Source organism: Lagenorhynchus albirostris, chromosome 17 (assembly GCF_949774975.1).
Source record: "Lagenorhynchus albirostris chromosome 17, mLagAlb1.1, whole genome shotgun sequence".
In the NCBI taxonomy this organism is placed as follows: domain Eukaryota; kingdom Metazoa; phylum Chordata; class Mammalia; order Artiodactyla; family Delphinidae; genus Lagenorhynchus; species Lagenorhynchus albirostris.
In genome coordinates this window covers 54318936-54463114 of record NC_083111.1, presented here as the reverse complement: position 1 = coordinate 54463114, position 144179 = coordinate 54318936, and the positions used below count along the sequence as shown (strand labels likewise).

The 144179-nt window shown below is 40.8% G+C and overlaps 1 protein-coding gene and 1 non-coding gene across 9 annotated transcripts; both read left to right on the top strand.

Moving 5' to 3' along the window:
- The first annotated feature begins 58680 nt into the window (after positions 1-58680).
- On the top strand, positions 58681-58787 carry LOC132508445 (U6 spliceosomal RNA). The gene has a single exon (XR_009536584.1). It is a non-coding gene; the product is annotated as a U6 spliceosomal RNA (small nuclear RNA).
- Positions 58788-71413: 12626 nt separating this feature from the next.
- On the top strand, positions 71414-143887 carry SYBU (syntabulin). 8 transcript variants are annotated; one of them, XM_060127519.1, is made up of 9 exons: positions 71414-71592; positions 73343-73544; positions 95157-95354; positions 98216-98275; positions 132483-132585; positions 132666-132707; positions 139052-139255; positions 140259-140408; positions 142079-143887. In XM_060127519.1, the coding sequence occupies exons 1-9, from the start codon at positions 71569-71571 to the stop codon at positions 143160-143162; spliced, it is 2067 nt and encodes a 688-aa protein (XP_059983502.1). In that variant the 5' UTR covers positions 71414-71568; the 3' UTR covers positions 143163-143887. The 8 variants fall into 8 exon arrangements, with proteins under 8 accessions (XP_059983502.1, XP_059983504.1, XP_059983497.1 ...); XM_060127514.1 differs by having other exon boundaries at positions 71431-71592; positions 73346-73544; XM_060127516.1 differs by lacking the exon at positions 132666-132707 and having other exon boundaries at positions 71431-71592; positions 73346-73544.
- Positions 143888-144179: the final 292 nt, after the last annotated feature.

Below are 144179 nucleotides of genomic sequence, written 5' to 3'. Positions count from 1 at the left end.
GGAGCCTGTAAAAAATTACTGAACAGAAATCTCAATTAAATAGAGTCGAGAGACCAGAAGGGGGAGCTCTCGTGCCCCGCGATGACTGCGAAGATCAACAGTTAGAAGACGAACTCTTCTTCCTTGGCAAGGATTCAGCCAATGAAAAGCCATGGACTGTTTACTTCAGCCCTCCCAACTTCCTTTTCTCCACTATGAAAGGGTCCTCCTTCCTTGCTGCATGGGGACTTGCATGTGTCTCTTCATGGTTGCAATTCTCTGCTGATCTGGAATAAATCCATCTTTGCTGGAGAAATATCTGGCCACCTCTTTATTTCAGGTCAACACGTCCTAGAACAGGAAAGTGGAAGGAATCTTGAAGTTTCAATAAAACTGAAACTGCCACATCCAGTGGAACATCATGCTTCTTATTTCCTGAAGCTTTTCCAGATAGCACCTAGCTTTTGTTGTTCAAAATATTTCAGCAACTCTTTGCCACTGTAATTGTTTGTGTATCTATTTGATGTTATTTCTTGTATTTTCATTTGCTTTTGCCTTTTTACTCTCATCAAACTGAAGTTTTGGGACTTCCCTGGTGGTCCAGTGGTTAAGAAACTGTCTTCCAATGCAGGGGACGCGGGTTTGATCCCTGGTTGGGGAACTAAGATCCCACATGCCACGGGGCAACTAAGCCTGCACGTTGCAGCTACTGAGCCCACACGCCGCAACTACTGAGCCCACGCACCACAACTAGAGAGAAGTCCTCACACCATAACGAAGAGTCTGCAGCTGAAAATAAATATTTTTTTTAAAACTGAAGTTTTTTAAGGTATTGTACACTATTCAAGAAAAACTATGGTCTAGAATAATTTATATGCTTCTGCTATGTTCTTCCAAAGAAACTCGCAATTTCTCTACTAGAATAATTATCAACATTTTATTGCTATTGCTTAAGTTACCCAAATGTCTGCCTCCCCATCTTTCAAGGGTCCCCTTCCTCTAGTATATGTGACCCATATCCACTCATGAACCAGCTCTCACTGCACCTTACATCTCTGCTTTACCTACTGCCGGAGCCATATTCAGCCTCATGCCAGTCCCCATCTTCATCCCACCTTCCTTTCTTCTCCCAAGCACTAATGATCCCCAGCAATAGAATTGGCCAGACCAGCTCTGAAAGTTTAGGAGTAGAAGATACCACAGAAGATAAACCAGCTTCAAATTTAAAGTGGGCTTTGGAGTCTCCCAAATGCCCATCTCCATAGGGAATTCTTTACTGGCCTTGACCCTCTGCAGTCTCTCCAGTACCGTTCATCTTAGGTGCCTATCTCCCCCCTCACCATCACCCTGCCGTTTATGTGTACATCTCCCAATTCCTCTGGGGTTTTTATTCAGAACAGTAGCATTTTAACTTTACTCCTCCAACCATCCAGGTCTGTCTCTGCAGACCCAGAAAGTTATTAGCAGGCCCTGCTAAACAAAGAAGCATCTACTTTGTTGGGGGTTTTTCCAGCTTTATTGAGATATAACTGACATACATATAACTGTGTTTGGTGAGAACACTTAAGATTTACCCGCTTAGTAACTTTCAAGTATGTAATGCAGTGTTGTTAACTATAGTCACCGTGCTGTATATTAGATTCTCAGAACTTTTTCATCTTATAACTGATAATTTGTACCCTTTGACCAACATCTCCCCATTTCCCCTACCCATTTATCCCTTAGCAATCACCATTCTACTCTCTGTTTCTAGGAGTTTTTTTTTTTTTTTAAGATTCCAAACATAGGTGAGATCATACAGTATTTGTCTTTCTCTGTCTGACTTTTTATTTTACTTAGCATAATGTCCTCAAGATCCATATAAGTTGTCACAAAGAACAGGATTTCCTTCTTTCTCATGGCTGAATATTTCACTGTACAGCCAGTGAGGCCTCTGTATCTATGTGTTCCACATCTGGGAATTCAACTAACTGCAAATTTAAAATATCCAAAAAAATAATCATTCTAAAGTTCCAAAACACAAAACTCGAATTAGCTTTATGCTGGCAACTACTTACATAGCATTTACATTGTAAATGTTCCTTTCCAATCCATTCTTCAGACTGTTGCAAGATTCACACATACATACACACACACACACACGCACCAGCTTGAAGTGCTTCAGTCATACCCCACTGCTGCTTGCTTGACTTGTCCATCACCTACACTCCGTCTTACCTTGTACCCTCCTACTCTCTACTGCTCTAGCCACAGTCATCTTCTTTCACTTCCCTAATGGGGTCATCGTCCCTCCTAGGACAGTTTTGCTATTCCCTCCTCTTGAAATGTTACTTCCTCTGAAAACCTTATCCAACACTCCATATTAAGATGTATCACCGTTGTACTCTCATATATGCTTTTTTTTTTTTTTTTTTGCGGTACGCGGGCCTCTCACTGCTGTGGCCTCTCCCGTTGCGGAGCACAGGCTCCGGACGCGCAGGCTCAGCGGCCATGGCTCACGGGCCCAGCCGCTCCGCGACACGTGGGATCCTCCCGGACCGGGGCACGAACCCGTGTCCCCTGCATCGGCAGGCGGACTCTCAACCACTGCGCCACCAGGGAAACTTTTTTTTTAAACAGCAATTATCACATTGTGGTCAATTAATTACTATTCACTTCTTCCTTAACAATGTAAGCATCTTGAGGTCAAGGACCCCATGGGCCTTGTTTATCAAGGTAACCTCAGCCCCTATGCTAAAAAGGCAGCCAGTATTAGCTGACTTTTGAATGAAAAAGGAATCTCTTTGCACTGTCCTCATCTGCTACTGAGAAAGAAAAGATTACTGGCATATCTCTTTCACCACTACTAGGACTAAGTAGAAAGCAAGTTAAATATTCACTTTTCTGTTGCAACAATTACTTCATTGTTGAAAGTATACGGACTCTCAATGAAATTACATTGTAGCTTGTCTAAAAAGATCTGGGGAGACCGTCTTCTGTTTTCCAGTATAAGATAGTATAAGATAGAGAAGTGCATAACGGAGAGGACACTGTGTTGTGTGGTAGCCAGAAAATGGGCTTCTAGCCTGAGCAATGTTGAGTCCTTAAAAGTGGTTTAAGGAGACGGTAAGCACTCAGGAGACAGCCGGGCTGCCTACAGTCAAATCTGGATATGCCGTTGACCACAGCAAGTTACTTAAGGTCCCTAGGCCTCAGGTTCCTCATCTGTAAAATGAGATTAAAAACAGGATCTACTTCATAGGGTAGCTGTGGAGACTGAAGGAGTTAGTATACGTAAAGCACATAGGCCAGGGTAACAGGCACGTAATGGCAAGGATTACAATTTAATGGCTTGGGGCCATTGCTGTGCTTTGGCACTGTGCCACTCACTTTGTGTACAGTAAGCGAAGCCTGTAAGTTGAGTAGACTGAACGAGACACTTTTTATGAGGCTTTTGAGTTCCACCATTTCAATGATTCTAAGCAAACTAATTTAGGCCACAGGTGATGACAACTTGTGATTTTATTTTCATCTCTAGTTTGAAAATGAGAAAAATTGACACTCTGGGGAGTTGGATGACTTGTCCAAGGCTACACGAGAGGGCCAAGTCCCAGACCCAGAGGTTCTGAATGCAAGACGGCTTTCTTAGTTCCAATTGCACTGCCTCTCTGCTGTATCACCTAATAATTCTGCTCCCTCGTATCTGTACTGATTTTTTCTCAAGGCCCTTCCTGTGTATTATCTCATTTGATGCTCACAACTCTTTTAGAAGAAACCTAATGGGAAGGCCATGCAGTAAATTTCCAAGAGCCTGGGCTGGCCCATAGGCTCTGTGTGATTCACTGAATGTTTTTTTGTTTGTTTGTTTTGTTTTGTTGTTGGGAAAGCCACTTAACTGCTCTGATCCTCAGTCTCCTCGATTGTAAAATAAAATAATTGGGCTAGACATTCCTTATTGTTTCTTCTGAAACATACATATATATATATCTCAGTCCTCAACTACATATTATCACTTCCTTAAATCATCAGTTAAGGACGAAGCCCTTCAGAATATTGCTTCCCAGGCAATATCACCAACTACCTAATCAAACAGAACAAGAATTGACCCACTCCTATATGGATCCGTTGTAAGGTGATTCCTTTGTTAACGATGTGGACTTCAAGTCCAAACCATTCCTATTCTTTAACTCTGTACAACTAATATCGAGGCCCACACATTGTATTTGTAAAGATCAGTGGCTGATGAGAACAGCAATCTGCTGCCACATTCTAAAAATAGCCCTTGGGGGCTTCCCTGGTGGCACAGTGTTTAAGAATCCAATGCAGGGGACACGGGTTCGAGCCCTGGTCCGGGAAGATCCCACATGCCACACAGCGACTAAGCCCGTGTGACACAACTACTGAGCCTGCGCTCTAGAGCCTGCGAGCCACAACTACTGAGGCCCGCAAGCCTAGAGGCCGTGCTCCACAAAAAGGGAGGTCACTGCAATGAGAAAGAAGCCCGTGCACCGCAACAAAGAGTAGCCCCCTCTTGACGCAACTAGAGAAAGCCCACGTACAGCAATGAAGACCCAACACAGCCAAAAATAAATAAGTAAATAAATTTATTTTTTAAAAAAATAAATAAATAAATAAAAATAGCCCTTGGGAAAGAAAAAGCCTGCCCTGAAATTTTAAGATTTACCACAAGAGGGCAGGGCTGATTCAATCCTGGGCACCTCGTCTTTCTTTTTTTTTCTTTTTCTCTCTCTTTTTTAAGGTGTTTAAAAGGGTACACAGATGCAGTGACGAAGATAGCATAAATTGGTAAAAAGTTTTTTTCAAAAATATCATGTTCCTTTTGCAAGAATCATGAAAATGTTCATATGCTTCAACCTGTAATTCATCTTATTGAAATGTTTCCATAAAGTCGGAGTCCTAAAGAAATAAAAAGCAATACACCAGAAAATGGTCTTTGTAACATTTCCTACACTATATTTTCAAAGTGGAAATAATCTAACTTTCTAACATTGTAGACTTAATTAATGAAATAAATGGTGTATCAAGCTAGTGGAATACACTGCAGCTCTTTTATGAATATTTAGAAGATTGGGTAGCAAGGTATTAACATACTTATGCTATATTAAGTGAAAAAGCAAAGAATATAAAATTTAATTTATTCTATATTGAAGGTATGTAAAAATCATGATTGCATATTCAGTGGGACCAGAATGAGGCATAGAAAAATGAGAATCATACTTTTTTTAGGAAGGTAGAATTATAGGTAATTTCTTATTTGCAATGTTATCGTTACAGTGTTATATATAGGATTTATTTTAATCCCTTTGTCTGTAACAGAATCAGTGTTGAATGTTCCACATTTTTACGGTTTTCTTCAAGACCTTTTCAGCTGAATTGCCAAGTATGGCAGACACTGCTACCTTCTACTCAATCTCCATTCTTCCCTCCATCTTCATTAACCAAACCCACAGTCTGGTCACAAAGAACCCTGTTAAATATGCTCACCGTCCCCAGAATCTTTGCAACTAGGAACAACCATGTATCCCAGTTCTGGAAAATAAGATGTAAGCAGAGGTCACTGCTTACATTGAGTTGAGGCTTCTGGGACAAGTCTTTAAAAAGCAACAGCCTCTGCTGGAATCCATCTTTTGTCCTTGTCCTTTGCCCCTAGCTTCCCCCAGTTCCCCCAGTTCTAGTCTAGGATGCAGATGCTACAGCAGTAGGCAGAGCAGCCATTTTGTAGCCATGAGGATGAAAGAGACATGAAAAGGATAATGAAGCAGGAAGACAGAGGGAGCCCAGGTCTCTAGTGGTGTCATGGAGCTGTCCTGCCTGTCCTGGACAATGGCCTCTGGACATGTTGTGCGAGCAAATTGAACACATTTGGGTAAGCCACTACAGTCAAGAACACTACATGCGGCCAAGCAAAACCATAATGATATACCATGAAAGGAAACTACAGAAATATGAAGTTATCCCAGTAACGTGACGAGTACCACGATCAGCTTAAAGGACAGCAATGCACATGCAAGAAGGGTTGGAAGGGTATTTCTGGGAGACACCCTTCAAGGACCCTCTTTATAAAGTACAGCTACCAGAAGACCTTTATTTCACATTATGAACTGAGGCTGCAGAGTTTAAAATTTTTAAGATCTCAGAGAAGCTTCCTCCTTTGATTCAAATCTGGCCTGGTGCCAATTTTTCCATTTCTTGTGTAGTAGAAAAAGTGTGCCCCTTTAAAAAATCCACTCCTAGATTTATAGTTGCACACTCAAGCTACATTTAAAATAATGCTCCTTACAGTATTGTTATAATAACAAAAAAGCAACATTTAAATGTCCAATAAGGGAGTAAATAAATTATGGTATTATATACCCAAGCTTTGGGATAGTATACAACTTTTTGTCAGTTCTGACCTGTAGATACCTCTAAGGTTCATTGTTAACTTTAAAGAGCAAGCTGCCAAAATATGATCCCATTTATTGAAAATAAAAATAAATATATTAGGGCTTCCCTAGTAGCGCAGTTGAGAGTCCGCCTGCCGATGCAGGGGACACGGGTTCGTGCCCCGGTCTGGGAAGATCCCACATGCCGCGGAGCGGCTGGGCTCGTGAGCCATGGCCGCTGAGCCTGCGCGTCCGGAGCCTGTGCTCCGCAACGGGAGAGGCCGCAACACTGAGAGGCCCGCGTAAGGCAAATAAATAAATAAATAAATAAATTAGATATGTCTGTTAAAAAGCATAAAAAGAAGACTGAAATTATTCACCATCCACAGTGGTTACCTCTGAGCTCTGTTTGCATTTCTATAGTTTGATTATGTACAGTTGAGACTTGTGTGGTTCAAGTCTTTTTCCTAGATACCTTCTGCACTCCCCTCAAATGAGCCTGTTTTGATAGTGTTTTCACCCACTTTGTTAAATATAAACACACTGTATATATTTATATAAAACTTGGTTTTGAACATGATGTCTTTGAGAAACATTTTTGAAAAGGGGAAAGCGTGTTTGTATCTGAAAAGCAAGTAATCTAAAAAGTGGTGTGGATTTCAATAAAAACCACTGGAGCAAATACTCTTTGCTGCTGTAGTCCTCATCCCCTAGTAGAAATTCTGGCATAGAAGCTGGGTCGCAACACCACCCCTGAGCCTGAGCAGTCACCTCCCCGCATCTCCAAAGGAAGACACTGGGTTAGGTTTTTTGCAGACCACCTCTTATGTAGAAGGGGAGGATGCTAGCTGAGGTCCTTGACACACTAGCTGAGTCTGCAGCAGCCAAGGTAATGAGATGCTGAGCCATCCCCCTGAGCAGTGTGTCTCCATCAGCCTTCCCTCCCCAGTGCCTCGCTGCCTGCTTCAACAATCAAGGAAATCAACACAAGTGTTGCACTAACCTTGCGTGTTTTGCGTCATTAGTAATTTCTCTCGGTATTGCCTACCCTTTGAATCCCAAACCCAGGAGTTTTATGACTAACCTTGACTCAGAATAATACAGCAGTGCAAATGTCCTATGATATTACTGATTATTTAGGGATAAAGGGAGGGAAGGGACAGACAGACTCCAGTATAATATAGATGCAGGTTCAAATCCAGACTCTGCTGCTTAACGCCTATGGTCATCAGGCAACTTAATCCCTTCATTTCCGTATCTGTTAAGTGTGATATTGTGGGCTGAAAGGTGCTCCCCCCACAAAGAGATCCATGTCTTAATCCCTGAACTTAACGTTTGTTATTTATATGGCAAAATCTTTGCAGATGTGATTAAGTTAAGGATTGTGAGATGGGCTCTAAATGCAATCACATATGTCCTTATAAGAGTGGGCCGAGGGAGATTTGACACAGAAGAGGAAAAGACATTGTGACCGCAAAGGTAGAGCTTGGAGGACGTATCCACAAGTCAATGAATGCCAGCGACCACCAAAAGCTAGAAGAGGAAAGGCATGGATTCTCCCTCAGAGCCTCCTGAGGGAGTATTGCTAGTTCTACTGACACTGTGATTTTGGATCAGTGAAACTGATTTCGGGCATCTGGCCTCTAGAAATTTGAGGGAATAGATTTCTGTTGTTTCAAGCCATCAAGTTTGTGGTAATTTTTGATAGCAGCCATAGGAAACTGATACAGCAGAGGACATGACAGTTATCTTGTAGAGTGGCTATGAGCATTTGTGATTACGCAAAGTTTGCTGAACAGTGATGATCACATAGTAATCAATAAATTGTATTATTTAAAAAAAAATTTTTTTTTTGTGGTACGCGGCCCTCTTACCGTTGTGGCCTCTCCCACTGCGGAGCACAGGCTCCGGACGCGCAGGCTCAGCGGCCATGGCTCACGGGCCCAACCGATCCTCCCGGACCGGGGCACGAACCCATGTCCCCTGCATTGGCAGGCGGACTCTCAACCACTGCGCCACCAGGGAGGCCCTATTTCAATACATTTTTAAACAAATAATTTCAATTGGGTAATCTGCCCACTCCCGGCCCAGCCCTACATATACTCAGACTGTGTCTGGAGAACTATAAACCGACTGTAGCAGAATCTGCGGAAGGAGGCCAGAACTGTAAGGAAGCACAGAACACTCGGCACTCAGCCATCTTCTTCAGTTCGAATACTTTGAGGTCTCATCAGTACTGGGAAGACGATTTTCGTTTGGGTTTGGTTTGGTTTTCTTATTTGTTTGCTTAGACGTCTTGAATTGTTTCTATCTTTTCATTTTCTGTCTTCCCTTTGACAATTGTTATTCAGATGTTGGCTCTCCTGTATTAATACTGTGTTTTTTCTTTAGTTTTTCTCTTAATTTTTCAGTGTCTTTGTATTTTTGTTCTACATCCTGGGAAGTTCCTTGACTGCTTATTCCGGTCCTTCAAGTATTATATTTTTACAAACTCTTTGTTCCCCACATTCTGTTCTTGTTTTGTAGGTGTGATGTCTCTTAAAATCAAAATTACTTAAAATTTTCTCTCTTACTACGAATTATCTCTGTTTCCTTAGAAGCCAGTTTGTCTTTTTCTTTTTTCCTTCTTGATGTTTCTCTTCCATATTACTGGATCTCCTCAAAAGGCTGGCAAATTTTGGTTACCTGTTCATAGTTATGAGTGATTGCTAACTGTTGCAAGAACCTGGCTGTCCTGTGGGTAAAAGAGCATACGGATGTAAACGCTATGGAGAGGAGGTTAGGGTATGCAGGTAGGGAGCGGAAGGCAGGTCTCCCCAACCCTCCTACCCTCCAAATGCCAAGACAAAGAGGGTCCTCATCAGGAGTACCAATCCCCATCTGAGAGGCCTTATTCTTCCTAGGAATAGTACTCTGTTTCTTTGGAAAGTTCCTACCTGGTTTCAATCTGTGGGCAAATGCCAGCACTACACACGCAGTAGTGGAGGAAGAGGTGGGGGATAAACCAACAGGAGCTACTGATCACCAGTGCTTAGTAACCCAGGTCAGTCATATGATTTCTGCCCCTCCTCCCAGCACTCAGTCTGATAGGTTTAATCATGAAAAAATAGACTCAGTTTCCAGTAATTCCATCCTACATACATTGAGCTGAGTTCTTCCACAGCAGCCATGTGAGCCTCCCCATTTTTAGTCTCCCAGAGCTTGATTAAAATGCTTGATGTGCTGATATCCCTACTCCAGTTCTTTGTACTCCTGAGACTGTGTTACCCTTTATACTTTTCTACCATCATTTCAGTGGATTTTTGAGGAAAAGGAGAGGTAAAGCCATGTGTTCAAATGACCACCTCAGTCATAAGCCAAGGTAGGACTTATCCTATGGACAATTGGGTTTACTGAGGTAAATCAATAAGGGTAACTAAATACGTGTCTCTGGTTTAGTGTGGAGAAGAGAAAGTTCAGGGCATGAGGCCTGGGGAGACATGCTTATTATTGTCAAAGGACTGACATACATTTGTTCATCAATTCAGAAAATATTAGTTGAGAACTCCTAAAGGCCAGTAAAGATGTTGAGTAGTTTTATACAGAAAATGAAAGACAATTCTTGTTCTCTGAGAACTGCAGCTTTGTTTCCACTGCAGCCAAGTAAGTTTACAGTGACATTATGGGAAGGTATCAAGGAAGAAGTAACATTTGACTCTGGCCCATGAGGCATACACACTGTATGTTATCCTGCAAAAGAAGGGGAGGGGTTGTGAAATAGAATAGAGGATGTGTGAAACTTCAGATACTTTATTGTACCTGAGGACAAATAAATGGGAGGAGCCGGAGAAATGGCTAAAAGTTGTCAGAAGTCAAACCTCGCTGGAGTGCCACACAAAGGAGTATAAATAAAGTCCTGATGGTGATAAGATGATACCGACATAAGTCGGGAAATAATATGATCAAACTTCCATTTTAGAGTGATTACCACAATCATATTGGCGGGACTGACTTGAAGGTGGGAGAGGGGCGAGATTTGACGATGTTAAGAAACTCTTGAAGTAACCTGCCTGAATGATAACTCCAGGCACAGGTAATAGTCACCTGACACTTTTATGGTTCCAACTAGAGTAACATGTATGAAAAACACTCACTACTGTGTAGAGACAAAGCAGCCATTCAGTGATGACAGGAGTGCACAAACCTTCTATTTTGCTCTCATAACAATCACACAAGGTGTTATTTGAAATGTACTACAGATGAAGAAACTGAGGTTCAGGATGTTTAAGTGACTTATCTAAGGACTCACAGCTAATACGTGGCAGTCTGTAGCCAAGTCCAAATTGGTCTGTCTCCCAAACTGGGCCCTCTGAACCACTGCCCTATACTGCCGTCTCTTGAAAATTCATTTGGGATCCAGACATCCACTTGGCAGAGTTGCAGATGTAATTCAAACGCATGAGTACAAACACCTTCCAAACCCTCAATTCTGTGATTCCATTGTTCTCCCAAATAAGGCAAAACTACAGAAGCAGAGCTAATCCAGAGCGTATCTGACAGCAGGGAGTGAAAGAGGTGATGTGGGCACCGCAGGTCCCTGAGATTACTTGACTTCCATTGCCATTAACAGGTAGCATCTACCCCATTATTTAGGATAATTAACTATGAGTCTCAAAGGACTATGTCCATTCCATCTCTCTTGCCTCCCTGATAGACATGAGGATGAGTTTAGGAGAAATTACAAAATATCTCTATGAAAATGAGTTCCTCAGGCTGAGCTCCCGCTATAAATCCACCTTTAATTTTTTTTTTCTCTCCCATCCTCCAACACCCTGATAATGTCATCATTTTAATAAGATTTCTGAGGATAAAGATCTCTGGAGGAACTTGTATTAAGCAATTACCCCAGGGACCAGCAAACACAAGCTCATGATATTTACTTAAAATTCTCAATTCTGTGGATATGTCAAGGTCTTTATAAACAGAACTGACTTTTTCAGGGTTGGTAAATTAGTGCTGTGTCCAGAATAATGATTTCCACAAGGGAAATGGTATGCTCTTATTTTCCATCCCTGTTCATTGGTGACAGGTGCCATTTCAAGTAATTTGCAAAATAAATTCTGAAAATTGTATGGAAATAATGTCTAGAATATCTTTTCCATGAAGTAAAAAATTCTCTCTGTGTCATGAATGTTGAAAAAAGAATAGGATCTATGGAATCTATGCTCAAGATGAAAAGAAACTATCTTCTTCTTTGATGGATTTTGTTTCCAAGTGTTTAACAAGGCAAGAACATGAGAGAAGTACTTGTAATTTGAAAGTGGGGTGATCACGGAGATACCCAAGTGGATTCATATCACTTATAACAAACTGATTAGGGAATAACAACTGACTTTGACTAATTCTGTGGCAAAAACTTTGCTTAATGGTGAAAAGAAGAAACTAATAATAAACTAATAATAATAAAAAAAGAGGTCTTACCCACAAATTCCATTCCTAGGTATAAATCCAAAATAATGAAAGCAGGAACTCAAACAGATAGCTGTACACCAAATGTTCATAGCAACATTATTCACCACAGCCAAAAGGTGGAAGCAACCCAAATGTTCATCAACAGATGACTGGATTACAAAATGTGGTATATACATATACTAGAATATTATTCAGCCATAAAAAAGGAATACAATTTTGATATATACTACAACATAGAGGGACCTTGAAAATATTATGCTTGGTGAAAATAAGCCAGACACAGAAGGATAACTATTATATGATTCCACTTACATGAGGTACCTAGAATAGACAAATTCATAAAGACAGAAAATAGAATAGAGGTTAACAGGTGCTGAGGGAGGAGGGTGGGGGGAGTTTTTATTTAATGGGTACAGGGCAGTGATGATTGTTACATACTGTAGATGTATTTCGTGCCGCTGAATTATGCACTTACAAATGGTTAAAATGATAAATATTACGTTGTGTATATTTTACCATAATATATATTTTTTATTTTTTTTAACATCTTTATTGGAGTATAATTGCTTTACAATGCTGTGTTAGTTTCTGCTTTATAACAAAGTGAATCAGTTATACATATACATATGTTCCCATATCTCTTCCCTCTTGCGTCTCCCTCCCTCCCATCCTCCCTATCCCACCCCTCTAGGTGGTCACAAAGCACCGAGCTGATCTCCCTGTGCTATGCGGCTGCTTCCCACTAGCTATCTACCTTACGTTTGGTAGTGTATATATGTCCATGCCTCTCTCTCTGTCACAGCTTACCTTTCCCCCTCCCCATATCCTCAAGTCCATTCTCTAGTAGGTCTGTGTCTTTATTCCTGTCTTACCCCTAGGTTCTTCATGACATTTTTTTCCTTAAATTCCATATATATGTGTTAGCATACGGTATTTGTCCTTCTCTTTCTGACTTACTTCACGCTGTATGACAGTCTCTAGGTCCATCCACCTCATTACAAATAGTTCAATTTCGTTTCCTTTTATGGCTGAGTAATATTCCATTGTATATATGTGCCACATCTTCTTTATCCATTCATTCGATGATGGACACTTAGGTTGTTTCCATCTCCGGGCTCACAATATTTTTTTAAAAAGAGATCTTACCTATCTCACCCTAAAAAGATTTAGAGCCTACATAATGTGGAGGCAGTTGCACCAGGACTGTAAATGACAACAAAGTGAGGCACTGAAGGAGTTTTCAACCTTTTTAAAATTAATGGACACTTGAATCTTCTGGAAGTTATGGTACTCCTCCTGGGTGGGGGAAGGGGAAGCACCATTGTGTATAATTTGTGGGACAGGGATTGTGGTGCCCTGAAGTCTCCCCATTGGCCTCTCTGAGACAGCAGTCATGTGAGCCTCAGCAAAAGTCTCGAGCCAGCTGTTGAGTATGTCAGATGGCTTTCACTAAAGGAAGGGGAAGATCACTGGCTCTCCAACTTCTCTAAGGGTCTAGAGAAACTCTGGAATCACAGATGGGACAACAGAACAAAAGAAGAGCCATTAACAGTCCAAAAGCTCATTGGCTCATGAGTGCAATCTCAGCGTGTGTAAACTAAGTGCCTTTCTCGTAACTTAGGATCACAAATAGTGAGTGGTAATAAAATCAGCACGAAGGATAAAGAATTAAACAGTATGACTTCATCTAAGTATAGAATCATGTTAATAATCTATTGCATTCTTCTCTGGGTCATTTTTGAGACCTGTACACAGCTGCTTTTTTTTTTTAAGGAAAACTTAATAACATCCTTTCTGAATAAAGAGGTTTTCTTATCTGGTTGTAATTTGAAAAGGAACAACTAAAATTATACATTTGGAGTAATGTAGGAAATAAACACCCCTTCATTACTGGCCACAAAGTTCTATTTTTATACTACTAGTTAATGCTTACTCTTCTCTCTGGAATTTCTAGGACTGGCAGCACTTTTATGCATTTAGTAGAAATTGGCACTTTATAATCTTGGGATGAGAAGTGTAACCAATCTGAAAGTTTTAAATAAGAATTTTCTGTGTGTCTGGCTCTCAACTTATTAAATGTTCAGCTTCTATGTTGACTCATTCTTAACCAATCAAATCATGAAATCATTTGAATGCAGACTATTTCTACTGCATTTCTTTTAAACATACAATCAGAGATGAAAAGAAAAAGAGAATAATAAAAAGTAAGGTGAACTGTATATTTAAACTTTTAAGATAAATAATGGACCCCTTTGAGATTTTTATGAATATAGAGTGCCACAAAGTCAAATGACACATGTAATTAAGTCTAGTCTAGCAACAGTCCTCAACCATTCCCAAATCTAAATATAAGGCTGTGTTTTATTCTAAGTTCATATTCATCCTACCATATGAATCTAACAAATCTAACAAATTCAGCCTGACAGACAATTTTTTGTAAAGACATCTGTTCCCTGAGGCACAACATCCCATTTTCATTGTCCTGCTGATCTCATTTTTAAAAAAAATCTGTGTGTAGTATTTTCCCTCCTGAATTAAGACAAAGGCCATAGGAAAGATGGGCTAAGAAACATTTTGAAAGCTCTCCATCACACTCTGTTTAGACTTCAGTCAGTGTATAGTCAACCAAGGCTTGCTTCATTTGTACTAGGATAAGAGTAACACTTTTTACTGTGACAATAACTAGAAATGAATGTGATTGTTTAAAGTTTTGTTTAAACCCTTTGTGTCTCTTTTATAAGCTATAATTGTAGTACGATCTGTAAATCTTCTTCAGAAAATCTCTCTCTTTAAAAGCCTATGGTTGGATAATTTGGTTAAGTGGTAGAATTGAGCAGTGCTTTCCAAAAGGTAGCATGTGTACCACTACTGATATGCAAGCTGATTTTACAGAAGCAGTTAGGTTTTTGTAGTAGTTATGTTTTTATTTTTATGGTTTTCTCATATCTATTGCAAGTAACACTGAATCCATGAACACATATCCAAGTAACTCTGAATGACCAGAGAGACCAGCTAGAACAATGTTGTGGAGACATAAAGGAAAAGACACGGGTTCGAGCCCTGGTCCTGGAAGATCCCACATGCCGCGGAGCAACTAAGCCCATGTGCCACAACTACTGAGCCTGTGCTCTGGAGCCAGCGAGCCACAACTACTGGGCCCACGCACTGCAAATGCTGAAGCCCACGCACCTAGAGGCCGTGCTCCATATGAAGAAAGCCACTGCAATGAGAAGCCCGCGCACCACAACGAAGACCCAACACAGCCAAAAATTAATTAATTTTAAAAAAGCTATTAAAAGTGAGTGGCAGAGTAAAAGGAAAAATTTACCACACATGCACCACCTTCCCAGAAAGGGTTCATATCCTTAACACATAAAGAGCTCCTCAAACTCAACAGAAATATTATTTAAATTTTATTATACAATCATGAAAAATTCATGAGAACAGGTAATTCACACAATAAAAAAAAGAAAGGAATAATAATATATGAAAATACCAGAAGTTATTTATGATCATGAAAATATGACTTTAAGAAAATGAAGTACAGCTCTTTGCCCATCAGATAGTTAAAAAAACTGGTAATATTGAGTTGGCAAGCGTGTGCATAAAAGGACACTTTTACATAATGTTAGTGGAAGAATAAATTGATGCAAAGAACATACCCTCAGCAGGTAAATGGCTTGTCTTTAAACTTGAACTAATGTACAGTCTTTTAAAATTATATTCAGGAAAGCTATGTAAGAAGAAAGAAAATGGGATGTTATTAGGTTCAGTGTCTAACCCATCCTGCAAAGAGTGGGTACCACATCCATGAGAAATGCTCATCTCCCTCTGCACTCACCTCCCTCCTCCACAAAGCAATAACAAAATCCACTAACTGATCTAGTATAGTGAAAGGGTCATGGAAAGCAGAGGAAGAATCTGAGATATACTGATACTTAAGGAGATAAAATTTATAGAATTTAGTGACCTGGAATGTGAGAGGTGACAAGAGAGAAGCATACATTATGACTCCAGTTATGGCAGTTGTGGGAGCGGTGTCACTCCCTCAAATCAGAAACACAAAGAATGTTCGAGAATAAAGATAATTAGTTCACCTTGCGACTTGACAGTTTGGGGGAACTAATGATACATTCAAATGAAAATACCCAATAGAGTCTGGATCTCTGGAGAAGGTCTGGGCTAGTGATATATTTTTTAGAGTCATCAGGACATGATGAAAATCATGGCTTTGGTGACATTACCAGGGAGTTTATGTCTCATGAAAAGAGAAGAACCAAAGAAGGAACTTGGGGAATATTAGGGAGTGAAGGAAGGGTAGAGGAAGGAAGCACACTGCTATGGTTTGAATGTTTTTGTCCCCCCAAATTCATACGTTGAAACCTAACTCCCAAAGGTATTAGGTGGTGGGGCCTTTGGGAAGCGATTAGGTCGTGAGAGGGAACGATTAGCCTCTTCTGCTATGGGAGGACAAACCAAGAACCTCCCTGCTATGAACGAGGACGAGGGCTCTCACCATGCTGACACCTTGATCTTGGACTTTCTAGCCTCCAGAACTATGAGAAATTTCTGTTGTTTATAAGCCGCTCCGCCTGAGATATTTTATTATAGCAGCCTATACGGACCAAAACACGCATCATGGAGGTGACCCAGGGCGGCCTCATGGACCCGCACGCAGGCTCATACTGAGGGTGTGTCCTTCTCTCAGCCAACCGGCCTGGATATGCCCAAACGTCGGTTCTGCCACCGTGGTGGCCAGGTGGGAGCCTGAGCTTTTGCCTATAAACCCCTCATCACTGCTAGAAAAATAAGTGTGAATGGAGGTGAGGCAACACATCATCTTCTTTGTCTGACTTGGAGAATGTATCCTCATTTCCAGAGGAAGAGCGAGCCCTGTTCCTAAGGCAAAGTCTTGGAGCCCAGCAGCCACATGTGTTTGGGTTTTGAGTCCACAGATACCTTCTCCCCCAGACCCAGATGCAAAGAAACTGCCTAAGAATAGTCGTCTCTCTTTTCTCATATATTATTGATCAATCTTTGCCCTTTTGCATACACACACAAAAATAATCATATTAGTCCAATTGGATTAGTTCAATGCATATCATTTGTAAACCTCCTGGGAAAAGATGGGGAATACTTTCCTTTGTTTTCAGAAAATCTGATTGAAGCAGATCATACATATGTTTACAAAGGATAAAGAGCCAGATTAATTTAAATAGGTGAAGCTACAGGGAGCATTAGTCACAGACATCATTCATTAACAAAAGCCATCTGAAAAAATTAGAATAAAAAATCATCAATGGGTAGTTGAAATCTATTAAAATACACACACTAATCTACAATTCTTACATAGTAAATCCCAAAGTAAACTTATTTATAAAATCAAATCCTATTGTACTATCCTTTTATACTAAATCCCAGGGTAAATTTAGTTATAAAAATCAAACTCCAGTGTGAGAAAAATTATTAAATATATTAAAAATTAAGTATAAACTTAGAAAATACGGAATGGCATGAGTAACAGAAATGAAATCAAATATTCTGACCATTCCTTTATCTATTTTCTGTTCTTGAAAATAAAAACCAAATTTTTATGAATCCCATGTTCAGTATTTGCTGTTAAATTAAGTAATACCTCAAAACAAAAATGTTAGTGTTAGAACCACTGGGTCTATATATAGTCTCTTTTAATGAATTCCAGCAAAATCATAACTATGGAATCTTGAATTTGCTGGGTCTTTGGATAGGACTCTGAAATCTTTTAGTACCAGGGATGTTTGTTGTAATGCTCTTAATTATAACTGTACTTAATGTGTTTCAATTCTTCCTGAAAATTAAGATTATTCTTTATTTAGGAACATACTGAAATTCCATGCTCAATTATACAGTTTTTTTTCTCAGAATACAGATATAGAACATCTTTAACCCTGTTAAACCAAGAAAATGCAATATTGCTAAATTTCAAGAAGGGAAGACAATGGATTTCCATCCATGATGGATGACATTTAAAATCTCTGTGTCCTTTCGGCCTTCCAAACACATGCAGCTCACAACGTGAAAGAAAGGAATCAGGAAAGAAATAAAGACTAAGGGAAAGAATTGAGGCAGAATGACAGGCTCATTAAAATGTGCAGAAAGCATCTCAGACTCCCTCGAGAAAGCTGTTATCATGAAATAATCATGCTGACGAACATGGAAAGAGTGGACTCCGGCAGAAGCCTTCTGTTGCCCCCAAGAAGTTGGTGATTATATCCTGGAAATGTTGACCCCGGGAAAGCCTGGCTGCTTTGTTGCTTAATAGAGTTCACAGAAAATGCTTGTCTCCAAAATGAGATTGCTCCCATATTCACCGTGCAGCCTGAGCGTCTTGACAGCATGAGCAGGGGGCCATTTCTCCTAATAAAGGGAGGGGTGGGAACCCCCTGGGGGGAGGAAATTGTAAGCAATCAAGCTCAACTTTTGCAGGAAGAGCTCTTGCCTTCTGCTCAGTTGTCAAATGGTCATAAAAGAAGGGACAAGGGAAGCTACTAGAATTTGGTAGAAACAGGATAACAGGTCAGACTGACCCATTTTTCTTAGCAGTTATCCCATTTCTATCTCTGAGGCTATGAGAAATATTCCTTTGCTGCTTAAGCAGCCTATCTATGTAGACAGTTTAGCTTTTTAAATTGAAATCTTTGTTAGTCTTTCCATTTTCTCACTCTGTTGGCTCAAATCTTAAGAATACTTTAATCTGAAAACACAAACAAGGCTTTCTGAGTTTTTGCACTGAATGAAATGTTTTTCCTCTTGATGCAGCTGGACTGAGAGACAATGGAAAGGACAATGTGTGTGTGGGGGGGTGAAATGAAACAGTACAGTCCACGGGTGAGGGGGCCCTTTGGAAAACTCCAATTCTGAGATTGTAAACAGGGACAACGGTCCCGAATCCTAATGGTTTCTGGTTAAACATAATTTAATTTATATTTTTAAATGAAAAAGCAAGTAGCAAAAAAAAAAAAGGCATACTCTATGATTCCTTTAATATTTGCCGAACTATGTATCTGTATGCGTTCATACATGTAAATGCATTTAAAAGATCATAAAATGCTACTCTGCTATTAATAGTGACTACTTTTAGGATGGGGTCAGCTGGAGTGGAATTAGAGGCAGTAGTGAAGACAGACTAACTCTTTAATCCTGATTATAGTTCTTCCTTGCTCGAAATATTCCCACAGTAGTGTATTCATGTATTACCTGTGAAAACTAATCAGTACTTTTTAAAAGATGGAAAAAATGTGGTTCATCCATGACAGAATCTGGGCATGGCTGTGACACAGAATATTCTCATAGACTCAAGGATTCCCCTATAACCAAGGGGATTTCTAAAATGAAATCCCAGGGAGCTTCTGTCCCCAACCAAAGTTTCTCTGATGTTAAGTCAAAGATCCCTACGTGCTTAAAGACCACAGGCCTTGGATATTTGTTTATCAAAATAATCACGTTTTCCCTGGAATCTCCCCCAAATGTTCCCAAGGCAATATTACAAGAGATTTTCAAATGGTTCCTAACTCTGTAAATAACATGCCAACCCCACCGAGATATGACAATTTAGGACCAGCCTTGACGAGCTGATTGAGTTACTAACAGACTTGGTGCGATATCCCTGTTGTAGGTATACACCCTATGTATCAGAGACCCAAGAAAAGACTAACTTGAAGTGTCATGTTTCTTTATACCAAAACTTTTACAATCTTTGCTACAGGCCCAATATGTTGAACAGTTCAGGACACATCCTGGGAACTGAGACACAGCATGCTTCCTAACATAAGACTAAAAAGATGCCTAACGAATCTCATATAACACTTGGAAATGCGAGTTAAGAAGCCAACTGAAAATATTTGTGATTGTGGGTTTTCGGCCTGAGAATTAAGCTCCGGATTTTAATGCAGCCTGGAGTCAGCAACGTCCCACCAATGTTTTTGCTTGTTACAGGCCTGCCTTACGCCAGCGTTGCAGGGATGGGTAACAAGTGAGTCTGGAAAAGTTCATAAATAAAGCCAGGCATCCAGGGTTTTCACATTGTCCTCTCATCAAGGGGGAGGTTCATACCACGCTGCTTCTAGAAAAGTGGGCCAAATTGGCCCAAATGTCTAAAACCCTTTTAGCTGAATCCATTACACTAATATCTGACAATTACAAACTAAGTCTTATTTAACGTGCTTGGGTGCTCTCACTTAAAGGCAATCATTACTGAAAAGAATGAGTTGTATAAACCTGTTTCCCAGCACGTTGGTTGACAAGACTCCCCACTGGCTATAATGCAACCATCAGGCAGAGCTTTTTATATTTAATGTTGAAAAATTATCCTTCGTAAATGGCAGATTGAGGATTTTCACTGTCAATCTTGCTTTTCACTCAGCTGTATTTCCATTTCACAGAGCATCTTGGATCTAGCTGAGGGAGGTCCCTAAAAATACAGAGCAAGAATAAATCCAAAAGGAGGATGGAAGTCTGTTAAGACCCTGTCTGCTAGATCAATGACAGGAAAATATTTTGGTGAAAACTTCAAAGGGTGACTTTCAAAACCCTAAGGTGAAGTATGCTCCTGTATCCAGGTCAAGAATGTCAAGAGCAACAGGGTTTGGGAGGATTTCACCTCCAGGGGAAGAACTGTGTTTGCATTATATCAGGGGTCACATTGCAAAAATATATAGAGTTTAAAGCTGCAAGGTACTGTTATAGGTCATCTACTCTGACCCACTGTGGAAATTTCCATCCAAATGGAAATTCAAACTCCCTGTGATTACTCTTCATAATGGGTCATTCACAGCCTCCTGAAAGGTGTCTGCATTGTTGGGCAGCTGTCACCTCATATTCTTAATCATGAGCCACACAACCTGCAGCCCTTTCATTTCTACCCATTTTCCCCTCCAGACCCACAGAACCCAGCTGATTTTGAGCTATAAACCTCCTTGGCGAAAAATACAAAATCACATAATCCCCCTTAAAAACGTCTTAAATCATGGCATTGTTTTATGAGGAACAAGTTAAAAGTAATTTTAAATGACTCTTTCATTTTTATATGAGCTATTACTAAATATTCTATTAGAAAGTTTATTTTATTACCCTCATGAATACAGAGTAAACATGTAAAAATAAATTTTTATTTTTCCTTATTATCAAGTCCTATAAACTATGTAATTTACTTTAATCATGTGAGAAAATGCATTCAGATTGTATTGTGTGTATATATATATATATATATATATATATATATGGTTTGGTGAAACACTGAATCTTGAACTGAAGATTAAATGTTAAATATCTGTTTCAATATCTGGGGATACAGTGATGAACAAAGTGCAGGGCCAGTCCCCACCCCCAGGGATTCTGATTCATTTGTTCAGGAATAAGGCCCTAGAGCCGGTACCTCATAAAATCCACTCAGGGGATTCAACTGCACACCAGGCCGACACCACCAGTCGCTGGTAATTGTGGGGAGGCTTCACACTGAATGGACTGCAGATTTAAATTATTCACACAGAAGATATTTGCAATACCTGTATCTTACAAGGAACCCATACCCAGAATATACAAAGAACACTTACAGAAATTTTAAAGAGACAGACGTTAGAAAATGTGCAAAATCCTCCACAGGCACTTTGTAAAAGAATATCCAAACGTCCAACAAAAAGGGTCGCCACTTCATTAGTCATCATAGGAATGCAAATTAAAACACATTGTAATAACACTTCATACCCATCAGAATGGCTCAAATGAAGAAGCGAGGCCATGCCAAGTCCTGTTCTAGGATGAAGAGCAAATAGAACTTTCATCTGCTGTTGATGGGAATGTAAGGAGGTGTACTTTCTTTGGAAGACTGTTCGGCAGCAGCGGATAAACCTGACTGTATCTATACCCCACAGCTATTCCTCTTCTATGAGTACATATCTTCGGCGTAAGACATATGGAAGAATATTATTTTATTATTCTTAACAGCCAAAAACTGGAAACAACTCAAAGTCCCTCAGCAGTAGAAAGGATAAATAAACTGAAATGTATTCATACATAGGGATACTATGTAGCAATGAGAATGAACAAACTATTACTACATCCAAAAACATGAGTGAATCTCACAAACTTAATGGTGAACCGACGTAAGACACAAAAGGAGTATATTCTGTTATGATTCAATTTTATGAAATGCAGAAACAGGTAAAACACATCTATATGTCAGAAGTCAGAGAGTGGTTACCCCTGGGGGAGAGAGTGACTGGGAGGGGGCATAAGAGGGGCTTCTGCAATTTGGGAATTTTTTTGGGGGGGGTTGCTGGTTATATGGGTTGGCTCACTTTTTGGAAATTCACACTTATGATCTTATATTTTTCTGCAGGTAGTCATACTTCAAAAACATTTTTTTAATTACTCCAAATAGTAAAAACAATAGTAATCCCTTATTATTAGACAGCATTTTATAATTTACAGGCTGTTTGCACACATGTTGTCTCATTCAATTCTCTCTTTAATTCACAGATTCACTCATTTTTTTCACCAAAACTTAGTAAAACTCCTATGTGTGAGGGACTGTGCTAGGTGATGCAGCAACACAAAGGTGACTAAGGCACGGTCAGTGGCCTCTAGGAGCTTACAGAACTGAAAATTTGAAGACGACTCTGTAGTGAAGCAGCACTAACTAGCAGCGATAATTGATGGGCTCCTACCTGCCAGGCACTGACCATTACCAGCTTCCTCTCACATTTAATACCTTCAGGAAAAGAAAGGTTCTCATATCACGTTTATTTTCTTCCTTAAACATTTAGTATTATATGAAGGAAAATATAATGAAATTTTCTAGGGAAAAAAAAAAAAGGAAATTTGCTTCCAGAGTTGGTGTCTAGAAGGGCGAATGTAAAGTTGTAAAGAACAAGCATGCAGATCCGCTATGGCCAGTGATTTCACCAACTAGGTCAGAGGACCAGAGGATGAATTAAATTCACTTACAGGCACAGGAATATAATATCACTACAAATTCCATTTCCATATTTGTTTGATTTGATTATTTCACACGGCAAGAACTAAGAGGGCCTGTGTACTGGTTTAAATGTATCAACTGAAAAATCGATAGCTAGTGGGAAGCAGCCGCATAGCACAGGGAGATCAGCTCGGTGCTTTGTGATCACCTAGAGGGGTGGGATAGGGAGGGTGGGAGGGAGATGCAAGAGGGAGGGGATATGGGGACATATGTATATGTATGGCTGATTCACTTTGTTATAAAGCAGAAGCTAACACACCACTGGAGAGCAATTATACTCCAATGAAGATGTTAAAAAATAAAATAAATAAATGTATCTACTGAAACCCAAGAATTTCAACTTTTTAAACAAAATATCAGTCTGAAACAAATATGAGGAAAGCTTTAAACCTTGACTGTGAGGATGATAAGATGGCATAAGTATTTCCAAGAAAAGTTTAATGCCTCCATTTAATAGAATGTGAGTTTTACAAAGAATCAATCTCCCATGAGTTAAGGTCCAAGAATATATGTGACCAGGCATATCAGTTATACAGCATAATAAATAGCATTTTCAAAAGCATATGAATGTGTTTTACAAGATTCATCCTGTATAACCCGTGGAATTTTATAGATTCCTAATTCAGTAGCTTTAGCATGACATTAGAATGTTTCTATTTGTTCCATGGTAATATTTGATTGATTTTTAACCATGTTTCGTCTATTCTCAAAATATATATCTTTTACTGTTGGTTTAGTCCAACACCCTGAAACAGAATGGCAGCCAATAAATTTCACATGGAATTGTCTGCTGTAACTAAATCATTCACTCAACCTTTACAGTGTGATGGAGAAGAACAATAACTTACATTTGCAAAGCACTTTATTGATCTAAAGTATCTCCATGGATATTATCTCACTGAATCTCACAACTTCCTTTACTTTATAGATTTCCAAGTGGAGCTCAGCAGTGGTTCAACCATGGCCCATTTTGGCAGATATTAAATGCAGAGGGTTTGACTCCCAGTTTTGATACTTCCAAGGACAAAAGCAGCGTCCTAGGTTATTGGGGGTAGCCCACTGTTCTGAGGTTAAGAGTGATTATGTGTAACCACACATCATTTTACCCATTCATGTAATCAACATTCATCAAGTTCCAACTGTATGCAAGGCACCATCACAGAGATTATGAGAAGTTGTTTGAAAAGTTGTTACAAGATGTTTTGGAGAAACATGTTACAGTATAAGGCAAGAGCTTATTACAAGTATTTTTTAAAATGGTCAATATAGTAAATATATAAATATCACCTCCCATGGGCCAGGCACTATGCTAGGTACCAGAGATACATATAAGAAAAAAAGAAATCCCTAATGCTAAGGGAGCTCACAGGCATTTTTTTCTCAATTCCTTAAATTAATTCCCAATCATTCTAATACTGATTTGATTTCCTGGGAAGTGTGTTTAACCTGAGAATTTGATTTATTTGGTTTAGAATGGGCTCCAGAAATCAAAATTTTTAAAGCCCCAAAATATCTCTGTTGCAACCAGTACTGGTCTATGAACTTCACTATGAAAAACGCATTATTAACCCTGTCAAAGAGCCACACTGGTTGTATAAAATGTAGGAACCTGGTTTACTGGTTCCCAGTCTGCTAGTCTCCAAAAAAGTGAATACCTAGGGTGTTCTTCCATCCAGGCCTCCCTGATCAGTGCCAGTTTGAAATAGTCTATAAACTGAAAACATTAATCCCATAAACCTCAACAATTTGGTGATGATGGTCTATATCTATACCTATATCTGTTCCTGTATCTATATCTACGTGTGTATGTGTGTATAACCATACTGTGTAAAATACATGGATGCTTTAATATTGTTCAATACCTTTTGAATAATCTTTGTAACTATAACTGACCTACAATACAATGCCTTGGTCACACCCTTATGCTCACACATGCATAATCAACAATCTTGGGGGCTGCCCTAATCCTTTCATACCTATATTTTAGAAACTTGCTATTTTCCTACTTATATTCCCCTTAACAATGACCTTGGTAGCCTTATTTTCTTGATTTATTTTGCATAAAATTGTTAAAGACACTCATTTTAATTTGATGTGAACCTCCCCCTTTGCATGAAACATGGCACTGTACATGAGTATCTACATTTTAGCAGACAACTGCATAGTGCAGCCATATGATGTAATGTATGAAGTTCTGTGGAAAAATCAAGTTGTAAAGTTTTAACAAAAAATACATACATTATACATATGTATATGTATAATACATACATTCATTAAAAATGCAGGAAAATTTGGGACTTCCCTAGTGGAGCAGTGGTTAAGAACGCATTATTCCCTGCCAATGCGGGAACATGGGTTCGAGCCCTGGTCCGGGAAGATCCCACATGCCACAGAGCAGCTAAGCCTATGTGCCACAACTACTGAGCCTGTGCTCTAGAGCCCATCAGCCACAACTACTGAGCCGGCGCGCCACAACTACTGAAGCCCATGTGCCTAGAGCCTGGGCTCAGCAACAAGAGAAGCCACCGCAATGAGAAGCCCGCGCACCGGAACAAAGAGTAGCCCCTGCTTGCTGCAACTAGAGAAAGCCTGTGTGCAGCAACGAAGACCCAACACAGCAAAAAAATAAATTAATTAATTTTTTTAAAAAAGAATAACTTTTAAAAAATGCAGGAAATTTTATAATAATGATTACCTCAGAGAATGAGATAGAAGTCATTTTATTTTTCTGGGTTTTTTTGCACTTACGTATTTTCTAAATTTTCTATAATGTATTTGTGATCAGAAAAAGGTATTATTTTAAAAGATAGTATATTCAGTATTTTTCATTTTATTTTAAAAGTTATATAAGAAGAATATACACATGAATGTTATTAGTATTTATCTTTGAGAGATTATGAATGATTTTTTTTTCTTCTTGGTGCTTTTCTATATTTTTAAATTTTCTATAATATGCTTGTGCATTTTTACTGTAAAAAAATAAAACAGAACTACAAGGAAAAGCCAATGTTGAACTAATAGAAATTATTCTCCAAAGGCAGAACAGTAAGTCATTGTGAAACCTGGGTATTTGGGGGCATTAGAGAGCCTTTTAGGTCACAGACTTCACTCTGAATACCTGAAGTCATTCAGGCCTAATCTCTGGCCTCATTATTTCTTCCTCTAAATTAAAAGAATTTTTATCTAAGAACAAATTCCTTTGGGCAAGATATAGCAACTGCTCCCAGAGTACTAAATAAAGATTATTGTGAAAACAGTGAAAAACAAATCTTTTAAAACACACAAAAATTAAAAGATACACAAAAATAGGCTCTCAAGATAATTTTGACAAGAAAATCTAAATTGAATGATGGCTTTACACAACTTTCTTAAATACAGAATTATGTCACCTAAGTTCAACTCAGAAGTTGGGGGTATAATGCATTAATGAAAACCCGTTTCTGCAGAGAGGTCAATAGTCCCTTCTCATCACAACAGTTATTGAATGGATTTGAGGTACACATTTGGGCCTTAATAAAAGGAATAACAGTGTGGTCATGAACACCTTCATTTTAAAATGGCGGACATGACTGAACCTCAAAATGAGAAAAGATTCCCCATCCGCTGTGAGAAGACACTGTTGCTATGGTGATGGTCTGCTAGCCTATAGCTGAACATCTTCAGGTGGCTTTGGTTTGTGGGGACAAGTTAAGACATGTTAGAACTACCCCACTTACACAGCAACCTGACCAAAGAAAGCCCTTTACAGTTAAGAACAAATTACCCACTTTTTTAAAAACTCCGTGGCTTGGAAGCTGTCTATGTGATGAAAACTCTCAAATGTTTATCTCCAACCTTTGAGCTTCAGACTTCCATAGCCTCCATAGCTGCATTTGGATGCCTGATTATTATTTGACATTTCACATGACCAAAACAGAGCTAATCATTTCTCCCATTCTCATCCCAACCATCACAATCACATCTTGCCCCATCCAAGTAAATTGCACCCCCATTCACTCAGTTGACCAAAAACCTTGGCATCATAACCACATTGTCTATTTTAACTTCTCTAAAACACTTATCAATGCCTGAAACGATTTGTTTGTTCATATTTTTTTTTCTGACTCCATTAGAATATCAGACTTTGCACAGCAGAAATGAAAACTGTTTTGTTCACCACTACGTTTCCAGCACCTAAAACAGTGCCTGATATATAGTAGGTACTCAAAAAATAGTTATTGACTAATTCTGGCTCGTCCGATGGTATCACTTTCTTATTTTAGAATTTTCAACAATATTCTTAAGAATGTGATGTGACTATAGACTATTTATTTCCACTGAGCATTTGTTTCTTCATTTATAAGATGGAAGATATTAAATAACCTACACATTTTCCATTTAGGCTAAAACTTCATAACTGTGATCAAAGCTTACATGAATTATAAAATATTCCTTTTCCACTAAGCTCACTATGTGATTTCCATTTAGCTCCTTTCTTGTTGTCATATACAAGAATGCATATGTAGCCATAGTTCTCAAAGCATTTTTGTTTCCATTATTTCCTTTGGCACCTCAAACTCCTGAAGCATTATACTTACTACTTCCATTTAACAGATGAAGAACTATAGACACAGAGAGGGTATACAGTTTGTTCAAACTCACCATGCATCTCCTTTCACTAACACAATCTGTTATGAATAAAAGTTGTTGGCTTGGCTAATACTTTAAATATTTTATAGTCACAGTGTAGATATAGGAATTATAATACATAATTTTTCTTCCAAATATTTTAAATAAATATTCATCATCTTATGTGTGGTTTAAGGGAGTCTAACACAGTCTTCCAATCTTCCCAAGGATTTTTTTTTTTTTGGTACGCGAGCCTCTCACTGTTGTGGCCTCTCCCGTTGCGGAGCACGGGCTCCGGAGCGCAGGCTCAGTGGCCATGGCTCACGGGCCCAGCCGCTCCGCGGCATGTGGGATCTTCCTGGACCAGGGCACGAACCCGCATCCCCTGCATCGGCAGGCGGACTCTCAACCACTGTGCCACCAGAGAAGTCCCTTCCCAAGGATTTTGATTAGATTTTCTACAAGAAAAGACAAAGCTACTTGTCTTTTGTTTGAGTTGAGTGACATAAGTTGACCAAATCCACTCCCTGTCCATCCTTCAGTAGCATCTAATATTTCTCCCATTTGACTATTCCTTTGAATAAAGGCATTGCCTCCAGAAAGCCCCAGCAGTGAACAGGAATACAGAATAGTCAGAAAGATTTGGGTTCACATCCTCACTCCAACATTTACTAGCTTTGTTATTGTAAACAAGTCATTGACCTCCTTTTCTTCATCAGTAAAGTGTGACAACTTCTTAAGGAAAATGTAATAATTAAATTAGATGATATGAATTGGTGCCTGGTACATAGTACATACTCAGCAAACATGAGTTTTTCCCCATTCTGGTAACTTAGAGGAGTAACATATCAATCTAATAAAACTTAAATAAGCTTTATGGAAATGTAAAATGGATGAGGAAAAACAAAATAGGTCTGGAATACAGTACTGAGTAAATGTTGCTGAATGAATAAATAAATTATAGACAGGTACTAGCTCTATATATTTTGATAAAAGCTGTGAAGAACTAAACTTCAAATATTCTTAGCACAAGACAATTACAGTTTAGCCCCAGAAAAGAAAAGTTGGTATTTCTTTGCAATCACTTTAACTGAATGTGTTTTCCTTTAACTCTGGGTTTCTGAAAGGACCATGTGGCTTCTGTGCATCATTTGAACCTTCCCAACTTGTGAGCTGGTTATTTAACTTTATTCTCAAGTCTAGAGAAACCATACAAGAATTTTCTCTAGTCTAATTCAAATCTAGTATCTAAGAAGAAACAAGTAGATAAGAGAGAAAGACTTTTTTAACCCAAGAACTGAGGAAGCATGACTGACACAATATCTCAAAGGCTGGACTAGTTAATCTTTTAAAGTCCCTTCTATCGCCAAGATTCTATAAACCCCCTGGTTTAACCCTTTCTTTTAAAATGAGTTCTACAGCAGTTTCTATAATTACACTGTATTTTTGTAATATGCCCAGGTAAGTTTGAATTCAGTGGCTTGTGCTTTGATATTCATCTAGAGGTATTTATTGTAACCTTAATTGCAGAAGGTCATCTTACAGAAGATGCACTGTGGAGGATTTATATTGACCATGAGTAAGAAAGTAAGCTCGTGGGGACAACTCCCCCAACCCATTGCTCCACAGCAGTCAGCACTGCAGCCACTCTGATGAAAACCATTCCTATCAGGACTTTCCCCTCTCCTCTTCCCATCTTCTGGTCCACGTGACACTTCCCACTCAGAATATCAACATCAGTGCCACACCACTCTTCCCTCTCCCCCACTTTACCACCCCATACCCAACCGATCCCACCCCACCTCAAATGCACACACACTCCCAGCGCTCTGAAGGCTTCAGAATAAAAATATGATGACATTTCCTTCCAAAAAAGGTGGGAATCCCTCCTTTAAAGGAAGCTGTAAACTTGCAAGGGCATGAGACACGTTATCATTATCTTACATTTCCATGGCACTCTAATATTAACTTTCTTTTTTTAGCTTCACAATATTCTTCTAAGAAACTAGGAGGGATTCAAAGGAAATAACCCAGGAATATGTGATGCAGAAGGCCTGGAATCCTGGATTATGGAGAGAAGGAAGAGAGAAAACCAAATTCCCTGGACACAGTCCCAAGAGACCATGAGCTGGTGAAGAAAATGCTGACACAGACAGCAGTTCTGACAAGGAGCCAAAGGGATGGATTGAACTCTGCTACAAAAAAGTCAAGGAAGGCTTCAATTCACTGGTGACCTTGAATGCAGGTGAAGAGAGAGGCGCAGCACAAGGTACATACTAAGACCTAGTAGTGTCAAGCTTTGTCAAAAGAAGAATTTTTGTTGTGAGGGAGTTCCATTATGTTATGAATCTGCATTTTTCATGGAGGAAGGGGTTTCCAAGACTTAGAAAACACCAGAGAGAAGAAACCTTAGAGTCTAAGCCTTTACGATCAGAGAGAAGTAGAAGGGATCACCAGAGGAAAAAGAGCTGAAACGACAGACTACAATGCTTCATACCTTTAACATGTGCCAAATTAAGTAATGTGAGACTGATGGGTTTCAATTGTATAAACTCTGCACTGCCAAGTTCTCACACACAGAAATAGAAGTCTGTTGTAAGTTGATTGTGTGGGCTAAGCTCTCCTGAATATGGTGAGAAGGGGAGCCAGGGAAAGGGGTGGGGGTGGGGGTGGGGGTCAGGGTAAGGACGGGGATGCTATTTTCCAAAAGCAGTCTTCTGTACAGAAAGCTCCCCTTAGGGGTAAAAACGAAGATTAATCTAAGAGTAAACAACTTACATAACAAGAAACTTACCTGGAAGAGCCTTTAGCCTGAAGGTGGTGACTGCCCTTTGACCCTTAGTTATGGTTGGCCGGAAGGACGCAACCAGTTCCATCGTGAAGCTCTTTAGTAAAGCTGAATGTTCTTGATGGGGCGAACAGGGGCTCTTGGCAAGTCTGAGAGAAGAGAGTACCTTCCCGCCAATCTCTTCAAAAACCTACCTTCCCAGGAAAGCAGGCAGTGGGACTAGTTTTGCATTGCGACTCACAAATTCGAACCCTTTTCTTCCCAGTGCCGAGGTTCCCCTCAGCCTTGCCTAAAGTCGATGCAAATTATATCTATATTAAAGAAGTCTAGGGTATTTTACCTTGTTTTTTTAAGCGCAATTGCTATTTGTGTCCTGAGAGTTAGAAAGTGAATGGCCACGTTTATCCCCAGGACCAGGAAATTCGGACGGAGACACTTTGTTTAGACGAGGCGCCCAAGGTCACTGGAGAAGTCGGAAAGAGCTTGTGGCTAAGTCTTCACCCTGAGTTTTGGGCAGTGTTCCCTTCGCTGCCTCACACAGGCTGCGGTCGCCAGAGAAATTTTCCCGGGGAGAAAAGACACCTCAGCTCCACGCTGCGGTTTTCAGTAGTTTGCGCCTCCTGCGCGGGGACAGGGCATTGGTTAACTGGGGTGAGTGAAGACCGCGAGGCGCACTCCAGCCTCAGAGACACGGCGGATCTGGGCGGGCATGAGAGGGAGGTCGTGCAACGCACACCTTCCCGCCCTTAGCCCGGGATCCCTCCGCTGGCTGGAGCCCGGAGCCTGTGTAGTGCGCCGCCCGCACCCCGAGAGGCTTAGGGAAACCGAGCCTGCAGCGCAGGCGGCTGGGGCCCTGGCGACTGGGACTGAGCCTGTGGGTCGGGAATCCCCCGGAGCAGGAGCGCGTCGCCGTGCCCCCATTACCGGCGCCGGCCCTTTGGTCCCCGCCCTTCTCCCCGCTCGGTTCGCAGCCCCGGCCGCGGCCCAGCGGCTGCAGAGGCCGAGGGGCCGCCACCCGGATCCCAGCGCTCGGGCGGCGAAGGCACCACGTGTCCGGCCCGGGCTGGCGCGGGCGGAGCGGGCCGTGCCCGGCTCCCCGAGCCCGACCGCACACCCGCGGAGGCGCCGGGCCCCATCCACACCCGACGCCAGCCCAGCCGGGCCCCGGCCTCCCGGGCGCGCGTGGATGCCTCCTCCTGGACGGCGCGATGGGGCCCTTCTGGGAGAGCAAGGGTAAGAGCAGGCGTCTGTGCGGGCTCTGCGGACAGTGCCCACGGGCGCGGGAGGGCCACTGGTCCTCTGTGGTCCAATGAGGGCCGAGATGGATGCTCCGGACCCCGGGACCGCTCCTTCCGGTGGTGGCGGCAGGGCGGGGGCGTTATCCAGGGTGCTCGGGGACACACAGAAGAAGGTTGTGGGAAATGGGGACGCTCAGCAGAGGGACGCTGAGGGGACAGTGTTCCTGTCTGGTGATTGAGATTGTCAAGCTGGACTCCTCGTTGCTGCAGGCACGGTTGACCAGGCCGTCGGTTGGTGGGGGGATGTATCCCTTTAGTAATTGTCCTTGGGAGTGAGAGTGGGGCTTGGAAATGGTGCCTTTTGATAATGAAGGTTCAGTAAAGAATTGATGGTATCCAGAAAGAAAGCTTTGGTAGATCTCCCCCACGACGTGGATGGTCCAGAGTCCCCAGAGGACACTTTTCAAGTTTCTGCTTCCTTGGGAATTTTTCACCAGATTATTTGAGGTGAGGAGGGAGGACCCATTTTTCATCAATATGTTAGAAGGGCTCAGCTGATGAGCTCAGAACATCCTCATGCTGGGTGAATTTAAAATAGGAGTGAACTGTAGGGAGGAAGAGATCTGTAAGGTTGAATTGGTGCGTGGGAAGAGATTCTTAAAGCTTTAAGTGGAAGGCGCCACTTGGAGTAAACGGCTTTCCTGTTGTTTTTCTCTTGTTCTCCAGTGTTGAGTAAGTAGTGACATCAAGGAAAGCAGGAAACTCCACTGCTAGGTTCCTGGCAGGTCCTCTGGTCCTGACCCCTGACCCTGGGCAGCAGAAGCAAAGAGCAGCTTCAGCTTCTGAATCTCCCTTCTCAGAAAAGGGCCAAATTGGAACCCCACAGTTTAAAATCTTCAACTTAAAGTTTCTACTGCAGCACTGCCATCTCAGACACTTGGCTGGGCATATATTAGAGATGTTTGCTGCTTCTTCCTCCAAAGGTGTTTTTGGGGCAAGGGAAGTCAGGTAATCACAGTGCCAAGTTTTCTCCACCTGTACATTTGGGAGAACAGCAGCACTTGTCCCCTTGAGAGGTGGTTGAAATGATGTTTTTTACTTGCTTCAGATTTTAGAGCAGCAATATATTATCATAATGCAGCTCTTGGTTTCTTGAGTTATGTGACAATGACACTGTTTTAATGCAGAATACGTTTATAACACACTGCTCAATCCTGGTTGATCTCCACATATTTAAATCAAATTTTATTAACTTGTTTTGCATGCAGTAGTCTTTAAAGTGGTATCATAATTGAGACCAAATAATCATATGAGCTCTTAAATGCTGGTGCCCTAAAAAAAAAAAAAAGTGCAAATCTTCATTTTTATAGATGAGCTACTGAGGCTGGCAGAGAGTAAGTAGCCCAAGAACATGAATTAACCAGTGGCAAACTTAGAACCAGTCTTCTCCTAACACCCAGTCCTGTGATTTTCTCACATTTTAGTAACAGCGTGTAGCAGATAAGCATAAAAGAGTAATCTTACAATTGCCCTGATTGTCAGGGCTTAGAGATGGGGTTGAAAGGGTCTGTGACTATAAAAATGTAGCATGAGGGAGATCTTTGTCATGATGGAAAGGCTGTGTATCTTTTTTGTATGTGTGTGGTACGCGGGCCTCTCACTGTTGTGGCCTCTCCCGTTGCGGAGCACAGGCTCCAGACGCGCAGGCTCAGCGGCCATGGCTCACGGGACCAGCCGCTCCGCGGCATGTGGGATCTTCCCGGACCAGGGCACGAACCCGTGTCCCCTGCATCGGCAGGCGGACTCTCAACTACTGCGCCACCAGGGAAGCCCAGGCTGTGTATCTTGATTATGATGATGGTTATATGAATCTACATATGGGATAAAGTGTCATAGAGCTATACACACACATTGCACTAATGTCAGTCTCCTACTTTTGATATTATACTATAGCTATGTAAGATATAATCATTGGGGGGACGTCTCTGTACTCTCTTTAAAACTTCCTGTGAATCTATCATTATTTCAAAATAAAAACTTTTTTCAAAAGTCATTTTGTAAGTACATCAAATTCCAAAGCATTTTTCTCCATGGGAGAAGACACTATTTCCAGAACTTCAGTTACTCTAGTATCCTTGTCAATGTTTATCATCTCTAAATACAAATTATAATACTCTTTACTTAATACTATCATTTAAATTGGCACACATTTTTTTTTACTTAGCCTTCATCTAAGGAATAATATCCATGAAATACCAGGTTTAGAGGTTAGTTACGTCTCCAAATATGTAAAAATAAAGATGTAACTTTGAAAGAGACTTATTCACCTACAATTATCCCAACACTGGGTGTGCTGTATAATGGCAAGGCTTTGGGAGGTGCTCCAGGAAGTGGTGAGGAAGGCAAGCCCAGCTCTGCAGAACAGCTTGTGACCAGTGGTACGAGAGAGAGAACTAGGTCACCGCACATCCCAGTTGCCATCTGAGAAACAACCTATCATTCCTTCTAGAAAAAGACAATTTTCATTAAGCTTTTTAAATTATAAAATATTCCTAAAATTACTTCAAGTCTTTATCAGAGTGGCACATCTCAGCAGTATATTTAGCTCTGTAGAAACTAGAAGCTATATTTGGCTTTTTATTCTATAATTTATGATAATGATTATTCAAGTTGTCTCCCAGGTTTAATCACCAAGTCATCTGTATGTGGGCTTTTTCTGTCTCTCTTTTCAGAGCACATTAACTCATTTTGCTTAAACTCTATGGCCTTTGGTTTGCTGTAGAGATCCCTTTGGGAAAAAAAAGGGATGAGAAAACCTTGGCATTCTCAAAGTGAATTTTTAAAAACTCTATGAAAAAAAGATAGGTATACCATACTATTAAAATAATATACCATATTATTTTAATAATACCATAACAACATTATTAAAATGCATTCCTAAAAAAATGCTTCTAAGAAACTTTAACTCATTGTGCCTCTACTAGTTCTAAAATGAACTTTGATGACCAACAAACTTCAGTGAGAATGTTCACTCATCAGAAAGGGGAAAAAAAAAAGAAAACATTTTCCTATAACAATATATGGCTTACAAAGGCATTCTTCAGGGCCATGAGTTTTTTTCTTTAAATAATCTATTTTCAAGCATAAAAATGACCTATCGCCTTGTTTTTAACTTTGCTTCTCAAGAAACATAGGCATGTCTCTTGGACAACTGAAAAATATCTTCCTAAACCTTCCAGCCAGCAAGATCCAGATTTGGGGGAAAAGAATATTGATTCATTGACTGTGGCTGAATCAATACAAGGAGAAATAAACTCAGTCACAACCTAACTCCCCCAGTTGTTTCTGACCTTTTTTTTTTTTAATTTAAATAAAAAATCAGATGGGATTATTTTGAATACATGGTAATTTTTTAAAATCATTTTCCTTATCCCTTCACCAATATGGATAGAAAAGCCCAAAATTATACTAAAATAGGTTCTTTCATGGGTCTGTACTGGACTTCAGCATGTTTGCCACCTCGTTTTGGAATTAGTTTGCCACAGCATGATGGGATTTAAAAACAAAGGCAAGGTATTTTCCCTTCTATACTGATGTTGGAACAACCACTGCTGGTGTCAGATGATTTCATCCTCTTTTCTAATTTGTTTAGTTTGTGGAAAGCTGATGAAAGGTAAGGTAGGGCATTTGGGCTGCTGAGTTACCAAAGTATTCAAAATGTTGGTGCCTGTGGAGTGTGACCACGTATCCCAGCCTATACTAGTTGACTCTATATCCCATCTAGTTTAGCATGTTGCCCTAGCAGAATGGCAGGTGCATAATAAACATTTTAGAAAGAAAATTTAAATGAATAAATAAAGGTACTAGCTAACAACACCCATTTATCACAGTGTCATGTGCTTTTCACCGAGTAACTTCATATCTTATGCTTAATACGGAGCAAACCTCCAGAATGAAGTTAGCACACAAAAATACACATTTGTAAAGTGCTCATATAACTTAATGTCCAAACAGGGCAAACATAGTATGTAAACTCCATAAGAACAAAGATTTTTGTTCCTGTGGCACTCTCAGCACCTAGAGCAGTGCTTGGCAATAGTAGGTTTTTAATAAATGTTTTCAAATAAATGAGTGAATGAAAGAAGACATGTATATACACAATAGTGTATTCACATTTATGAGAAAATATTAACATTAATTTCAAAATTCAGTTCCAGGTTATTTTCCCATATGGTCTTTTGAGTTGCCAAATGGTGGTTAAGGTGAGTACTTCTAGCGTTAAGGGCTACCCATGCCATCACTGGGAAGATCCAATTTTCCTTATATTGAGATTAAATTTGAACTCATCTAATTGTAATGTCTGTACTGCCCCCTAGGCAGAAATTCTCAGTAATGATATGTGAAACCTTGTCAGGTGCCTCACCAAGGTCCATATGCTTTGCCACGTGTCCCAAGCTGGCAGCCTATGGGCCAGGTTCATTCTACAGATGTATTTTGTTTTGTTTTAGAATCAGGAGCATATTCATTAATAAAAAGTTGCAGTTACATTTTTAAAAATCACAATGATTCACATAAAAATCCCAGATTTCTGGCTTCCCTGGGAAAATAACATCATTTAGGCCGCTCAGCTCCTTTGTGTTAATTGTCTCATCTAAGTAAACTTCTGCTTTTGTGACTTCTGTCCTGACCATTTCTCAGATTTACTAGTCTTTACCCTATCTGTAAAAAAAAAAAAAAATGCTATGCTTGCTAAGTTATTCTTTGAAGACCAAGCTGATTTCTGAATATCATTTTTTTCTTTTTCAAGTACTCAGAAGCCATCTTTTTATTAATTTGTTTCAGAATATTCCCTAATATTTTATGTTGGTTCACCAAACACTGTTTTAGAGACTCTTCCTTATAATTTGTGAAAATCAAAACTATATACTTCATTTCTAGATTTCTGTCTCCTTAGCATCTCTCCTTATCTCCAGGTTCTTCAACGACATTAACAATCTTATAATCCTATTTGCAAAGGGTGAGATTATAAAGCCCAGGACATAAACTGTTTAATGAACTAAATGCCTTAAGAGAAGCTAGTAGCATTAATTAGCCTGAGCTTTAGTATTCTCTACAAAGTTTTATTCTATGCTTTTTAGTTTGGAGATCATTTTACTTGATAGAGAAGCAAAAGAGTAGCTACAAACTTCTATCTTCTCTTAGCCATCCATCCATCAATATTAAATGAACTGCAATAAGTAGTGAGTGTATACTTTTCTTTCTCCTCTCCCTTCAAGCATAATTAAAGTGAATAGTTTTCTCATCCTTAATATTTTTGCAAGTCATAGTTCAAAACTGGATTCCAGTTTTCCTGACACTAAGAACCAAAGTTTTGCTGTATCAAGTGTTCTTGGGAGCAGAATGTTGGATTTTTCAATTTTTCACATAATAATAACAGTATGTATTATCATAATAGTTAGCTCAGATTCTAAATTGATTAAACACCATTATTTTGTCTGATACCTGCTGATGATGTGAGGGAGAGATTACAAAATAATATCCTGAGTGACCCTCTGAATTGAATCTGTAAGATGAATACAGGAAGGAAAGGAAGTGACAAGTTATCTAATTCTCTGAAACTGTGGAATAAAATATGAACTTACTCTCAGAAGTACACATATTTTCTTATTCCCTGAAGGGAACTGCAAACCTTTAGTGACCCAACCACAGACAGTTACCTGAATTTAAAACCACAAAAATCAATTTAAGTTCAACTTACTAACACTGAGCATTTCCTTCCCAAGGGCAGAACTGACATCTTTTTGTAGGACAGATGAAGAATGGGGTGGAAGGTAATATTAACCTGTCCTCTCCTTTCCTCCTCGGTTTAACCTGTGCCCAGGGAGACTCAATTCATAATTTCATCAATTTCACACCATTAGTACGCATTAAATTAACTTTAAAAGGTACAGTATAATAGTCTGAATGAGTAGGAGCCATTAAACCTAATGACACTTAAATGCATTTATCACAGTGATGCATGTCTTTAAAAGGGCCGTTATGTTTTTCCATAAGATAGAAGGGATTTGAAACTGTAAACTTTATATTATCCAGCTGAACATTCTTTAGTATTTATTTTGCCCTTAAAACATATTAAAATGGAAGATGGTTACCATAAAGTTATTTCTTATATTTCAACCTAAGGGGAATGTTTCCTGTATCTCTCATAAGGCTGAGCACTCTCAATGCTTTGTCCATGGTTCTGAAACTGGCTCTACCTCAGTGACCCCACCACAGGAACAGACAGAAAGGAAAAAAAAAAAGATTGATATTTCTTCCAGTTAACGACTTACAAGAATACAAATATTGACTTTAAAATGAATGCATTGTTCAACTTTATAATCAGCATAGCAAGAAAATTTGCACATATTATAAATTTGTGTATTTGAGTAGTGTGCAAAATGGAGGCTAAATTGGCAAATATTTGTTTTTAACCTATTTGAAGTACAGCTTGGGAATTTTTATCATTTTGCTCCTATACTTCTTTTATTCGTTAAAGTACACCAATAGCAATGATATTTAACTTTTGTCAATTTCTGTTTGTTTTTCAAAAACTTCATTTTGGATTTTCTTAAGCCCATAATAATGCTTTCTATCTGATTTTTATTAGAATAAACACTTTGGGCATTCTTCATACAATTTCAAACCACAGGAAAAAGCTATATATCTTCAAATAATGGACCAATATTTGAATTACCTGTTATAAGTGTAAAGAACATTTATTATCAGTTACAATTTAAGTCAATGAATATTTAATACATATAGTTATAAGGATTACAGAGAATTTTGATATATGGCTCTTACCCCTGAAAAGCCTAAAACTGAATAATTATTACATGTACATGTAAAATAACACAAGCAGTATATATCATTAAAATTTAAGCTAATTGAGGGACTGGATCTGCTTGGCATTTTCACTGCTCTGTCTCTAGTATGTAACACAGTTCCTAACACAGAGTTGGCACCCAATAAATATTTGTTAAATGAATTAGAATATGAATGAATAAGTGCAAAAAGAGCTAGAATTCGTGGCACCAATCAGATGTCACTGATTTACAGTTACTTTCTTTAGAGGAGGCACGCATGCTCCAGTTATCAAGTTATAGAAACTGATATACATTCATCTATTTTTCTCAATGCATTAAATTACCAAGAGCAAAAATAATGGCTAACATCATTTTAGTATGCATTAAGTGTGAGGCATTTTTAAAGTGCTTATCTGTGTCACTCCACTACAACTATTATAATTCCCTTTTTATAAATGAGGAGAGTTAAATGACTTTCTTAAGTAACCTAGTCAATAGTAATGCAGAACCAAAACTCAGAACTAAGTCTGAGCTCTTAGCCATTACTTTACCAAAATCCCAACCTATTTTTGAGCATTCAAGGGCCTTTGTAAATTCCATATCATCATATAAATTCTAGATCTTTGGAAATCTTTCTCTTGACCTGTTTATGAAAGGTTTCTTACCTTCACAGTCTTCCTTTTCTAGCTTGTAGTGAAGAAGTCACTTTTCTCCCTCTTTATAGTGGCAAAAAGAAAGGTTATTCACAGGGTAAATCACAAGAGCCAAGATGCAGAGGAATCCTTTGGGTTTATATGGAAGTAGAGAAAGAAGTGATGCAGTTGAAAAAGAATAGTTAGGCCTCTCTACCCTCTGCTCCCAGTTGAGAATGCTTTTTTTGGGGGAGTGGTGGGCAACAGAACAGTGATAATTTTCTGGCTGTTGGTCTGTTCTCTTTTACTTCTTTTTGTAGTGAAGTAGCTGTGGCATGGCGTTCAGCCAAAGTCTTGAGGAAGAATGTTCCAGGGAAAGAGACTTATTTTTTTTCCAGCAAGACCAATATCAAACAAATTGGGAGTGTAGACCAATTCTTTTTTATACAATTATATTAAACTTATTTACCGGTTTCATTAAGAAATCTATTAGGTCATTTTCTCACACTACTTCCCAATCTGATATTTCTTGTATTTATGTTGCATTTTTGAGATCAAAACTTTCAATCCAGCATTTATTATTTAGCTGTCACCACTTATCATCACTGAAGTTTGTCCAGAAAATTCATCAACCATCTTGAACTCAACTCAAAAGTCATAGTATTGATCACATGCCATAAAAGAGTACTAGAAAAATAGATAGAGTAGTTGTATTAAACACATACAATTCTTACCATTCATAAATTTGCATTCTGATATACAGCTAAGAAACTTAAAAATGAAAAGTAAATGAAACCCAGTAGTGCTAAAAACATTCCATGTCCTGGCAATACCTAAACATTCATTTTCCTCCTTGGAAAAGGCAAAAACAATCTGATTTTCCTTGCTGAAGTAATGATAAAGTTATGCAATAGATGAAGTGACTGATATATTATTGATGTGCTCATCGGTAAATATCTACAGAGACTTGAAAATTAAATATATGATGGCTTGATCACTTGCTCTAAAGAGTTTGGCCCCAGTTATTGAACTATGTAATCTGTTATCTAATTTTCACATATAAAGGGAGGAAAACAAATGTCATCAACTGTGTAGACAGTGACGAGATAACACAAGACATTTTAAAATTATTTTTAAAAAATTAAGATTAAATAGTAATCATTTGCTTTATATTCCTCTTGTATAATGAAAAACAGCATTAAAAATTATTTGATATTAAACTTCTCCTATACTTCAAAACATATGTTAACACATGAATAAATTACACTGTTAGGTTATTTTTTCTCTTCATGGCCTTAACTTTTTCATTGCAGTTTTCTTCCCATTATGCTATGCCTTGATCTAGATTTCACTGCCCTAAGGAATTTCTTTTTCTTTTTACCTCCTGCTTTTATCTGCCAATGAAAATTTTGCACACTAGGGAGAAGAAAGAGGTGGGAAAAAAATTCAAAGACACATTCTTGACTTCCTTAATGGGCGTTCACAAGAAGTGGAAAATTTCTTTTCTCAGTGTCTCTAATATATCTTTCAAAGAAGATGAGATAGCATTAATGTGACCACGAATTTCCAACTGTTCAGATTGACACAGTCCTGTGTGCTTTGTTTTACTAGTACACAAGGGAGGTCCTATCTCTGGAATTTATTTTTTTCCCCATAAGGTATTTAAGCTGGAAGCTTTGTCAGACTGCATCCGTGTTTCCAGAGCTAGCAGGAATGCAAACTGTGCTTTTAGCATTAGCATTCTACTTAGAACAAAGGGAGGCGCCCAGAAGCACTACACACCAGTGCAGATTCCTCTGGTTTCCCCACAGAGGGTAGCCACAGCCATCTGACTCTTGAGTTCATTTAAACGTGTCTCCAAACCTTGGCTCAGATAGCTCTTTATATTTGCCTGAGCCAGTGCTTTTTGATTACTTCTCCTTCCCAATAGGTAAGTTTGCTTGTGGTGATGAGGGAGGAATATTTGTTTTGCTAGGGAGTTATATTTTGGGTCAAGGATTTGTCATAAAAATATTAAGGAAGGTGTGGTTAGCTAAACCACATTTTATAAAATGTTGCTTATTTTTCCAGAGAAGCCTAGTTGTTTTAGAGTTGTAAGAAATCTGTAGAAAATTTGTTTCCAAGTGAGAATTTAAACAGTGAAGAATTTACACTGCCTGATTAATGATTCTTGCAAAGAAATTAAAAATCATGTCTTATGAAAATTAACCCTTATTTGTCACTTTGGTAGAAGATACCTTTCTTTTTATCAAGTCATATAAAATTACTTCCTGTGTTCTTCACCGTGAGTAACTCTGATCTGGTTGACAAGGAGAGAACTGCTAACAAGTGTGGCATATAGCCATTCCTACAATTGCCAACTAGATAGCAGTTGAGTGAGTGACTGAGTTTCAGTGAGTTTCTATCCAGAGTTTATTACAGACTTGATAATTTTATACTGCAGGCTTTGCTTTAGAATGTAACTGAGAAATAATGCTCTTGATCTAGAAGCTTTTTTTTTTTTTTTTTTTTTGGCTGTGTTGGGTCTTTGTTGCCGTGTGCAGGCTTTCTCTAGTTGTGGTGAGCGGGGGCTACCCTTCAGTGCGATGCTCGGGCTTCTCATTGTGGTGGCTTCTCTTGTTGCAGAGCACAGGCTCTAGCGCGTGGGCTTCAGTAGTTGTGGCTCGTGGGCTCAGTAGTTGTGGCTTGCAGGCTCTAGAGCGCAGCCTCAGTAGTTGTGGCGCACGGGCTTAGTTGCTCCACGGCATGTGGGATCTTCCCAGACCAGGGCTTGAACCGTGTCCCCTGCATTGGCAGGCAGATTCTTAACCACTGCACCATGAGGGCAGCCCTAGAAGCATTTTAATTAAGTTAATTTGAGTGTGATGTGTTAGTTGTTTTGAGATTGTACAAATTGAATGCTTCTGTAGCGTATGAGAGTTTATACATGCTGTTCTGCTTGGGAGCTGTCAGATATTAGGGTTAAAGTGTCTTTCTGCTGTTAAGTAGAAGTGCTGTATTATTTGTTGCTAAACTATGTAGTATGCAAATTTTCAAAATTAACTACCATGAATTTAATAATCTGATTTACAAGTTGATGGAGACTCTTGCAAGTGAAACTGGATTTAAATATAGCTGTTTTCCTATAGGCTCCAATACCAGTTGACATTAAGTGGATGTCAACTGAGCTCCCACCTCAGCAAGGGGGGAAGGGTTATTTCCTGCTGTCCTAAGGCAGCTTTCTCTCCAATAAGGCTTATACTGTTTTGCAGAAGTTCAGAAATCTATCCCAAAGGGATGGTGATTTGTTACTATTCGAGTTATCTCATTGCTTGTAACATAAAGAGCTGTCATACTTGTGCTGTCCCTAATTCTTCACACCCACTTGGTACCTCAAACCTCATCTTATTTGAAGTCACGTGGGTGCAATCGCAAAGCAACTGCAAAAAAATAGTGCTTGTGTTGTGGATGGAAACTAAGAGCCATGTTTTCCAACCTTAACTGCATATTAGAATCACATGGTGGCCCCTGGGCATTAATTTTTTTTAAGTTTCCCAGGTTATCCTAAGATTTAGTCAAGGTTGAGAACCACTGCTTTATTATCTGCATAATTTTTTAAAGTCCTTTGAAAATGGTCTCCCATCTACCCCAGACAGCAATATCGGATACTAAAGTGATTTATCTATTTTTGAGGAGTTGGGGAGGGGAGTTATCAAGTTTAACCCAACAATCTTCAGTTACAAGGCATGACAAATAAAATTCATAAGGCTGAAAATGTGTTTAGCTTTGAGAATGCAAAGTAAGATGTTTTATCTAAATGCTGGTGTTTTCAGAGTCAGATATGGAAAAGTAAAATAAAAAAGTGTTCAATTTTACTTTTCCGTGTCTCATATCTATAACTAAATATACAAAGTAGTGTTTTGAGTTATTCAGCAATGCTTATCACACTTCTATCCCCGAGACCCATTTCAGTCTGTAGTTTGGGAAACACCCAAACCACTTTCCTCATGTAGAACTAGTACTTTACTTATAGGGCTACTGAGAGAATTAAAGAGGTAATGACTATTAAAATGTCTAGTATGGTGCCTGACACACAGCAGATGATTAATCTAAATTAGTTTTCCCCTTCTTTTTTTAGATTATTTATTTTAACATTAAAATATCCCAGATTAACCTTCAGGCAATAGGTATGGAAAAACTATTATGTCCCATATAGTATGTTAATTCCTCTTTTTTTTTTTTTAAGTGGATTAATTCATAGCTTTGCCTGGAATATGGTGTATATTTCTTTTAATTCATTTCAGAACAATTAAAGGAATTCAGAGTAACTAAGAAATCATGCAGAAAATGCAAGGTTTATTAATTTGCCTAAATGTTATTAAAAGCAGGAAAAGGAAATGACTAAAATGCATCCTTCTTTTGGTAATAATGGCAAATATACTGCAGAAAGCATTTACAATTATGTGAGTGCTCTCATATTTTTTTTATTGAAAAGTTTCCAGGGATTAATCTGTATATTTTGTTTTTAAAGTGCCTTCAGTTTTCTTAGTTTTGTGAACAACCCTTATCATTTATTGAGACAAGTTCTTTAAAAGGCTTCCAACTCAAATCTTAACTCATAGGTACACCACTTGCCTCTGTCCAACTGAGCACATATTTCTAGCTCTGTTTTCCTTAATCTTCCTTAATAAAGAGGGGGAAAGAGAGAGAGGGAGAGAGAGAGAGAGAGAGAGAGGGATTTTTCTACAACGCATATTCTGAGATCTTGGCCAGTGTAAATGTTGGTAACAACTGGCTGCTGCCAAAGCAATCCACGAAATGCCAAACTGACACGCTCTTAATTATACAGAAAATCTCATTCCCTCTTGGGTACCATTACACAGCTCATTTTATTAAGAAAATATTTAAGTCATTTTTAATCATACAGCTTCTGAACATCAAGCTATAAATCTTCATACAGAAATTACTTTACTTTTTCTATTTCAGTTGAATTCTCGAATTCATGTATCAAAAACCTGACTCTGTACTGTGAAATTGGAGTTAGACCACTGCTACTGATACTGAGACCCCAGAACCTAAGTTGCTCGACTACAGTTTATTACATGCACAGCAACCTTGAACTGACAGACATGCTCAACATCCTTTCTCATTATAATAACCAACTACACGAGAACTTAATTTATTATGTCAGTAATTGTTATCCTGAGATAACAACTAACTGAATCTATCTCAGATATAGACAGAAGTGGGTATGGAAAGAGGTTACTTCTAAAATTTATTTTTGTTTCTTTGTTTTATTTTTAATATTTCACTCATGACTGATATTAAATAGATGGTTCAGGGGAAAAATACAATCTGATATTAAGGAAAAACGTTTTTATTCCTGGGTTTCCCTGGTGGCGCAGTGGTTGGGAGTCCGCCTGCCGATGCAGGGGACGCGTGTTCGTGCCCCGGTCCGGGAGGATCCCACGTGCCACGGAGCGGCTGGGCCCGTGAGCCATGGCCGCTGAGCCTGCACGTCCGGAGCCTGTGCCATGCAACGGGAGAGGCCACAGCAGTGAGAGGCCCGCATACCGCAAAAAAAAAAAAAAAAAGTTTTCATTACTATTCTTAAATTACATAGTACATTTTAGCACTCAATTTATAAGTTTATTTTGACTTTATCGATGAGTTTTTCAAAAAGGTTTACACTAATAGGAGAGGAACACACTATGCTCATTTTAAAAATTAAATATTAATAAAGTACCCACGGCATCTTCAGTGCATATTAACTCAGAAGCCTAAATCAGCTTCTTTATGCAAGAAACATAAATCCAGTTTATATAAGTAAATAAATAAGTGACATGAACCCTCCCTAAATTGAATTAGAGAAGCTTTTATTTTCGTATTTCAGAAAATAATATTTCTGAAACACATAAACAAAACTAGTTTGAAACTTTTCAAATGCTGTAATTACTCTTCAATTGTTTTAGGGTAAAGTGCTATTGGAATAGCGGTCAAGTAAACCACTTTTTACCAAGGTAAAGTGGAACTTGCTACCCTCTGGAGCATTACTATTAGAATATGTCTGAGGAAGGCCATCTGCCATCTTCATTGAGCTTCCCTCCAGCCCCCAGTGAAAGAGATTCTTTGAGGTTTAGGCTGAGTGTACTTCTCAGAGGACACATCTGAGAGAATGCTCTGTGTGTATATATTCCTTCTATCTCTAGTGGTATGAATAATAAATAAGAAGCTTATGAAATATGCACTCCCATAGCTTTCCTCTCTTTTTAAGAAAACACTATGCCACACCCATGATAAGAAGAAAACCTGGGAAATTTGAAATAAAATTTGTCTTGAACTTAATATGACTTTACCATAAAGAATGGTTTTCTGCATATAAAGTTGAGTTCACTCTATCAAAAGGAATTATTATGAGGAGAAAAACCAGCATCATATTTGAAGTCAGGACTTTCATACTTAATTACTATGCTATAAATTGCAAAGAGCCAGTAGCATCATCTAGGAAATTTATAATTTGGGAGGTGTTATCTCAATCAGTTCTTTTAAAAGAACCTGTAGATTCTGTTATCCCTTACAGCACAAATAGGAGAAATTCTATATTAAGATTCCTTTTGAATCTTAAAGAAATTCTCTTTCGCTCGCTCTCTTTTTTTAGAGAAAAACAGAAAATAATTGCTTTATACCCCAAATTATATTATATATGGAAGAAAAGGAGGGAGGGAGGCAGAGGGAGAAAAAAAAGGAAGGAATCAGGGCTGTTTGCTATAAACTGATATCCTGGCAAAGATAAAGCAAATGTTCTTTAACTTAAAATTTTATTTAAAGATAGTCTATTTAAACACCGATGATAGAAGTGAACCACCATTTATATCTTCATTCAATAGTAGTCACAAAACCAAAACAATAATTATATAATAAGTTCATTAAAAATAGTATTATAGGAACTTCCCTGGCAGTCCAGTGGTTAAGACTCTGTGCTTCCACTGCAGGGGGCGTGGGTTCAATCCCTGGTCAGGGAACTAAGATCCCACAAGCCATATGCGGTGTGGCCAACAAATAAAAATAAATAAATAAATAAAATTAAATTTAAATTAAAATGTACACATATAAAATTTTAAAAAAATAGTATTATAGGAAAAATGTTATAGTAAGTGTTGAGGCATTTAGAAATTAAATGAGCTAGTATACATGAAAATGATTTGTAAAACTAAAATATATAAGGTAATATTATTAAAGATGTATTTTTCTGGAATTTTCATTTTGTAAATATGAAAAGCCTGATTTTTAAAATTTCTTTAAAGTAGAATTTTACCTTTTTAATGTTCAGTTTTGATATTTTTATTGGTATATTGATGCATACATATAGATGTCGGTAATAGCCAATAACAGAAGTTAATTTCTACATCATGGAAATTTATTTATTTATTAGAGTTCTGCTCATAATTCTGTTACTATTACTAATTTTTCTTTCATTTGGCCTAAACTCACTAATCCCCTACATTTATACTGAAAATAAATGTACCTATGATGAGCATTCATCAGCTATTAAATGATTAATTAAAGTGCTTTGACTGCATAAGCATGTATGGGTTTCCCATGTTTTACATATGTAGCTAGGATCCAGGCTCAGTCAACAGAACGTACACAACGACAGTTGTAATCAAGGCATAAGCAACTTATTTAAGCTAACAAATAAATGTTCTTCATATAGAAACTGTAAGATCAACGGATGTGCTCTTCTCTCTTATCAGTAATAGCCTCTGGCTGCCTTGCATTTTCTTGGACAGGTTGGGGAAGAGAACTGGGAAAAGGAAAGAATCAACCCAAAGAAGCTTTTCATTGGTAGACTCTCTAACTTGCACTCCAGAAATTCAAATATATGGTGTTTGAATAAAACCTCAAATAGTATTAAATCAGAAATGACAATGTTTTCACTTAGAATTCAACATGTTGATGTTTTATATAATAATACTGCATAAATGTAATCTACTCAATCAGATTTTATGCCAGGGCCAATAAATATCTTCAATCTCATAGATCAGTTGCTTCATAGAGTAATTAAATAAGTCAAGGAAATAAGTCCGCATTTCCACCTACTGACAAAAATTTTGCTCCTTTCATAGGCACTCAAATATTTGTCATGTGGATGAATTTCAGTCCATTTGTACCTAAAATCTAATCTAATTAAATTAAACACACATATTGACTATTTTTCACAAAATACACATAATAAAAATTAAGGGGAATTTCAAGTTATAAGTTACTGAGCTTGAGTTATCAGCACAGTCTTCTTCACTGTGACTTTTTTGAAGGACTGTCCAATTTGAAAATAAAACATTTACCATTCAGTATTGCCCTGGCTCAGTCTGGGCTGGGCAGTGAATTGCTTACGTCTTGAGACTCTCTAAAATATATTCATTTTTGCCAGCAATGGTCCTAAAGAGCAGGATACACTTGCTATTTTAAATGATTCATGAAGTCTGTGTTTTTTGGTTTCATTTTTCTTGTTGGAAAATTGTGGCGTGACATCCCCCTCAAATCCATGCCTTACCCCCATTCTCCTAGCACATATACACACGTACAAAGGTAGTAGAATCACACTATATGCTGGGTTGAGGTTTTGAAGGAAGCATGCAAAGTAAATAACAACAACAATAATAATAAAGTTCAGATTATCTTGGAAAATTCTATAAAATGGCCGTAAGTTCACCATTTAGCCAGTTTCCTTCTAACATCAGAACAGGACATCTTTGGTTAAATAACAGATGGACTTCTTGGTTTATAATTAGAACCATTATATAAAAATATTTGTGTCTTTATATACTAGAAACACACATGATTCAGTGAGATGTGAGAACTAAAGAAATAGCAAATTCACATCTCCCATTTCGCTTTAACTCCCAGGCCTAAGCTGGAAAATGCCTACCCTATTAAAAATCTCTCTCTCTCTTTCTCTCTCTCTCTCTCTCTCTCTCTCTCAGATTGAATAGTTGACTTTGATTGATTTAAATGAGAATATGAAAAGACTTCGGAGTTTTGCCAAAAAGCCCATTAGCCTCCTTAAATAACAGGGCTCCTGGTGTCAGGGGAGCTCTCTTTTTTTTTAAATTTTTTAATTTAATTTTATTTATTTTTTTGTACAGCAGGTCCTTATTAGTCATGAATTTTATACACATCAGTGTATACATGTCAATCCCAATCTCCCAATTCATCACACTACCATCTCCACCCCTCTGTGGTTCCCCCCCTTGGTATCCATACGTTTGTTCTCTACATCTGTGTCTCAATTTCTGCCCTGCAAACCGGTTCATCTGTACCATTTTTCTAGGTTCCACATGTATGCGTTAATATACAATATTTGTTTTCCTCTTTCTGACTTACTTCACTCCGTATGACAGTCTCTAGATCCATCCACGTCTCAACAAATGGCCCAGTTTCATTCCTTTTTATGGCTGGATAATATTCCATTGTATATATGTACCACATCTTCTTTATCCATCCGTCTATTGATGGGCTTTTAGGTTGCTTCCATGACCTGGCTATTGTAAATAGTGCTGCAATGAACATTGGGGTGCATGTGTCTTTTTGAATTATGGTTTTCTCTGGGCATATGCCCAGTAGTGAGATTGCTGGATCATATAGTAATTCTACTTTTAGTTTTTAAAGGAACCCCCATACTGTTCTCCATAGTGGCTGTATCAATTTGCATTCCCACCAACAGTGCAAAAGGGTTCCCTTTTCTCCACACCCTCTCCAGCATTTGTTGTTTGTAGATTTTCTGATGATGCCCATTCTAACTGGTGTGAGGTGATACCTCACTGAAGTTTTGATTTGCATTTCTCTAATAATTAGTGATGTTGAGCAGCTTTTCATGTGCCTCTTGGCCATCTGTATGTCTTCTTTGGAGAAATGTCTATTTAGGTCTTCTGCCCATTTTTGGATTGGGTTGTGTGTTTTTTTAATATTGAGCTGCATGAGCTGTTTATATATTTTGGAGATGAATCCTTTGGCCGTTGATTCGTTTGCAAATATTTTCTCCCATTCTGAAGGTTGTCTTTTCGTGTTGTTTATGGTTTCCTTTGCTGTGCAAAAGCTTTGAAGTTTCATTAAGTCCCATTTGTTTATTTTTGTTTCTATTTCCATTACTCTAGGAGGTGTATCAAAAAAGATCTTGCTGTGATTTATATCAAAATACATCAACACTTTGAGCTTCAGTTTTCTTAATTTTCAGGTATGAGTTATAATACCCACCTCAAGCAACTGTTTAGGGTTAAAGGAGAGAATTTTCATTAAGTGTACTATAGTGTTTACCAACAAATATTAGCTGTTGATATTACCAGTGATAAGAGCAATGGTTCTTTAAGGTTTTTTTTCTTTTTTAAACTGTTACTTTTTTTTTAAACAAGCCACCAGAGGGTAGTAGAGAACAAATAGTTTGTATACATTGTTCCAGGTGCTGCCTCTGTGACATTACCATGTTCTTGTCCTCATAATACATCTGTCTACCTGTTCTGTCATTTCAGAATAAACGGATAAGCTTAAAAACATGGAATAAGCTTTCACTATTCTTAAATGTACAGATTTTACATATGGCAGGGAATAGGCTTTACTAAGTATAAAATGCTTTATTACTGAACTGTCTTAAAGAAGAAAAAGAAATGTAAATCTTGCTTTGAAGCATTTTATTCATACACAGTGTTTTATGTGGTTGAAAATGTTTCAGGGTCTATTTAAAACATGAATTACTGCATCTTCTTTGTGGTACTACCAAAAGTTACCAAGTTGATGGTAGTGAAGTTTTAGTCCCTTTCTTGTTTATTTAGGGAGTGCAGGTCATTACAAAAACAATTTCAATAAATACCCTGAAATATATCTAAGGAGTTTCAAGCTGCTACATCTTTTCACTCTCTATTGCATATAATGGTTGTGTATGAAAGTCTACATTATCATTATGGTATATCAGTTCCCGGTAAAAATGATGTGGGATATTTAACTTTAAATTAGAGAGCAAGCTAAAACAAGATCATTGAGATTGAAGAGGTGGGACACGAGAGATTATTGTGTAAATCTAATCTATTTTCCAAAGGTTACATGCTCTTAGGAAAAGCAGATATAGATAATAATGTTAATGGATTTGTACTCTGAAACTAGAGCTCACACTAATACTTGTAAATATATAATTTTCAGACTTTGAATAGAGTAGTAGTTCTCAATCAGGGAAAATTGTGTGCCCCAGGGGACATTTGGCAATGTCTGGAGACATTTTTGATTTGTCAAGACCTGTTTGAGGACAGACGGTGGGGGGGGGGGGGTGATGCAACTGGAATCTAGTGAATAGAGGCTGGAGATGCTTCTCAACGTCACACAGTGAAAGAACATCCCTCCCCACCCCACCCCCGCCCCGACAACAAAGAATTATCAGGCCAAGTATGTTAATAGCACTGCTGCTCAGAAACCCTGGAATAAAGCCGTGAACTTTCAAAGACTATGTTGTGTCCTTGGATATTTTCCTATTTCTATTCCTAGTCCACAGTGGTGGTTTAGAGAAGAGCTCTCTACTAAGAAGCACAGCAGTTGCCTTGGTGTTCATCTTCCCTTTTTAAAACAGCAGATTTTCCAGGGCTTCCATTTAAAGAATGTGCCATATTCAGTCAGTTTCTGATGGGTATTAAATGTGCTTTGGAAACTTACAACCTCTCAGTAAAGACAATTTGTAGAAAACAAAACAGGAGAGCAGGTGTCAAGCTTTTCCTTCCCCCCGCCCCAAATGGCTTTAGTGCAATCAAAAATGGGAAGTGTGAACAAAACTGCTTTGTGTTTTAAGTAGGAACATTTGGAAGTATTGGTATAATGCCTTCGGGACATGAAATCTTCAGTTACACGATCACTTATTTAGAAATGTGATGAAGTGTAAAGAAACTGCACCAGCAGGAGGAATCATTTAAAATTTTTAAAACTCTGAAAAATAGTTTCATAGAGCATGTATGTGGCTACAAATCAACTGGCATATGTAGCAGAGCCTTCGTGTTTAACTTTCACAAATCTACTCACTTCTCTTAACTTATTAGTAGCTGAAAGAGAGCCATAAGAGAGCTAGAAGGTAATTTATTTCCATTAATAAGCTGATTTGGAGGGAAAATGGAAATTTTCATTTTTAATCTATACTTACACCTAATTTGCCTATTTCAAATCCAGCCAAAAAATAAAACATAAATTTCAAAAACTGGTAAAGCAAATATGTCTTACCGATTTAATCTTCAAGAATTTAAAACTTTCAGTCATAATTAAAGTTACTGAAAAGCTATCCAAATTGACTGCTTTATCCAGCTAATTTATGCTAGTGTATAAACCTGTCCTGTCCAATATGGTAGAACTAGCCATGTGGTTATGATGGAGCCCCTGAAATGTCGCTAGGCTGAATTGAAATCGGTTATAATTGTAAAATACAAGCTGGATTTTGAAGACTTGGCCAAAAGAGAAAAATTCCATTAACAATTTTTACATTGATGACATGTTTTTTGGGTTTTTTTTGGCTGGGCCACATGGCTTGCTGGATCGTGGTTCCCCCACCAGGGGTTGAACCCAGGCCCCCTCTGCAGTGAAAGCACAGAGTCTTAACCACTGGACTGCCAGGGAATTCCGACATGTTGATATGATAACGTTTTGGATATGTTGAGTTGAATAAAATATATTTTAAAATTAAGTTAATTTGTTTCTTTTTATTTTTTAAATGTTGCTGCTAGAAGGTTTAAAAGTACATTTGTAGCTGATTATTTTTATTGCACATGGTCTAGTGCTGGCCTAGACCATTCAAGTTTTAATTAAGTAATCACTTTCATGATCAAATGAGCATGTAAGAAATTAAGATAATATGAGGGGAAAACGCATAAGAATACATAGTTTGCTAACCATTCTACTATGTAGTATCATTTTCCTAGTGTTAGCGCCCATTTCTGCCCTATAGGAACCTTCTGCTTCCCGCAGACAGGTTCTTCCAAACCTTCCTTCCTACGCCTTTCCTACAGGGCTCTTTCCTGTATATCTTTCTGCTCACAATGTTCTCTTTGTCTGAGATGCCTCCCCTGCCTCATCTTCACCACAGTCTTCAAGATCTAACTCAGAAACATTCCTTCTTGGGCTTCCCTGGTGGCACAGTGGTTGAGAGTCCGCCTGCCAATGCAGGGGACACGGGTTCGTGCCCGGGTCCAGGAAGATCCCACATGCCGCGGAGCGGCTGGGCCCGTGAGCCATAGCCGCTGAGCCTGCGAGTCCGGAGACTGTGCTCCTTCTTCATGGTGGTTTTCCCCAACTGCAAGTGGCCTCTTTCACTTCTGAACTCTTTAGCCCTTAATCTGTACCGGTCTTTCTCGAAGTGTGCTTCTTCGACACTGGGACTGCCAGAGTTAACGTTTTCTAAGAAAAAAAGTTCCATGGTTAAATGAATTAGGGAAATACTGACTTAAAGGAAGTCAAATTGGTCTGTTTATTGTAGGACTTCTCAGGGCCCTTAATAGCTTAATCTGTATTGGGAATTTTTAAAGAGCCACTTGGTATATAGCATTTCCCAGTCCTTTTTGACAATGGAGTATATATTTTTTTCACCAAGCATTTTATAGGACTGAGTTACTGAGTAACACACTTTGAAAAATAATGCATATAACACTAATCAGCACATATTCTATTGGGGCTTTTTTTCCCTCTTGATTCTAGCCATTATATAAATCATATGCCTTTACTTAAATTTTCAAAATTTAGTTGTTGTTTCCTAACATATACTGTATGTGATTCATCAAAGCCAGAAATAATCTCAGTTAGTGCTTTGTAAAATTACCTGTTGATTTAGTTTAATATATCAAGTGATCATACCTCATTTGTATTAATTAGTCCTGTTAATGCTAAGAGCGATACTAATTGGACATTCCAGTGCACTAAACCTTATAGTTCTTACTTGGCACAATACTTGCACAATACTTCCAAATTTAAACTCTAATTAGTGCTAAAAGTGCAGGACATTCTAACCTGCTGAGTGTGGAAAAGTATCGGCAAAACTAAACAAAGCCAATAAATACCTCTGGTATTTCTTTTAGGTCAAAAGGGGTAAAATCTCTGGAGAATATGAGCTGGGAGTCAAATCCAAGATTAGAAAATGAGAGTAAAAAAGAGAACTTTAAGTGAAAAATGAACTAGGGAGAAGGAAAGCCAAAGATGAATAATAAAGTACCACCAGAAACATTTTAATTGTGATGTAAAAAGCACCTCCATCAGACACCAGTTTGCCATGTGTTAATGACAACTCATTTTTTTTTCAAAAATATGCACTCAGTGGCCAAATTCAAAACCCTAATTCATTCGTTACTATTATACACACATGCATTGACTAATCAAAATTAGAATATTTAAGCCAGTCATAAGGGTTAAACAGGAACCTAAGAAATGTCACGTTAGGTGTGATCCAGAGACTATTCTATCCCATTCTATCTTTTATTGTCCCTATCTCTGCCCTTTATGTCCTTGTTTTATTCATATATATTTATGAACTTGACCTTCCCATCCCCAGATAGAATATGAATGAAGGAGACGGAGAAAAGACTCTGTTTTCTGCCTGTTTGTATTTCTAGTGCCTGGCATAATTCATTTATATTTGTGGACTCCCAGACAGTGGTGTTAAATATCATATTGAAGAAGAGAGTAGCTGTTTTCTTGATTTCCACCTAAAAAATCAAGAGTGTATCTCAGTATCCAAGTTTTCATTAATAACCCATGATAAATCTCATCCATGCCTTTTCCATATTGCATATATTGTTTTTGTAATTTACTTATTTATTTTTGGCTGCGTTGCTGCGCATGGGCTTTCTTTCTTTGCAGGGAGCGGGGGCTACTCTTTGTCGCAGTGCGCGGGCTTCTCATTGCGGTGGCTTCTCTTGTTGGAGCACGGGCTCTAGGCGCGGGGGCTTCAGTAGTTGTGGCTCGTGGGCTTAAGTTGCTCCGTGGCATGTGGGGTCTTCCCGGACCAGGGCTCAAACCCGTGTCCCCTGCATTGGCAGGCGGAATCTTAACCACTGCCGCCACCATGGAAGTCCTGATATTGCATTTGTTTTAATCAACTGATCAATAAGTGTGTATTTACAACCTGTTTACTATGTTTGGGGCCAGGTACTTTGGGAGGGTAAAAAGAAAGTAAAATACATACTTCTTTTGCCTTCAGGATTGAGAAGGAAAGACAAACAGATAATTAGACAACAAATGGAGAATTGGTGCTAAATTCTGTGAAACACATACTTCAGAAAATGGGAAATGAAAGCAGACTGGGATACAAAGGAAGTTTGCAAAGTAAAGCCAACTTTGAAGGCTATTAAAGCCAAGGGCATGGTTTACACAATGTCTGGTAGAGACCAGAGGGCCCTAGAAGGTTTCTGAGGAGAGGATCTACAAGATGAATCCTATGCTAATGTGCTAATGAATCCTGTTCTAGAGTCGTGTATAGATTAGATTCATATATAGATAGAGATGGGGAGAGGCTGCCTAAGGAATGCCACACCAGAGACTGTTGGCTTTAACCTAAATTGGAAGGATGAGTGTCTCTCTAGGGCAGTGGCCATGGGATTAGACCAGGAACAGCTTTTAAGAGGAGGACAGACAGGACTTGGTGACTGATGGGAAACAGGAGATTAAAAATGTGGGTGGGATGGTCCAAAATGACCTCAGGGTTTTGAGCACAGATTTAAAAATAATAATAGCTAATGTTTTTGAACATTTGCTGTGTGCCAGACACAGCAGTTTTGTGTTTTGTGTGGATTTTCCAGAGTTTCATGATGTGGTTATTGATGTAAGTACTAATGCTTCTCCCATTTTATAAATGAGGAAACAAAAATTCATTGAAAGAATGTAATTTGTCGAAAGTCACAGCTGAGCGGAAATTTTAATCCAGGCAGCCTAGATCCAAATACCATGCTCTTAACTTCTGTGCTTTTTTCTGTCTCACACCCTAAAGAAATGAGGGTGACAATGGTAAACTTGGGATGAGAAGCTAATTTGGGTTTGGGACAACAGTATTTCCAAGCAGACATCTCCAGGTGAGATTTGGAGATGAAAGACCTCAGCTTGGACAAACTGGAGATCTAAATTTTACAGTAAGGATTACAGTGAAATCAAAAGTTCTCAGGAGAAGAGCATACAGCCGAGGTACCAAAGATTGCAATTATTCCATAGGTATTACTTCTTGGAGGTAATGACTTTTTAAGCAGGCATATTGGAATTTCATGTTATATGACCCTAGACCAGTGGTCTGTCACACACCTCTATTATAACAAAACTTCTGAGCATATACCCTTGGTATGTGTAACTTATTGTTTTCACTTAGTAAGGTAGCTGATGAAGAGTTCATACTGGAGGAAGAGGCAACTGTATGATTTTCTGGTTGCTTCTCCTTGAACTACCAGCATGAACTTCAGGCTGCAGTCCTTTGGCAGAGGACTTTTAAAAGCCATTTCTCCATTCTGTTGAGTTAAAACTATTCTATATTATCCAGGCTCATGTAAAACACACTCTGTTACAATGCACTGGGCATGAAAGAAGGGCACCACGGTCTAAACCCGCATTATGGATCTCTCATTCTCACTGCATTTACATCGGTGGTACCAGACATCTGATTTAGGAGCTAAATAATGGCACTGGTTTCATTCCATATATTAAATATATTTTTATTTGCAAATAATAAATATTTGTAAATAATTTTTATTTACAAATAAATATTTGTAAATATTTTTTAATGTACAAATTGTCACTTAAGCATTTCCTTTCCACACTCAGTAGTTTAACTGTTCTCTACCCCAACCAGGGAACTTCTCTGCCCTTCAAAGACACCTGACTTTGTCTTGACTTTCTCAGGAGTCAGGAGGTGCTACCTCAATACTCATATTCCAGTATGTGCTGAGTGGACAAGTCTGAGATCACTGTGTCTGTACACTTGATGGTGTACACACTTCTGTCCAAAACCCACTCAGCTGTTCCCTTTCTGGATTTGAACCCTTGTAGATTTAGTTTCCTCATGCAATGTCCTCACCCCTGTTGTACCATTTTAGGTTTCCTTTTTTTTTTTTTTTTACTTTAGCTTCAACTTTCTCCTGTTTTTCTTATGGTTCTTGGGATGTGATATGGAGAATTTCGTAGCATTTACAGAGTCAGCTACTTTCGATTTGTATGTGGACAGCTCTATGTTCTCTGTATGTTTCCAGAATTTCCTTTTGTATATTTCTTAACAAAGGAGTTCATATCTTTCCAACCTCCACCCACTATGGAATGAGGACCTCCCTTTTATATGTCAAAAGTAAAAGTAGTATCTGAGTCAGAATATATACCCAATAAACATTTGCTTAGTGAGAAATAATTTGGAGATTAGAGTCAAATGGTAACGTCAAAAATATTTATGAATCCTTGTCAAGTGAGTAGAAAATAGTGGTAATTAATGTGTCTTATTTATATTTATTTAGGTTATTAATTAATAACCTATATTCCTATATTTTCCTGTTATTCTTATATTTTCATGTTAAATCACTTTATTGCTTTCTTTAACCTTGAATTAAAGGTTTTCTTCTGTTTGAACAGATAATACTCTTACAAACAAACAAACTGGCCACTCTAGACTTGGAAATATATTCTCATTTGAGCCATAGAAAATAAACCTTAACACTGAAAAATGGTGAGTGTGAATATTAAAATATCAGACAACAGCTGGGAACCCCAATTGGATTTTTTGAGAAAAGACACGATACTAACAGAGCCAAGTACACAGTCCAGAAAGTTGGTGCTACACTCATCTTTCCAACAGATATAAAGAATGAGGTAGCTGTTAAAATAACTTGTAACTTCTCACTATCATGCTGATGGAACCCATTCATTATAACTGTAAATGGGGGAAAAATATGAAAGAATTTACAGATAACTGTGGACCAACTTCCTTCCTAGCCTAACAAGAAAAAGGGCTTTTACGTTTGGATCTGGAAACCAGAAATATGGTTCTGGTTTTATTTTAAATTTCAAATCAATGTGGAAAAATGTCTTTCTCTATATTTCTTATTAAATAAATGAAGCCAAATGGATACTGCCAGAAGACGGTTCAGAATTCGGTATATTTTAGAGTCATTTCATGAGAACTATTTGGCTAATTGACTAATTGGCTGCTTGATTCATAAACCTTCAGGCTGATATAGAAGCAGAACTATTTTTTGTCCTTTTCCATGTAGCACTTATATTTTCACATGAAAAATGTACTTAGTTCTTATCAATATAATTTTTAAAAAACTGACTTTGAGAAACAGCTTTACTAAAACACCCACCTCTGTTTCTAAAGCGAATTAATAGTAAATATATATGTTCCCTTTCTCATGCACAGAAGATCTATAAGATTTAGAAGAGAGGATAATTACTCTGTGAAGTGAAAAACAGGAGTAGAAGGGAAGAGCAGAATGGCTCTTCGTGTGGGGAGGTTAAGAAATGGCAGGCAGAGGTGAAGACCTCTTATGCATCTGGCGATGGGGTTGTGGTTGGTAAAACTCACTGTTCTCTGTGTACAAAGGAACAGATTCAAAATGGGCCACTGTGAAACACAGTGCTGCCTTTGTTGACATCGTGGGCTCCTCACTGAAAAAGGACAATGTAAATAAACACATAGGCAGTGAAATGCATCAAAGAGCTATCAGTTTTTAAAGTCTCTACCCCGTTACGCTGAAGAACCTCAAACTGGCAATCATGACTAGAAGTCGTATGGGTGTCGGGACAAACAAAAGGCAGCACATTGTCAAGTTGTTTGTTATTGCCTACACAACGGCCAAACTGGAAATTCCCTTGGCTGATTTCCTCTCATTGCCCAAATGGAAGTCCATCATGGAGTAGACTTGGGAAAGACTACTTTGCTGAAAGTACACATAAGGCTCATCCACATCATTGAGAAAGTTGTCAAGCATGATCTAATGTTCATTGTTCGGTAAACCCAGTACTTTTCCATCCTTATTAACAGGTCTGAAAACACAAGTGCTTGGTGACCATGAAAAGATGTATACATTCTATGTGGGTAGGACTCCTTTGCCAAATGTTAAGTTATTGAGTTTAAAAGAGACCAAGCAGGTGAATACAAGGTTTGAAGAAAATATAATTCTTGACACAGTCTCAGAGCTTGGAGTGGAGATGTAAATAACAAGCATAATGGTTTAATGGGTATTAACTCTACTCTCCAAATGGAGAAGTCCCTGACCTGCTGAAGCAGAAAATGCCCTTCTGAGTTTCAATACCTTCATCTTAGTCACCATTTAGAGAGCTAGGAGCTTCTAACGCCTGTAAAACACTGGCTTTGTTGCCCTTTTTGCCACACTTACCTCTCTCTTTTTTAAAAAAAATTTATTTATTTATTATTTTTGGCTGTGTTGGGTCTTCATTGCTGCATGCGGGCTTTCTCCAGTTGCTGTGAGCCAGGGCTACTCTTCGTGGTGGTGTGTGGGCTTCTCAATGCGGTGGCTTCTCTTGTTGCGGAGCACAGGTTCTAGGTGTGCAGGCTTCAGTAGTTGTGGTTCGTGGGCTCTAGAGTGCAGGCTCAGCAGTCATGGCGCACGGGCTTAGTTGCTCCGTGGCATGTGGGATCTTCCCAGACCAGGGCTCGAACTCGTGTCCCCTGCATTGGCAGACGGATTCTTAACCACTGGGCCACCAGGGAAGTCCCGCTTACCTCTCTTTATAACATATCAAACAGCTCCCATTTGTCTTCGTGAGTTAAAAACTTTAGCAGAGTGCTCGCTTCGGCAGCACATATACTAAAATTGGAACGATACAGAGAAGATTAGCGTGGCCTGTGCGCAAGGATGACACGCAAATTCATGAAGCGTTCCATATTATTGAGGCGGTATGGGGATATATGCATATGTATAGCTGACTCACTTTGTTATAAAGCAGAAACTAATACACCATTGTAAAGCAATTATACCCCAATAAAGATGTTAAAAAAAAAAAAAAACTTTAGCAGATTTTCTGAAAGACTGCTTAACATCACTGAAGAAAGCAGATGGAATGCACTGGTTAGAGCATAAAAACAGGGCAGACACAGCCCTCCTTCATAGATTCCCTGTGTGAGAGCCTCTGTTTAAAAGCATAGTCACTGAGAAAATCATAAGTTCAGGCCTACAAGTGAGAATCCAGTGCTACCTGAACATGTTAACTAGCAAAACTTGTCCTACACCTCCACTCATCATTGAGATGTTAGACCTACTCTCCAAACGGCATTGTCTTCCACTCAGTGACTTACTGGTGAATGCAGAAAGAAACCCCAAGATGTATCTTTCAGTAGGATCAGACAAAATGGGGGATAGTGTTGTGATGAAAAATTTCAGGGAAAGAGTCCTCATTTATAACAATGTTATTTAAAACTGTGTGTGTCACATTTTGGGGATATTCATAAAGAAGATGCATCCCAGTGTTTAAAATGATTGGATATAAGTATAGGTCCAACCATGAGCATGCCTTAAAAGCATATGCAGTCAAAGAACTTGAAATGTTTATTAATCCTTTCGAAGGGCTGCTGCCATAAAATCATGTGGCTGCTTCCCAGTTGGCCAGAGAATGGGACTGCTCACAGGTTTCAGGTTGAAAAGCCTCCCACAGCTCCCTAGGCAAGAAGTTTGGCAGTGGTGCTGAAAAACTACAAAGACATATTCCCCAATATTTATCATATGATTTGTATTCTGCAGTCATTTCCAGTTTCAATGGCTACAGTGGAAAGGAACGGATGAAGTAAGGTTACAGGAATAGAATGCTTGAGACAGGGCTTGAGTATCTAATGCACATTTCTATGGAAGGCCCAATGCCAGGAGTATATAACTGCAGACGTGCTGTCAAACTTTTCTTATTAAAACTCACCAGAACAAACAAATTAGCCTTTGGCAAAAGACCATCAGAAAACCTCAGTTTTGAAGGAGAACCGTCTTCCTTCTGACAAAAAAGAAACAGCATTTTGTGCTCAGACCCCCTCTGCAAATCACCATTATCTCTGCCTATGTTTGTAAAGTATGGACAAGTGACTAGTCTGCAGTAAAGTGTAATAATAGAGCAAAATAAAATGAAGTGAGTACATTTCCTACCATTAAGCGTTGTTGTGTGTCCATTTAGTTTGTAATGTTTATAGAAATAGCAGCACTCTGTAGAAAAGGAATTCAAGGGATTCAACCAAGGGGGAAAAAAAGACTTGCTTGATTTTCACTTGACCGTATTTCTTAATTATAAAGAAAAAAATACAGCATATGTCATATATTAATAAGTAGCATTCTTTTGTCATGGTTATTTTTCTGTATTTTCATTCTTGCTTTCTTAAAATATAGCTTAAAGATAGAAATTGAAGTATTAATATTAAACAGATCATGTCATTATCCTGTAAGTGTTAAAATGATCATATTTTATTTTGTTATTTAAAGGTTGCCCAAAAGGATGCAGCATGGCTTAAATATTTGGGTGGAGTTCTTCATTCTACCTTTATTCTCCATGGCCATATAACAGTCTAAACCCTACTTAGGACCCCGTGCAAGGGCACAAAATGAAATTAAAAATCACACCTATTACTGCTACCAAGGCAAACTATTTACATTTCTTAGTTGAGTTCTTGGTACATAGCCAAGAAAGGCTCAGTGAATATTTGTTGAATAAATAAAATCACTTATTTATAAAACGTGTGGAATTCACAGGATAGGATTTACAGCCATAAAAGTATAACTCTGTAAGGCAATTCTTAGGTGAAATTACAGAAACTGCCTAATTATTATTTGCTTTGGTTCCATTGTATCTAGTGATGAATAATTTTCTTATTTTAAAACAATATTTTTCAGATATCCATTATTGCATAATTAAAGGCCAAAAATGAAAGCTAGAAGGTTCTTAGGTCTATGTTTATTCTCCATTTGCAATATTTCAATATAGTCCTTTTCTATGGAAATACTTCTGAATTTAGAACTCTGTGGAGAGAAATACTGACATCAGCACAGGCAGGAAAAAGATAGTAATTTATATAGAAAAAAAAACCCAGTTGTTTACCATGGGAGACGTAAGCACACTGGTCTTAACAAATTCACACTTCTATATTTAGTAACTGGAGCATTAGGAAATCGGCTGCTCTCAAGTGTATTTTAAAAGCTTTTGTAATGTGGAGTTTTCTAATATTCTCTTCCCAAGTAACGATTATATTAAAAATCTTGCTGAGTTTCCAAATAGATCTGCTAAAATCTTATATTTATTTGAAAAGGTTGCACTTTACTGAGTTTATTATAACAATAAAAATATAGCAGTGCAACCGTATGAATATTTAAAAATACAAACACCACTGTCTTTTTAAAAAAATAAATCCTAATCTAGGATTGTTTTCTGTTTTAATAATAAAAGTCAAATAAGTGGTAGGGGAAAACAAGAGGAAAAACTATAAGAAAGAATCATGGGAGTACATTTGCAAAGAGAATTCTTTGAATTCTCACCTAAGAGAAGTGAGTTCATTAAAATAATGAAGCTAAGCCTAATATTTTATAATAAATAAGATGAAATGTATTTTCTATGGCAGAAGCTTTTCAAATTATACCAGTTTGGAATTCATTATTTCACTTGATCACTAAACAATTCCTTTGAATTGCTCTTCAATTCATATAACAAACCCCAAAGCTAACACAGCTTCTACGTTTACCATACCTATCATATGGCCTTATCTTGCCATAATACTATACACCCATATAGTTCCAGCAGAAAGCATTTCAAGACCAGAAATCATTCTCTTCTATTTCACACTCAAGGCTGGAGTAAATTGCATGCCTCTAACAAATCAGATTTTCCAGTGAATACATCTGGAGGGCAATAGGAACAGGATGGTGGTGGTGGGAGGTAAAGGTTTGAGATTGGGAAGTGTTGTAAACAGAAGGAAAACCATTGGTGAAAGTCAAAGTTAGAATGCAACGATTAGATCATGCGAGATCTTGTAAGCCATAAGTTAGCGTATGAACTTTATCTTGAGGGTGATAGTGAGCATAGAAGGGTTTCAGCTGGGGCCAGGGTAGGGGATGATCAGATTTGCACTTTAAAGACATCATTCTGGCTAGGGTTTAAAAATGTACCGAAGGGACAAGTCTGTGTGCAGGGTTAGAAATCCAAGCAGCAAGAAATGGTAGAAAAATGAGCACATTTTAAAGATAATTAAGAGGTAGAACAGGTATGAGTTAGGTTCCATTTTGCTGTAAAGGTGACAGAGAGAGAGGAGTTGACAGTGTCACCCAGCTTCCTGAGTCCGCACGAGGATGGCATTTATTAACTTAAGGAACACAGGAAAAAAGATCAGCTTTTAGAGGAAGTATGATGAATTCAATTGGAATATAGTGAGTTTTGGACCCTGAGATATCCAGTTGGATTACGAGATAGTTATGGAATAAAGATTTATAGAATTTATGGAAGATCTGCATATAAACAGTAATTGAAACAATTGAAAAGAAAGATATTACCCAGGGAGGGAAGGTAGGATGAAAACATAAGAAGGTCAGGGCTAGGCTAAGGAACACCAACATTTAAGAAATGGCCTAAAAGGATACTGGGTCAGTGGGAAAACACAGGAGGGCTGTGTTACAGAAGGAAATTTGGTTTCAAAAATGTGGGAGTGTTTATCTATGCCAAAGACTGATGAGAGATCAAGGTTAAGATAAAAACTAGCCATTAGATTTAACCACATGGAAGTAATTTTTACTTTGGGCAAGAGCTGTTTGGTAGAATGGTGGGTACAGGTGCATGAGTGGAGTGGGTTGGGTGAAGGGGCAGGGGATGTGAGACCCAGGAATACAGACTCTTTTTTAGAAGTTCTGTGAGGGATTGGGAGAAGCAACTGGGTAGTACTAGAAAGGTACAAGAGTTCAGAGAGTAACTTATTTCCTTGGGAAAGGTTTCAGCATGTTTAAATGCTGATGTGAAGTGTCTGATAGAAAAGTAGGTTAAAGTTATCCGAAAAAAGTATAATAGCTAATAATAACAGCTAACACTCACTGAATGCTCAGTATATACTAGGCACTCTTCCAACTTCTTCATGCTTAGTAACTCCTTTGATGCTCACAGGTAGGTACTGTGATTATTCCATTTTTCAGATAAGGAAATAGAAACCTGGGGAGTTGGAAGGACTAACTGATGGGATAACTTTGCTTAAGAGGTGGAAAAGAGTGGGATCCAAAGCCCAGATAAAGGAACTACCCTTGTACAGAAGAGGGACAACTTCCATTCTACAGGACCGGACATGGAAAGGATGGGATGGAGGTAGGTGAATTTATAGGTTTGGAGGCAGGAGACTGAGAGAATTCTCTTAATAGCTTCTATTTTGTCAGTCAGTCAGGAGAGAAGGGCATCTGCACAGCCTGAGATGAGGTGGTAGGCTGGTAGGTTTGAAATATAAAGAAGGTGTCAAATAGACCCTATAAAGAATAGGAGAGAATTTATGTTAACTAGGGAGCATAAAATGATTGCAGGCAGCCCTGAGACCCCACTGCAGTTAGAAGGCCAGTGCTAGCCATGTCATTCATTTTCAGCGTTGTGTGGTTTCCCCATGCTCAGTTTTAGGCCGGAGGAGAGGTCGTGCTTTTAAGGCTATCCAAGAAGGATCCATAAGTCTTGGTGTTTAGTCAACCATGGAGATCTAGAAGACCTCGGAGGTAAACCAGATGAGATGGGCAGGGGAAGACTAAGGCGTATAGATCCGTTTGACAGGCACTTACTCGAACCTTCTTTAGAAGTAGAGTATAATCATATATAATCATACTTAATTAATCAGGTAGACAGGGAATGGATGGTGCCCAAAGATAAAAAGTAAAAAAAAGTAGACCTTAGTGAAGGGGTATATGGGAACTCTGTACCTTCTGCTTAGTTTTTCTGTAAACCTAAAACTGCTCCAAAAAATAATAATAATAAAGTCTATTAATTTCAAAAATACACCTTGGAATATATAAGGTAGGGACTATCTGAATATGACTTTACCATATGACTGCATATGACTTACCTTGCTTGTCTACAGTGGCTTGGCAGGTCAAAAGAAGAAAGGAGCTTTGGACTATTGTCTTTTCAGACCGCAAAGCACATGCGCATTATCCTCTACCCACTGAATATTGATGCTATTCATTGGTGTTCAGTTCTGTGTAACCTTAAACTATGAAAGTTTTCTGAAAGTGCTGAAAGTTTCAATAAAGGCACTACTAAGGTCTGTTCTGAAAACTTTGTTGCAAACCAAAGAAACTACCTGTCAGAAGAGAAATTTACTAATGAGCCAACAGGTGGCAGTATAACATGGTGTTCTTGAATTTTTTAATAATAGAGCTAATTAACAATTAGGGCAGCAGAAGTCTCTCAAAGTGGAAATAAGGTGGAGGGGGAAGGAGGACAAGGTGAGGGAGGGGAAGGGAGTGGAAAGAAGAAGAGAGGAGAGATCAAGAGAAAGGGATTCTGAAGGAGCCAAAATTATAATAGTATCTTTTCATCCCTCAAAATTTATCTCAAAACTCACCCCTGGAAATCTCAAATTCCAGTCTAATTCGGATGCTGGCAAGTCATGACGTTAACACAATGAATAGTGTAACAGCTGATGGCCATACCCATATCTCTATTAATTAGACTGTGAGATACTTGAGGACAGGAAACACTGTTCATCTTTGAAGGCTCTCGAACCAGTGTCTAAGCCAGTGTCTGACTCAGAATAGGAACAAAACAATATCGATGGATGAACGAATGTATGAATGAATGAATGATAGGTATCTGGCCATTTTTCATGCCATCTACTGTAACCTTTTCCATCTACCTTTGGGAAGAAAAGTTCTGTCAACTTCTTTTCTAATGAGAAATCATTTCTCACATTATATCATAAGTCATCTGGGGAAAATGTATTGTTTCCCTTTAATGACAGTTCAAATAAAAATCTTTAGGATGAGGAGAATGGAAAACAAGCAAGCAGGTAGCAACAGTAGTGGTTGGAATGGTTTGGTCCTGAGGGAGAGAGGATATCTGTTAAGCTCCAACCATGTGCCAGACATAAATGATAGACTTTGCATGTATTCTTGTCTGATCTTAACAACAGTAGTATGAACTGATTACTGTTATTAGGCCCATTTTATATGTGAGAAAATGAGGATCAGAGAAGTTAATTTGCCCAGAGACATTAACTGGTGAGACCTGACCTTTCTTCTTTCCTTCCCTCCTCCCTTCCTTCTTTTTTTTAACTAACATGTACTTATCACCTGCTGAGTCCTAGAGGGGCTAAACAACTTTTCTAAGGTCACGCAGTCAGAAAGAGGCAAAGGAGTCAAATCTGGGCCTTCAGGACTTGAGAATCCATGTCCTTTATTAAACTACATTTTTCCACCACAGATCTCTTGGCAAACTTTGGGAACTTCATCTCACTTTCCTGCTCTCGCTTGAATTAACATCACATTATGGCAAGCCAGACGCTGGGATTTTGAATAGAAAGGGACACAGTTGTTTTCGTACGAACTTCTTAATTGAGGTCATTTCTCCAGTCTGGAATTTGCTAATTCTCCCCCACCGGCAGCTCTTCCTGAAACTTTTGGCCAGTGCAGTTGACACCAGAGACCTGGGAAGCCATCCTTGTGCTCTGAGCTTCCAGCAGCAGCCCGAGCTGTTGGTCAACGAGCTGAGAGCCTCGTATCTCAGATTGGTGCGCAATCAGAAGACAAACAGAAGGTGACTAACTTCATGGGAGAACAGTGGGTATGTGTGCTAGCCATCCAGAAACAGCCAGATGAGATGGCATCAAAGGCCTAAAATGCCATATGTTACTTCGAATCGTATTCTCATTTTAATAGTGCTATTTTGATGCACAGTAGATAAGCCTGAAAGTAAGTACACGAAAATGCTAACAGAAGGAATATGGATAATTGATGTTAGGGCAATGAGATGATGAGTAATATTTTTCTTTTAATTGCCAAAATTTTGACGATGTGGTTTTAGTACCTTTAAAAAGAAAATATTAAAGTTACCTTTTTTTAAAGCATTTTTTCTCTTTGATGAAACAGCATTCTAGAAATAACTAGAAGGGACACATGGGCAGATGAAACAACATAAGCCAGATTCCCAAATTCTGGATTTATCTTCCTACAGATTTTTCTGCTGTGGATTTGAGAGGAGCTACAACTACATAGCAAGGGCTGAGTTTAATCAGTAGGTCACAGGATTTCTGGTAATAAAGGAAAATGGTTCATAGGAATGGCGTAGGAGGTGTAAATAAAGCAGAAATAAGTCTCCTGAGCTCCACAACTGCAGAGGTAATACCTCCACCCGCCACCAGCAGTGCAGCTGCCTGGTGCTTCCAGGTTTCCCCTGGGCTTCTGTAGCTGCCATCATAGCAGTTGGCCCCTAGGGGCGCTCTGCCCCATTTTGCAATACTGCTCTTGTCCTTCCAGTAGACAATCTCAAAATCCTCCTTTCCACCCCAATCTTTTAGCAAAAATAAAGGCAGAATTATTGTTAAAAATTTGAAAACATTTTTACTAGAAAATTGAAGGGAAAAGAAGTGCAAATTCATGGAAATAAATCATATAATGGAGAACAGATTCTTTTATCCTTATGTAACTCAAATCTAGCCACAGATCTGCTTCCTGAGAACCCAGATTATAAATTTTTTTCTGAGCCTAGACTGTGGGATGCTGAATGAATCCCTCAGAGCCTCTAACCTGAGATACCTGTTCTACCCCTGCCAAGTCTGAGGAGAATCTCAGCCTTCACTCCTTATCCCTCTAGGAGGCTAGCTACCCCGCTGGGCTCAGGTAGCTTTCAGAGGCCCTGTCCTTCTCATACCGTCTGGTCCCTTGGTCTCCTGGGAAAGGAAGGTGCTTTTCTCTCAGGTCCAGAATTCAGCCTCTGGATTTAGGCCTCCCTATGTTGACCTTACAGATAACTAACTTCCTTTGCCTTTTCTGTAAGTCTGTAGATCCACACAGCTCCCTGTCTTGTCCCATCATTTGAGTCATCTCATTAGATAAATGTCAAGGCTTGGTTCCTCCTACCTGGATGGAACCTTTACACTCATACTTTCCAGAGCATCTTGATTTTAATCATTCCAATCTACTGTCCCAAGAAGTAAACACCGACTTGTCCATCCATGTTTCCCCAGTTTGCTCAATACAGTCACCATACCTGTGTCTTTGGCTAATCTCTTCCCCTGTTCTCACAAATGGACAAAAGGCCACAAACAGCAGACGGCTTTGGGGAGGATTACCTCGTGTCCGCTCCCCATTAGGCAAGCAGAAGACTATATCCTTACCATCCTTCAGAGACCCCAACCCCCAACCTCTACCTCCTCACCTGGACTCTCCCTTCATTCCTGTTCTTCATCTGAGAGAGATCTCTGACTGAAAGCTCATTGGCAGAGCAGAGATAGTTGACACACTCTGAACCCAACAAAGGTTTGAGCCAGCCTTGCCTCAGTTACCCACTCTCCTGTCTGCCTCAGGTACTCTCTGGACCCCCTTCTCAGGGAGTGATCCTGCAGAATTCTACCCATTACAGTTTTACAACATCAAAATCCCTTAACCATATAGTAACAACAACAACACATACAATGAGAGGAGAGTGGATCACTCACACATGCTCTTACGGGAGAACGGGCAGCTCTCTCCCTGGCAAGAAAAATACGGGTCTCCACCCCACCACAAAAAAAAATCCCAGGATGCCCCAGAATGCAGTTTCTTTTCTTCATGACGTGTTGTAAGGCACGTCAGCTGCTCCTCGTTGCCGTGAGGATAACCCACCATCGGGTGACTGAGACAGACGGTAGCACTGGCTCGCACGGCTGATAGGATTAGGAGCCGGGGCTTTGTCAGCCCTGACTGAGTCTGCGAGAGACCCCAGCAGACGCAGGTGAGCTGAGAGGAGGCGTGGACACGGGAGACGGGGAGGTATCTTGGTTAAATGGTGCAGACCTTTTCTCTTCGGCAGTGCCTTTGTATTGTCTTTTCTGTGAAGTTTGCAGTCTGGGGGGTTCCTATCAAGAAAAACCTGTCCTTTATGACTTATCTGGTTTCAGGGATTGACAACATGTGCCTCACCGGATTTTTGTGAGGCTCAAATAAGATTATACATGTGAAAGGGCTCTGAAAATATAAAGTTGTGTGCAAACAAAAGGTATGAATCGCTTAATTACAAATTTCACATAGGCAAAGAATCAAATAATTTATCCCAAATTTGGGGCCATAATTACATAAATACATCCCTTTTCTCCCAGCCTACAATACCCTATCTCCCCTGTTCTTCCCAGGTCTGGGCAGGGATATTATTTATAATCTTGAAGGGTTCCAGCCTTCTGAATTATTTATTTTCTAAAAAAATCAGCATTACATTCATTTCTAGAGGAAAAACCACAAAATTACAAAACCAGAGAATATTTTAAAGCAGATAAAAGATGACTATAATATACTGTATTAGATTATATCTCTTTGATGGTATAATGCAAACGTTATAAGACACAATGACGTAAGAAACACTTGAATGAAATTAAAGGCAAGATAGATATTAGCATTTGTAAAACTTGCCTTTTAGAACAGCATAAAAAACAGGCTTGGGTTCCAAAAGTACAGAGCTAAAAGGCGTTTGAACACTAAATCATCAGCCTTTCCCTCAGCAGGTTGCTATGGTGACAACAGGGCTACAGCATTGCCTCTTACTGCCTGCACTTCTGCAGTAAAGGCTTTCACTTAACACATGTTGGATTTTTTTAAGGCACACACCCCATCATCAAATACAAAGAAATATTGGAGGCAGCTTTATCTGAGTCATTTTCTAAACAGAAGTTGTGTCTATGTTCTTTATCCTGTACTGATGGGCCCCATAGGGGGTTAGGAAATTCACTCATTCATGCATTCATTCATTTGACTGTTATATATTGAGTGTCTACTGTGTCAGGACCTGTACTAGGCACTGCCTACATCCCTGGTGAAGACAGACAAATAAGCAGGGGATTCTGATAGAAGATCGTAACAGCTCTCCTGGGGTGAATTAAATACAGGTGTCCTGGAAGTATGTAAGGACTGATCTTCTTGGGGGATCAGGGGACGTTTCCTGGAAGAAGCTGTTTCTAAAATGAAACTTAATGTATCTTTAGGAGTTGAGGGGGATGGGTGGGTGAGGTGCAAGAAACGCTCTAGACAAAGGGACCAGAGTGTGCCACCGTCTAGAGGAAAAAGAGAGCACGGTACCTCCTGAGAACTTCAGTTGCTACAGTTCAAGGGGTATCCATTTGTATGTGGAGGGGGAGTGGCAGGGGCGATGGATTGGGGGTGGGTAGGGGTGGTGAGGGAGGGAGGATCCAGAGAAGAGCAGTGTCAAGAAATGAGATGGGAGAGATACACAAAGCCAGATCATGAAAGGCATTTGTGCCACGTTAAGGAGTTTGAATATTACTTGGAGGACAACTGAGAAATCATTAATGAGTTTTAATGAAGAAGTAAGCACGGCTCGATTTGGCCTTGTGGAAAAATAGCAAAACTGGCGAGACAGGAATAAGAGGCAAGATTGGAAGCAAGACAACCTTAGTTAGACCGCTCTTGCAATAATCCAGGATGTTTGCGGTTTAGGCTCTAAGTGAAGAAAATGCACTCAAACAGAGGCCAGAAGTAATCCGATTCAAGACACTATTTCTAGGGTAGGGTGGAGATCATTCACGCTTTCTGCTATGCGGGGCCACATGAGGGAGAAGAAGTCAAGAATGACTCTGAGGTTCTGACTTGGACACCTCCGTGGAGGGTGTTTTCTGCTGTTAGGCCCCCAGATTTAATTCTCAGGAGGGACCTCAGAAGTACCTTAACAGTTTGACGTTCACAGTTCGAGCCTATCTCACAGTATATGTCCTCAGGCTCATAATTTTGGAAATAATAGACTGTAGGAATCATCCTGGAACATCACTTTCCTGAAGTCCGTATCTGAGACAGCTGTAGGTATACAAGTATGAATTAATAAGCTCTTCCCACAAAATAAAGAATCGTAAGGTTATCAACTTCACTTAACAAATCTAAGTAGATTGAAAAGACATGAACATGTATGGAATAAAACTTCTTTATGGGAATAGAGGAGGCAAACTGCTTTCACTAATTCTCTGATTTCAGGCTCTCTCTAGACTCACACTGTACATTCCTAGATTTGAAAGTTGAGGACTCAGAAAAATGCTTTTCGGAGGGCAGACAAATGAGATGGTGGAGGTTCAGATACCATTTTCAAGGATCACAGTCCTTCCGTGTAGAACACTGGGTGTAACGATCGGGCTGTTCCCCATCCACACTGCTACTTAGAATATTCTCCAATTCTGAAATAAAGGGCGTCTAAATTATTATACATGTAGAGTTGCATCATCAGATGAAACTACAGTAACAAGTGTAATAAATCAAGGCCCATGACCCAGACGAAGGATGATCCCTATTCCACGTCCTCAGCTGAACAGGTTTTTGAGCTATTTTGAACAAATCTGTCTGCCTCAAATGCTTTTTCTGTCTGTCACGTAAGAGGATTCAGCAAATATTGACCGGAAGAGCTGGACGTGATTTGACTGCCCTTTGGAAAGTTCTCTTGAATCAGCTGGGTATAGCTGTTTTTTTGTTTTCCTCATCTAATCCTCCTAGCCATCCTTGACGTAGGTATTATTATTATTATCCCTCATTTAACGAGGATAAACTTGAAGTTCAGAGAGGTCAAGAACTTAGGCACATAGGCACTTCGCTAGAAGGTAGTGGAGTGCTGCCTTGAACTGGTTTTCTGAGTTAAGTGCGGTGTCCCCAAAGCAGCGTGCCTGGTACTCATTCCCGGGCGTCTGTGGGCCAGAGCTGGAGAAAAAGGCTTTCTCGCCCTGGGCAACCTGGCTTCCCAAGCCCGCGGGAACTGGCCTCTTCGTTCTGTCCCTGCGGTGCTGCGCTGCCATCGCCAGGCCCTTCGGATGCAAATCCCCCAAGGAAAATCGCAGCCTTTGAGATTCCGGCACCCAGATGCTATGTCAGTCGTGCAGCTTTCGCTTGGCTGGGGTCCGGGTGGAGGGGGACCGCCCCGTCTCTCTCCTGCGAGGTAATTGTGTGGGGAGCTGTAAGTTGACTTAAAACCGAGAGGGCAGGGAGCAGCCGCGAGGCAAAAACTTTCCCTTTCTACAGTTTGGCTCTCAGTGATGTCACAGCTTTTCTGGGTTCTTCTCTGCGACGTGCACCCCCTTCGAACCCGATACCAGGTGCCAAAAAGGGGGTGTTGGGCGTCACCCTGCTGGAGATGCTCCGAGCCTCCGCAAGCCCTCTCCGGGTCGGGCTCGGCAGACAAGGAGGGGCGCGCGGAACTGGTGGGCAGGGCCCGCGGCGAAGTCGGGCGGGCGGGGCGCGCCGAGGCGCCTCCCAAGGGGCAGGCAGGTGAGGGAGGTCGGGGGAGGGGAGCGGGAGCCGCGGTGGCACCACGTGTCCGTCCGGGGCGGGGCGGCCGGGCGTGCCCTCGGGGCCCTGCGCGAGCTGCCGCAGCGGTGGCGGCGCGTCGGCCCCGCAGCAGCCGGCGGCCGCAGAGCGCGCCGGCTCAGCACAGTCTCCTTGCCCCGGTGCCCGCAGGTGCCTCTTCCTGGACGGCGGCAGCGGCGGCGGGAGGAGCCGGCGGGCGGCAGCGCGATGGGACCCCTTCGGGAGACCAAGGTAAGGAGGGCACGTCTTGCGGGCGCGGATGGCAGTGTCCGCGAGCGCCGGGGGGAGAGGAGTGGTGTGCACTGCGGGGAAGGGAGTCAGGTGAGAGCTGGAGGGGTGACGTTTAGAGTTGTGGTAAACGGGGACAAGGAGGTGGTGGGCACGATGAGAAGGCAGGGGACAGTTGCTCAGGTGATGAGACCTGGGAGATGGGCAGGTGATACTGTGTTTGGAGGGTTGGCCCGAGGATTAAAAAGACTGACTCCGAATGGTTAATCCCATCCCCTGAAATTGGAGATTTGGGATCTAGCTCTCAGTCGATGTCCTCTGTGTGTGATGTGGATAAAAAAGGATTTGATGTATTGGGGACTGAGAAATAAGGACTCCAGCATTGGTTCAGGGTCTGCCTTGTGCCGAGCGGAGTGGCTGACGGGTGATACCTGCTGGGTGACTGATGTGCAGAACAAACCCCGAGGCTGGGTGCGGCTTTCTCCCCTGGATAGGGTGGATGCCTGAGCGACCGCGGGACTTAACCCGCGGCTGGGGCTTTCCCTTCAATTCTGCACTGTGAGGGCCTCCCAGAGGTGTTTACTTTGGCAGCGACCCTTCCTGGTAAGCCGCGTGGAAATGAGCAGGAGCTCATATTTCCAAATAGTGTTTGTTACCTAATCCAAAGCCCTTTTTCAATTGCAGAGGTTGGAGTGAGCAGTGGGTTTTTTTGCGAAGAGCTCCTCCTAGGAGTCCATTTTAATATGGAAGGGTGGTGGTGACCCCGAAAAGCACTGGACAGACTGCAGGCCCGTTCTGCTTCTAGATGATGTGCAGCAGTTTGGCTAAGCATCTTTGCCTCTTTTAGCCTCAGTTTCCTCATCTGTAAATAGGGACACAAATTAGCGTCCTCCCTATGGCCTCGGTTGTAAAGATTAAACAAGATAATGGTTGGGAAAGCACTTTAAAAATTGAAAAATATTGCTAAAATGCTGCTTTTTAGGCATTTTTAAAGCCAAGGAAGGCACGGCCCTCTGCATTTAATTCTGTGTTTTGAAGGAGAGAGAGAGAAAAATCTCTTCCTATGGGTGACCTGTAAGGAAAACAAAAGCTAAACGTGATGTAAAAGGTGGAGCCATCTTACTGGGTATTGGATTTTTGTTTGCTTTTCTGTTGGCAACAAGCCTTGTGTACCAGGATATTAATGAATAATTAAAATCCTGGCCGGAAGAGAGGGGATTTGAAAGATCAGGCTGCATGATCTATCAGGAAAGACTTGTTTCAGGTATAGGGGTCTACTTTGTGAGGAGACAGGAAAACAGAAGTGAAAGTATCACAGCTAATTCAGGGAAAGCAAAATGGAAGTCTGGAGGAAATCAAGTAATAACCAGAGTGTGCTGTGAGTTATGAAGAGCCTTTGAGAGAGCGGAAAGCTTAAATGTGATAGGAAAAGCCAGAATGAGAAGGTGAGTTAGGAGCTGCCTGAGAGAACGGAATAGCCTTTCTGCTAGCGGCTGGAAGTGTGCGTGTGTGCGTGTGTGCATGTGTGTGTGTGTAAGTACATCCGTGCTGGAGTGTGTGCTCTTCAGTAAATTAGAAAGCTTAGCTGAGTAGAAGAGTTCTGGAGTTCATTTTAGCTACTGAAACAAGGACTACTCTGTGAAGATTCAATATTCAGAAATGTGGCTTCTTAGAAACTGAGCTCAGAAGCAGACTGGAGTTCAGAGGGGGCAACAAATATTCTTTTGTTTTATTTCTGATGTCCAATTTGGAGAAGGAGCAGAGAGTGCAGCATCATGAGAAGGAGATTTCCCGGAGCCGGATTCCCCGTTTGATTCTTCGGCCCCATCTGCCTCGGCAACAGCACCAAGTGTCCCCAGCGTCTGAGTCTCCCTTCTCGGAGGAAGAGAGCAGAGGGTTCAACCCCAGCAGCTCTGGGCGCTCAGCAAGGACCATTAGCAACAGCTTCTGCTCAGGTACAGTACCCGCGGGAATGAAGGCAGGAAGTGTGTACATTGCCTGGCATTTTAAATGCATCTGGAGAGAGGACCCCTTAGAGTCTAGGACTGGACGTTAGTTATTAGGATGAATGATACGAGCTTGCATCTTTTTGGCTGTTTTGACCTACGAACACAGCATTTTCAAATGGTTCAGCCTAATGAAATTTCATACCTGTTTTTGTATGTTATTCTAGTTGATAATTTACTATGTGAAATCTAACTCCTTGCTTCTACGACTGTTTGTAAAATGTATTCCTCCATTAAATCTGGAAAAAGTAGCTTACATTTTATCCTAGCAATCTTTGTAAGCCTGTGTACTTCTGTTAATGGAATCCTCAAAGATAAAGCAACTCCTAATGAATGAGGTCAGGATCAAGGTGGTTTATTTCCCAGGACCAGCCTGACCTTGTATTTTAGAGGGAAAGAGCACAGGCTTTGTAACCTTACAAGCCTGGGCCGGAATCCCTGGCCTTTCTACCCCTTACAAGCTGTGTGACCCTGCACAAGTCGCTTAATCTCCTTAAGCCTCAGTTGTTACATCCATAAAATGGGATGATAATACCTACCTTGTAGAGTAACCGAGAGGTTGAGAGAGACCACGTACTTAAGTATATTCCTAGTGCAGGTCCTGGCCTCTAGATGTGCTTAATAAACGATGTTCCTTAATACAAAGAACATATGTCAGTTTTGATACATGTTTGAGGAGGTTTCCTTAGAGTTGTGAGTATATTTGGTAAAGGCATAAATCTCTTCCTGAAGGTGCCACCGTTACCTGTTGACAGAGCCTATTATACAAATTGAAGCACATGACTTAGAAGGACTTGTATTCTTTGAAAAGTATTAGGAATTTGGGTAAAATTTAAAGGAGTGATTGTCTTATGATTCATGAAGAATGTTTCACAGAGGATAAGTTTTAGAATTTATTTAGGAAAAATGTAATTTGAAGGTTAACACATGCATGAAAAGGGACATATGAATCAAGGTGCTATGATTAATGCCCTAATTTAGCAGGATACAATATTCCATTGTATTTAGTATTGGTGATTACATTTTCAGGGATTTTAAAAGTGTAGCTTTAGATTTATTATATACTTTCACAAAATAATTCCACCCGATGCATAAGTTGTATATTAGAAATACTGTGCCGCTTATTTTTATATTTTTTTCTCTACAAGGCTTCAGATTCTCTACTTGGTTTTGAAAAAATTCTATCGAAGTATTTTATTTTAAAACGTGTTGCTGAATCCAGTGTAAAACGGAAACCCACTGATGGTTTGCTTGACACTCTCCCAGGAAGAAAGAGAAAGGAAAACTGCTGGAGCAGTTAAGATTCCAAAAACCCAGAGTCGTATTTGCAGAACGTAATGCTGTTTACTTTCACTCCATTTTGGAGTTCAGGAATCACTCTGGTTGAATGTGGATGAACCCAGGGGCATATCATTTCACACTGACACGGCTTTGTTTACATAACTCAATTCCACATTTATTCCTGAAATTCTCTCCACATAATCATTCTCTCTCTGACTGACTTCACGGTGAGCAGTGTTACCAGCAAAAAAGAAAAAGTTGGTCAAAACAAAAGAAAAATCCCCAAATAGATCTTAGGAAATATATTTGGCAAACAAATAAAATTGTTAATTTGGGCCATGAATCATTCTTTCCAAGACCCATTTCCTGGATCAACCCTCCTTCCCAGGAGACCTGTCTCCCACCAAGGCCATAAAGCTGTCCATGAAAATTGAAAGTAGATATTGATCCTTCTGCCATTAACTAGTTGAGAATTGAGTGGCAGAAGCACCTAATGATGGGTGTCTATAAACCTACCTTTCGATCTTGAGCCTTGAATCCTGCCTCCAGATAGGACTCCCTCTGTTCCTGGGTCTCATCTTCCTGCTTGGCTATTCCCCAAGGTTTGGGTTGATGCCTTGTCGTTCTTTGCTTTCCTTTCCTAAGAGCCCTGGTAAAGCCCCACGATGGCTTTTGAGTGCTGTGCTGACTAAAATTGACAGGAGTAAGGTCTTTGGGGGGCATGTTAATGATGCTTTAGGAGGTCAGTTGATGGATGGGAAATAAATGGGTTTAGTACTATGGGGAGTACTGAAGCTGCAGGCAATGAGGTAGAGACTGTAAAACACGTCCAACCAGCAGGGGGAAATAGCTGGTTTTAGTCCAGCCACTTCAACACTGAAGCTGCAATACATGTTGGTTATTATGGCAGTTAGATCAGAGACCAAGGTACCTGCAAATCTTAAAACTACCATCCTCTGCTAGAATGAAACTCAGATAATTTAGAGATGTCTGTTGCTGCTGTAACTTCATAACCTTACTGTGATTGTTGTGCATTAGTTTGTTTTCTTTATAAATCATCACATTCATTAATATGAAAGAGGGCATGAAGAGTTAGAGGGGTTCTTACAATCTGATAGTGAAATTAGAGACGAAGATGTTACTCAAACACAATGCAATTTAATTTGAAAATTACAGTTTTAAAACTGCAAACTGGAGTCTTTCCCTCAATCTGTATCAAAGGCTGTATTAATTGTGAAGAGCATCAAATGTCCTAAGATATTCAGTTTTTAAAAGAAGGATAATGCATTGAGTTTACATAAAGTTAACTTTACTTATTATAAAAGGGCTATCCTTTATTTTGAGAGACTGGCTTTCCTATCGTTTGTATTATAACAAAAAAATCCAAACAGTGGTTGGAGTTGTACTTCAGCAAAATAAATGACAACTCTATGTTGAAATGTCCTCCACCCTCACCCTCATGCTTTTCCTTTAATTTTTACTGGTCTGTGAAACTAAAAGCCCGGGCGCTATTTTCAGAGTGACCTGTCCGTTTTTACCTGCTTTCCCTCCCTCCCTCCACTGCCTTCTTCTCCCTTTCCTTCCCACGGGAGCCTTGAGAGGAACATTTAATGATTTGATATTCTATGTGCTAATTTGTATGTTGTCTCTATCTCATTTCAGAGGGAAGAAGCTGTATGTGACTTTTGCAATTCATTGAGGGCGTGTCCCCAGAGCTTTTCTTTTAATAGCTTCTTATTAGCAGAATTTCTCTGAAGAGATGCATATGTTTTGTGCATTTCATCAGCACGTGTCATTTTGCACTTGGACGTCATTCTCCTGTTAAAAGAGTCTATCCCTTACAACTTGTGCTGGGTCTTAGTCACTATGACCTCAGGTGGGCACAGCTAAGCTTATATTGCATTGGAGACCAGGCCCTATTTTGTGTGCATGGCAAGGAAAACATTGTACGTTCTTAATGAATGTTAACTAATGCTTTCTTAGAAAAAAAAAAAAGAATACAAAAGGAAGTACAGTTACTAGTAAGTTAATAGGAAAAAAAACAACAACCCTGCTTTCATGTCCTCTCTTTTATTTTTAGTCAGTTTTTTTTTTAACCAATATTTTGGCATCAAATCACCCTATCTTCCTTCCCTCTCACTCCCCCTCCCCATGTTTCCTGTTTTAACGTGCCCAGAGAAGTGATAAAACCCCTATTTGTGATTTGTGTTCTGGGTGTGGCCCATTGAATCTAGGCCTCTGTGCATTTTTCTCCCTGTTTTTTGTTGGTAGTGCATTGTTATGCATGTTTGTCGTTGTGCCACAACTCCAGCCTCTATTAGAAAAGCTAATGACCTGGGCAAGTCTGTCACATACAGCAGTCATCTGACGTGGTTAGCAGCATGACATACATTTCTCTTTGCTCAGATGAGGCAATAATTACCCCTTAGAACTAGGAGGCAGATGGATTGCTGGGTTTTAGGCTAGTTCTCCTTGGGGTGCCTTGTAAACATGGCAGGTGGGGGAAATGATGCATATAGTGCGCTGATGGTTTTATGGGAGACCAGTGATTTCCCTGAGTTATATCCATGTTTCTAATGTGCACGCACATACACAGTCAAGTTTATGACTTAACCCATTAAGAAACATGTACCAGGGCTTCCCTGGTGGTGCAGTGGTTGAGAGTCCGCCTGCTGATGCAGGGGACATGGGTTCGTGCCCTGGTCCGGGAAGATCCCACATGCCACGGGGTGGCTGGGCCCGTGAGCCATGGCCGCTGAGCCTGCGCATCCGGAGCCTGTGCTCCGCAGCGGGAGAGGCCACAGCAGTGAGAGGCCCGCATACCACAAAAAAGAAAAAAAAAAAGAAACATGTACCAGATCAATCAACTGAAAGACAGAATCCAAGATTCTTCGCAGTCTAATCCTGAATAGGGTTTTGCAGAAAGTACTTTGGTGGTTACAGTGGCCGAGGAGGAATCCTTCTTTGAGTGCCAGTGACCTAGAGGTAATCATTGTTGCTGTTTGTGGGAAGAACAATTACGACAAATTATAACCTGACTGGTGCCCTGCCGCGGCATGATAATGCCTCCAAAAAGTTGCCTGGCCTTGCCAAACAGAAATATTTCTGCTATGCTTTTGTCCAGTTGAGGAAACTTGGCATCTGGATAGAGTAAGCCTTTGAACATAATGATCAGAATTGAGATGAACTGATGGGAGTGAGCTGCAGTACTGAATTACACTATAAGCGAATGACTGCCAACATGCTGTGAAGAAAAAAAACAAAAACCCTAAGAATTTAGTATCATTTTAATGAGCGTGGGACCTAGGCACTGTTGCATAATATATATTTCAAGTGCTTAGCTGCCTCAGTGTCAGAGATAAGTACCCAATGAAACAGGTTACAGATGAAGGGCACACAGACAATGTTTCTTTGAGGATGTGGTAACTGCAATCAGGGGAACAAGAGCAAAATTTTTGACATTTAATTAAAAAATTACTTAGCAATGGGAACAGTAAAAGATAATCATGTTGGAATTGGACCATGCCTGAGAGCAAATCATGGTACTTAACGTGAAAATCTTTTATGTTGTACAATACTCATGTTTATGACATTGTTTCGCAATTTCCGAGAAATTTTGTTTGTCTGCTTTTGAATCCCCAGGAAAACTTGTTTAAAATGCAGATGACTTGGCACCACCCAAGCCTATTGTCTCAGGATGGGAGGGCCCAGGAATCCGTATCTTGTAGGCTTTCTGGATGACTCTTATGCCTACTGAAGTCTGAGCCTCATGCTTTGTGTTCTGTGTGTGTTTGGAGATTTTTGTGTGAGGGATGGGCGGGGTATGCCCCAGTGGCATCCCAAGATGAACAAGGATCAAAGATGGCAGAAGTGGTGGCCAGCCAAGCTGTTTAAACCCATAGCATGAGGCAAGGAAAATGCTTCCACATTCCCTGGGAATTATAGCTTCTCACTCTATATTTACAATTCCTATGTCATTAGTCTTAGCAATAATATTATTTATGTCTACATAATGGGTTTAGCTTGTGTTCAAGTGGTAGAAAAGCAAAAGGGAGGAGAAAGCATTTCCTTCCTTTATTTTCCTATGGAATCCTCTCCCTGGATTTACTATCTCTAGCCATACTTTTTTTTTTTTTTTTTTTTTTTGCGGTACGTGGGCCTTTTACTGTTGTGGCCCCTCCTGTTGCGGAGCACAGGCTCCGGACGCACAGGCTCAGCGGCCATGGCTCACGGGCCCAGCCGCTCCGCGGCATGTGGGATCTTCCTGGACCGGGGCACGAACCTGCGTCCCCTGCATCGGCAGGCGGACTCTCAACCACTGCGCCACCAGGAAAGCCCTAGCCATACTTTTAATTCTTTTTCATTTACTTACTTTGGTATTAGGATTATCTGGGGTACACTGAAAGCAGGTGTACTGGGTACAACATGAATGTACCCTGAACACCCAGTAGGTATACTGAGAGAGATGGAAAAAAGAGAAACTGAGGCCTGGGAGTAGCAGGGCATTGAGCTTCTTGTAAATGTCCACAAAAATGTATTACCCAGTAAGCATCTATTCAGTGCCTGCTAAGGGTCAGGCTAAGGCTACAAAGATGAATAAAACACAGGGATTGGAAAAATCAATTATTTTACTGCCTTAACCCTGACACCAAAATAAATGGGATGCCACGTCTTTGGATGCGTTTCCCACACAACTGACTTTATCTCACTGATTTTGTGTCTGGTCCCTCTTACCCACACCCACTCCACACATACTCCTTCCTTGTCATTTGAGTTTGTTGCTCCATTTATTATCTGCGTTGGCCTCTCACATTTCATAAGCCCAAGAGTTCAAAGAAGTAGCATTCATTAGTGTGGTGTAGTAGATAAACATGAGCCTTGGCATCAACAGACCTGAGTTAAAAGCATGAAATGAGATTAGAAAGGTGGGCAGGGCCAGGTCAGGAACGGCTTTGTTTGCTGTGTGAAAAACGTGACCCCTGAGATCCAGGGTCTGTACAGGAGCTGGACCAGAAACGTAAAGAGTGAGGCCACCTGGATGGATGACAATAGAATTAGAGTCTAGAACTGGACAGTGTGTGCCCCTTCTAACAATATTCAGAATTCTTAAAATTCAGCTTTTTTTTTTCTCTTACTCTCTGGGCCAAATAGCACGCATAGGTAGTTGGATACGGCACACGGGCTGCCATTTCGCAATTGCTAAACACCTTTCAGAACCAGTGAAGGGTTTTCAGCAGGGAAGGGTTGTCTGGTTTATGACTAGATTTATAATTTAGAAAAGTCTTTCTAATCACATGTTGGAGAGTGGATAGGAGGAAACAGGGAATGACGGGGAGGAACCTGCCCGTGCTGAAGGCCATTGTGGTGACCGTCTAAGTGAAAAATGATAAAGTAATATGTGTGAGGGTTGGCCCCAGAACATATGTGTCTGAATCACCAGTTACAAGTGGAATGGTGTCTACATTTCCACCGGACGAACCCAAGTAGAGGAGCAGGACTGGGGAGAGGGATGAGTCTGGTGACTGAGTTCGGATTAGGCTTTGCTGCATTTGAGATAAAGGTCTGGAGCTGTGAAGAGAAGTCAGAGATGCTGGTAGCTGAAGTGAAGGGACTTGGTGATACAGGTTTCCCCACTAGAACATCCTAGGAAACCTTTTGTAAGCAGAAATGGCATAGAGTGAAGAAGCAGTCATCTTAGGACACGTCTTGCTAACGGATGCCCAAAATAAGGTAAAGCACAGACGCAACAGGCACAGTTCAAAGCTCTGGCAGCGTGATGCTGAGATGCCGAGTGTAGTTCCCGGAGGACCAGCTCTGCGGCCACACTCACTGCTCGGGCTGCACGCTGCCTCTACAACAGATCGATACAAAACAGATGCTGAATGCTATTTTCGATATTTGCGTTGTTTCATAAAAGCAAACGTTCTCTTCGGATTTCTTTCGGTTATCGAAAACAATGCAAACGTAGGTCTTTCCTGAAAGTGAAAAGCAAACCTTTTTTTGTAAAGCAAACTTTCTAAATATGGGGGATGGCTGTCATTACCAAAGGGGGGAACATGGAGGAAGAAGGTTAGAGGACCCTGGCTAGAACTCTGAGATAAAACGAGAGGACGCAGAAAAAGGACACCGAGGCATCTGAGAGCAGGCAATAGAGGGGGAGGAGGTGAGCCAGGAGTGACCGTGTCTCCAATCCCAAAGGACGAGTGCGTTCCCAGAAGAAAGCAGCCAAGAGGTTCAGATGTCAGTCGCAGCAAGAGTAAGTAAGGTGTGTTTGTAAAAGTGCTCAAGGATGAGACCACTAGGTTATCAGGGATCTTGGGTAGAAACAGTCCCAGAAAACTGTGGGGATGGACTCCAGATTGCACCAGGCTGAGATGTGAATGGGAGGTACAAAATAGGGTGTAGACAACTTTTTTTAAAAGCTTAACAGGGGGCTTCCCTGGTGGCGCAGTGGTTGGGAGTCCACCTGCCGATGCAAGGGACACGGGTTCGTGCCCCGGTCCGGGAGGATCCCACGCGCCACGGAGTGGCTGGGCCTGTGAGCCATGGCCGCTGAGCCTGCGTGTCCGGAGCCTGTGCTCCACAGCGGGAGAGGCCACAAAAGTGAGAGGCCCGCGTACCGCAAAAAAAAAGCTTAATAGGGATGGGAAAGAGAAAATAGAATAAAAACAAGGGTTGCATTTAAAGTAAAGATAGGGTGTTTATCAAATCAGAGACATTTTGATAAAGTTTTTAGGCTGAGGGAAAATAGACAAGAAAAAAGAGAGAGAGAGATTGAAAATAGTAGAGAAGTGATAACTTTGTAATAAGACCAAGGTAGACCAAGAAAGACACATATGGAAAAAAGAAAGGCCTGAAGTGAATATAGGTAAGTTTATTCATAGGTCAGGGTAGGTAGCTGAAGGATACATTTCACAGTCTAGGTTAGGTGCTGCTTCTTTATCCTCCCTCTATCAGACTGCGTGACCTGGTTTGAAATTTTCATATTTAGTTACCTGACTCTCCAGTAGACTGTAAGCTCCATGAAGGCAGGAACACTATAGTTCCTTGCACTATACCTGACACACAGCAGTTGCTTAATGAGTATTTATTGGAATTTGGTAGAAGGTATAATTTGGAGAACAGGACAAGTGAAATATTTTCATTCATTTAATGCATTGAGAGCAGGATACTTAGTTGCTGGGGAAGTAAAACAACTAGAACGGTACCCAGTACTCAATGTAATAGGTTTATTCAGTGAAGGAAACATTCCTGTCCAGAGGAGTTCAGCGTCTCTAAATGTCAAAAAGAGTCATTTGCGTAACAGGACCATGCCTCCAGTGCTGTGGTAGCTAGAAGAGAGCTCTCTTGCTAAGAAAATCAGAAAATCCCCCACTCAAGAGTTGGTACTCGGAAACCAGGAGAAAAACAGCAGCCCGGTTTATTTTTTATTTGTTTAGTTTTTTGTGTGTATATGTAAGTGTGAGATGTGTGTGTGTGAGGTGCATGCGTGTGTGTGATTGGTGTGTGTGTGTGTGTGTGTGGATATGTCATGAGTGATATACATGTGTATGAGTGTATATGAGTGTGTGAGGTGTGCACACGTTTTGTGTGCCTGGTGGTGGGAGAACTGGAAGGTTTGGGTATCAGCAAAGCTTTCTGGAGGAAGTGATGCCTGAGCTCTGTTTATTCCACTCTAATCAGGCTTTCCTTCTATTCCACTGAAGTGACACCTGCCAAGTTCTCAGTGCCCTCCACCAAATCTTACGGTGGCTTCTTTGTCTTCACCTCTTCATCACCCCTGAATTCCCATCTCAGTAAATGGTACCCGCTTCATCTAGATAACAGCAGCCCAGTTTAGAGTCAAGCAGGAATTCGGCACAAAGCCACATACCCACGTTTCCCAGGACTCAACTTGACCCTGGCCACCACCCCGCCCCACCGCCCAGGTGGATTTTACTCTGAGAAACCCCAGGGGTGATGCATGCACTTGGGGTCCACGAGGCTGCTGGGCGTGCCTGTATTGTAAGGTGGCTTTGCTGGTGTCTGCTCACAGTAACCGCTCTAAACCTCCGCTGCTGTCGGGCTTGGACTGTGACATCTCCTGCTTTGGAGACCCAGTCCAGCCCCTCGTCTGCCAGAGCTGAGATCCTGCCCAGCTGCTCTGCGCATTGCTGGTTGTTCGTGGCGCCCGCCCTCCAGTCGCTGCCTGGGTTACACTGCTCTGGCTCCAGGAAGCCAGTCGTGTTGGGCTGACTGCTCCCACTTTTGAGGGAACCCAAACCAAACTTCGCAGTGCCCATGATGGGGGCTTGCCCAGCACTCACGCCCATCCCCTAGAAACCCATCCTTCAGCTTTTCCCTGCTCCGTGTGAATTTTCACAGGCGCCTCCTCTTTCCTGGCTGGCTCCCTCTTATTCTCTCCTCTTTAGTGTGGGAGTCCCTGAAGGTAGGATTCATCTTAGACGCTGACCCAATTCTCAGAATTCTTGAGACCCTGTGGACCTTAACCTGCCCTTCTAGGTATTCTGAGGTGTTTGTGAGGATTATCTTTTCCTTAATGCTAATTATTATATGTTTTCAGCTCAAAACTAATAACCATGTGCAAACACATATGTCAGAGTGGACGTAATCACATTTATAGGGTTTATCTTGTTTTGCTTTTTGCCAAAGTGAGATCACGCTGTACTGACCTATGACCCTTTCTGTTTATTTAAGTGAATATTTACTGAACACCTGTTGTGGGCAAGGTGCTATCCTAGGAGCTGAACTAGAGGGATGAACAACCCTGACAGGACTCCTGACCTCCAGGAATGTGTATTCCAGGCAGTCCCTGTACCTGTCACTGCTTGTCAGTCCATAGAAGTGACCCCATTCGTTGTAATGACAGCTCGTATGCCACTGTTTGGAGGGCCTTCATTTATTCAGCCATTCTTCTGTGGATGGACATTTCATCTCTGAGGCTAACTTTCAAAATTCGGAATTTCATTTTGTGAATGTCACTGGAACTAACTTGTTCCTGAGCGTATTTCTTTCTCTCTCTCTTTTCTTTCTTTGTACCTTTTCTTTTTTTTTTTTTTGTACCTTTTCTTTAAAGTGAAGTAAATACCATGCTTCACATATATTCCCTAAAACAATTCCTTTTTTTCCAAATAGAAAAAAATTGACATGTAGCAGTTACACAGACTGTATAATAAGCATTGTTTTTTCCTTAATGTTCTTTAACATTTCTCCATTTTTATGCCTTACTCCGTCTTGACAAGCACTATCTTCAAATTCTCAATGTGAGAAAAAATAGAAGGAAGGGGGAAAGGATTTACATTGCTGCAAAAGAGCTCACTGTAATTCAGGTGTCCTAAGAGTGGTTTGCAGTTTCCTTCTTACAAGGTTCTCAAGAGATCAAGAGATAGCTTCTTAGTGTCTGTCTCTGTGTCTCTATTCTTTCCTTCCTACTTTCCAGCACGCCTCCCTCCCTCTCCCCTTCTCCCTCTCTGCTATCTTCTCCCAACAAGGAACCTTAAAAAAAACACAAATCTTTATAAAGGTATGGCTTAGAGACTGCAAATAAACTCATATTACTAAGAAGAGGGAAGATCAGAAGTATTAGTAACATCCCTGTTTTGGAAAGATCATAACCCTGTGAAAGAAAGAGCAAGAGAAATAAAAGCTTGCGAGACAGAAGAATTCCCCACCCCCCTGCTGGGGCTCACCTGTCTCCTGGCAGTGACTGAGCCACCCTGGTTCCCGATTTCAGCATCGGCTGCTCCCTCACCAAAACTCCTAGATAATGTGTCATTATACTACATTGACTATTTGGACCAAGGTATTTTCCCCTGCAAATTCCTCCTGTGGTTTCTCGTACAAATCAGACAACTTGGCGCTTGGTAGAAAACCAAGTAGAGACCCTTGTTTGAGAGAAAGCACGAGTCCTGTGAAGAAATGGACCTGCCTCACCTCACTTCACTTCACGTGCTCCTTTGCTGCCGAGTGCTGCACCAGAATGACTTTTATGGGAGTACTCAAGGCTCCAAAATAGCTCAGAAATCCCGGGAATGTTTATATGGGAAATGATTATTTTGTCTCCAAGAAACCAGGGAAACGTTCATTAAATAATTTCTCAGTTCTCCACTTGGTTTTTATAGACGTGGGTTGCATGTCTTCGTGGAGGGGCTTCGTTCCAATTACTTTAACAAGCTCACCTCCATCGGCACACACATACGCTCGCGTTTACACATCCTTCAGAGAAATTAAGTTCCCTTTGACCCCTCATCACCTTGCACCTGCCATCTTATTTCCCTGCTCCTTCTTCACAAGCAAAACTCCAAAATCCTATCTCCGTAATTCGCCCTCGTCAAGCACGTGAGGGACCACGTTGGCGAATCTGACGTTCTCTTGTCTGTCCTCATTTTCCTTGATTTCCCAGCAGCGCTCAACACGGTTGAACAAGCATCTTTCTTAGGAAAGATTTTCCTCCTTGGCTCCTGAGGTCCCGCCCTCTGAGAGTCTTAGCTCCACCCCATCCTTTCCCCCCTCACAGTGTCAGGTGCCTCAGTCTTCAGCCCTCTTTTCCTGCCCTCGCCAAGGGCTCAAACCTTTAACTTCCTCACTTGTAGGATGGTGATGCTCCGCTACCCGACCTCTCCTCTGAGCTTTAGGCTCACATATCCAACTGCCTACTTGATATCTCCAGTGTCCTGGTGAATTTGTGTCTCAGATCGAACGTACCAAAACCAGAATTCTTAATTTCACCCCCCACAAACGCATAAACCCATTTTTCTCCAAACTCAGAAGTGACCACCATATTCTCCATTGCTTAAGCAAAGAACCTAGAAGGTATTCTCGACCCCTTCCTACTTTTCATTGTCATATCTTTTTTTTTTTTTTTTTTTTTTTTTTTTTTTTTTTTTGCGGTATGCGGGCCTCTCACTGTTGTGGCCTCTCCCGTTGCGGAGCACAGGCTCCGGACGCACAGGCTCAGCGGCCATGGCTCACGGGCCCAGCCGCTCCGCGGCATGTGGGATCTTCCTGGACCGGGGCACGAACCTGTGTGCCCTGCATCGGCAGGCGGACTCTCAACCACGGCGCCACCAGGGAAGCCCTCATTGTCATACCTTAATGCTTCCAATTATGTTTCCAAAATGTATCCCAAATCCATCTCCTTTTCTCGATTTTTACTACTACCACCCCAAACCACTGTCATCTCTCATTTCTACTATGGCAGTGGTCTCCACGTGGGTTTATTGCTTCTAAACCTTCATTCCTAAAGGGGCCACACAGTATAGGGGCTAAGAAGGAGCCTCTGGAGTTATAGCTTCTTTGGACTCATATCCGCGGCTTACTGTGGCCTCAGGGAGGTGTCTTAAGCTCTAGTGCTGGTTTTGTATGCCTGTCTTATTAGTGTCTGTCTCAAAGAGATTAAGTTAACTAAATGTGTTAAGTAAGTGCTTAGTATTCTAAACATACCTGGTACTTAGTAGGCACTCAATAAATATTAGCAAGACATAACATCACTAATTCAGTCTGTTCTCCACAGACCAATCATGGTCATCTCCTGCTTAATGCACACGATGGCTTCCATTGCGCTGGAGATTAATGTAGGTTTCCTGCCTATAATCCTCCACATGCCTTCAGCCTCATCAGCAATTCTTCTCTGCCCTCAGCTTTCCAGGCCTCTTCTGTTTCCTCAATGCACCAAACTCCTTGTTCCCTCTTCCTGGACTTTTCTCTTCCCTGCCTTTTTCAGGATTGGTTCCTTCTCTTTTTTGGTCTCAATTCAAATTACCTCTTCAGGACCTTCCATGACAACCTGTCTAATGAAGTACCTTCCGACCTCCCACCCAGCTAGTCTCTATAGTATCACCCAGTTTGTTTCATTAACAGTACATCACAATCAAAATTTCTTCTCTGTGTGTTTTGTTACTTCTACATTAACTGTCTCCACCACTAGAATGTGAACTCCTTGAGGACGAGGATCTTGGAGTCTTGGTCATCATTGCGTTTCTAATATCTTGAAGACTGCCTGGCACACAATAGGAAATCAGTAATCATTTGTGGGAAGGATGGATGGATGGATGGATGGATGAGATTCTTACACTTCAACATTGGCAGTTGTGTAGTGTCACATTGTATAATACTGAATCAAAATTAGTGTGGAGACTTGTAGACTTGTGAATTCTCACTCCGAAAAGATGCTAAAATTAGGTGAAGGAATAGAAGTTCAAATCTGGCTACTGAAAGCCTAGAATGCAAATTATCTGAACGACATGCATTAAATGGTTACTGTGTTGAAGCAAAAACTGGAAACAACTAGAGTTTCTTGTCTCAAATTTTGTGGTCTGTTTATGATGGGATGGCTTCTTTCTAACAGCTTCCTTTGTCTGTTTTTAATTTGAGCATTCCCAGAATTTCTGCTGTTTCCTCTTGGAACAAACATAGGTAGGAAAACTTAGAAAACAGTTAGCTTGTGGTGCTGAGAAAAACAAGGACTTTACAGTCAGACAAACCTGAGTTTGAATCTTTGGGTCCATACCTGAGTAGCTGTGTGGCTGGATTTGTTAACCTCTCTGAGCCTCAGTTTTTCCACCTATAAAAATGAGATATTATTAAAATTATATGATAAAAATTAGTATCCTTGCCACATGATAGCTACTTAATAAACGTTACTTTTCTTACCTACCTACATCCTTTCAGAGCATCCTTTCTTACCTACCTACATCCTTTCAGAGCATGGTTAGTAGTAAGAATTTCACAGGGTTCAGATTAACCATGAGTTTAAGCTATAGACATTTTATCTGTCTCCATTGGACTATCTTAAAAAATGTCAGTGTCTGGATCAGTAAGACTAGTAACACCTATAACAGTGTCTGGCACATAGTAGATACTCAGTAAATATTTGTTGAATGGATGAATAAATAGGCTGTAAACACTTTTGTCATTCATGAGAATCAACTAGAGTTGATTCTCTAGTTTAAAGTAATGTTTAAAGTAATGTTTCCTTAAAATAGAAATGATTCTTCCTCCACATTATGCAACTGAACATTGAACAGCATCAAACCATAACTGAATGTTTCAAGACATTATGGCACAAAACCACGTTTTCTTCCGCCTGATGTTATTTTTAAGTATGTCTTTTGGAATTGTTTAGTTCAGCATTTTGGAAAACAAATGAGCTCTGAGATCTAAATTCAGAAGTGAACCAGAAGTTCTAGAGATGTTTCTTGGACTTTGAAGAAATATTTTATATGTAATCTTTAGGTTACAAGGAAGTTGAAGTAGGAACTTGGTCATCCTAATTGCCACCAAATGTGTTGGATGGCACTGGGTGTTAGACACTTTAGTTAAATATCAGGAAATTATATGACACACACACTTTGGGCAATCCTAATATTTTAAAATGTGAATTAAAAAATATATATATACAGATGTATATATGTGTGTGTATATATATGTTCACTTTGCAAAAAATATTCATTGCTTTCAAAATTTTATCAGAAAATCATTTCAAAGTAATATGGAAAGGATAAATTTCCTAAAAATTAAGAAAATAATAATAATAGTACAGTTAACATCTAACCTTACACTGCATTTTAAAATGAATTCCAGATGGATTTGATATAATAAAAACTGAAATTATAAAAATCTAGAAGAAAGCGTAGGTAATAGTTAATTGATCTTGGAGTTAATAAGGACATTCTAAGCATTAAAGCATTGGAAGAAATCACAAAGGAAAATATGGAAAGATTTGACAACTAGAAATTAGAAAAGGTTGGTTGTCAAAAACATTATAAACTAAAAGCAAACAAACTTGGTGAAATGTGCCAAAGGGCTATGCCTTTCATGTATAAGGATTTCTTACAGATCAATAAGAATTCCTTAACACCTTAATAGAAGAGTTGTCAGAGGACATGAACAATACATAGGATAAGTGTAAAAATAAAAGGCCAGCAAACATATGAAGGACATTAAGCCTCACTGATAATTAAATACATGCAAGCTAAGACATCAGAAATACACTTTGCATCATTAACTTGGCAAAAATGCAAACAAACTAGTATTCATTATTGGCAGGAATTGAATAAGTGGGATACTCTTATACAATATAATAGGAATATAAATTGCCTCAAATTTCTCGGAAGTCTTAGTAATCCATTTTTAGAGATATGTTCTATGAGATAATAAAAATTTTGACAAGAGATTTATCTGTAAAATGTGGTGTTAAAGCAATTTCAATGATAGTGAGAAAATTGGAAACATCCTAAAATACCCTACAAGAAGGAATTGATTTTTAGAAACACTGTGTTCCTATTTTAAATAGTTACTTATTTAAAATAATGTTTTTGCGAAATTAAATAAAACATTTTGACACTTTTAAAAACATACCCAAAGAAGAGATAATACCACAATGAACACCAATAAGCTGCTTGTGCACTTTATCCAGATTAATAGCAAGGTGCTGTCATATTTGCGACATCTATCCCTTTTTCCCTTCTCTCCTTTACTTTGCTGAAGCATTTTAAAGCATATATCCAGACATCATGTTATTTCATGTCTACCTACATACCTCAGCATGCTTTCTTAAAAAAAAAGGACATTTTCTTACATAATCACAGTGCCATTTTCATTACTAACATGATTTAACAAGGAATTTAACATACTTCCTTGGTACGCTAGAGAACACTGAAACTACTAGCCCTAGTTGTCTCAAAAGTGCCCGTTTGCTTCCTCATGGTATCATTTAACCCAGAGGCCAGCAAACTTTTTCTGAAAAGGACCAGCTAGGAAATATTTTCAGCTTTGCTGGCCAGATGATCTCTGTTGTAATTATTCACCTTTGTGCTTGAAAGCCACAGTTGACACTATGTAAAGTATTGGGCTGTGTTCCAATAACATTTGATTTACAAAGGCAGGCCGCTGACAGGATTTGGCCTGCAGGCTGCAGTTTGCCAACCCCTGATTTAACCCATTACTGTTCTCCATCTATTTTATAAGGTGGACATTAGTTTTAAAGCTTGATTAGATTCAGGGACAGTTTTTTTGTGGCGAGAATGTGGAGAATGCTGTGTGCTTCATCTCACATCCCATCAGAAGGTATATAATGTCTGTTACCCCACTGTCAGCTATGCTAAGAATACTCAGTTGGTACAAATGGGTAAGGCTTGATCCCTCTACTGCAGACTCTCCACCAGCCTTTTGTCTGATGGTTTCATCCGTTACGTTTGTTGCCTAAATCAAGTATTTCATTATAAATAATTGGAAAATACAGTTGACCCTTGAACAACATGCGTTTGAAGTGTGTGGGCCCATTTATACTCAGATTTTTTAAAATGGAGATATACTACAGTCCTACATGTCGGCTGTTTGTTGAATCCTTGGGTATAGAATCACATATGTGGTGGGCCACTGCTAAGTTACACGTGGGTTTTCGACTGCATGGAGGTTAGCACCCCTAACCCGCATGTTGTTCAAGGGTCAACTGTAGTAATTTTCTGCTATTCCATCTACTTTCATTAACCAGAATGCTTCCGTAAGGGAGAACTTTCCAATATCAATGAGTGATTTAAGTTATCCTGAAATACAGTTTGTCCAGTAACATTTTCTACAATCAGGATATATATTAATTCTTTCTTTCCTTTTAATTGCCAAATTTCAATATAAAGAATTGACCCCTGGGTCACTTCCAAAGATTTCCAGTGGGTTGGGATTTTGGGGGAGTTGAAAGGGCCTTTCTTTTTTTAGTTTTATTTTGTATTACTATGAACTCATAGACCTTTAAAGTATATTCAATGATTATCAGTCATTTGCATTTATTATTCTTTTTGATGCTCAAATTATTCCATCTTTGGCCAGTGGGGCCCCTTTGTGTTGGCTACTGTTAGTCTTAATAGCTTCTTTCTTTCTAGCCTGACAAATTCTAGGGAGAAATTTTCGATAACAGAGTGATGAAACTATAATGTATGTTGAAATTTTAACAAAACAAAGAGCAAGCAAGCAAGTATATCCTATGTATAAAAAATCAGTAAGAAGTACGCCAAATAGTTAAATATTTTTTCTGGGCAGTACAATTATAGGAAAATATTATCCCCCCCCTTTTTTTTTTCACTTCTTTGTACTTTTCTGTACTCTACATCTTCTGCATTAAAGATTATTACTTTTATAATTTAAAAATCTGTTAAAATTTTAACAACCCAACAGATTTTCTTTAATTTAGCAAGTTTCTTTAGTCCATTTAGAATAAGATACAAATTATCTTAAAAGATACTTATACACACTTTTTTCAGAATTATAAGTAGAGTCATTTTACAATTATTAACTATATCCTGTATTCTCAAAAAGCTTGTAATGTAAAGGGAGAGTAAAGTAGATTAAAAATCATTTTTTAACAACCTCCAGACTACAAAATTATATTAGATGTCTGCTTCTCTCATCTGTCTTTATAGACATTAAAATTTTTTCCCCTTAAAACCAATTTGGAAACTAGTCAGTATTATATTTCTTACAGCACTTGAGGTGGACCACAACTTCTGGAGGTTCCTGGATCTGTAAATATTCTTCAGTTATCCTTAATCCTGTGGGTTGACGTATTCAAAGCAAATAAACAAGAACAAATCAGCAGAAGAACTTATTCCTCAGTATAAATAAAACAGGGCATGTAAATTAGTCTCCTTCAGTGCAGATGGTGATCATTTAGACGTGGCCTTGACGTGGGTCACTTTTACCTGAGATCCACCAGGGGCCATCCCGGACCCAAGTAAATGGGATTTTAAATTGTTGATCCTGGAAGGAAATCATCTCGTATAGATCCATCCCAAATGGATCACACTGTGTAAAACATGGAAAATGGTCCTATTGCGTGTATATTTTTTTTAATGAAGTTATACTTAACCATGAATAGTGAGAAAGAAATGTAAAAACTATGTTAGAGCTGGTGTGGGTGCATGTTTAAGTGTGTTTTAAAAGAAAAACCCATTTCTCTCCAGTAGAATTGAGAGTCTCCTACACCCTCTTCCTAAAGCCTTGGAGGAAAGCTTCCCTTATGCTAAAACCAGGCTGAAATGTTCTTACTTTTCTCCATTCTGGAAATCTGAAACAACCCACACTTTTCTGGGTAAATCATTCAGGATTTCTGCCGTTTCCTGCCCAGAAACAGTTTCTTCATGGTGTCATATTAGAAGTTTTTCTCATTGATAATTTCTTTATACTAACATAACTAATAAAAGCTATAATTCTATAAGACAAAGTCAACAGTCAAGGTAGCAGCAAAGAACAGAGGGCACACACAAAGCGCTTCACTGAAGCAGGTTTAATAAATAAATCTCTTTAATATGTGCTGGATCCACATGTAGTTTGGCACATAGTAAGATTAGACGTGAACAAGCAAAGAACATCCACTTGGTTCCCTATTCTTAGAATCTTGGAGTAAATGTGAACTAAGAATATCTTGCAGTGCATTTTGGAAAGGAATATTATCTTCATCTGGACTGGTGGTCTGCTTCCAGCTCTGATCATGAAGTTAAAAAGGAGGAAGAGGAGGGAAGGGGAAGGGGAGGAGGGAAGGGGCCCTAAACAAGACTTGTTGAAAAAATAACCACTACTTCAGTGCTGCACAGAGGAAAATACCTCAGGTGCCACAGGTGACCAGATGACTCTCTGGTACTGAAGCTCTGTCGCTTTTGCTCGGGGCTTACTTTGCATAACTTAAAGTGTGGTCTCTGTAGTAGGAAAATTAATGGCCCTGCCCTTTCCAAAACCAGATTCCTTTGTTAGTGTTGGTCCCATTACACAAAACAGGCACATGCCCCAAGCTTCTCTGATAACTCAGTTTTTCTTGGGTATGGATTTGCCTTAACAGACTTAGCAGCTTACAGGAACTATGTGCTGGAAGTGATATTTACCAACCCCTTTTACTTACTTATAAGCTCCATCAGTATGGGGGCTGGGTACAGTGCCTGTGGCTGGTTCAGTGCCAGGACTTGATACATATTTGTTTAATGAAAGACGATGTCTCAAATCCCTCTCGTTTCCCCCACAATGTGAAGTGCAGTACCAGACAGTTAAGAGGTGATAAATGAACACTTGTTTACTAGGTAATGATTCAAATTGCTGTACGAGGTACCTGAAGTTAAAGATTTATTTAGGTATTCATCTCCTCAGTCATTGCCTCCAGAGTTATTGGCTGTAAATATTGATGACAGGTGAGGCATACATGCCAGGTGAAAAATTGCTACTGCGTTCCTTAAACTGCCACCATTCTGAATCACTTCAGTCCCCAATTTTTAATCAGACCCTAGTACTTAATCCTTGAAATGACTAGTACTGAAAACATGGCATATCCACATTCCTTCTTATTAACTCTGGCAAAATGATAGTAGAACCAAACAAAACACATTCATTTTCTGTTTACTTAAATTACAATTTCGACGGTGTTTCTCAGTACTGGAAATTGTTTAATTTTGTCCCTTTGAGTCTGAGAGTTCTCAAGAAAAATTACCTTTTAGGGTAGAGAATCTGAAGCATGGATTTTTGTTAATTTGGGCCATCTCTCTTTTAAAAGAAGTAATTTATGGAACTGACTCATAGGGAAATACTTTTAAAGACAATAGGTAATTTTGGATGATTAGACCTCAATCATTTGAGCTTCTCTGCTTTGGGATAGGAATCAGGAACCAGGCAGGCTCTCCCAAGGCCATGTGCAGACCTGTTGAACCTTGTAAAAGTGCTGGAATCTGTCTGAGTAATTAGCAACTTTGCACTCAGGTTTCTTTGGATTGAAGCAATGGGACATGCAAATGTAGGAGAAAGCCAGGGACAATAGCGAAATAGCTGAGCAGTAGTGGCCAAGAGGAGTCTCATCACAGTGATTCAGGGACCAAGTCTCTTCAGTTCAGGAAGAACATAGCACATTTAAAAGAGCAACAAAGACAGAAGGTATGAACCGTGCACTAAAAACCATTTACTTCCAGAAACAGACCATTGAGGTCCTATATAGACTAATATGTCCAAAAGTCAAAAAAGATACAAGAGAAATACATCATTTTACTAGTGCCAAGTTCACTTTGTTCTAGGAACTTAGATATTTCATAATAAAAATTGAAATAGAGGCCAAAAGTGAAGCAAAGGCAATTACTTTTTAGATGGATTCTAGTCATCTTAATTCAGGCAACCAGTATATTTTATTCAGAACTACTTCTGTTTCTGTCTTCATTCAAGCTATGAAGTTTTAAGATAGCCTTTGATAGATGGCAAGTTATTTTAGTTCCTTTAATATTTATAAAAGTGTAAGAGTCCTAAAAGTTATTAGTACTAAATGTCCTTATTCATTTTTTGCCCACTTAGTTACTAAAATAACTCTGACATCAAAATATTTCCATGTAATAAAGAATTATTTAGCAGTGAAGATTTACCACTAATTGATTAGTTTGAGTAGACCTACTGTTAAGTAATGTTGATTGGCTTTAAATTCCCATACAGTTCTCACCACAGTATAACTGAATTAACCAACCATTATAAATATTTAATAGATATGGAAAGCATTTATAGGAGTCAGCAATGCGACTTTCCTGTTTGCTTTATAAGCATCTACACAGGTCACTTCATATCATGCATATTAACTTGTAGTAATGACCATGGTACTAATATATAACTTGAAAGTTAAGGGAATATTTTTAATTTGAATATCATTTTTATTTTACCCAGTTACCTCAAGCAGCAGTATATCTGACTGATGTATTTTGGGTTGAGTGCGTTTTATAATAAAACAGGATCACTGCCTTCTGCTTTCTTGAACTCCTAAAGCCAGCTCTCGCCTCTATCAAACTCTGTGAACCACTTGATGGGCCCAGTAATCAAAAACTGGGTGTGGTCAGTAATATTCAAGTAACTTTTTCCTAACCCCGACGACCCCGAAGACTTCATATGAATAATCCTGAATTGCTCTGGCAAACGTTTCATTTACCTACCCCATCAAAAATGTACGGACGATTATGACCCAGAAGTATACTACCTCAAGGGTCAAAACAAACTAATTTAGGTTTTGACAACAAGAATGTTACAGAAATATTTGTGATGCAAAATCTTGTAAGGTTTTGCCTTAAAATATGTTTTATAATAGCTGATATTTCCTTTGTTAACACGATTGGCCAGAATATGGAAAATAAAAGGCAAGTCACCCACAGGAGTCAACCCGGGCCTCTTGAGCAGAGTACGTGTGTGAGCGCGTGTGGGCATGGCTCACTGCCTGCCCTCCCTTTGCCATCATTGATTTCCTCCCTCTTCATTAAACACTCATTGATTCTTGTCTTCCAGATGACACAGGCTGTCCTAGTAGTCAGTCAGTATCTCCCGTGAAAACGCCCTCGGATGCTGGCAGCAGCCCTGTTGGCTTTTGCCCTGGAAGTGATGAAGACTTTATCAGAAAGAAATGCACAGTTGGAATGGTTGGTGAGGGAAGCATCCAGTCAGCTCGACATAAGAAGGAACCAAAGTCAGGCCTTGTAAAGCCAGGTGAGTGTACGTAAACTCTTCATGTTCTTATTGGAGCAATATGACTAGAGGGATTTCAAATGAAATTTGAAATGAAACACCTGGATATCAAGGTAGGGAACACTAATGCTGTTCCTAGCACCCAGAAACATCTTTTTTTTTTTTTAAGTAAAGGAGGTAGAGCATAGAGTGGAATATTTTCTGTACTAGTTGTTAATAATTGAGAATGCATAGTGACATATGTGTCCGTTATAAAGACGTGTAAAAAAGGGAGGAAATTTGAAGAAATGTTAACTGAATGGTCTAACAGACACTTAAGCTATATAATTAAGTCTAGCATAAATTATACTAAGAAATTACTTGGTACCATTCAAAGTGTGCACAAATTGTGAAAAGAACAGGTTATCTTGATGCATATCTGTAGGGCAGGGCATACTTGCTGACCTAGTTATTTTATTTGCTTTTAAAGATTTAAATATGAATATGATGCTATATATTCATAGAATGTTCAATAATTACAAAATAGTAAAAGCTATGAGGTGAAATGGAGATTTTTATTACGGTGAATGAGATGCCGTGAACATCAGAAAAGGTCAGTTCTCAGAATTTGCAATATATAAATAAATATTTTCCATCTCAGAAATATATACAGTATATGAACAAATATAGTTTTAGTGAAATTAAAGTTATAACTTGAAAATAAAAGGACATGAGTATTGGCATTGAGAGACAACCCCTATATTGCATTATTTTCTTCAGTATCACCAGTTGTACTATACATATTAATCAACCTGAAAAGACAGATTAATGGCTTGCATGAGCCCCATTCCTTCCATTTGTCTTCTGATTTTTGTTTGGTGATATCATTATTGTGCAAGGAGCTATAGATGGCTTTATTTCAATGGAGCCAAAGGTTGGTCCTGTGTACGCTGCCATTGGAAGGTCCTGTGTCCTCTTCCATCTCTCTCTGCTTTTGTTCTTCCTGAATAATTGACATGCATAGCATATCTTAATGGATTATTCTTCGTCTTGCTTTTGGTCAACCAAAGAGAATGTTATTTAGTCTGAGAGCAAAACTTAAACTGTATGAAGAAGAAATCCCCTGTTTCCTAATAGTTCCTGGTAAATGTTAGTCATGATGAATTTGTTAACAGTCCTTTGCTTCGGAAAAATATAAAAAAGAAAGAGAATGGTACACAATGGAGAAGACAGCATATAAAAGAGAAAGATGGACATTGTAAAAAAGGTGTTGGGTACCCCCAATATTTAAGACAGAGACAATGAATTGAAGAGTGTCCTGTAATTATAGCCAAGAAATAAACCATTCCCTTGTGTACTCAAGAATCAGAACTGTCTTCCTCCCTCCCCCAGCTCAGTTCTCCTTTTTTTAAATTAAGAAATAATTGATATACCATAAAATTCACCCTCTTAAAGTGTACATTTCGGTGGTATTTAGCATATTCAAAAGATCATACAAGGCTTCCCTGGTGGCGCAGTGGTTGAGAGTCCGCCTGCTGATGCAGGGGACACGGGTTCGTGCCCCAGTCCAGGAAGATCCCACATGCTGCGGAGCGGCTGGGCCTGTGGGCCATGGCCGCTGAGCCTGCGCGTCCGGAGCCTGTGCTCCACAACGGGAGAGGCCACAACAGTGAGAGGCCCTCATACCGCAAAAAAAAAAAAAAGAAAAAAGATCATACAAACATCACTACTGTCCAATTTCAGGACATTTTAATCTCCCCCAAAAGAAGCCTCATACCCATTAGCAGTCACTGTCTGCTTTTCCTTTCTTCCAGCCCTTGGCAACCACCAACCTACCCTCTGTCTGATTTGCCTGTTCTGGACATCTCATCTAAAGGAGTCATACAATATATGGCCTTTTGTGTTCGGCTTCTTTCACTTAGCATAATGTTTTCAAGGTTCATGTATTAGTACTTCATTCTTTTTACGGCTCAATAATATTCTATTGTATGGATATACCACATTTTAAAATAGACTTTTTTTTGAGCAATTTTGGGTTTACAGAAAAATTGAGCAGACAGTAACAGAGTTCTTATATCCCCCCTCACTACCACTACTTCCAGTTTCCCTTGTTATTAACATCTTGCCTTAGTGTGGTGACAGACCACATTTTGCTTATCCATTCACAGTTGAGGGACTTTTGGATTGTTTCCACTTTGGGGCTATCATGAATAATGGTGCCATGGACATCCATATACAGGTTTTTGTGAGGCTTTCAGTTTTCTTGGGTATATACCTAGGAATGAAATTGCTGGATCATATGACAACTCTATGTTTAACCCTTTGAGGAATTGCCAAACTGTATTCCCAAATGTCTGCACCACTTTACAAACCACCAGCAATGTATAAGGGTTTCAGTTTCTCCACATCTTTATCAACAGTTGTTATTGTCTATCTTTTTGATTATACCCACTCTAGTGAGTGTGAAGTGGTATTTCATTGTGCTTTTGATTTACATTTCCCTGGTGGCTAAAGATGATGAGCATTTTTTTTTTTTTTTTTGCGGTACGCGGGCCTCTCACTGTTGCGGCCTCTCCCGTTGCGGAGCACAGGCTCTGGATGCGCAGGCTCAGCGGCCATGGCTCACGGGCCCAGCCGCTCCGCGGCATGTGGGATCTTCTTGGACCAGGGCACGAACCCGTGTCCCCTGCATCGGCAGGCGGACTCTCAACCACTGCGCCACCAGGGAAGCCCGATGATGAGCATCTTTTCATGTGCTTATTGGCTATTTGTATATCTTCCTTTGAGAAATGTTCTCAATTTTCTTTTAACCTGGGAGCAGTCACCAATGGAGTCTGCTTCTGTAGCATACAGGATGTGAGTTTAAGAGCAGAAGCCCTGTCATCCTCTTTTTGTATTCCTAGCACACAGGGGCCGGTGTGTATCGAGGGCACAATCAACATTGGTTGACCTCAACAGCAAAGGTAGGCTATGGGATTGAGAATATGAAATGCTGCAGGAAAGAATGTCCTCTTCATGGATTGTGAAGAAAAAGTGGATTTTTATTGTGAAGGTATTGTAGGACTTGAATGCAACCTGAAATTATTTCATTTTTGTTATTCACCATGCCTCCACCCCCTGGCCCCATTCCAAAAACATTTTATGGTGGTGACAATACAAAGAAACAGTGAAAAAAGAGACAAGTGTGGTGCAGCAAGAACAACCTAAATTTAAATGGCAGTTAAGATTATCCTTGCCCTTCCTTGTTTCAATAATCATAATAAGAATAATCATATCTTAACGAAAGATTTAAAACCCTATGTGTATGTACAGAATCCACCCTCAGCAAGTCTGGTTCCTACAGAAGATACTTGCTAAAGATCAACTGCTTGTCTTGCTGAGAATGTTTAAGCCTTATGCTTTCATGAAGAACATGCAGACAAAAAGAATAAAAAGGAGAGGGGGAGGGAGGGAAGAAGGGAGGAAAGAAAACAAGAGTTGTTCTTCATGCTGTTTTGATAATGGATCATTTGAGAATAGTGAAGGCCACAGACCCATACTCCAGAAAAACACACACAAAATATCACATACTATTTCTGAGGTTTCATGGGTCTCCTTTATTAGGATTTATGACTCCTAGTTTAATGACCCTTGCCCAGAGGCAGAGCCTGAAACAGGGCCTTTGTCAACTGCTTCTGATTTAATTGCTCAGAGGCAAACTTATCACCTGAGTAGTGCTGACCTCGTGGTTTTTTGATTTATTTGCATTTTATCAAGGTCACAGGGGTCCCTAAAGGTTATTTCTTAGTTGCCTGAAATTCCTAATGTCATCACTAAAAACCACTGCTCGAGCTTTTGACTGGGCCCCAATTCTGGACAGTAAGCTCTTTGTATTTCGAACAATCTGCACCGTGACCTATAGTTCTCTGAACTTTCAGCAGAATAAATCTGTCATTCTCATAAATAGGAGGAGAGGAAATCCTGGAACCGAGGCCCCTGGGTGACTCCAAAAATTATAAAATGCAGAGACATAATCTGTTAAACCACAAGAAGATACTGCTCTCCGGTTAAAATGTTCCACCTCCTCTGTCCCCAGGTGACCATCTCCCCTCAGCCTAAACTCATCTTCCGCTCTTGATGTGCGCTCTACTTTTTAAAAATGAATCGACTCATTAGGACCAATACCAGTTTATTAAAATAGCAAGCAATTAGTGTCTCTTATACAGATGCTCAAGGGCCCTTTAACATTAACCTGGGCTCGTTTTATTTTAGGTCCGTTGTTCTAGATTCTGGAAACTGCTGTTCATCTCAGAAGGGAGTTATAGAAATGCCCCTTTGGTCATTCAGATAAAGAGCTAATAATATTTACTGAGTAACTAATGCAGAAGGAGAAGAGAACTGTGTCACAGGATGCCAGGAAGGGCTCTGAAAGGTGAGCTGAGCACGCCAGCACCTCTCCAGCAGGGTACTGTGGCACGCGCCCAGCACGAAAGCCCTGCTTTCCGCCAAGCAGGACTCGTGTTGGAACTTCTTGGAGGCAGTGAGCCTTCTGTCATTTTGGCTTCTATCACTTAATGCCTATGCAGATTTAATTAAAAATTACCACCAAAGAGCGGAAGAAAACACCCCTGCAGTTCAGTTGAATAATGGCTTTGCCTTTTTCATGTCAACTCAGCACACATTTAAGACTGAATCTCCAGAGTGTAATACAATGTCTGTCATCAGGTAGGTGTTCAGTAAATACTTCTCTGAGAATAGAGTGTACAAGGAATCATGTGTAGTGTGGGGGGAACATGGGAAAGATAAGCAAAGATGACCTCAACATCATCCCTGCTCTTAGGGACCTTATCGTTTAAGGCAGAAAACTACAATAAATCTGGGCTGCAGTACAGATTAAAAGGAAGGGAATGAAGGCATTCTGACTGGGAACTTTTTTTTTAATAATTAATTTTTATTGGAGTATAGTTGATTTACAATGTTGTGTTTCCGCTGTACAGCAAAGTGAATCAGTTATACATACACATATATGCACTCTTTTTTAGATTCTTTTCCCATATAGGTCATTACAGATTATTGAGTAGAGTTCCCTGTGTTATACAGTAGGTCCTTATTCGTTATCTATTTTATATATATAGTAGTGTGTATATAAAATCCCAATACTTTTTGAGGGATCTGCGGTGCTACCATTCCTTCTCCCAGGTGCTTTTCCTATATGTAGTTCACAGTCAGTTTTCCTGATGAGATTTTTCTCACCTAGAAAGGAAAGGCCTAATTGGATTTCTGCGCTAGGACATTAAATGACATTCCTGGGCCTCCTTTAATGCTTGATTTTCTACTTGGGGAGCATCTTAACCCAAAGGAGAAAAAGACCCAGTGTTATTGTTCTACAAATGCAAGTACTAAATCCTTCCTACACAAGGCTTGTGGGAGAGCTGGGGAAAGAATTACACAATTTAAACAAATATTTAGAAAATGTGAAAGGGAGAAAAAAACACCTCCCGGTTAAGGAGATAGGTCAGGAGCAAATGGTTAGGGTCACTATAATTGAAAAGAAACCCACATTTAGAAACTGAAATGTTGAAATCTGCATTTGAAAGATGTCACCTCTGCCATCAGCATTCAGACTAAGTTAGTATTCCCTTGTCATCAGACACCACCCAGGCTTTTGAAATCAGAGACCTGGCCAGATGAACTGTAATAACCTCACAACAACAACAGAGGATGGGTTACTTTAAGAAGACGCTTTCCCACATTCAGAGGCATTTGCTGGAAAACTCTGAAGGCACCAACTGGGTTAATGATTAATCAACACTCGTTCCCTTAGTAGATTGAGGCTCTTTCACACACAGCCGATAGCCTGCAGCTGTTCCCGTGCTTATCACAAGCGTTGTCCCTTTCACTTCAAAGTTAGTTCTGTGAAATAAAAGAGACAGTTTACAGGATGGGGTGCGGGTGGGACATACATTCTTATAATAATTTGAGCTACAAAGAGGAGACTCACGGCTTACCCACTTTGTTTCTTCAGAAAAAAAGTGGGGGGAGGGCAGGGCTGGGGGGACACCTTCTAACCACCAGACTCAGGAGCCCAGTATACTAGGTTCACAGTTCCATACCACCTCTTTATAACTGTGCACTCTTCAGCTACTTGTTATCTTCCGGAAACTTGGTATTCAGCATCTGTAAAATGGGTTATTGTGACAATTAAACAGATTAAAGAATGTAAAATGCCCAGCATTGGACCTAGCACAAAGTAACTCCTTAGTAAATGTTAAGAATGGTCATTTGTTGCTCTTAAAATAGATATCAGAAATTCCTTGCACTTTGTTTACAGGAAAACCCTTAAAACTGTCCACAGAACTTATATGTTTATTTAAAAAAAATTCTAGGAGGTCATGTCTCCCAATTCACATAACATGGGGGGGGAGTGTTTGCTATAGGAGGGCACTGAAAAGAGCATTAATTGACAGCTGTTGGCTTGACAATGAAGAAAGAGATGGGAAAATATGAAAAAGCAGACAAAAGACCACTGAAAAGCGTAGTGGCCTTCTAAGTGTTTCAGGCTTTAAATGTTTTGTAGCACTTAATGCAATAATTAATGTTCCAGAAACAGACTGAGTCAGTGTGATGGTGGAGTTGGCAGAAAATAATGTGTATGAGGGCAGGAAAACGTCTTGAACATTTTAGAAATGTTTTCATAGAGTGGAAAAATTAAAATTTTAGTGCTAAAAGAGATTTTGGTTAAATGGAAACATGCTGCATTCTTTGGCAAGGGGCAGTACTTTTCTAATAGCTTACAGTTTCAATCAAAGTTCTTCCAGCAGCAAAGCCCAGCCTCAAATAAAGGCTTAAGTCTATTTCAGATACTGAAGATATCTGGAAGAATATATTAAATGTTGTGGGCTTGCATGACTCTGAAGCTTGATTAAAAATTGTTTTAGCTAATATTTATTGAGCCCTGACTGTCCCAGGCAAAATTCCAAGGACTTTACTCATTTAATCCCAATATCAGTGTGAGAAAGTGAAATCATTCTCCCGTATTTTACAGATGGAGAAACTGTGGCATAGAGAGGTTAATTCATGCAAGGTCACACAGTTTGTAAATGGATTTTAAACAGGGTAGTCTTGCTTCTAACTCTTAACTACTGCACTGCGTCTAAGGTCTGACTTCAAAGGAATAATTTTAATTATTCCTAATTAATAGGAGAGTGTGACAATTGAGAAAGATGTATTGATATAAGACAGGGATTTTAAAAAAATATCTGTAGAGCCCTATAGATTAGCTGATACAGTCCGTATACAGATCATGCTGGCTGTTGCTGGTAACAGAATCAGTGAACCTCAGTGTAACTTCAATGAAATACAGAAAGTTAAACACAGGAGGCTGTTTGGATGCAGGTCAGTAAAATAAACCTTGAGGATGTCAACATCAAAGAAATGTTAAGGTCTTCAGGATTTTCTACTTAATCATGAACTAGTCCTTTCTGTACTTGTCACAATGTTTTATGTGCTGCCCTGCATGTCGTTAATACTTCTCACAAAAAAAAAAATACTTTCGTAAACAAAGATCATTAGGCTTCGTCAACTTAAACAAGAGCTTTTGCACTGATACCGAAATCGATCTCTGAAACTTTCTTTCACTCTGAGAGAAACAACGTTCCCCCAGGATACAGCAGAGAATGTTTTATGGTGAACTATTTTATAGTCTATCCCTTCCCCCCAGCAGAGACCAGACCAGTGAAAAAAAGCTTAAATATGATGAGGAGACCTGAGTATTTATCTTTATGGCAGGATTACTTACATATTTACTCTCATACCTCTCTCCCATCTGTGCTTTTGATGATGCACCCAATCAATGTAACGGTGCCAAATGGTCTGCTAATGGTTTTTCCCTAAGAATTAGTGAATTATAATCTTCTTCTTCCCAGAGGCCCTGCCATCCAGATCCCAGGTCTACGAGGATTTATTGCATGTACAGTGTTCTAGCTACCGGTGTGAGAGCCTGCCAGATGCTAAGTGCTCTAATGTGTTAAGAACGAAGCATTATTGGGCTCTCATATGTAGCAGACACTCCAGCAGACCACACACCCACCATTAAAGATATTTATCAACTACCAGCATAAGAGAAATAAACCTGGAAACTTCTTTTACACACAAACCTATAAACTAAGAGTTATAAACCATGCAGATACATTCTTTAGGTTGGGCTTTTTTTTTTTTTTTGTCCTAATTGAGAAGAGTTTATTGAAGAGACTGCATACACAGGAATGGGCCTGATTAAGGAAATCCAACAAGTATGGCGATGGTAATGGCTTGGAGCCCTTCCCCCATCCTGAAGAGGCCAGAGGCCAGAGGAAGGTCGAGATACCCAGGACCCAGAGGGAGAGAATTCCCAGGCTACATGTGAGGGAACCGTGTACTTTGGTAGAGGAACAAAGCACCTGACAAGAAAGGAGGCAGAGGGATAAGTACTCTGACCTCTCTTTCTTCCTCGCCAGTATAATCTGTTGTGTGGCATTTGGATGGACTGTAGGGTTATTGACAAAAGTTACGTGTTGAGCAAAAGTCATGTAAGTTCATTTGGGTAATTCAATGAATTAAGGTCTACTACCACCTGAAGCTGTATCTGAGAGCAGCCAAGGGACAGCAGCAAGCTACGTGAATGCAGCCCATGGTTAAGTGAGGTAAGCTTCAGGAAGCTGGCTGCAATGGGCTTACATTCCAAGATGTATGGATTAGAGTGTGGCATTGCAGGAAGGTAATCACCGTGTAGGAGTCTGAAGGACGGCAACCCTCACTTCACCACATGTAAGGTTTCTGCTAAACCTCACTTTGAATCCTGGCTATACGTTGACTGACCAGCTTTCATTCATTCACTCAACAAGTGTTTATTAAGCATTTACGCTGTGCTGACACCACTGTTCCAGGCATTCAGGATAGAGGAATGGAAAAAAGGGAAAAGATGCCTATTCTTTTGGAGCCTGCCTTTAACATGGGGAGATGGCTGATACACACACAAGCAGACAAGATAAGTTCAGATAGTGACAAGGAAAACAAGGTAATGCTACAGACAGTCATGGGCATGGGGCAGGGAGTGTCTGGAGAGATGACAGTTGAGCTGAGAACTTAGTCATATTCCTTCACATTTGGGGAGGGTTTGGGGGGCAGTGGGCAGAGCAGTGACCTAGGAAGGGAGAAGAGTTGTCGCAGGTGAGGTTTGTGTCTTTAGAGCAATGGGAACCTCTGGCCGGTTTTAAGAGAGACGATTTAATGTATATGTTCAAGATACTTTTGGCTGCTCTGTGGAACTCGAATTATCAAGAGATGAAACTGGAAGCAGGTACATTAATGAGAAGGCAGTGAAAATAGCAAAGTGTAGGGAAACAGTCATATGACAGAATATAAGGCCCTGCATTTTCCTAATGAGGTTAAAAATGTTTTATTTTATTTGCTAACTGGAGTAAACCTTTAGAGATGGATGAACCAGTCAATATCCGATAGGTTTTTTAAATTTATTTTTTTAGTTAAACATACCAATTTATACTCTTATTAATTTAGTAACATTGATCTTGTTATTCATAGTTAATATAAAAAATTTATTGTCTTGCTTATCGTTCGAGCTACCTTTCAACTCAGCCATCTTTTCCAGAGCAAATTATCTTCACTGCTGCCCAATTTGTTTAATATAAAGCAGTTTCGAAGTCATGTCTGGTGCTTTTATTGGGTATTGTTTTCAAGCCTACAAGTACTGTGAGGGTATGAGTTAAGTTAATGTAAAAAGACGCCCCCAAATCCAGAGGTTAAAATTAGACAGGAGTTGATCTGTCTCATAAAACAGTACATAAGTGTTTGGTTGACCGAGGCTGGTAGGCAGCTGTGTCAGGTCAGCTGTCCTATACCAGGCAGAAGGAAGGGGGAGAGGGACCGGGGGATACTCACCCAGTCATTTTAAGGTCAGAGCACAGAAGTGACACGTGTCGTTTCCAATTATATCCCAGGACATCTTAGTCACCTGGGCACCTATTATTATGGAAGAAGGGGAGAATGAGGTGGACATTGGAGGGCAAAGAGCAGGCTGTCACAACATCCATGGATAGCACGGGACAGCTGGTTTTTCTGTTTTCCTGTAGATGCAATGTAAATATCCGTCACTACCCAAAGCTATTCAGTTCCTGAGTTTAGTTAGCAAAGAATATGTTTTTCAGTCTCTACAACTTAACCATTGACTATTGCTATTTAAATTGATCTTTAAAAGGTTGGAGGAGTCATATGACAGGAATAATTACAAAATCTGGTTTTGAATTTCTTGGCCTTCTTCATTTTAAACAATCCCATCAGTTGATCTCTGAAGGCGGCCCAAACTAGCACCGACTGAGGTCAGTTCAGACGGATGTATCTTTTTCAGATGACACTTTTTGTTCAAAGAAGGTAATTATTTGAGAGCTCTATAATAAGAGGCTTTGGAACAACTTTAATATAAGGAGGAAGGTACCTCACCTTGTATTTAGACATTGAATAGGGTGGACCAGGTCACCTGCCCAGCAGTGAGGGGAGGGGGAGTCAGTGGGCAGGAGAGTTTCTTTTGTAAACATAAGGAAATGTTTTCTCTTTTTTTTTATAATATGGAGGAACAATTAATGCTTATCCTTCTCAGGTTGCTGTGAGAATCGTAAAATATGTTAAGTATATAACAGAGTACAGGCCTACCTTAGAGATACTGTGGGTTGGTTCCAGACCACTGCAGTAAGGTGAATATTGTGATAAAGTGAGTCACATGAATTTTTTGGTTTCCCGGAGTATATAAAAGTTATATTTACACTGTACTGTAGTCTAGTAAATGTGCAATAGCATTGTGTCTAAAAAATATACATATCTTAATTTAAAAATACTTTATGCTATCAAATGCAAATCATCATCTGACAACTCAGGGTTCCCATATGCCTTCAGTTTGTAAAAAAAACACAATGTCTGTAAAGTGCAATAAAGCAAAGCGCAATAAAATGAGATAGGCCTGTATATGCGTGGAGTAAATACTGCACAGCACTAAGAAGTAAACATGCACATCCTGTATCTTTGCAAAGATCAGAGTCTGCATCTGGTAAGAAGTTGTGTTTCTAGTTACAGTATTTGCCTAGTCTACAGTATGTGCTCAATAAATGATCGTTACCATGATTAAATGAGAAATGAAGAGAGTTTACAAATAGCACAGCTTTAAGGCATTTGAATGTTCACTCACCATCTTGTCTGCATTGGCCCTATTTTATCATGGATGCCTTCTTAGTTAGAATTATTCTGATACAATGGAGGGCTTTGCTGGAAGCTTGATAAACGTGCTTATTACTCTAAGCAAACTCCTGTTTGGAAGCGCTATGCCAACAGTTGTCCTAGGGAGCGCTCGACTCCATTCTCCCCCATCAGAACAATGGATGTCTCCTGTTCCTGTCTCCTGGGAAGCACTGTGAAGTGCCTTGCATATTTAAATAGCTGGAATTCACGAAGTACACCAAGTATTTTCCTCAAAGCATCACATGCTTGCCATTAAATGTAGGACTGTGTGGGGTTTGGATGTAATTTCTTCCTTGATCTTTGGGATTTAATCATTGTAGAAAGACTCACAGTGTTGCTCCATAATTGTCAAAGGATTAGCCTTGACTGTTGTGTACGCATTTACTTCTGTTTGACAATTTGATGTTTCCTTAAATGCTTTGTGTTCATTCATGAGGGCGATGGTTTCATTTGAAATGCTGCAGTCACCAGGGAGAAGCTCCTGTGCTCTTCCCTGATTGGCCAACCTCCCCTCTGCCTCCTGTTGCTATGGTGCCCAGCGGAGTAACTTCCTTGCCCTGCACAAGTAGGAGGCTCGGTCTCCATGGATACCCCACTCTGAGACTGTACTCCACGGAGAGATGAGCTGAGCTGCACACACTGTATTTCTGCACAAGACATAGCCCAGCCTGTGGTGGGAGGCTGTTTGCAGAGGCAGTGTTTGCCATGAAAGTCTACGGAGCTTACCTTCTAAGTAAGTCATATTAGTCACAGTAAGTAAATAATTATATTGGATCCCAGAGCATATGCTCTTTGTGTATATGTGTGTGTCAAGTTAGTTGTGGTAGGCTAAAAGTGTAGTCTAAAAACAAATTTTCCACTCGCCTTCCAGATATTCTGAATGCAGAATCTGGATCTAAACTTTTAAAAATACACACATATATTGTTTTAAATACCCCTTGTCATTTGTGAGTCTGCCATTCGAAGCCAAAGGGAAAAAGATTGACCATGGACGATTACAGTTTAGAATGCTCTTCTAACTCTGAGCATTGCATGCTGCATTTGTAAGTGCAGAGCTTGGCCTTACAGCAACGTGCTATGGGAATAGATGAGCACAGCCACAGTTAATGCTAATTGGCACTGCACAGAGTTTGCAGTGGGCCTCTGTGTAGACTGAAACTCGATGTGCTTATTTTCAAGAGAGATCTCGCTCATGTGCTCATATCTGCCAGTTCACCATGGAAATTATTCGGAGACCATCTCTCTAACCAGTTTTAATTTACTTTTCTCATGTAGCATCCAGTAGAAATTCTAAAACTCTTCATGACTGTGGAATTGGGATGTGGAAGAATTTTCTTTTTATTAACTGATTTGCTCTAATACTTCCTCTTTACTGTACATTCCAAGAGCATAAGGGTTGGGTTTGCAATGTTGTAAAACACATGAGTCATCTTAAAGCAATTTTCATTTGCTGGGCAAATGATTAATGCCTGTGGTGTTAAAATTAATTAGTGGAAACAAAAGACTGTGTGTATGGTAACACCAAGTCTAGTTCAATAACTTTAAAATTGTGTAAAATTAGATTTTCAGGCTGTCCACAGAAGGTAGCTGGCATCTAGCAGCTCTAAACAAAAAGCAGAACATGTACTGTATTGGTATAAAGAGAGATTCATTTTTAATCGCATAAAAGAGGGAGCACAGAGTATTACACTAGACTGTAAATGTCTCTTATTTTCTGTACTCATGACTGACCATTCATGCAAAGGACAACCAGTGTAATGTCATCTCTTCTGTTAGTCATGGCTCAATTTTAATTGCCCCAAATGGTGAAAAGGTACCACCCTTTGAGGATGTGAACCTACTGGTGGCTCCTCTGGCTCTGACTTTGTCACTGAGGTCGAGCTTTAGGTCATTGCCTTCATATTTTATAAATATAATTTCCACCCATCAAAGGGGCAGCAGACAAAGGTGCATGATGAACTCTGTAGCGATCATGGTTTTGGAGACCTGGAAACAATATCGATGACACTTTCTCCAAAGTTTTTCACCTCATGAGTATTATAAGGCTCCATTTCCCTTTTTCAGTGTGTCTGTGATCAATTCTCCTGCCCATCTCTGAAAACCAGCATTGTATGGGATTTTTTTCAACTTCAAAATATCGGAATTTCCTCTCTGTGTCCTAATCTGTATAATGGAATAATAATAGTACCTATGACACAAGGCTGCTTTGAAAATTCAATGACATCATCAGTGGCACATGACATACACTAAACAGTCACTGCTGTTGTATTATGATTACTGTAAGCAGCATCATCATCATTTTCACAATGCCTTGTAGTTAAGGGAGGCTGTAGCGAATAACTTGAACAATTCTTTGGTTTGATGCCATTCAGCCTATCAAATTTCCTAGCAAATACTTACTAAGAACCTAACTGTGTGCTTGGTTTTCCGATGGGAATTATGACATTCAGTGTACTTGAAAATGTAGACAACAGAACAAAACGTGAAATATGCAGTAGGTTTCTCTTTTCAAATGTGTGGCTTTCTGTTTTCGTTAAATGGCTATATCTATATCTACATAATAAAATGTTTGCCAATTTGTTTTGCTGCCACTGATGGATATGTAGGATTCCACAATGGCTATAAGCTAAAAGGGGCTGGGCCATAGCCTAAGTCTAGTTAATATTTATAACTTGAATTAAAAATGTGACATTTAAAAACCTAGGTTCAAATTCTAAGCCCACTTCCTTTCCTGAAAGGATTTCCGTTCAGAGTGCAGTAAATGACATATTTTGAATGAGAGCAGTTTCATTAAGTTGAAAGTTTGGGGAATGATGGGAAAGGAAGAGATGCGAAATGATTGATTAATCTGTATAAAAATAGGTTCCGTGCTGGGATTTTTCCTTTTGCACTAATCCTGTGTGACATCTGAACCAAAAAAATATAAAACCAATGCCATATGTGCAGAGCCTGCTGGTGCTGATTTTAAAACGTATGAAGAGTTGACCCAGATAATATTTTGCAGCTTTATTTTCATTGTAATGTCATTTTCAGTTTCCATTTCTTCTTTCTGGCATGTTCTCTTCCTTCCATCTGTTTGCCCTGGAAAGAATGTGGCAAGTAGAACAAGGGCTATACCAATTTGCTTGAAGGGAAAAAAAGGGGAGGACATTTGTAGGATGCAATTTAAAATGAGGTCTCTAGAGGTTGGGAACTTGGGACTCACTGTATGTCCAAACATAGAGCTACATATATTCTGCTAAACACGATTTCTGTTGCAATATCACTCAGATAATCAAGCTAGAATAAGCCGTCTCTTGCAATGTTTCAAGGCAAAAATTAAATCCATAGCAATATCCCCACTGGCATGGTGACCTTTTATCTGTATGATACTGGTCCGTGACCAAAATAATGACCCACTTCCTTTTCCATTGTTACTAATCAGACAGGCACATGCTCTGACAGTGCACAATTTGTCAAGTGTTTGTTAGGTGCTTGGTGCTGCTGTCATGAGCTGGGGATCACATCCTTTTGTTGACATCTGAGGAGCATTCTGAGGTCTCAGTTGACAGTTCTATTTGCCTAGTGCTTTTGCATCTGAGAGAGTTTGTGGCAGTTTCAGAGGGAAGGATGTCCCCTTGTCTTGTGTGGCAGCACACATTATTCAGAGAAACTGGATCTTCCCGCATCTTTGGCCTCTTGGGCTCACCCCTGTGGCTGAGATATGCAGGCTCTGCAAGCCTCTGCCAGGAAGATCTCATTTCTGCCCAGGCGACTGGCAGGCCTGACTGTTCTTGAGAGATGGAGGCTATGCCTGAACCTGATACTGGGTTACTGCCTGACATCCAATGTTTTTCCCCTTAGCGTTTGTGGAAGAAGCGAAGGATCCAAGCTGAGAAACATTAGTGCATAGAGAGCAGTGGTTCAGGATCTGTGGGCGGTGCTGTGGTCTTCTACACTGCCGAGCCCAGCTTATCAGGGACAATGAAGGGGTTTTGTCTGTGCAAAGCTGGGGCATTCTTGAGTCTTGGATAGGATTCTCCAGCTTAGCGTTTCCACCCTTCCTTTTCTCTTCAGTCTCAGCCACCACTTAACAGACCTGAACCCAGTAATGCTACTCATTTGTTTTGTTTTTTAACATCTTTATTGGAGTGTAATTGCTTTACATTGTTGTGTTAGTTGCTGCAGTATAACAAAGTGAATCAGCTATACGCATACATATGTCCCAGTATCTCCTCCCTCTTACCTCTCCCTCCCACTCTCCCTATCCCACCCCTCTAGGTGGTCACAAAACACCGAGCTGATCTCCCTGTGCTATGCGGCTGCTTCCCACTAGCTAGCTATTTTACATTTGGTAGTGTATATATGTCTGTGCCACTCTCTCACTTCGTCCCAGCTTACCCTTCCCCTCCCCGTGTCCTCAAGTCCATTCTCTATGTCTACGTCTTTACTCCTGTCCTGCCCCTAGGTTCTTCAGAACCTTTTTTTTTTCTTTTAGATTCCATATATATGTGTTAGCATACGGTATTTGCTTTTCTCTTTCTGACTTACTTCACTCTGTATGACAGACTTTAGGTCCATCCACCTCACTACAAATAACTCAATTTCATTTCTTTTTATGGCTGAGTAATATTCCATTGTATATATGTGCCACATCTTCTTTATCCATTCATCTGTCGATGGACACTTAGGTTGCTTCCCTGTCCTGGCTATTGTAAATAGAGCTGCAATGAACATTGTGGTACATGATTCTTTTTGAATTATGGTTTCCTCAGGGTATATGCCCAGTAGTGGGATTGCTGGGTCATATGTTATTTCTATTTTTAGATTTTTAAGGAACCTCCATACTGTTCTCCACAGTGGCTGTATCAATTTACATCCCCACCAACAGTGCAAGAGGGTTCCCTTTTCTCCACACCCTCTCCAGCATTTATTGTTTGTAGATTTTTTGATGATGGCCATTCTGACTGGTGTGAGGTGATACCTCATTTTAGTTCTGATTTGCATTTCTGTAATGAATGATTAGTGATGTTGAGCATCCTTTCATGTGTTTGTTGGCAATCTATATATCTTCTTTGGAGAATTGTCTGTTTAGGTCTTCTGCCCATTTTTGGCTTGGGTTGTTTGTTTTTTTGATATTGAGCTGCATGAGCTGCTTGTATATTTTGGAGATTAATCCTTTGTCAGTTGCTTCAACTCATTTGTTTTTTCAGCAACTGTTGATGTGCCAGCCAGTGAGCCAGGCACCGAAATACAACAGTAAACCAAGGGCTCCCTGTACATGTGTGATGTGACATGTTTCTGGGGGAAGTACCAGGTCCCGTGAGTACACAGAGGAGGGCCATGGAATCCAGACTTTGGGGTTCTGAAAAGAGTCCCAGGGGAAGTCATGCTATATTGACACTTATAAAGGGTAAGACTCGGTTTTAAGTGCAAAGACACTTGGGGATCTGAATTTTACATGCCATTGCTGTTGACTTTAGTACTGTGTACTTCCTTAGAGTTTAAAAAAAATTCTGTTGTCATGGTTACCATGTTGTATTTAATACTTATTTTTTAGATGGCTCTTTCCTCCACTAGGATGTGAGCCTCTTTAGGACATGGGCCATGCTTTTTTCCGTCCTTCCTTCCCTTCCTTCCTTCCTCCCTTCCTTCCTTCCTTTCTTCCTTCTTCCACACCCCCATTTTATTTTTTATTTAAAATTTATTTATGCTGCATTATTTCTTTTAAAATATTACGTATATAATATGACGCAGATAAAGAACAGATATAACATACACGTAAGCTATGCAGTATAACAATAAAGCAAACACTGTGACCCACCTTTCACTTCAGGAATTACCACCACCGAAGCTGCCTGTGTGCTCTCCCAGATCCTATTCTCTGCCTTTCCCCAGAGGTAGCTACTGTCTTCAAATGTGTGTTTTATCAATTCCTTGCATTTAAAAAATAATTTTTACCACCTTAGGTATGTGTCCCTAAAAATACGTTGGCGCACAGGGGTAAACTTTGAACATGGGGCCATTTGCCTTTGTGCCCTCCATAATTAGCACAGTGCCTAAAACTTAGTAGGTCCTTACTAGATATTTGTGAACAGATGGATATGCTCTGCTAGAGCCTAGAAGATATTTTTGTGATGCTCTACACCAAGGAGATATTGGAATTCAGTTTTAGTGGGTTTGTTCCTTTTGAGCCTTGTTGGTTTTGTCTCTTTGGGGTGCTTATAGAAGCAGGCCACAGGAATTAGTTACATACTGTTGAATTGTTTGGGGATACTTCGAGACTACCATTTCCTACTTACCCTCCTCATTTTATCACCATGTGAACACTCTCCAGTGGTCCTAAAGAGAGTGGCCTTAATATTTTTGTAATAATCAGCTTTGCTTTTCCATTCCATTTTGGCTCTTCTTAGAACATTGTGGGGTGGGGAGGAGAGAGGTGGAGAGACTAGAGAACACCAAGTACACTTGAATTAAAAGTTGACTTGTGGGCTTCCCTGGTGGCACAGTGGTTGAGAGTCCGCTTGCCGATGCAGGGGACGTGGGTTCGTGCCCCGGTCCGGGAAGATCCCAGAGGCCCGCATACCGCGGGGGAAAAAAAAAAAAGTTGACTTGTGTTGGGGGTGGGGCAGAGGACCTGGGCCAGCCAAGTGTTGGCCGGGGAACGTGTGCTCCGTGCCAGACGTCATTTTGAGTTGAGATCCTAGGGAAGGTTCCATTAAACAAATCCATGGCAATGCAGAGCATAATTTGTGTGCAGGGTACAATCTGATCACGAGAGAGCTTCGTTCTTTTTAAATGCTACGCAGCACACAAAAATCAGCAGAGAATGTTTTCAGAGGGACATTCAGAAACATTTCGTTCAGAAGCTGGAGAGTTTAAATAGTCTTCATTGGGTTAAACAGTGGGGTGAGGTGACCCTGGGAGGTTGCTGCTGGCAGCTCAGCTGGTTCGCAGAATGCCTTGCCTCTCTGCCCAGCGAGCACCCAGCTCTGAAGGCACAGTGGGAGCGTGGCGTCTGGGCGAAGTCCCCTCCCTGGGAGGTGCCAGGCTTCGCTGGCCTTGCTTGTCCCAGGGCAAGAGTGCGGGAGCTGGTCCACCTGCCTCGCATCTGCTTTCTTCCAAGCCCGTCCCTCCCCTCATCCAGAAATCCTCTCTGTTGTGTTGCCAGGCCTTCTTCTGGAAACATTTCCAGGTGACTTCATTTTTCCCTGCCTCCCCAGTTCTCACTTTAGTTCCTTGAACACATGTCTGAATTAAAACAAACCCCATGAGGCCTTCCATTGCTCCATTCGCTTTTGTTCTAACACTCTGTACAGATGCCAGAAATGGCCAGAATTTACCCAGCTTGTTTATTTTTATTTTATTGACATTTGTGCTTGCAAATAAAAAATATTTGCGTTAAACATGGATTACACAGTGGTAAATTGATTGATCTTGGAGCAGCTCAATCCATTCTGATTAGATTATCCTGTTTTTCACATAGTCCTCGGGCCATACAAGAGACATTTTTTCCTTGCATTTGACTGAGATAATTCCTGTTTTGCTTTTTGGCTCTTTGGTTGTACAGAAAATATACATATCGCCATTCAGTTGTTCTTTTTTGTGGGTAGAACTGCAGTCAAGTGTGTAACATAAGAAGAGGTGTCTCTTAATGTTTAACTTGCTGTATGCTTTTCCTGTTTTAAATCCTTTAGCTCACCTGGGGTTTTAAATGATTTTGAACCTATGTGGTTAAGTTTGTGAACCTAAGAGCTATGTGGAGAGGGACTCTGTAGTCAGGACTCTTTCCCCCTTCCCTTATGGCCCAGTTTGTAACTGTAATAGTCACCTGCCTTGCCTTCCAGCCTGCAGTCGCTCCTCCAGATATTACTGCTGCAAGATCTCCATAAAGGACCACTCTGTTCACGTGAACACCCTGTTCAAAACTCGCCATGGCTCCCTCTTGCCTTCAGAGTAGAGGCTCTTAGCGTAGCTTTACATTCTTCAGCTCTCTACAACTCACCCTTTTGGCTGCCTTTTCTCATCTGATCGCTGTACTCCAGCCAAAGAAGGGGTTCAGTATATTCTAAATATGCCCTGTGTTTTCCTTCCTCTGGGTTTCAGTTCATGCCACCCCCGTTCACTAAAGATCTGCTTCCTTCTGCACCCCCAGCAGTTGGTCGTGTTCCCCCGTCTGCTCAAGGCCCATCTCAAGTGGTATCTCTTCCCTGACATAGTCCCTGCCCTCTTCCACTCACCCTGTCTGAGAGTATTTCTTCCTCCTTTGTGGTACCTTAGTGCCCTCTCTCTGTATTGCACTCAGCATGTCCTCTCGTATCCTAGTTGCTTGTCTCTATAGCTTGTCTCCTCCTGAAAGGAGCCTTGAGCACTGGGATTGTACTTCTCCATGTTTTCCCCCCTTCCAGTGCCTTAGCCTGTGCACAGCTCAATACGTATTTGAAATGGACTGAATTGAATGCTATCATCTTGGTTTCCAGTTCTTAGATCTTTGTGAATTCTGATGACGAGGTCCCATGAAGAGTGGTCAAAGAAGAAAGCCAACTCTGGAGTCAGAAGGGCTAGCTCTGCTGTTACTAGCTTTGTGACTTGGGCAAGGCTCATCACCACTCAGAACCTCAGTTTCCTCTTCTACACCCTGTATGTCTTTAGAACATACGTCTTTAGATTCAAGAAAATAGCAGAGATAGAGTTCTTGATGAAGTAGGCTTTTAGTACACAACGGCTAGTAATGTTACTGTCTGACTCTGTCATCTGTTGTTTTAGTTTTCCTTTCAAGGTTTGTGTAATCTCTAGTCTGCCGTCAGCACCAGGCCATCCATGTTTTCATTCGTGTCATTAATAAAGCATGTTAAAATAGGATAAGGGCAAGGACGGAGCCAGGTGACGCGTTACTAGAGATTTCCCTTGAGGTTGGCAGACAGTCCATTAGTCAACATCCTCTGGGTCCTGAACTGTGCCGTCCTCCAGTGCATACGTCACCCTTGTTCATAAGACTTTCCTAAGTGTTGTGACTAAATGCCTACTGAATTCCAGGTAGCTGATTTATGTGGCAGCCCCAAAGCATAACTCTTGTCAAGAAAGGAAGTGAGAATTGTTTTTTTCTATCTATAGGTTCTTAGTGAACTTTTGCTGGCTTCTACTTGCCTTATTAAGGGATGGACCTTTTCTACAATTTTACTGGAGATAAACACCAAACTAAGCAGTTTATGATTTCCAGAATTTGCTTTTTCCTCTGCTTTGATAATCTGTGTACTTTTCATCCATCTCCAACTGGCTATCTCTCTTGCTTTGTGATTTCTCAAAAACTGGTAGTATTTCCACAACTATTTCTGTAAGTTCTTTTACTACCGTTCTTCCTTCATTCAATAAATATTCTTCTGAGTCTGTTCTATACCAGGCACTGTGCTTGGTGTGGGCGATACAGTGATGAACAAGACAGAGGTCTTCCCAGACTGCATGGTTTTTGCATGCTACGTTTTGGGCTGAAAACTTGAATTTTAAGGGATTTGGGCATATAGAATGTAGGTAGAATTGGAGGGGATATTTATCCTAACTGTAAATAACACCAGGCTGTCAACCCAACCTAAAAGGAGAGAAAGAGGAAGGTAACACAGTAGAGAGCCTTTCCAGGAGCCATTGCTAAATACTGAGTATGGAGGAACTTTTGATGTTGTGAAATCTTTCAAGGCCACAGCAGCTACTGTGTGTTTAACGCTGCATTAGACACTGGGATATGCAATAATGGCCGAGTCCTCAAGGAGCTGACAGTGTGCTGGGAAATTGCAGACAGTTGCAGTACAATGAGATAAATGCTCGTTAAAATTCTGGGTGGGGTGAGAGCATAAAGGAAGGGCTTCTAATCTCTTTCCCGAAGGAGTAAAAGATCAAGGCTGACCTGAGACCTGAAGAACAGGTAGTAGTTAGCCAGTCCCAGAGGGACAGGACAATAATCCAGGTATGGGGGACTTGTACGGACACTCCATGCTATGGAGTTTGGACTTTATCTTAAAGGACACGGGCACCATTAAAGGGTTTCAACAGGGGAATCACCTGGTCAGATTTACGCTCTGGAGCAGCGTGGAAGATGGAATGCTTGGAGCCACACAGAGCAGCTGGGACACAGTGTGTGACTGTGTCATAGTTCCAGCAAGAAATGATCATGGCCTGGGGTGGAGCGTTCAGGATGCGAAGAAGCAGACGGATCACGGGGTTACTACAGACCAATTTGAGTAGGTGGCTGCAATCTATAATTAAATATTGAAAACCAGGGCCATTTATTGTAGTGGTTCTCAAACTTTAGTGTCGTAAAAGATCACCTGGGCATTTGTAAAAATGTGTATTACAGGAATGACTTGAGGAAATGTCAGTGGGCAGATCTGGGATATGAGTGAAGAATCTATTTTCAGCAAGTATCCAGGTGACACTGATGCAGATGGGCTTCAGATCACACCATCAAAAACCCCTATCTATTCGATGTTTTAAAATGGCAATCTTTTTAAGTGTATTCACAATATATTAACTTCTCATTTCAGAATGAAGACTCAATCCTGTTATTTTTGTTGAAAATAGGTGGATGGCTCAGCCCCGTGGGTTCATGTGCTAAAAAAAAATAGAGAGCTGTCTCCTGGCTAGTGTGGCCTGTGTTCGCTAATTGTTTGCTCTCTGGTAAGGGATGCAGAGCAGAGGGTGATAATCTTATTAAGACCCCCGCTGCAGATGGTTTGTAAATGAATTTCAAAGGTCTCAGCAAGCCCTTTACAAGAGCAGGCAAACAGGCGCTTACAGGGAAGGTAGAGTTGAAGTTTTGTGCAGGTGTGCCTTCTCAGTGTTCAGGGCGTATCTAGATGCATCTCCTATTGTGGTATTTCTCAAGCCTAAATGCCCACCTTCAAACCCCAGCTTCACTATATACAAGCTGTTTAACCTTGAGCAAATTACCTGTTCTCTCCTTCTGTCATCTGTAAAATGGGAATAAAACTGTACCTGTTTCATAGGCTTGATGTGAGGATTAAATGAGAATACACGTAAAGCACATTGAATAGTATGCGAACGTAATAAGCCATTTCTGACCGTTACTGAGAGAAGCCAGGTGACCTGTAATAAACTCATCACTTAGATTAAGAGTTTAGTCATGTAATAAAGTCTTCACCTTCTTATTTAAGTCATGGTACAGCAAGTCCTCTACATACGAACCTTCAAGTTGTGAACTTTGAAAGATGCGAACGTGCGTTCCATCAACGTCAGGCATGAGTGACGTTGCAGCTTTCCCTCCGTCTCCTATTGCTGAGGATCCTTCAGCTCTACCATCTCCCACCTCCTCTCCCTCCTCCAGTCAGTAACTCTTCTTGCCTGTTCACTCAGTGCCAGCCCCTGTATGCCTGTTGTACTGTACTGTACTGTACTGTACAGTACAGTACAGTACAGCTGTTGTACTGTACTACTATACTTTTAAAGGTACCGTACTGTTAGATTAAAAATGTTTTCTTTATTTTTTGTTTCTTTGTTTTTTATGTATTATTTGTGTGAAAAGTATTATAAACCTGTTACAGTACAGTACTATATAGCCAATTGTGTTAGTTGGGTACCTAGGCTAACTTTGTTGGACTTACGAACAAATTGGACTTATGAACTCACTCTTGGAATGGAAATTAATCGTATGTAGAGGACTTACTGTACTAAAAAAAAAAAATGTATGGTGCCCATATGCAGGAATGCTTAGAGAAACTTAGTGTTTAGCAACACATACCAAACATAGGGGTAAGTAGGCCAATAATAATAATGAGGAATATTAATGCACACTTATGGCGGTCCCCATTATGTCACTGAATCCTAACAACGGTTCCATGCGATAGGCATGGAATCCCTCTTTAGAGTGAGTAAACTGAGGGGTAGAGAGGTTAATCGATTGCCAAGGCCACACTATCACTAACTGAAAGATCAGATATTTTCTCTTGGAACCAATCAATGCTAGAATCTGCTTTTAACCACAGCTGTTAAATATGTATTGTCAGTTTCAGGAAGCATGGCTAGTAACACTCGGTATTGTGCCAAGCAAAGTAAGAAACTGACACATTTTGAATGTGAAATATGTAAAAATGATTCCCAAAATGTATGCTGTGATGCGCAGCCGTATTTTATTTTATTTATTTATTTTTACTGTTCTTTTTTTTAATATATTTATTTATTTAATTTTTGGCTGTGTTGGGTCTTCACTGCTGCACGCGGGTTTTCTCTAGTTGCAGCGAGTGGGGGCTACTCTTCATTGCAGTGTGTGGGCTTCTCATTGCAGTGGCTTCTCTTGTTACGGAGCATGGGCTCTAGGCACGTGAGCGTCAGTAGTTGTGGCTCGCGGGCTCTAGAGCGCAGGCTCACTAGCTGTGGTGCACGGGCTTAGTTGCTCCGCAGCATGTGGGATCTTCCCGGACCAGGGCTCAAACCCGTGTCCCCTGCATTGGCAGGCGGATTCTTAACCAGTGCACCCCCAGGGAAGTCCCCGCAGCTATATTTTAAATCACAGTCAAGCCAGCTGCTCTATTTCTCAGAGGCAGCCATTCAGGAAGCCGATATATGAGTGATCTCAGTCAGAGGGTGCGTTAGAATAGGGGTTCTTGTCAAACTTTAGTGTTGAGTTGCTGACTCTGTAGGTCTGGGGTGGGATCTGAGAATCTGCATTTCTGATAAGTTCCCAGGTGATGCTGATGCTGTTTGGGACCACACTTTGAGAACCACTGTCTTAGAGGAATAGGAGGATGATTGGTGACTCTAGGGCAGAGGATGGTTTAAAATCTACCCTATAATTAGCAGACCTGCTCCACAGACCTAGTTATTTAAATTCACAAAGATGATTTGAAGCGACCAAACATCAGCTCTACTATGTAGAGGCTTAGATGCGAAAGAAGATGGACATCTTTGCTTTGCCTTTAACATTTCTAAACCAAGCCAGTTGCTTTCTAACATAGAGACGTTTATACAGTAGCTCCCCCTTCTCTAAACAGTGGGGCCTGCTTTAAGACTCAGAAACGTCCCTCACCTGTGACTCAAACCCAGCATTTGGTCTTAGAACTAGGTACTTAACTACCTTCTGGGCTGCGTTAAGCTGCCACCTGTCCCCCTTCCTCTACCCTGTGAGGGACAAGGGTTTTCTGCCTCAGTGAGGTCATATGCATGGTCCAGTAACGCTGGGTCAGCTTCTCATGTCCATGGGCTGGTCTCATTGCCAAAGCTAAGGGGCTAGGTCATGGAGTGACCTAAGCCAAATCCAATAGGACATCAGGTAATTCTTGAAATTATAGGGTTTCCAGGTCAGAAAGACGCTAGGACAAAGGGTCACCTTGGGCATGTGGGGTCCTAAAATTGGATTAGGGTAATGCAGAGTCTAGTTTTACATTTAACTCTTGATTCTCCATAACAATGCGAGGGAAAGGGATATAAAGCCAAATGTGTATAAACAAATGATTCACAGAGCATTTCTTTTTGTCCATGGAATATATTACATAAAAATGGATTTACTCTTTTGATTTTTTTTTCTTTGGAAGACTTGAGCCTCTGGAAATGCAAGTACATGTTTATTCAGAATGGAAAACCTAGCTAGATGAGTAGCTGGAATTAACCCAACTCATCTTCTCGTCATCAGAAGAATTAAGACGTAAATTACGGTGTAGGTCATAGAGTGGACTATTATATAGCAGTCAAATGAATGTACTACAGCTATATGGAGAATTTTAGCAACATAATTTTGAGTGAAAATCATCCCCAATATTATTCATATCATGATAACCTGTTTATTAAAAAGTAAAAAATAGACAAAACAAGAAGAAAATCTGCCTTGTAGGAATACAAATAGATGTGATTGTTCTTTGTAAAAATGAAAGCAGGAAGTGGTGAACAGGCAATAGGATGAGGAAGTAGATGTAAGTTGGTGTCGACGTTCTAGTTTTTATGATGGGGCTGGTTTCTTCATTTATTATAATATTAGGTGTGAAGAAATAAAAACAAAAATAGATAAACCAGTCAGTAAGTAAAAATATAGTCTCACATGAGCTAATGATGAGTGTGTGTCAAGAGCCAAGGAATTTGGTTAATCCAGTTCTGTGCTTCTGAAACTAATATTTAAAAATGGGGGGGGCAAGTGGGAAAATAGCTCTCTGGGTTGCAGAGAAAATAATGAAACGCTGCTCCCTAGGTCCATGCTTGGGCTCCACACAGCACTATGTGACCTGACGTCTTGGCCACTTCCTCCACTCTCTTGTCTCAGTTGGTACAGCTTACAAATGGAAATCACTAAGGAGGGGGGTGGGTGTCAGTAGATCATCAAAGATTGTCAGTAGAGTGACTTCAGACAAAACTAAGGTTTTAGTATCCCTGGAGTAGGAAAAACATGTATGCTTCCTTTTCTTTTATATTCACCTGAGAAAGGTCACATGTTTACATGTTTTCTCAGAGAAGCAAAGGTAGGAATTTTAGAAATTAAAAAGATCTATGTGTCCAATAAAACTTTGGGGCCTGTGTCTTAGAAGGATTTTAAACCAGCCTGCTTCTAAATTGAATTTATCACCTCATTCCCGCCATTGCTTCTCCCTCCAGTGCTGTCTCCACGTGCTGTTGCTTTCACCCCGGACACCCATCTCTATGACTCCTCCTGCTATAGTCTTGGATTGTCGTGAATAGTTTCAAAGGCTAGCTAGTTCACTGGGCATCTCCATGGAATCTTAATCCTTCCAATAGGGAATAGTATTTTCCTTTGTTGGCAGCTTTTAGCATCTAATTTATATTCCTCCTAAGACGTTTGCCTCTTTCTGAAGACAGGGTCAGCATCTCAACTTGACATTTGCTAGGTGTGCAAAGAGCTGTGGGATGTACAGATATGAACTGATGAAATCTTGCCCTTGTGGAGATGTTGTCTCCTGAGTGCGTTATTTGTGACCCCCCAGACCCCACGAGAAGGTTCGATGATTAGCTCTCTATTGTTTAGTGTGCTTGAGACTCTCCTGTGAAATTGGAGAGTTTAGTCAATACAGCCTGAGTCTGAGGATTTACTCATTGATTTACAGTCTAAAGGGATGAGGAAGAATCTTTACCACACTCCTGTCAGAATCTTTTTCTGTTTGTTTATTTTCTTGCTTGTTTTGAATCCTTGCTCACCACTCACACCCCACACCAGCCTCACCTCACTCCTGGCCTCTGCTCCAAGCCCTTCCCGATTTTGGCCTTTCATGTGTTGGGAACCAGATGTGATTCAGAGAGGGAAATCGTGAGAAGAAAAATAAAAAGAATAGCAATATTTTAAAATGCTTACTGAGTGCTAGGCCCTACTTTTTACATGCTTTTACATATATTAGTTTACATAATCCTTACAACAACTCTGTAAGAAGGATACTGTTATCATTCTCCTTCCATAGAAGAAGGTGAGGCACAGAGAGGCTAAGTGCCTTTCCCAAGGTCACACAGCTAGTAACGGAGGCTACTAAACTATATTACCTCATAAAAAGTGAAGAGAAACAACTTCATGGGGATTGAAAATGTGAGAGAGAAAGAGAAAGGACAGATTATTTAGGAACCAAGGTGAAAGGATGTCAAGATATTAGAAGTGGAGCACGGCCAAGTGCTGACAAGGTCCAGTGATGTAACTCCACTGGTGGACTGTTTAAATGGAGCAAAGGGCAAGGTCAGTGATGCTGCGAAAGTCAAGGGAGTGAGGCCTTGTGAGTTGCGGCTTCAGTGTGGGAGGTGGGTGGTGGCCCCCCAGGAGCCTGTGAGCAGAGAGCAGACCTTGAATGGTGTGCCCTGCAGGCCGTCACATAGCCGTGACGGTGACAAGGAATAGGGGAGGCCATCAAGGCTGTTAGGTCTTGGAGTCAATTTTAAAAACTGTGCTTAAGGACAGAGTGAGGTTTAAAAAAAAAAAAGAAAGAAAGAAATGCTGTTTTAGAACCCTCTTGCATGTCTCTGCAGCAAATTATAAATTATGTCATCTTCTTCCTAGCAAGTGGGTGATTCTGTTCCATTCATGGTCTCAAACTGCTTTCAGACAGCACTGGCTCAGCCTTACTAAGGGTGGAAAATGAGGGGACTTGGAAAAAGATCCATCCTTAACCTTCTCCCTTATACTCTGGACTTAGAGTCCCAGACACAATTCCCAGCCCTGCTCTGACTTTGTAGTGCTGGTGGCATGTCAGTCCCCAGTTCTCTCTCCCACCCCTTCACAGTCTCCATCCTCCCCTGTCAACTGTCCCCATGGTGACACCCCTGCTCCCTTGAGCGCTACTTTTCCCAGACGCGGAGGGCAGGCGCCTCACTTTGATAAACACTGGATAAACACTTCTCCTTAAACAGAAGCAGCAGGCTCACCAGCTGGCTTTTTTTTAAGTGGGAGAAATTCAGTTGAGTAAATTCGACAAATCAGAGATGAGGAAAATGTAAGAGTGAAAACTTCTTCAAGGAGGATTTGCTCTTGCTATTACCAGGCCCCCAAGATAATCAATATAGATGAAGTTCATGGCCACTGTGGATACAGCCCTTCCCAGACCCATTTAGTGGGGGAGAGGGTTGCCCCTCAAGCCCACCTTCTAAAGGGCCTGTGCCCAATGCTTGTTCAGTGTGGGAGGCTCCGCATGCCTGTGTGCTTCCTTTGGTGCCACTCAGCCTGTCGGCCAGGGACACCTTGACCACACCAGAGGCAGCAGGTTAGGGCTGATGGGATGCCCCAGAGGACAGCTGGCTGGATTGTGCGGTGTTTCTGCTGAATGATGTTGGACACCCCCAAGTCCAAACTGTTCGGTCCTTCCTCTTTAAAACAGGACTATGAGGACTTCAAACCATGGACCAACTGCTAAGTATCCTACTAGCTTTACAAACGAACATGTGTGCACTTGAGTTTGGCTGGAACTGGTACCTTCTGTATGTCCCCCCTTCCCTTCCAATCCTCTGAAAATGCTTTTAGCCCAGGAAGGTGCTTCTGGAGAGCGGTGAGGGAACAGATCACTCTGTAAGTTAAACTCTTCTCTCCTGTGTACCTTGCCCTTGAACGAATGAACTCGTGTTGGCAGCCTGGCCGCCTTAACTTCTGCTCACTCACCTTCCACTTCCCATCGAAGAAAGCTCTTGCAGTTGGCTGGACTGGAGAGAGATTCCCTGTGCTCTTTATCTTTGGAGCGCCCCTCCTCACAGTGTGTCCATGACCATCTGCTGGAAAATCATATATCGTAATTATGTAAAATGCAGATTCCTGGGTTCCCCCGACCTTCTGAAGTGGAATTTCTGTGAGTGTTGCCCAGAAATCTGCACTATTATTCAACTTCCCAGGTGACCCTTATGCATAGTAAGGTTTAGAAATCATTGCATTATTAGTAATAATTATAAGATTAATATTTATGAGCATGTCAAACACTTTCCATGCATTTCACTTCCCATTCATTTCAACTTCACAACAAATCAACAAGGTAGGAATCACCCATCTAGAGCAGGGCCTGACTCATGGCACATGGCAGATGCTCAATAAATTTTTGTTAAACAATAAATTAACCTTAATATATATATATATATATATATATGTATATATACATATATACGTATATACATAAATAAGGAAACTAAGGGTTAGAGAGGTTAAAAACACTTGGCCAAGAACACATGGCTAGTGAGGGGTGTAGCCAGGCTTTGTAGAGCCTTCTCTGGGTAGAGCTTGTTGGTGTGTGAACTTGCAGGCTGGCGCCCCCTTCTGGTGATGCTGTGTTGTGCCTGGCAGCGGTGCTGGAGGACCCCAGAAGCATCCGATGGGCCTTGGGCTGAATTGATTGATCTCTTCTCTAGCGTTCCCCTCTTGGCCAACTCTGGTGAATTGACACGGTCGCTTATTTATTTATTACTAATGACAAGAGGAGGCCCAGGGAAGCTGGGCGGTCATTCGTGAAGCCAAACAGCACCCATTCTCCCTTCCTGTACTCTGCTGAGGTTGGCCAGTGCAGTCTTAATTTTCCTGGGGAGTGAGGCAGAAGGAGACTAGTTAGATCCTGAGTCCCTGAGGGAGATTAATAGGCTTTTCGCCTTGCTCTGAAACATTCACTTCCTCCTTCCCTCTTGAAGTTTCTTTACACCCTCTTTGCTTATCAATTCTTTCATCTACTTTTCTTGGTCGGCAGGTAGACTGTCTGTATTTCTGCCAAGGACAGGTGGCTGAGCCAGGCCAAGATAAAGCTTCATGATGGAGCTGTCTTTGACCTTACAGCCCTCTTGTGCCTCCTCTTCCGTGCTCCCTTCCTCCCTTCCTCCAGGGACTGGCCTTGTCGAGACTTGAGCAGCAAACCTGTGTGCATTAACCCAGGGGAAACTCTAGAGATACTTGGAGGCGTCCATGGGGAGTTTGTTTTAGAACCATGGATCTTTATACATACTCTATTATGTACACACACACACACACACACACACACACACACACACACACACGGTTAAAAATAGAAACATGCTCTCCACTGAGGGAAGACCACTTTTTGTAAAGAGTGACTATAAAAATGCCTGACTTGAGAGAGATAAGGCATTTCCTATTGTGGGGCTTTTTAAGGGAAAGGTCTTCTGGACCTCAAGCCACCGTACCAGTAATTCTAGTTAGAAATAATAAAAGCTAACATATATTGAGTGCTTGCTATGCGCCAGACACTGTTCTAATTTCTTTGTATGTTTCGCCTAATCCCCACAATCCCTTAGCAATACCCACTATTAATATCTTCATCCCTATTTTACAGATGAAGAAACTGAGGCAGGGAGAGGGTAAACAACTTGCTCAAAGCTCCAGAGAGTTAGTAGAAGAGCCATGATTCAAACCCAAGTGGCTTCACTCCAAAGCCCTCTTAATACTGCACTATGTGATGTGATTACTTTTTTTTTTTAATTTATTTATTTTTGGCTGTGTTGGGTCTTTGTTGCTGCACATGGGCTTTCTCTAGTTGTGGCGAGCAGGGGCTACTCTTCGTTGTGGCACACAGGCTTCTCACTGCGATGGCTTCTTTTGTTGCGGAGCATGGACTCTAGGCACACAGGCTTCAGTAGTTGTGGCGCACAGGCTTCAGTAGTTGTGACGCACAGGCTTAGTTGCTCCACGGCAAGTGGGATCTTCCCAGACCAGGGATCAAACCCGTGTCCCCTGCATTGGCAGGTGGATTCTTAACCACTGCACCACCAGGGAAGTCCATGATTACTTTTATTATATAATGATTTTCCTTTAAAAATTTTAGAATTTTTTAAGGAAAAAAGAAAAAAAATCAATTGTCCATAATTGCACTGTACCCCTATTTATAATTTTTATAACAAGTGTAATATAAGCACATAGTTAGAAAAGCCAAATGGCTCAGAAAGTTATAAAATGAAGAGTCTCTTTATATCTTCACTGTCCTATTTTCAAGGGAAACCATTATTAACAAATCTCTATTTTGTCCCTCAAGAAAAATGTTCTATCCATGTAGCAAGTTATTTATTATTTAAAGAATTGTTTACACAGAAGCAAGCATGCCACACCCACCCTTATGCATCTTGTTTTTCTTGTCTAATAACAAACAGGTCTTCCGGATCTTTTCACTTCAGCACACACAGGTTCACGTCACCCCTTTTCATGATTGCAGAGTATCCTCTTAGGTTGCTGTACCACCTGACTTAACCAGTCAGTATTGAAGGACAATTTACTTGTCTTTTTGAATGCTTATGTGCAGGATAAGTTCCGAGCAGTATAGTTTTCTTTTTTATGTACATTGCACCAATTCACACCCTCGCTAAATCTTATCAGTGTTTTGCCCCAAACCCTTAACAGACCAGTGTTATCAAACTTTGATTTTCTTCTTTTGCCAATCTGATGAAAAAAATCTTTTTTTCATTTACATTTTTAATTTTATAAGTGAGATTGTATGGCTTTTCAGATATATTGGTTGTTTATTTTTCTTTCTTTGCCATCTGCCTGTTCATGTCCTTTGCCCAGTTTTCTGTGGTTTTTTTTTTTTTTTTTGCTGATTTAATATGATTTTGGGTGGCCTGGGCCTGCAGCAGCTTGAGGCAGGGTTTCAGTTCCCAGCCAGTGATTGAGGTCGAGTCACAATGGTGAGAGCACCAAATCCTAGCCACTAGACCAGTGGTCGGTGACAAGGCCCTGGCCCTACGGCTTTGCAGAAAAAGAATTCCCACAAAGAAAGTAGTGAAACAAGTAAAGTATTTATTAGGAGAAAAAAGAAGTGCAGTATGTGTGGATAGACACACAGGCAGGCTCAGAGAGAGAGTCATGCCCTCATGGCAGTTTGAATCACTTTTTTTTTTTTTTTTTGCGGTACGCGGGCCTCTCACTGTTGTGGCCTCTCCCGTTGCGGAGCACAGGCTCCGGACGCACAGGCTCAGCAGCCATGGCTCACGGGCCCAGCCGCTCCGCGGCACGTGGGATCTTCTCGGACCGGGGCACGAACCCTGTCCACCTGCATCGGCAGGCGGACTCTCAACCACTGCGCCACCAGGGAAGCCCTACATATATGCTTTTAACTGGATGGCAGCTCCATACAAACATCAATCAGAATGAAGATAAATCTTTTCTGAAATTATGATAAAATGGAAATGGTATTTACAATTTTTCAGAAAGACATGTTCTGATATGCAAGAAAACATCTATATATATATATATATATATGTTTTTTTTCTGAGATAAACACCTATGGGGGTTCTGGGAATAGTTTGCAAAAGCTAAAACAAAAATCCTCTTTAGGCTGTGAAGCATTTTTTTTTTATATAACATTTCCATTTTACTTTTTTTTTTTTTTTTTTTTTGCTGTGTTGGGTCTTCGTTTCTGTGCGAGGGCTTTCTCCAGTTGTGGCAAGCGGGGGCCACTCTTCATCGCCGTGCGCAGGCCTCCCACTATTGCGGCCTCTCTTGTTGTGGAGCACAAGCTCCAGACGCGCAGGCTCAGTAGTTGTGGCGCACGGGCTCATTTGCTCCGTGGCATGTGGGATCCTCCCGGACCAGGACTCGAACCCGTGTCCCCTGCATCGGCAGGCAGACCCTCAACCACTGCATCACCAGGGAAGCCCCTGTGAAGCATTTTTTGGATTCCTTGGCTGGGCCCGCAAAGCTCTGCAGCTAAGAGTCACTGCTACTGAACATACTTGGAGTAGCTCCTTCTGTAATTACATGTGTCCACTGCTGCAGCTGCTCCTTCATAGTGCTGCTTGCTTGCAGTGAAAATGGCTTCTCTCTCCTCCCTAGAGACCTTTAAATAAAAGATCTGTGTAGCTGTGGGGGGGGGGATGGGGGATAGGAGGATGAATTGATGGGGGACTGTTTTGTTTTGTTTTTGTTTTAATTTGCTGCTTCTATTTGAGTTGGGGATATAGGTGGCCAACCTGAATTAATTTGATAGCTTTGTGGTGACAAAGGATAAAGGAAGGTTTGGGGCTGCTTAAAGCAGTGGTTTAGGCTGGCTTAATACAGCTTCGTAGACGTCAGGATGGCTCTGTTCTCAGAGGCCTGTGATGTTCTGATGTATGAGGAATTCACAGTCTCCTGAAAGGAGGCAAAAATAATAACGTCCTAAGAGACTGAATCACAGGCAGTGTTTTTAAAAACTACATCTAGTTATCAGTCTTTGCCCATATTCTTTTTGTTTCCATTGACCCTTCCTTCTCTAATTCCCGGCCTTACCATCACATGCACAGAATGCTTATTACCCTAAGGTTATGAATAAAAGTAAAGCCTCTCGAGAGGATCCAGCAGTACCACTGAACAAAAAACGTAGCTCCCTGATGGTTGGAAAGCCCGCTGCAGGGTGTGTAATCACCAGGACATCGGCATCACAGCTATCTTAAAGGTCATCAAGTGCATCCTCCCTGCTTAGTCCTGGAACCCTGCTCCGCCAACCCCAGCAGCTGGTTGGAGACAGTGTTGATGAGGATGGCTTGGATATGCATATTTTAAAATTCCCTTCAGCTTTTCAAGAACAGCTCTTCAATGGCCAAATACTGTTTCCTGTGCTTTGTCGAAGTATTCCCTGTGGCATCAGAGATTTACCAATCAGGTGTCTACACACGGGCAGATGGGGGCAAACACTTCCTTGTCCACCAAAACTGCTTTCGGCTGATGCCATCCAAAAAATCCCTATGCAATATATACTAAAAGTCTTAAAATGAGTATATACTATGGCTTAAATATGCTACTTTTAGGAATTTATTCTAAGGAAATAAACAAGGATGTAAATTTGTGTGCCCAAGGATAGCCATTAAGCCCTTGTTTAAGAGCATGGACCCTGGGCTTCCCTGATGACGCAGTGGTTAAGAATCCGCCTGCCAATGCAGGGGACACGGGTTCAAGCCCTGGTCCGGGAAGATCTCACATGCCGAGGAGCAACTAAGCCTGTGAGCTACAACTACTGAGCCTGCGCTCTAGAGCCTGCGAGCCACAACTACTGAAGCCTATGCACCTAGAGCCTGTGCTCCACAACAAGAGAAGCCACTGCAATGAGAAACCCGTGCACCGCAACGAAGAGTAGCCCCCGCTCGCCACAACTAGAGAAAGCCCGCGCGCAGCAACGAAGACCCAATGCGCCAAAAATAATTAATTAACTTAAAAAAAAGATATAATTTAAAAAAAAAAAGAGCATGGACGCTGGGGTCAGACGGCCTGGTTTCCCTCTTGGCTCTACTTCTTATTAGTTGTGACACCTGGTGAGCGTCACTCAACTTCTCTGCCTTAGCTGTCCCTACCTCATAGGGTCTGTCCTGTCATGAGAAATAAATGAATTAATATGTAAAAGATGCTCAGGATGGTTTCTGGCACATCGTTTTTGCTTCTAATGATAGAAAAATTGGACATAGCCTACATATGCATTGATTTAATAAAACAAAATGTGCCATGTTTTAAAGATATTCACATAGTAAAAGAAAAACAATTAGGTTACATAATAATGTATTAAGTATGAATGCTGAATAGTTACATGCCAAAAGGTTATTTTTTGGTGATGGAATTATAGACTATATTTTCCCCTCTGCATCGTTGCTATTTTCTAAATTTTCCACAAAGGAGATGTATAGTATAACAAAAGTTGTCTTTTTAACCCCTGCAGAATAATAATAACAGCTAACATTTATTGAGCGCTTACAACAGATCAGGTGTTTTTCTAAGATGGCAGATAGATATTCATTGCTTACAATAACCCTACGAGGCAGGTGCTATGATCGTCAATCTCCATTTCACAGATTAAGAAATTGAGGCAGAGAGAGGTGAAGTAATGTGCCTACGTCTAGCAAGCAGTAGAGGTGAAATTTGAACCTGGGCTATCTGACTCAGGGCCTATGTTTTTAGGTTAGGAACTCTCTTTGTATGATTCTAGTAACCCAAAGAGCACTGAACTACATACAGCACCCATGGCAATCACCTAGTTGCATACACTGTTTAAAGGAAATGCATTAAGGAGTGCCTCTCACTCCCGGTGTCTTTGTTGCCAGATAATAGATAAATAAGAGGTTTTCAGGCCTCCAGCCTTATTCTGAGTTTTCTTAGTAAATGGGGAGAATATATTCAGATCACACAGTAAAATTGCCTTTTCTGTGTATCCCTTAAAAAGAGTGCATTGACTTTACATGGCAATGAGCAAACTGGAAATAGTTTATATTTTTAAAAATCATAAACAGAAATAGTTAAGTAGCATATACAATTTTCACTATCATAGTACTCAAACAGTAAAGAGTCAATATATTGAGTGCCATGAGCAATAAAGTTTAGAACAAAGTTGTCCCTTCAGTTCAGGGTACATAATTACTGCAGGTCAGAGGCATCGTGAGGTAACAATGGATTTTCAGCAATTGTCTGTTTCTGTTCTAGAATTTCCGTTTTTATGCAGGCAGTTAAATTGTAATTGATGGATTTCTGCATACCTTTTAAAGAGTGAAAATTGGGTGTTTCGGAGTAATAATTTTACATTAGAAAATAATATCTTACACCTGGTGGCTGCAACCATAGGATCTATTTTTGAAAACTGTCCACCTCTATCATTTAATAACCAGCCTGGTAATGTACTAGCAGACAAGGCTGGTTGAATTAGGCTGTCAGGACTAGTGTGTTCCTGGATAGCACTACCAATCATGAGTCCTTGAGACTGTTAAATACTACAGGTTAGCCAACACATTACTCAGAGGCAACTAATTAGGTTCAGGGAGCTTCTGGGAGTTCATTACATCATTAGACAAAAGTCTCTGAAATCCAGAAGGAATAGCCAGTCCCAGTTCTGATAAATTGCTACCTTAATCCTCCCAGAATTCTGCGGGAGTTGGGATTCACTGCTGTCATCTGCACTAAGGGGTCCTTCTCGATCTATTTCCCAGAAGAGGCTGACCTTCCTGAGAGGTCCTAGAAACCAGGGAAGGGATTTTTCTCTCTCTTTGCCTTGCTGTCATTGACGTTCCCCTCCAGCAACACTAAAACACCCCATTAGTGAGAGCACCTGTCCACCAGTGGGCTGGTCTGGCTGCATCTTGTCCCTATGGCTCATCTTGACTGTGGGGGAGATGGCAGTGTATAGAGGAACCTCTCCTGCCCCCGCTTCTAACCACTGCCTTCCTGAGGACATGTTATCACAGGGGTATTATGGGATTTAGTCCTGGACAGGATTCATCACCCACAAGTCTTGGACAAGTAAATCAGCTTTGGTTTCCTCAATAGTAGAAGAGTGAGATTAATATCTGCCTTACAAAGCTGTCAAGATTAACAGATACAAAGTATAGAAAGAATTTTGAACAGGGCCTGGAACCTAGTGTGCTCTCAATAAAGACTTGCGATCATCAATAAATGATGATTACTGATCACTGCTTGTTAGAAATGCAAGGGATTTAGATTATTCATACTTTCCTCAACTCAGAAATGTGATCTGGCTCTGGGTTTTAGACCAGAAGAGTCACAAATTGTGGCATAGGAGTTGAGAAACAAGGTCAAATAAAATTGTGTACCTATCAGATTGATTTTTCCAAAAACATCTGGAATTTCTTCTTTTAAAAAAAAAAATCCTGGTTCTCTTCTTCCTGTTGTTCTGTTACCTCTTGGCCCCTGCACTTCCCCAGGCAATCCATGGAATGTTTTCATTATTACTATTTCAGAACTATGTATTTTTTTTTGTTAAAAGTGAATTTATATTAGTTATTCTACCACACAGCATGTTTCCAATTACACACTGAACTCTAGTCTGTGCTCAAATGTAACGTGATATTTGTAAACTAATAAACCCCTCCACTCACCCCCAAAATTATTCAAATTTCAATTTCATTCACAGCTTCTGTCACTGTCACTGTGAACTTTTTTCACTCTCTTTGGAAATGTTCAGTTCCTGCTATTTGCTAAGGTTCTGTTCTTCATAGAAAAACTGCAGCTGCAGCCAGAGAAGGTGGATAATCAGATAGTGCCGGTTGGAGCAGTTATCTGCAGCCCAGACTTTCCCCATGACAGCTTCTAGACGGTTGCTTATCTCCAGACCCTAACGTGCCAAACTCAAGTACGGCTAGACGACTACAAAGCCTAAAGATAAACTCTCTGGGAAAAACTTCTTTGGGGGTGACGAGCAGGCTTTTCATTCTGCTGAGCGTTGGGGCCGGCACGTTGATGTTCCCGGGAGTGCTGGCGCACAGGGAGAGGCGGTCACTGGGGCCGGACCCGGGTCACCGCTGCTCCTCTGCAGGAAGCCGGCATCCATGAACCCTGCCTCACTGTGCTCCCAAGCTGTGCTTATGAAACGACGCCCTCATGCCTGCGCCTTCTCTCGTCTGCTTTGCGGAAAACGCTGGGAGCCTGGGAGCGCTGGAACCCGGCCACTTGCCGAGTCCGTGTGCAAACGCGGGGAGCCAGGGACGTCGGAGGGCAGGGAACTGGCCAGCGTGTTCTCGGGTTTCATTTCCTTCATGCTTCTCTCCCCCTTTGTTTTTCAGGTAGCGAAGCCGATTTTAGCTCCTCGAGCAGCACGGGCAGCATCTCGGCGCCTGAGGTCCACATGTCTGCTGCGGGAAGCAAGCGGTCCTCTTTCTCACGCAAGTAGGCCCGCCTCCTGCCCCCTGCTCTGTAATTGTTAAGACGCGTTACGCGGGCGACTGACCTGTACTTTGTTTCTCTAGAACCACCTGGATTACTGTGCGTTCCGATTTTATGCTTATTCAGTGAGTGCTTTTTGCTTGGCTGGTTTTTACAGTGATTCACAGTTGGTATTTTTCCCAGCCTCACCTACCTTGGTCACGACGTGGTTGCCCTGTGTTCCTCCGCCCGCGACGCCCTCTCGTGCAGCCCTGGCGCCTTCCCTCCCATCTCTCTCCTTCTCTCACCCACCTGTGTGCTCACCTGAGGATCAGGCTAGTCGGCTCCCACTTCCCACCCTGCCGCCCCTTCATGAATCTGTCCTCTTAGCTGCAAAGCCTCTCACTTCACCCTTTCTTTCCTCTAGCTGAGCTTCCTTTTTCGTCTTTGTGAAAGAAGCATAGTGACCCTCTGGCCACCTCCAACGTTCACGTGGGGAAGGGGTGAAGAAAGTTTGGAGTTCATAGGCCTGGGTGCCCCCTACCCACCGAAAGAGGCAGTAGAACAGAATAGCTAAGTGTGAGGGCTCTGGAGCCAGGCTACCTTGGTTTGAATGCCAGCTCCACCATCTACAGGCTGTGTGGCCCTGAGCAAGTAGCTCAGCTTCTCTACGCCTCAGTTTTCTCCCCTGGAAAATAGGGCTACAGTCGTACCCACCTGGTAGGGTTTATTGTTAGGGTTAATTTAGTTAATTCAGGTAAAGTGTGAGGTCATTGCTTGAAACATCAGCAGGTGTTCGCCATTGGTGCTGTTTGCACTGGGGGAGAGAAGGTCTGTGAGGGAAATGGGAGCCACTGTTCACGTTTGGCAGGACAGCTAGTCAGCCCCAGGATTCTCTGCTGCTGTCAGTGACTTCATTTATTCATTCAATACGTATTTATTGAGCATCTACTGTGAGGCAGTTTCTAGAGATATGGCAGTAAACAAAACTTATGAAAAACTATTTTCATTCTAGTAGAGAAAGAAGGATAATAAATGCATATAAATAATATATATATTTTTTAATACAGGGAAAGGATATGGAGGGTAATAGGATGTTTGGTATATTCTAGATAGGCTGGTTCCTGGAGACCCTGTGATGAGGTGAGCTCTGGGCAGGGACCTGAACAAAGCGATGGAGTGAGCCACACGACACAGGGGTGACTGTCACTTGACTGTCCTGGGCCGCAGTGTCCAAATGTGTAAAAAGGAGATTGGGCCACATGATTTTTAAGGCTCCTTGCTGAAGAAAAGCTGTTTAGTTTCTAAAAGCTTGCATTTCCAGGACTGAGCAAGCAAATGTTTCCCACTTCTCTTAGGTGAGCAGAAGATATGGCTGATACTTATAAAGGGACCTGAGATCCCCAGTGCAGAGTTTTATTGTTAAAGCTGAAGCCAAACAAACTTGTAACTAAAGAGTGAAGTCCACAGTGAAGAAGCACAGTTGTTCTTCAAAGTCGATAAATACCATTTATTTTGGAAATAAAGTGCCTCTGGGATCACAGGATGTAACTATAAACATTCTCTGTACAAATCAGACGTGGCTTGCTCTGAGAATAAGCCATTTATCTCACCCATTCAAGAAATTAGCACATACCCATTGGTACAAGGCATCAAAGAACAGAGAGGCAAAAGAAAAAAGAAATGGCCTGAAGAGCAAGCCAATTTTGTTAAGCATTTCAAAGGAATTTATGTTTGTGGTTAAATTCCAAGGTAATGTCAGTTATACTGAGTGACTTAGAGAAAATATTCTAGTCTGGAATCCCTGAATTCTCTCAGTGATGAAAAATTGATGTGTTAAACATAAAGTTGTTAAATATAGTTATGTGCAAATCAGATATATGCTTAACAGACTAATATATGCATAATAGATATATGCTCAATAGGAAATTGAAATAGGCAAATGTTCTGTCCGTTATGTTCACTTTTTTATCTGACCCAGGCACAGAGCACCATCAGTAGATATCGGGTCTGGAGCATCTCAGGTGTTTCACGTAATCTGTGTGTTCTACAGGACCACGCATTGAGGATAGCTTCTCTAGATGGGCCGGGTACCATGCAAAACTTTAAAGTAACTTATGATCCTTTTAATTGGCTGGTTCCTCCTGTAGTAGATGAATTTTCTTTGTGGAGAATTAGATCCTGGGAGGAAGGCTAGCAGGAACATGTGGTGAAGGGGTGGGGGAAATGAAGGACAGAGGTAGTTGGAAGGAATGTTTTTGACAGGCAATTTTAAAAACAAAACTTAAAAGATTTACAAACCATCTCTTCTTAGAGAAGGCCAACTCTGCTGATATTTCTGAGGAGTTCTCTTTCTTAAACTAGAACCCTAGGGCTTCCCTGGTGGCGCAGTGGTTAAAATCCGCCTGCCAATGCAGGCCACGCGGGTTCGAGCCCTGGTCCAGAAAGATCCCACATGCCGCGGAGCAACTAAGCCCGTGCACCACAACTACTGAGCCTGCGCTCTAGAGTCCGCGTGCCACAACTACTGAAACCTGCACACCTAGAACCCGTGCTCTGCAACAAGAGAAGCCACCGCAATGAGAGACCCACGCACTACGAAGAGTAGCCCCCGCTCGCCGCAACTAGAGAAAGCCCGTGCACAGCAACGAAGACCCAATGCAGCCAAAAATAAATTAATTTAAAAACAACAACAACAAAGCTAAAACTCTAATCTTAATCAGAGGCAGAGAGAAGTAAGAAGAAATAAAAAAAAAAGCTCGGGATTTGGAGTCAGATGGACCTGGGCTTGAGTTCAGCATCCATTGCTTATTAGGTGCAAGACCCAGGGCCCCGAGCCTCAGTTTCCTGTTCTGGAAAATGGGGTAATAATGGCACCTACCTCACTGATTTAAATGAACTGATAGATATGAATGCTTAACACGGTGCCCAGAACTCAGGAAAAGAGCCATTACATGCTTGTTTTAGTCAATAGTGATAAAAATAATACTAATGGGCAAGATGCTGCCGCTGTTGCCGCTGATGGTGGTGAATATGATCGTATTAGTTTGCTCAGGCTGTTATAACAAAATACCGTAGACTTGGGGGGGGGGTTAAACAACAGAAATGTACTTTCTCACAATTCTGGAAGCTAGAGGTCCAAGATCAAGGTGTCAGCAGGACTGGCTTCTGTGGAGGCCTTGCTCCTTGGCTTGTAGATGGCTGTGTTGTCCCTGTTTCCTCACCTAGTCTTTTCTCTGTGCCTGTCTGTGTCCAAATTTCCTCTTCATATAAGGGCACTAGTCAAATTGGGATTAGGGCCCATCCTAAGGGCCTCATTTTAGCACAAATACCTTTTTTAAAGGCCCGTTTCCAAATACAGTCACATTCTTAGGTACTGGGGGTTAGGGCTTCCACCTGCGAATTTGGGGAGGACACCATTCAGCCCATAATAGTGCTGGTGAGCATGGTGATGGTGATGGTGGTGGTGACGGTGACGGTGAGGGTGAGGATGTTACCTGAAGGAAAGGGCAATGCCTGGAGAATAGAGTCACCTGGGAGCCTTCTGAGGATCCCTTCTTCACTTCTCCCTTTCTCTCACTTTCCAGTTTTGCAGGAAGATTTGCAGGAAGGGGGCGGGGTACCAGAATTCTATCTCCTCTCTGTGGGCTGCATTCTTTTTGTCCATCAGACCAAGGGATTTGGAGAGAGCTAGGAAGGTAGCGTCAGATTTGCCTGTGCACGGCCTTGACAAACATGGAATCCTGTCTTCTCCATTGCAAATGTTTTTTATTATCATCCACAATGAGTTTGTACCCACATATGTTAGCATTTGAACTAAACTAAATGTAAGGAACAGAACTGATAATTTAAAGCATGTAGTTTCTTTTTTTAAAGTTAGCTATTACAAACAGCCTAATAACTCATTTCCTGAAATATATTTCAAGACTCAATTATACCTTAGTAATGTTTGATAGTCTGAAGAGTTTTTGCTCTTTTCTGTATAGCAGATGAGTTCTTACAAAATCCTCATCTCATTTAATTTGTATGTCACTAATCGTGCATCTTAGTGCATGCATCAAACTAAAGAAGTCAGTGGTAAATTCTTCAGGTAATAACAACATACCTAGCCAGTACCTAATATACCTGTTTACAAGACCCAAACAATATATTCCACTTGTATAAAGCAGGAGACATTTCTGTAGAGTTGAGACCTAGATTTAAATCCCAGTTGAGCTGTGAGTTCTTGAACCAGTTTTTTTTCCCCCTGAGCTTCAGTTATTTCACATAACTGAGTACTGCCTGTACTTCACATAATATAAAAGGGAAATGATCATTGTACCAGTCTTATTGCCATAAGCCTTATTGCCATGATGGTCAAAATTAAGTGAAACAATGTTCATAGAGCACCTGCAACAAGGCTTGGGTCACAGAAGGTTCTCAGCAAAGGTTAACTCAGAATAGAACTCCCCAGGTCCACATGAGGGATAGCTCCTTACTTTCTCCTAACTTGTAATGGTTGACTCTCCATCTTTCTCACAGCCACATTAAGAAATAGGCCAACAGAAGTGAAGCATAGAGAGGCACATCCAAGCCAGAGTACATATTCTTTTCTGCCCCACACCCACCAAAGAACTGCTGAAGTTGGTTTGTCACAAAGCCACCAGCCCATCTGTTCCATATAAAATGTCCTCTTCTCACAAGAAAGGAGGCAGAGTCCATGTGGATGATTTCAAAAGGAAAGAACTTTTTAAGTTTAGAATTTGGTGATGTTTCATTTATATGTGATTTACTGGGTTGACTGCTAGTTCAAATTGTATTCGATTTTAAGTAAGTAATTGTGATTTTGGAGCCAAGTAGACCCACACACACACTCATACTCACATTCACTCATGTTTCTCAGTGAGATGTGTCCGTTGGATACAGTTGTAATCAAAATTGCAAAGAGGGATTGACAAAAATAAGTCCTGCTATATGAAAAGTATCTTGTTCCCTTTGGTTTCCTTGTAATGTCAGCAAGATATATTCCTGACATAGACGTGCTACCCTATTTAAAGTAATTTCAACATTCTCTAGATGCTTCCTTACACTCCGGGGTATCAAATTTAATGGAACTAGATTAACAGGGAAGTTCAAACAGTTTATCCAGAAACAGTACCCTCCAGTTGAACTGCCCTTAACAGCTTGTCCAATGTACTCAACATCCATTCTTTGATTTATTTGCACATCAACTTTGTGAAAGTTATCATATATCCCCAATATTAAGTGGCTTACTTGCCTAAGTTCCTAGTAAGTGGCAGTGCCAGGACTTCAACCCAGCTTATTCCCTTAGCAGTCATTTAGGAAGAACCCAGCATGTGCCAGGAGGTAGTGGGGACGTAAAAGCACAGGCTGCGTTTCTGCCCTCAGGATGCCCTAGTCTAGTGGAAAAGACAGACAGACGTGCTGTGGTGATGCACTGTGATAATTTCCACGGTGAAGCCTGCACAGGGTGTTGGAAAGCACCGGTGAACAGTACCTACACTGGCCGAGGGAGTGAGGGGTCCAGAGAAGGCTGCTTGGAGTAGGTTCCCATCAGTCTTGAAGTAGGAGGTACCCAGAGGCTCAGAGTAGGAGCAGAAGAACAATTCTAGGCAGAGAGAATAATAAAAAGATGATGGAGAGCGTGGACCATCAGGAAACTGTACATCGTCTGGAATGCAGGGGGAGGAACAGCAGAGGATGCATTGGATGGGGTGGTGGGGTCAGACCTTGTGAGCTGTATTAAGGGGTCTGGCCTTTATTCTGGAGGCTGCGGGGAATCACTGAATGGCTTTGAGGAGGCCAGCGATACTCAAATTCCATATTGGAAAAGCCACTCTCACCACAGGGACGGCCTCCTTGCTGGAGGGGCAAGACAAGAGGCAGGGAAAAAAAGGGGGCTAACATTTTAAGCAGTTAAATGATAAAGGTTGTGCTATGTCATTGGGGATGGAAAAAAAAAGAAAAAAATAGGTGGTTAAAATTATAGACGATACATTTATGTGGGTTATATTTATCCTGTTTTTTCCTTCTTCTTTACGGGCACACCCCTTCTCCCCCATCCTCCAAATGAAACACCCTAATTTTCTTACCCAACGTGAGCCAAACCTGAATATTTTTACACAGAAACAGGTACACTGGAACAAAAGCCACATCTTCAAAATGGCCTCTGGAACGAAACGAAACCAAATCAATATTTTACATGGTTTGTGTTCTTAGCAGGCAGCTGGGTTTAATCTATGGTCAGAAACTATTTGAAAGAATAGAAGAGGGAGAGGTTGCCTGTGCTGGTGACACAGGAGAGAAAATATCGGGCAGGTGGGAAGAAGGCGACTCATAAAGCCAAATTGCTCTAATAATTATGTTGCCCTTTTCAACCCTATAGATTGGATTTCCTCAGTGGTGACTAGCTTTTAAGACGGAACAAAGCGTTCGCATTTGGGTATCTACAGCCCCAAGGATCCTAACATTCTTCATGCTTCTCTCCCAGTCGAGGTCCCCATGGGCGGAGCAATGGAGCTTCATCGTACAAGACTGGCAACAGCCCACCCTCCCCACGGGAGAAGGACCTTCTGTCCATGCTGTGCAGGAATCAGCTGAGTCCTGTTAACATCCATCCCAGTTATGCGCCTTCTTCCCCCAGTAGCAGCAACTCCGGCTCCTACAAGGGAAGTGACTGCAGCCCCATCATGAGGTGAGTGCCGTCTGTCTCCCAATTCGTGACTCTTAGTTTGTCCTACTTGGTAAGCTTCTCTTTAAAAAAAAAAATTTTTTTTAATGATACAACTCTTGATCCCCTGCCTTATTCTGTCATACAACACTTCTCTTTCCTTTCCCACACTCAGCTAATCCTTCAAGGGCTGCTGCAGAAAGGACACGAGCCACAGTTTCATTTCTAATAAGGTTCTGCAGTCCCAGGAGTTCCTGGCTAGGCAGTAAAAATGGCAGAGCGGCAGTAGGAGGGTCCTATGCATTTCCCTCCGAACAGAGAAGAGCCATTCGTGTGTTTGCTCATTCATTCAAACATCAGATGTTTATTGAGTACCACGTTGTGCCCAGTACCGTGTCAAGCACTGGGAATAGAGCAGGAACTCTTGGCCAGGCCTAAGAGGGGCCAAGATTCCAGCAAGGGAAGTTTTGTAGAGCACTGGGCGCCTCTCTTACAAAACCTATCTGGTGAGACTGGACTAGCCTTTTTCCCTGCAGAAGAACGAAAGTTTCCACCAAGTCAGCACACTCACACCAGGGACTGATGTCAGAACAATCTGAATTCAACTAACAACAATCGGGACCTTTAGGCAAGTGGCACGTTGCGTGGAAGCGAGGTCACCTCGCTCCCTCCTGCCCTCCCACCTGCCCCTACTCACTGTCCTTTAACATAATAGCCTGTTACTCTGAGCTGCCAGGCAGGCCGGTGGACAATTGTGCATTGTTTTATATGAGATCATCCCTAGGCCACAGAAAATCTCCCTCTCCCCTGTCCCCACCCCCTCCACAAACACCCCGCCCCCAATCTTCCCAGTTTGAACAGTCCTAAGATTGGCAGGTGGATTATTGTCCCCCTTCTGAAGTGAGGTCACACGCTGCTGGGGTTTAAGGTCCCAGCAAACGGCTGCCATTTCTTCTCAACCTGTTAGCTGTGCCTTAACTTTTCTTTTTATAGAAAAAGTAACATGTCGCTACTTCGATTGTTTCAGACGATCTGGAAGGTACATGTCCTGTGGTGAAAATCATGGTGTCAAACCCCCAAATCCAGAGCAGTACTTGACTCCTCTGCAGCAGAAAGAGGTTACAGTGAGACACCTGAAGACCAGGCTCAAGGAGTCTGAGCGCCGACTGCATGAGAGGTGAATCCACGTTCCTTGCACGCTGTGGTTTAGGACATTTTCTTTTTCCATAAAATGAAATATGAACCGACACAAGAAAAGAAGACAAATGACTTCATTTAATTTTTGTCACATTTCTTAAATCAGTCTCTCAAAAGAGCTATTTTATAATCCTGCTGTTTCAGGGGTCCAGGGAACCCTCCTGGGTTGGAAGGGATCCTCTGCTTTTTCTGGGTGTGTCCAGCTTTTTTTTTTTTTTTTTTTTTTGCGGTACGCGGGCCTCTCACTGTTGTGGCCTCTTCCGTTGCGGAGCACAGGCTCCGGACGCGCAGGCTCAGGGGCCATGGCTCACGGGCCCAGCCGCTCCGCGGCATGTGGGATCTTCCCGGACCGGGGCACGAACCCGTGTCCCCTGCATCGGCAGGCAGACTCTCAACCACTGCGCCACCAGGGAAGCCCTGGAAGTCTTTGGTTTATGATTTGAGGAATCTATGGGAGGGTTTGAATAATCATGGGAGGGAGGTATGGGAAGGCAGTGAAACTGGAGAAGAGTCAAGCCTAAACTTAAAGAAGCAATACTTACAGCATCTCTTCAAATATGTCAGGATCCTGACTACCTGGTCTTCATAAACACTGAGAATATGAGGACATATATTTACACGGACTATGAAGAAATTATATGTAAGGAAGAATTTTTTGACAAATATCTGGAAATAGGGTCCTGTGAAGGATCTAAAAAAAAAATAGATTCCCTTCAGTGTAGGAAGGATCCAGTGTCATCTTGCCTGAGAGGAGACAGAATGATCAACATTTCACAAAGTCCTTGCAACATGTAGCTTTTTATGATTTAAATAAATTTTTAAGAAATTATCATTGGTATATGATCAGAACTGTTTTGCACTGCTAAAGCTTATCAGTCTGCCTTCTGCCTTTGATAGGTAATTAAAAGTGATACGGACTTTCCTTCCACAAGTTGTTTTGTGGACATAGGAAAGAGTAGACTATGGAGATAAAAGCAAGCTAAGAGACACTAATGTGTTCCAATAAAACAATTTCCAATATTAAATACAGGACTACCTCAGAGATGTTGCAGGTTCAGTTCCAGACCACTGCAATAAAGCAAATATTGCAATAAAGTGAGTCATATGAATTTTTTCACTTCTCATCACATATAAAAGTTATTTCACTACACTAGAGTCTACTAAGGGTGCAGTAGCATTATATCTAAAAACAGTGCACAAACCTTAATTTTAAAATACCTTAATTGCTAAAAAATGCTAACCAGCGTCTGACAAAGCAGGGTTGCCACAAACCTTCAATTTGTAAAAAAAAAAAAAAAAAAAAGACACTATCTGCGAAGCACAATAAAGCAAAGTGCAGTAAAACGAGGTCTGTCTGTATCGAATAGAGGATAATGCCTGAAAAGTACTTAGTGAAATATCAGACATATGGTGGGCACTCAAAAAGAAAAAAAAAACAATAATAGCATTTTTTATTCTGATTCTAGTTACTGTTATTATTTTAGCTGTTTTACAGTTAAGGGGGCAGTTCAGGGCTAATAAAATTTCAAAACTGATTTAACCTGTATGTTTCCGGTGGGAGAGCATGGGCTGGGCTGGGCGCCAGAATTGCTTGCTGCCTGCTTCACAGTTGGCCTTTTTCTGAGCAGGGCTTGTCTCCTCTGGCTCTAGGGAGAGTGAGATCGTGGAGCTGAAGTCCCAGCTGGCCCGAATGCGGGAGGACTGGATTGAGGAAGAGTGCCACCGGGTGGAGGCCCAGCTGGCCCTCAAGGAAGCCAGGAAGGAGATCCAACAGCTCAAACAGGTCATCGAAACAATGAGGAGCAGCTTGGCCGATAAGGACAAAGGCATTCAGAAATATTTTGTGGACATAAACATTCAAAACAAGAAGCTGGAGTCTCTACTTCAGAGCATGGAGATGGCGCACAGTGGCTCTCTGAGGGACGAACTGTGTCTCGACTTTCCGTGTGATTCCCCGGAGAAGGGCTTAGCCCTCAGCACGGCTTCTGGCCCGACGGCCGAGGCGCTGACCCCGGAGGAGCCGGGGGCCAACAGCGAGCTGCTGGGGGAACACAGCGCAGGCCACGGCACAGATGTGTTCGATGAGCTGGTGACAGCCACCACCGTGGAGGCCGGCGACCTGGAGCTGCTTCGTGCCAGCCCTGGGGCAAAGGTCCTCGAGTTGGAGGGTCAGGAAGAGGGCAGCGCGGTGGCAGAGCAGGCCGTGCAGACCGACGTGGTGCCCTACAGCCCTGCCGTCTCTGAGCTCATCCGGCATGTGCTCAAGCTCCAGGACCCCTGTCCCTCCAGCTCCACGTCCCCTGAGGATGAGTCCAGGGCCGACTCGATGGAAAGCTTCCTGGAGTCCATCTCTGCCATCGTGGTCGATTTAACTCCAAGAAATCCAAACTCCGCCATCCTTTTGTCTCCCGTGGAGACCCCGACCGCCGAGGTGGGTCCGGAGGCACGTGGGAACCGCCTCATGAGAGAGCTGGATTTTGCAGGCTCCGCGGAGGAAAGGCTGAACAGCCTGGTCCCGCTGTGTGGCGGGGGCGTCGTGGGGCGGTACTGGAGCAGCAGTTTCCTGGTGGATCTCCTGGCCGTGGCGGCCCCCGTGGTCCCCACCGTGCTGTGGGCGTTCAGTACTCAGAGGGGGGGAACGGATCCCATCTACAACATCGGGGCGTTGCTGCGGGGCTGCTGCATGGTGGCCCTGCACTCGCTCCGCCGCACCACCTGTCACATCAAACCCTAGACAGAAGATGTCACTTCCGTGTACCAGTCTGTCCCGTGTGGCCTGATGCTAGGTGGAGAAGCAGCGGGTCGGCCTGTGGCGGTCTCTGTTCTGTCGTTTTTGCTCCTCGGTATTTGATTTGCACTATATTTAGTTGAAGCCTGTTCACTGTTTAAAACGGGAGGTATCTTCGAAGGCATGGAGACCTGGTTCCAGTACATGTCCCACCAGTGTGATATAGAAAGCATGCTCACGATCTTGCCGTGTCGTCTGAGGTACCCGTACTTATCCTAGTGGTGCAGGCAGAGAAAATGCAAAGTTTGCACTTTCAAGACAGCTTCTATAAGGCTGGCATGTTATCTCCTTGCTTTGCTTTTTGCCGTTATTTTTAAAATGTGTAATTGTTACAGCATTCCAGTGGTCTTGTGCATAGCAGGGGATTGTAACCAAAAAGAAAAATGTATTTGTGTAACTGGTTTGAAGAAGTCTTGATAGCTCTTTAGTGTCTTACTTGGGGTTGATAAGGTTTGAGTGTTTGCAGTTTTCTACTAGACGTAGCTCCAAAGTCTTAAATGGCTTGTCTGTTCTTAAACCTGTCAATTGATGAAACTATATGTAAGGTTTACATTGTATTAACTTATTTTTTGCTTATTATATATAGCGTTTTATTGAAAATCGTTTGTAACCACACACTTCCGCATGATGAAAATAAAGATTAGTGTTTCCATTTAAATAAATGTTCTATCCTCCTATAAAATAATTATCTCTGGGATTTTACTTTTACATATGGTAAGAAAGACTAAATGGATAGCAGATCCTTCCATCTTTAACAGCAGGGATCTGTAAAAATGGAATTAAATGATAAAGAGGGAAAATAATTATTAAAGAAAGGTGAGGACTTCCTACTCTGTCTTTTAAAAAGCATTGTTTCTGAAGACAAGTAGCTTTGATTGTTTGTTTGCTCTGAAATTATCCATACACTTGTTAGTCCACATATTTATTCAGTAAGGATATACTGGGTGTTTTCAGGAAAGTTGG

What these genes read in the sequence shown, in the direction of transcription:
- SYBU (XM_060127519.1), top strand. Translation starts at nt 71,569, where the DNA reads ATGGGACCCCTTCGGGAGACCAAG. An exon ending in TAGCAACAGCTTCTGCTCAG is followed by an intron (nt 73,545 to 95,156) that starts GTACAGTACCCG and finishes CTTGTCTTCCAG; the next exon opens with ATGACACAGGCTGTCCTAGT. An exon ending in GAGCGCCGACTGCATGAGAG is followed by an intron (nt 140,409 to 142,078) that starts GTGAATCCACGT and finishes CTCTGGCTCTAG; the next exon opens with GGAGAGTGAGATCGTGGAGC.